The 119,907-nt window shown below is 55.3% G+C and overlaps 2 protein-coding genes across 4 annotated transcripts; one reads left to right on the plus strand and one right to left on the minus strand.

The window, feature by feature from the left end:
- The first annotated feature begins 28,785 nt into the window (after positions 1 to 28,785).
- Positions 28,786 to 86,967, plus strand: DMXL2 (Dmx like 2). Of its 3 annotated transcripts, XM_029071168.2 has the most exons (44): positions 28,786 to 28,931; positions 34,506 to 34,631; positions 36,735 to 36,806; positions 39,048 to 39,126; positions 40,147 to 40,300; positions 43,159 to 43,225; positions 46,705 to 46,883; positions 47,216 to 47,399; positions 49,145 to 49,319; positions 50,021 to 50,305; positions 51,972 to 52,237; positions 52,579 to 53,266; positions 54,309 to 54,430; positions 55,682 to 55,771; positions 55,927 to 56,047; positions 56,574 to 56,693; positions 57,646 to 57,873; positions 58,668 to 60,341; positions 61,178 to 61,288; positions 61,431 to 61,600; positions 62,495 to 62,592; positions 62,883 to 63,048; positions 64,069 to 64,333; positions 64,883 to 65,892; positions 66,008 to 66,199; positions 66,644 to 66,720; positions 68,523 to 68,653; positions 69,716 to 69,964; positions 74,792 to 74,970; positions 75,942 to 76,087; positions 76,661 to 76,746; positions 77,184 to 77,385; positions 77,977 to 78,094; positions 79,253 to 79,315; positions 79,677 to 79,763; positions 79,854 to 79,975; positions 80,957 to 81,095; positions 81,462 to 81,522; positions 82,051 to 82,178; positions 82,775 to 82,852; positions 83,419 to 83,510; positions 84,596 to 84,648; positions 84,944 to 85,161; positions 86,041 to 86,967. In XM_029071168.2, the coding sequence occupies exons 1-44, from the start codon at positions 28,845 to 28,847 to the stop codon at positions 86,248 to 86,250; spliced, it is 9,168 nt and encodes a 3,055-aa protein (XP_028927001.1). In that variant the 5' UTR covers positions 28,786 to 28,844; the 3' UTR covers positions 86,251 to 86,967. The 3 variants fall into 3 exon arrangements, 2 of the variants coding, with proteins under 2 accessions (XP_028927001.1, XP_028927002.1); XR_005660269.1 differs by lacking the exon at positions 84,596 to 84,648 and having other exon boundaries at positions 86,041 to 86,079; XM_029071169.2 differs by lacking the exon at positions 79,253 to 79,315.
- Positions 86,968 to 89,706: 2,739 nt separating this feature from the next.
- On the minus strand, positions 89,707 to 99,237 carry GLDN (gliomedin). Its single transcript, XM_029070239.2, has 9 exons — positions 99,141 to 99,237; positions 97,045 to 97,096; positions 95,030 to 95,110; positions 93,363 to 93,518; positions 92,742 to 92,861; positions 91,980 to 92,066; positions 91,703 to 91,828; positions 91,273 to 91,423; positions 89,707 to 90,873 (listed from the first exon to the last, which is right to left on the minus strand). Exons 1-9 carry the CDS (start codon positions 99,165 to 99,167, stop codon positions 90,396 to 90,398), a joined length of 1,278 nt encoding a protein of 425 aa, XP_028926072.1. The 5' UTR covers positions 99,168 to 99,237; the 3' UTR covers positions 89,707 to 90,395.
- Positions 99,238 to 119,907: the final 20,670 nt, after the last annotated feature.

Below are 119,907 nucleotides of genomic sequence, written 5' to 3' on the forward strand. Positions count from 1 at the left end.
AGGCAATTGTTTAAAAATCTCATTACTGAATTGGAGCCGGCGAGAGATCAAAGGTCCAGGGGCGCCGGAATCCGAGGTGGTAATAATAATAATAGTGATGATATTTGTGCCAGGCACTGTTCTAAGCACTTAGGTAGATACAAGGTATTCAGGTTGTCCCGGGTGAGCCTCACAGTCTTCATCCCCATTTTACAGATGAGGGAACTAGTTTGCCCAAGGTCACACAACAGACAAGTGGCGGAGTCACGTCCTCTGACTCCCGAGCCCGTGCTCTTTCCACTAAACCACGCTGCGGTAAGGAACCAGGAGGACGCCCACCCAGAACGTGTGAACATTTTGTGGTCTGGGGCGGGGGGGGGGGGAGCACGGCCGTTCCAGGAGGAGCCGTGAGAGCGGGGGTCCCAATCAGGGTGGGGGTCCCGGGGCAGAAGCTGGGTTAGAGCCGTTCCCTCCTGCCGGGGGACGGGAGATGGCGTCCAAGCGGCCCTGGGGTTCTTTCACCACCACCTTCCCAGGACAGGCCTGTTGTGGGGAGGGTCTCCAGTTTCTCTCCGCCTCCCCCACCCCCTCCTCCTTGCAGGCCCTGCCAGCCCGTGGAGGGAGAGAGTAGGTCCAATGGGGAGGGGAGGAGGAGTAGAGAGAAAGGGAGGGCTCAGTCTGGGAAGGCCTCCTGGAGGAGGTGAGTTCTCAGTAATAATAATAATAATTATGGTATTTGTTAAGCTCTTACTATGTGCAGAGCACTGTCTAAGCGCTGGGGTAGATATAGGGTAATTAGATTGCCCCACGTGGGGCTCGCATTTTTTTTCTTTTTTTTTCTGTTTTTAGGGCTTTGAAGAGGGGAAGAGAGTTAGCTTGGTGGATGTGAGGACGGAGGACCTTCCAAGTCAGAGGTAGGACGTGGGCCAGGGGTCGATGGCGGAACAGGCGGGAACGAGGCCCATGAGGAGGTTAGTGGCAGAGGAGCGGAGTGTGCGGGCCGGACTATAGGAGGAGAGAAAAGAGGTGAGGTAGGAGGGGGCAAGGTGATGAAGATATTTGAAGCCAATAGTGAGGAGATTTTGCGCCATGCGAAGGTTTATGCACCTGGTCCCCTCGCCCGGTCCCCGACCACCCTCCCCCCATCAGCCCCGCGCCTCGCACTGGCCCCCGGCTTCTCTCACTAGCCCTGCGGCCCGCCTCCGTCTCCCCCTCCCCCGAGTCGTCCCCCACCCCACACGGAGCGGGGAGGATTCGATTACACTCAGAGCGGGGATTTAATCGCCAGCAAAGAGAGCTGGCGCGGCGGAGAAACGCTCCGCCGTCACGGAGGGAAACCGGAGGAATTAAGGATGAATCGCGAAGCAGAAACTCGGCCGGTGATTTAGTGCTTCAATTTCAACCCAAATGGAAAATATCCACAGTGAATGACTCCCCGCTCCAGGGAGCCGTCGGAGGATGGGGGGAGGGGGAGGGAGGGGACCCCAGGGCTTCTGCAGGGTCCTGGCGGACAGAGTGACCAACTGCCCGCCTCCCTGCCCCGCACCCTAATGATGATGATGATGGTAATAACAATAGTGATAACAGTAATAATGATAAGAATAAACTGTGGTATTTGTTAAGTGCTTACTGTGTGCCAAACACTGTGTCGGGAAGCATCATGGCCTAATGAAAAGAGCACAGGCTTGGGAGTGAGAGGACCTGGGTTCAAATTCCATTTCTTCCACTTACCTGCTGTGTGAACTGTGTTTAGGGAGTGGGAGAAGAGGAAATAAGGGCTTAGTCAGGGAAGGCATCTTGGAGGAGATGTGTCTTCAATAAGGCTTTGAAGTGGGCAAGAGTAATTGCCTATTGATATGAAGAGGGAGGGCTTTTCAGGCCAGAGGCAGGAGGAGGGAGAGAGGTCGGCAGCGAGATAGATGAGATTGAGGTACAGTGAGTGTGTTGGCATTAGAGGAGCGAAGTGTGCAGGCTGAGTTGTAGTAGGAGAGCAGTGAGGAAAGGTGGGAGAGGGCAAGGTGATTGAGTGCTTTAAAGTCGGTGGTAAGGAATTTCTGTTTGATGTAGAGGTGGGTGGGCAATGACTGGAGGACGAAGAAACATGGACCGAACGTTATCATAGAAAAATGATCAGGACAGCACAGTGAAGTATGGACTGGAATGGGAAAAGGCAGGAGGCAAGGAGGTCAGCATGGAGGCTGATACAGTAATTAAAGCAGGATAGGATAAGAGCATGATTAACTTGGTAGTTTGAATGAAGAGGGCAGGGTAGATTTTAGCATGTTTTGAAGGCTGAACCGACAGGATTTAGAGTCAGATCTGTAAAATGGGCATTCAGGACCTGTCCAACGAGGGACAGTGACTGTGTCCTGATTAGCTTGAATCTACCCCAGTGCTTAGTACAGTGTTTGGGCCCTAGAGAGTGCTTAACAAGTACCACAATTATTATTACAGACCGCCCAGGTCAGTCCCGGATCACCACATGTCAGTGAGATGTCTGCAGTGTCCTTGGCCCTTAACTGCCAGCCACTTCTCTGCCTCTCTCTTTTGGTGACCCAGCTTGGCTGGTCCTTGAAATTTCACCAGAAAGGCTCTCTCCTGAGCAGCCCCCGGGAAAGGGGTTCTGGGAGGCAGGGTGGTCCAGGAGGAAGAGCCCCCCCCCCCGTGAGCTGAGTGCCCTGGGGCGAGCCCCCTAACCTCTCTAATTCTCTTCCCCTGTGAAATCGGGCTAAGATCCCTGCTTACCCTTCTCCTCAGACTGTGGAACGGGGCCAGGTCCAATCTGATTATCCATCACCTCCCCCAGAGTTTAGCACAGTGCTTGGCACAGAGTAAATGCGGGATCTCTGTTCTAACTAACAAATCCTGGACACTGGTGAAGGGGAGATTGTAAGTGCTAGAGGCAAGTATCGTGTCTACCAACTCTAGTAAACTGTACTTTCTCAAGTGCCTAATACAGAGCTCTGCACACAGTAGAAGCTCAGTAAATATCAATGATTGAGTGAATAACTGAGGGAGAGGACACAGGGTAAATGATTCAGAAGGCCACGTGCTCCAGGGCCTCTGGGATGGAGTGGAATTTTTGCAGTGTTTTCGTCATATCAGAGGCACAGAGGTACAAAGAGGCAAGGACTTCCACACACCCAAAATGAGTTAGTAGAGTGCTCAGCACACAATAGGTGCTTAGTACAGTGGACTGCATATGATAGTCACCCAGTTCAGGACATTGGGAGGAATCTGACCTTCCCCAGTGACAGAGTACGGATTATCCAACAACTTCGACTCTCCTGTCTCCATCCCTGACTCTCCCTCTAGTGTCCCAGCACAGACCATCCAACACCCCTGATTCTCCTATCTCCATCCCTTACTGTCCCCCAGTGAACCAGCATGAACTATCCAACATCCCTGACTCTCCCCAGTGATCCATCATGGACCATCTAACACCCCTGACTCTCCTCCAGTGACCCAGAACGGACCATCCAACACCCCTGACTCTCTGTCCTCTCCATCCCTGACTCCCCTTCTAGTGACCCAGCAATGACCATCCAACACCCCTCACGCTCCCCTTTCTATCTCTAATTCCCCAGTGACCCAGCATGGACCATCTGACACCTGACTCACCCCTTTCAATCCCTGACTTTCCTGTGACCCAATATGGACCATCCCACACCCCGTCTCTCCCCTCTCCATCCCTGACTCTCCCCCAGTAACCCAGAAAGGACCATCCATTGCCCCAGACTCTCCCCTTTCCATCTCTGACTCACTCCCAGTGACTCAGCTTGGGCCACCCAACATTCCTGACTCTCCCTTCTCCATCCCTGACTCTCCCCCAGTGACCCAGCACGGATGCTCATCCTTGGATCTGTCCAGGCCCTTCTGGGCCTGCTGGTGTTTCCGGCTGCCCAGCTCCCCGTGGGAACAGATTCTGTAGTTGTCTCTCTTTCCTTGAAAGGCCCCAGCTGTTTCTGACTCCTCTCTGAGTTTGTGGCTTTTAGGTCCCTGGATGCTGCTCATAGCCTGAATGCTTGATGTAGAGCAACAGCAATAAATGGGGACAATAATTAGTCTATTTAGCTTGACCCTGTGGTGGGACCGGAAGCCATGGGGGCTGAGGCCCCCAGGCGGAGGAGGGAGGAGTGGACTGCATGTGGACTGCAGTGGCAGCAGATGGGAGTGGGGCCGACAGGTGATATTAGCCTTATTGGGAAAAAAATGAAACATTCCCAGTCGGGAGTTTTGGGGAATGTTTACAGGAAGAAGATGATTTGAGAGCTTCTTCTCGGAGCACTGAACACTGCTCTTATCTGCAGCTGGGCATTTCTGGGGTCTCTCTGGTTGGGGGACAGATGGTGAATCTGACTCCGGGGTCTGGAACTGGTCATGTTGATGAGAGCAGAAGAAACTTCCTGGACCCCTGAGCTCAGGGGAAACCTCTTGGACACTCTGTCTGGATACTGTTTACAGATATTATATCAGGTTACTGCTGTACTGGACACCTACTGTGTGTGGACTGCTATGCTGGACCCCCACTGGGTGTGTGGTACTGCACTAGTTGCTCACTATATGTGGAGTGCTGTACTGGATGCCCGCTTTATGAGGGGGGCTATACTGCATGCATGCTTTGTGCAGAATGCTCTTCTTGGTGTTCACTTTATGCAGAGTGCTATAGTGGATGTCCACTTTGTATGGAGTGCTTTATTGAGCACTCTGTGTGTGCAGAATGCTGTACTGGATGCCCACTGTGCCAAGCACAGGACCAGACAACTACCCCGACCTTCCTATTCTCTAGAGAGGGGAGAGAGTGATGGTGGAAGAGCCACAAGGGTGAGGATGCTTCTAACCCAACTGGTGCGGCTTCCGGTCCCTTCCTGCCTTCAGTGGGTAGAGCAGGCTTCATGTCATTTCAAAGCTCCATTTTGGAGGCAGCAGGGCTCCTGGCGGCCCCAGGCTTCCCGGGCCGGCTTCCCGGGCCGGCTTCCTGGGCCGGTTTCCCGGGCTGGCTTCCCGGGCCGGCTGCCGGCCGTGCCGTGAGAGCCTGCAGCCGGAGCCCGAGTTCCCTGGGAGCCACGAGAGCCCATCGCCATGGAGAAGTGACCCGCTGCCAGCCCGAGCCTCTCTGCTGTGCCCACCAGCTGGTGGGGAGGGGCTCGAGACCCTGGTTCTGAGACGGGCCAGGATGGGACAGTGACCAGTGGCTGGCTGCTGGGGCAGTGACCTCTGCAGAGGTAGTGATCTTTACCAGGACAAAAGTCACCTGGGTTCTTAATTCAGCCATGAGCACAGGGCAGGTCTCACCATATTTTGCTGCTAAATCCAATTGCCAGCGTGCTCACTGACCAGAGCCTCTGTGCTCAGGACGTGACCCTCGGGCCCAGCTCCTTCCCTTTTCCTGCCCCTTCCATTTCTCAGCGCTGATGAGTACAGCCTGACCCCATAGGGGATTGTATTCGGAGTTGTCTGAGAGGAAAAGAAGATTGGCATAGCAGCGTTAGGGCCAGCAGGATTGACTTTGTGCCCACCGTATGTGGAGCACTGTGCTAGGTGACAGTTGTATGCAGAGTGCTGTGCTGGGCGCCTGTTGTGCACAATGTGCTGCACTAAGTGCTTGGGTAGCACTAAGTGCTTGAGAAGTACCATAGGAGGGCAAGCCAGACTTTCTCTATCTACAAGGAGATTCCACTCTACTGGGGGAGACACGTCAGTTCCTGGTGTCCGGCATCCAATCCTTCTCTAATGACAGCCCCAGAAATGTTGGGAAAACCCCCTGAAAATCAGATATGGTTTTCCCAGGACATGACCTCAGTCATATCTGCTCTTCCTGCACATCAGAATTTGAAATTCCCTGTGGGCTAGGGAGAAGAGAAAGGACCCATCTTGCTGGCAGAAATAATATTAACAATAATAGTGGTATTTCTTAAGCACTCACTATTTTCCAAGAACTGGGGAAGATTCAAGATAGTGAGAAGCAGTATGGCCTGGTGGAAAGAGCGTGGGCCTGGGAGTCAAAGGACCTGGATTCTAACCCCTCAACCCCCTCACATCCCTGCCTCTTTCTGCTGGGTGAGGGAGGTCCAGGGCTTCCTGGATGAATGTATTTGGCATCCGGAGACTGGGATAATAATAATAATAATGTTGGTATTTGTTAAGCGCTTACTATGTGCCGAGCACTGTTCTAAGCGCTGGGGTAGACATAGGGGAATCAGGTTGTCCCACATGGGGCTCACAGTCTTAATCCCCATTTTACAGGTGAGGGAACTGAGGCACAGAGAAGTTAAGTGACTTGCCCACAGTCACACAGCCGACAAGTGGCAGAGCTGGGATTCGAACTCATGAGCCCTGACTCCAAAGCTCGTGCTCTTTCCACCGAGCCACGCTGCTACCCACAACCACTCTCTCCTGCGAGGCTTCTGTGGTAATTCACAGGGAACTCAAGGGCAGACAGGCTCTAGCCCCCACCCAGTGTGTGCTGAAAGCCATTATATGGCTGAAAAATGCCCCTGCTACAGTGGGCAAGCACCGCCACTTGGAAAGGGAAGGGCCCAGTGCCCGGCGGCCACCGCCACAAACTGAGACCTTCCTCCACTCTCTGACTCCCACCAGCGTTGGCCCTGATCACCGGCCTGCAGGGAGGGGGCAAGGGTATCAGGGGGGTGGGGGAAATTGAGGCCCCACCACCAACTGGTGGCACTCAGTTCTCACCACAACAACAGCTTTGACAATCAGCCCATTAACCCTAGGTACTGAGTGCCTACTGTGTACTGAGGCTTGTACTGAGCCCCTGGGAGAGTACAGTAGGAGAAAAGTGATTAATTGGCTTTCCAGCAATAATAATAAGAAGAATGGCATTTATTAAGCACTTACTGTGTGCTGATAGGTACAAGATAATCAATCATATTTATTGAGCACTTACTTTGTGCAGAGCACTGTACTAAGCACTTGGGAGAGTATAACGCAACAGAATTAGCAGACACGTTTCCTGCCCATAACGAGCTGTCTGTCTCTCTCAGACAGGCATTAATAATCAGATAATAACAATAATAATAATAATAAATAATCACATAATCAAATAGACAATCCCTGTCCCACATGGGACTTACAATCCAAATCTTAATATTAATATTATTAATAATAATGGTATATGTAAGTCCTACCCCACCTCCCTTGCCCTGATCCAAGTGGGGAGAAGGGTAGGGGGAGGCATGAAGTTAGTGGTTTACTCCCCTCAGTGCCAACCCCATGGGTGTGACTGTGTACATTGGTCCCATGGAGTTTGCATTGCCCCCTAAAAACACACCATACACACAGCCAAGCATTCATGCTTCCTCCCTCTCTTCGCTCTCCCCATCTCCGGGTGTCTCCCCTCCCGCAGCTCCCGCCCCCACAACCCGCTGCAGGCTCTGGCTCACCCCCAGTCACAGATTCAGAGATGACACAAGGTGCCAAGCGCAGGGTGTGCCAGAGCGTCGGCTCCATCTGCCCCCCGTGCTGCGCCAGCTGCTGCCATCCGGACGTTTGGCTACGAGGGTGGGGTTGGAGAGAAGGCCCGGGCAGGGGAGATAGGAGTCATTCTCCTTCCCCATTCCCACTGCCACTCCCGATCCCCCATCTACATCCCTGTCCCTTCCCTCCTCCAGGGTGTGGTGGTTGGCAAGTGGTCCTGCCCCGGGACACAAAGCCACAGAGCACAAATGACCTAGTGCCGGTATCCCGTGGTCAGAGCCCCACGGTCAGGATGCAGGGGTCAGAGCCCTTTGGTAGGGGCCCAGTGGTCAGAAAGGGGCGGTCAGCACCCATGGTCAGGGGTATGGAGGGGATTGGCTAGGGGAAGGGGTGGATTAACCAGAAAGACCTGAGGCCAGCCTCAGAGCAGAGCGCTGGACTGGACATTATTCTTCCTTAAGGTTTCCCAGGTCACTCCTGTCAATAGACTGGACAGTGGACAGAAAGTTCAGCTCAGAACGGCCCCCAGGCCTCAAGCAGGCCCCTTTCCCAGAAATCACGTGGTCACAGCCCGGCCTAGTTACCATTCCACTCACAAGGGAGTGAGAAACTCAGATGAATATTCAACAAAGATCTGGGGACCCAGAGAACGGGAGAACGGGGGCGGGGTGGGCTCCATCCTGTTCTCTCTCTGAAGCAGAGATTGCAGGAGGGAGCCCCCTCCCCACTCCTCCCCTCTCCCCCTGCAGGAACCACCAGTCACTCTGCCCAGAGGAAACCCTCTCCCTGCCCCAGCTCACCCTTCATGTGGGTCAATTTTTGGAGGACTGGGGCTCTCTGGATCTGGGCAGGCCCTCTCAGCCACGGACCCCGATCCCTACCCCCTCCAGAGTCAGTAGTCGCCTATTCCCCCATGGTCCCCAGTCAGGACAGCCCAGACCAGCTGGTAGAAAATGGACTGGTTGCTGAGCCAGATGGGTGCTGCCCATACCATTCCCAGGGACCTGTCAGGTGATCCCACCCCAAAGCGATGCCCCCAGGTGAGCCCCGCGGCTCAGTCCGCCTAGCCTATCTCCCACAGGGACACCAGGGCACTTGGAAGAGCTGCTTGAAATAGCTATTTAAGCCCCTCTGAGGATTCCAGCTGCATGGCTCCTTGTGGGAAAAAATTCCCGGGGCAAAGTTTCCTGCTCTTTGTTTCTTTCTGAACCTTCCACCCTCCAGTTCCAGTAGGAGCCCCCAATCCCATGGGAAGGGGCATTTGTGAAACAGAAATTCCATATCCATCCTGACCACCCCCTTCCTGGACCTTTCACCTCCAGCCCTGTTCCCTCCCTCTAATGATATTTTGAGCATTAAAAAACACCTGGATTGAGTCCCGTGCTGTGATTGTCCAATCAGATAGCTTACTGAACTTTCCCAGAACTTCTTGGGGCAGAGACAGGCAAGGAGAGATTGAAGGTGATGGAGGGGAAGAGTCGAGGGTCTGGGGTTGGGGGTTGCTTTGCACTTGCAGACAACCGCGGGATCCAACCTTGGAAGCTCATTGCCCAGCTCCTGTGGACATCCTGTTTGCCCTCTGGAAACCCAGCGTGCCCGGGTGAGTCTCCAGAATGAAAGAAGCTGGATGAATAAGAGAACTAACGCTTTGAGAAGAGGAAACAACGTGCTGGGAAGCTGCAAGTGGATGGATGCCCCTTCAGGCTGGAGGGACTGGTATCTGCTGCCACAATGGACTCATTAGAAGCAGCATGGCCCAGTGGATAGAGCACAGGCCTGGGAATCAGAAGGATCTGCGTTCTAATCCCGACTCCGCTACTAGTCTGCTGTGTGGCCACAGACAAGTCACTTCACTTCTCTGGACCCCAGTTACCACATCTATAAAATGGGGATTAAGACTGTGAATCTCATATAGGGCATGGACTCTGTCCAACCTGATTAGCTTGTATCTACCCCAGTGCTTAGTACAGTGCCTGGCACATAATAAGTGCTTAGCAAATACCCTTAAAAAATGTCAGATATGTCCCCTTTCCCCAATACCGGCCTGACGACACCATCCCTCCCCACCTCCCCGCCCCGTGCCCTCAGAGCCTCCACGGCCTTATGTCTTCCTCAAGTGCTGAGGCCTCGAGGATCCCACTGAGTCTGTGCTGGGTCACTGTGAGAGAGTCAGGGATGGAGAGGGAAGAGTCAGGGGTGTTGGACAGTCCTTTCTGGGTCACCGGGAGAGAATTAGAGATGAAGAGAGGAACACTGGAGTGCTGGATAGTCCATACTGAGTCAATGGAGGAAGAGTCATGGACAGATCTGGGCACAACCCAGAGTGGACCCCAACTGCTGCCCATTGCCCCCTCCTTTTCCTCAGATGCCCTCTGTCTTCTCCCCTCTGCTCTCCTCCCTCCCGCTGCTTCTCCCCTTCCTCTTCCTTTCTTTCTCTTATTTCCCCTCCCTCTCCTCTCCTTCTCCCCATATCCAGCTCGTTGTTCCCAGGCTCTCACTGCACTTAAGCAGTGAGAAAACTGCCCCCGGTGAATGTGAATCGGAATGTCCTGGCAGAATTGGGATGCAATTAGGAGTGGTGATGCTATCCAGACAGCTTGCAGGGTGTGAGGGAGGGAGGGTTTCTCCTGGTGCATCAGAAAATCGCAGTTCAGATGGGGTGAGGGGCTGCGGGGGGGCGGGGGTAGGAAAGGAATGTAATAATCAGGCCAGCATAGCTGGAACATCTGCCCAGGAGCTTGTGAACCCATAGGGGCTCCAGAAGCACCCCCACATTCAGGCACACGTACACATATATACGTGCAAACATACACGCACACAATGCTTATATACATGCATATGTATACACATTTCTACTCTCCCAACGACTTGGTACGGTGCTTTATACAGACGAGAAGCAGCATCGCTTAGTGGAAAGAACAGGGGCATGGGAGTCAGGGAGCGTGGGTTCTAATCCCGGCTCTGCCACTTGTCTGCTGTGTGACCTTGGGCAAACTCCTTAATTTCTCTGTGCTTCACTTACCTCATCTGTAAAATGGGGATTAAGACTATAAACCTGGTTACCTTGAATCTACCCCTGACCTTAGAACAGTGCTTGTCATATAGTCAGCATTTAACAAATACCATTATTATTATATTATGTGTGTGCCCACACTCACACAAACAAGCATGAACACACATGCATCTACATGTGCACACATAGGCACCCATGCAAATACCCATATGCATGTCTAAATACACATATACATAAAGACAAGCATATGTCCACACACACAGAGAAGCAGCGTGGCTCAGTGGAAAGAGCCTGGGCTTGGGAGTCATAGCTCATGGGTTTGAATCCCGGCTCCACCGCTTGTCAGCTGTGTGACCTTGGGCAAGTCACTTAACTTCTCTGTGTCTCAGTTACCTCATCTGCAAAATGGGGATTAAGATTGTGAGCCTCATGTGGGACAACCTGATGACCCTGTATCTCCCCCAGCGCTTAGAACAGTGTTCTGCACATAGTAAGCACTTAACAAATGCCAACATTATTATTATTATTACATTTAGGCTTTGAGACAGTGCCAGTGACAGGTGGCCTTTTTGCACTGGGCTGTATTTGAGGGGTTAGAAGGGCAGAGTTCCTCCCCGGCCCCCACCCCACCCTCTACCCCATTTTTCCTTCTTGCCCATTGAAGGTCGAGGGGAGGGGAGGGGATGGGGCATGAACACGGGGGAAGCACTGGCTGACGTTCCAGTGCTGAACGGGCCTCAGGCAGCTGTGGTACCCGTGCTGGGGATACATTATTAATGTCTGAGTCTGAACGTCGTTTTGTGGGGATTCGATTTCACTTCCATGCTAACATCTGAAAAACGTCCGGGGAGAACCGAGAAGCCACCGGCCGGACATGGAGTGGGCACTGCCCTTTCGCTTCCGTATTTGCGGACCAGGGTGATCTGGGATCTTACCGTTCAGGCAGCAAATTAGCAAGAACTACATTAAAAATGTGTAGTCATTTTCGATTTTGAAATATTCCAGACTATAAATAATTAAACGGGAGAGACATCTGGTATTTATGAGCTGGAATGACAGCTTTAATTTAGGTCTTGGTTCGGCGGAGTCTGTGTGTGTAGATGCGGGAGGGAGAGCGCAGGAATCCGCTGTAGGAGGACACGTCCTCACTGTGCCACCACCACGGAGCTGGGGACAGCTGGGCTGGGTCCCCCAGGGCCAGTCAACTCTCTCCCTTGGACTTCCATCCATCCATCTGGGCCAGTGGAGACCACTGGTTCCTGGATGGGTCGGCAGACTCCCACCCCTTGGACGGCCGTGGCGGGGGCCTAGTGGTCTTGGCCGGGGAGAAGCAGTTCTCCCAAGGAGGTGCCCACCAGTGGCAGGACACTTTGGACCGGTGAAATTCCATTGGGCAGCACCATGCTGTGGCCGCAGGACTATTGACTTTGATCACATTTACCCACTGAAGAATTCCATTCCCTCCACATTTAACCACATTTATCAGGACCCTGTGAGTTTCCCATTAACCTGGTATGATACTCTAGCTATAGGGGCGGTCCATTAGAGGGCCCTGTACATAGTGGTTGCCCAATACAATGCCCTACGCAGAGTGAGTGTGGTGTCCAGGACAGCGCTTTGCACAGTGCAGGTGCCCCATACAGTGCTGTCAACATAGTAGGCCTGCAGTGCACTGCTCTCCACACAATAAGTGCCCACTAGAGCACTGCACACAGCAGGAACCCAATACAGTGACCTCCTGTTCCACAGAATCCCATCCCACTGATACTCCACACTGGCTGGGAGAGGACTTCATCTGGGACCTTTATTTCCAAGACACATCTCACGGAGTCGCGAATTCTCTGGAGAGAGCAGGGCAGGAGGGCACTTTTCAGCACTCCCAGGGAGGCCATTAGACACCGTGTCCTATCTGATCACTTTCCCTCAGAAAACAAGAATGGACTTGGATGAAAATAAGCAGAGGATCATAGGTTAGATTGTTGCTCTCTCCACTCCTAGAACTGGTGAGTTACATGACCGAGGAGATGGTCGGCCCACTTTGCGCGAAGGCGGTCCTTTGGATTATCTGTGGCTTTGTTTTATCGGTGCTATCTTGATCCCAGTGACCACAGAAAATGGAGAGTATGCTGTATTGACTTGTTGAGGCAGGAGGGGTCGTGCCTGTCGGACCCTCCCTACCAGTGGAAGGAGCCAGAAGTACTGCCCTCCAGGTGCACCGCTTCTCCATTCTGTCCCCTAGCCTCAAACCTGTAGCCTCCCCAGACCCTGCTTCCTCTCCGAGTCGGCTCTGCCCTCCTGAACCCCCTCTCCCTCCGGACGTCCAATGGGTCGGAGCCTCTGCCCACCGCGTGGATGCTGGTATCTAGAGCCTGAGAAACCGATGCGGGGTTCAGACGTCCGGACCTGCTGCTGCCCTCGGACACCCACGTGGTCAGTGGTGACAGAGGGAACCCCGAGAGGGGAGGGTTCGGGCAGGTCCGTGGTGAGCAGGAGCCAGGCCCATCTCAGCGACCTCCAGGAGGACAGAAGGGGGGGGGGTGCTAAAGCCTGGGGACAGGGGCATGTGTGGGCACTGGCCCTGGGGGTTCCGTCTGAGATAAACTTACACGCGTCACGGCCAGACAGGACAAACCAGGGCAGAGGGCAGGGAACCCCGGGCGAGGGCTGCCCCTGGGCAACAGCTTTCTCCCGGGCTCTCAGGGCCTCCCAATCCTTCTCCTGGGCTCCACCGACTGAGTTTCCCAAGTACCCCAGCGCCACCAAGTGTTCAGGGAAGATCCCGTGAACATGAAGCATCCATCCCCAGGCCCTATCGGTCTGCAGAGGGAACCTGTAATCGAGGGCACGTTTTTTAAAAAATGATATTTGGTAAGCGCTTACTAGGTGCCAAGCAATATATTAAGAGCTGGAGTAGATACAAGCTAATCAGGATGTTATCTGTTACCGATTTGTACATTCCAAGCGCTTGGTACATGCTCTGTACATAGTAAGCGCTCAGTAAATACTATTGAATGAATGAATGAAAGGATGGATACAGTCCATGTTCCACATGGGGCTCCCAGTCTTAATCCCTCTTCTACTGCTGAGGTCACTGGGGCACAGAGAAAGTTAAGTGACTTGCCCAGGGTGCCATAGCAGACACGTGGTGGAGCTGGGATTCGAACCTAGGTCCTCTGATTCCTAAGCCCGAGCTGTATCCACTACAGGACAGTGTCTATAGAAGAAATTCACATACACTGCTGGAGCTCCGGACTAATAATAATAATGCTGGTATTAGTTAAGCACTTACTATGTGCGGAGCACTGTTCTAAGCCCTGGGGTAGATACAGGGTGATTAGGTTGTCCCACGAGAGGCTCACAGTCTTAATCCCCATTTTACAGATGAGGTAACTGAGGCACAGAGAAGTTAAGTGACTTGCCCACAGTCACACAGCAGACAAGTGGCAGAGCCGGGATCTACATGTGGTATGGTGTCTGTAAAGGGATTGTCATCTACCTCTAGTCAGTCAGTCAAACATATTTACTGTGTACAGACCACTGTACTAAGCTCTTGGGAGAGTACAATATAACAATAAACAGACCCATTCCCTGACCATAATCTATATTCTCTATATTCTCTTTATAAAAGGAGCATGGCCTAGTGGAAAGAGCATGGGCCTTGGAGTCAGAGGACCGGTGTTCTAATCCCAGTTCCACCACATGTCTGCTGTGTGACCTTGGCCAAGTCACTTAACTTTTCTGTGCCTCAGTTTCCTCATCTGTAAAATGGGGGTTAAATCCTACCATGAGGAGAATATGAGCCCCATATGGACAGAGACTATGTCCAACCTGATTATCTTTTATCTACCTTAACACTTGTTACAGTTCTTAGACACAGTAAGTGCTTAGTAATTATTAATATACTGTCTATTATACCATTATTAATATACTCTCTAATGCAACCCCAAGCCACTGTTGGGTGTAAATAACAAAACAACAGTGATAATAACAATATTTGTTAAACCCTTACTATATGTCAAGCACTGTTCTATACACTGAAATAGATGCAAGTTAAGCAGGCCAGACACAAGTACTTGTCACACATGAGGCTCCCAGTCAAAGTAGAGAAGCAGCGTGGCTCAGTGGAAAGAGCCCAGGCTTGGGAGTCAGAGGTCATGGGTTCGAATCCCGGCTCCCCCACTTGTCAGCTGTGTGACTTTGGGCAAGTCACTTCACTTCTCTGTGCCTCAGTTACCTCATCTGTAAAATGGGGATTAAAACTGTGAGCCCCACTTGGGACAACCTAATCACCTTGTATCCCCCCAGCGCTTAGAACAGTGCTTTGCACATAGTAAGAGCTTAACAAATACCACCATTATTATTAAGTAGGAGGGAGGACAGGTATTGCTTAGGCTTAGAAAGGGGTATACACACAGGGTGTGGGAAAGTCACGGTTATGTTGCAGACTCCATGAAGTTCAGTCTCACACACTGGTAGGGCAGAGACTGCTGGGAGACCACAGCAGCAGACAGTCCTGCCTGGCAGGCAACACTCAGGACTGGGGTGACTGACCTCTAGTAGAGGCTCCTGGGTGACCCCAGAGCAGACAGACCAGTGTGGAGTGCAACAGTCAGGTCTGGGGTTGCTGTTCAGAGGATGCTGGGAGGATGATCTCTCTGAGTGTCCAGAGAGAGCTGGGGTATCATTTGCATCTCCAGCTGTTCCCCATTCCCCCATAACTAGAGGACACAGGTTTCCAGCAAGGAGTGCAGAGGAGGCCAACAGTGGGTATCAAACTGGCCCAGTTAATCAATCAATCAATCACTGCAGAACTCAGAGCAATGCTCCCATGGGATGGCACTGTTGCCTTTGATTCCTTTCACTGAGTGAGCCCAAGGCTCTGTCCTACCTCCCACTGGCCAAGCTAGCTTCAGACATCTGGCCGTCTTTAGGCAGAGAAAATTTTTCCACATCAATTCCATACCATGTCATAAGCAACATTTTGTGGAAATCTGGAAAGAGCTTCTCTCCTGCTGCCCCCGGCCATCTCACTGACCCTTCTGCTGCCTCCATGACTGGCCCATCCTCAAGGTCTCCTATCTCCATTGCCACTCCACCTCCACTGCTGCCCTCCGCTGAGCTCCCTGCACATCTCCCCTCCTAGACCCCACCCTCTGCCCCAATAAAGGGTCACTTCTGTCTTGCCACCATCTTTGTGAGGGGTCTCACAGCTGAGCAACTACCCTGGTGCTTGGTGCCCTGAAAAGGTTGCCTACCCTGCTTGCTGTCTGAAGCAAGCCCCAACCACTGGCAGCTCAGATCTTATAAACACAGCAAGGTCTTCCAGCCCCAACTCTTAGTTCTGCCCCTTAAGCTCCTCTGCCCCTGCCATGAGTGTTTTTAGTGCCCTCCACTCCCAGACCAGCCTGGTCAATCTATCCTGGAACCCCAGGGACACCAGCACTTCAAAAACTGATTTTTCCCCAAGAAGTCTTTGATCTGCACTGATGAGACACCTCTGCCATGATCATCGCAGCCCCTCTTTCAGAAGCAGATGAGAGGTCCCATTACTCTCTACATCAGTCACTATCCATCTGGGTCTTGGATGCTCCCAAATGGTCATTTCCCGGCTGGATTTTGACAGACAGAGACACTACTTAACCACCTCCTTAACCATCTCCTTTCTGATCTCCTTCATGACCTGCTCCAAGATTTGTTGCATGACAACCTCCATAATCTCTTGTGTGACCTCCTTTTGCGATTTCCTGCGTGATCTCCTATACAATCTCGTGTGTGCTCTCCTGCATAGTCTCCTGCGTGATCTTCTGCGTGATCTCCTGCGTGATGACCTGGCTGATGATGAATTCACTCAGTAATGTGATTTGGCTCTCCAGGAGAGTCTGGTGGATAAACTGATTCCAAGGTAACACGGGGCGCCTGAAAGGAGAATCGGAATCTGAATATTTCAACACCTGCCTTGGCAAGGCAACAACAGACAATATATAATCTCATCAATTCCTCAACCACCTCTTGCGCTTACGTATTTATTTATTTATGTGCAGCCTCAACATATATATATATATATATATATATATATATATATATATATATATATATATATACTTATTTGAGCATTCAATTTGATTTATTCTGATTCCACAGCTTGAGAATATTTCTAAGTCTGCCTCCCCCACATTAGCGTCTCATGCTTCTAGTGTATTTTCCCAAATGTTTAATACAGTGCACTGCACCCAGCGGGTGCTCAGTAAATACCTTTATGACCACTACTATTAAACGACTTTTGCTGCTGCTGCTGCTGCTGCTATCACCTCTCCCTCCCCCTGCTTCTCCATCTTGGAGCTCTTCCTGCTCTCCAATCTGCTAGACCATAGCTCTCCCCTTCCTCAATCCATCAATCAATCATTCTCCAGTTTGGAGCTCTTCCTGCTCCCCAGTCTACCAGACCATAGGTCTCCCCTTCCTCAATCAATCAGTCAATCCTTCAATCAGTCACATTTATTGAGAGCTCACCGTATGCAGAGCACTGTACTAAGCACTTGGAAGAGTACGATACCAACAATATAACAGACATATCCCCCGACCACAATGAGTTTACAGTCTAGAGGGGGAGGCAGGCATTAATAAGACAGGGAAAATGACCACCATCATTGAAATCACCACCAGAGTGACCACCATCAGCAAAGTCAACTCTACATCCTGTGAGTATATCCTTGTTATGTACTCTTTATAAAGCAAACTCCTAGTAGGAAAGTAGTAATAGTATTTATTGGTCATCTACAAGGTGTAATGCACGGTGCTAAGTGTTTGGGAAAAAACAGCATAAAGGAGTGATCGTTTTTCTGCCCTCAAGGGATTTACACTCTCTGAGTACACACAATCCCTGTATGCACATGCCCTGTGCATACACTCCCTGTGAACGTGATGTGCAAAGCAGTGGGAATTTCAGAACACTGAGACACTCACATTGGAAAGTGGGGAAGACAAACAACACTTGCAGAGAGAAAAGGGGCCAGAGGTGAAATCCTGAAATATCTGCATAAAGCTGCAGCTGCCCTTGGTCAGAAGAGGCAGTAGGGGGTGCTGGATGGTCAAGGAAGCTTTCTGGAGGGGGAGAAGGAGGATGGATTGAGGGAAAAGTTTGGAAAGAGGGGAGAGGCATGATTGGCTAAATAGGAGATGGGGGCAAGACACTTGTAGGTGAATTATAGCTGGTCAAGGTTGGGGGCCAGTGGGCAAGGATCCTGGAGCCTTGTGGACAGTGGGGCCAGCAGGGGCAGATCCTGGAGCCTTGTGGGTAGCCAAGCCAGCAGGGGCAGAGCCTGGAGGCTTGTGGACAGCAGATAAATGAGATCTGGTAGGAATTCGGGAGACCTTGCAGCTGCTGAGGAGGGAGGTGACGCCTCTCCCATGTCAGCTGTGAGCGATGACCCTGGACTGCCTCCCACAGCCATAATAGGTGCTTCAACACCCAACTGGACACTGTCCAGAGTGGATAGCCCTCCAGATTTGTCCCTTAGTGACAGTCCGGCAAGGCTGGGTGCTCCTTTTTATGTCACTTGTTAAGCACTTACCATGTGCCCGACACTGTAATAAGCGCTGTAGTAGATACAATTTAATCAGGTTGAACACCATCCCTGTCCCACATGGGGCTCACAGTATTAATCGCCATATTGCAGATGAGGGAACTGAGGCACAGAGAAGTTAAGTAACTTGCCCAAGGTCACACAGCAGACAAGTGGTGAAGTTAGGATTAGAACACAGATCCTTCTCACTTCCAGGCCCATGCTTTGTCCACTAGCGGACGCTGCATATGCCCAATGTTTTTAATTTTCATCTCCAACCTCCCATTGCCCCAGATTGAAAGTGCCGTCGGTAGACCCTGGAGCTCAGATGGGGGACACAACCGCTTACAGTGGAGTAAAGTGGAGGGATCCCTGGAGACACGCTTCGTGTTTGGGCGGGCTCGGCCTGACTCAAAATAGTTCACACGATGTCATTATGTTACATTGTGATAACGCATGCGTCTCCAACCCAGTATTGTTGAGTGACGTGAGACGCCATACTAACACCTGCCCTCATGATGGACCATCCAACACCCCTGGCTCTCCCCTCTCCATCCCTGACTCCACTCAGTGACGCAGCATGGACGATCCAGCAGCCCTGATTCTCCCCTCTCCATCTCTGACTCTACCCCAGGGACCCAGCACGGACTTTCTAACACCCCCAACTCCAACCTTGACTCGCCCTCACTGAACCAGCACGGATCGTCCCACACCCCTGACTGTCCCCTCTCCATCCCTGACTCTCTGTCCAGTGATCCAGCTTGGTCACCCATTCGTGGTTTTGTCCAACCCATGGGACCTGCGGGAGTTTTCTGCTGCACTTTTGGGAAGGGATGTCCTGTGCTCACCCCCGGCCTGGTGAAGAAGTGTTTCCTCTGTTTGTTCTGGACCTGCCGCCTTCCAGCTCTAGTGCCCCTCCCCGCTTTCGGCCCCCTGCCTTGTGTCCTAGGTTCACCCTGCCTATTCCCTTCCTGGCCCTGCATTCTGCAGCCTTGTCCAGTCCTGGCCTGTGGCTCTCCCACTCCCTGAGAAAGGGGAAGATTATATTAGACTGATAAGACTGTAAGCCCGTCAATGGGCAGGGATTGTCTCTGTTGACCAACTATACATTCCAAGAGCTTGCTCTGCACAAAGTAAGCGCTCAGTAAATACTATTGAATGAATGAAAGGAAGAGAGAGGAATCAGTAGCAAAGGGAATCAGGGGCAAAGCCCCCGCCCCGTATTCCCTCGAGTCCATCCATACAAGTGACTCTCCCTGCACTCCCCTCCCTCCATCTCCTGTCTCGGGGCTGGAGGGCGGCCCAGTCCAGCTACCCGAATTCACCGGTTTGTGCCGCGTGGGGACGTTGTGGGTTCACCACATGCCCGCTGACAGCTCCGGCAAGGGCTGCAGGTCCTCCCACGGGGGTTGCCGTCCAGGACCGGCCAGGCCACACGTGAGCTCCCAAACCCCAGGCCGGAAGTGCAGAGGGCTCTGCGTGAACCCCGGCTACTGCGGCCGGGATGTGTCTCTGGGGGTCACTCGGCTGGGCCAAGGGACAGAGGGTGTGTGGTCGCAGGCCAAGAGCGCAGCCGGGGCCAGGAATGGGGTGGCTCTCTGGTGAAGGGGCTCTCACTGCCTGTCTCCCCTCCTCCGCCCATCCTCAGAGTAGCCCTTGGCCTCTGTTTGTGGCCCCCAGGACATGTCTCTGCAGGAGGAGGCCTGGCCCCAGGACCACCTGCCTAGGTGTGCAGAGCACTGTACTGGATGACTATTAGGTGCACAGTGGACTTTTTTATGTATGCATTAAGTGCTTACTATGTGCCAGGCACTGTACTAAGCGCTGGGGTAGCTATAAGATAATCAGATTGGACACAATCCATGGCCCACATGGGACTCACACTCTTATCCCCATTTTATGGATGAAGTTACTGAGGCACAGAGAAGTGAAGTGACTTGGCCAAGATCACAGAGCAGATGTGTGGTGGGGTCGGGATTAGAACCTAGGTCCTCCCCCAGGCCTTTGCTCTATCCACATTCTACTGGGCTCCTGCTGTGGGCAGACCATAGCACTGTTCACCTATGGGAACACTGAACAGAAGAACAGTACAGTGATGGGCAGAGTTTCTGCTCCCAAGGTTTACATTCCAGTGAGAGACAGGGAACATATTTGGACCCCTAACAGTTGAGCCTCATGTGGGACAGGGACTGTGTCTGACTGATTTTCTTGTTTCTACTCCAGAATTTAGTAGAGTGCTTGGGTCATAGAAAGGACTTAACACATATAATAATAATGTTAAAAATAAAAAACTCTGGCCTTGCTGTTTCACAGAAACCCTGAAATCCCAGTCCCTGGAGCACCCCAGCAGGTTCCCCAACCTACGCCGATCCCACTCAGGGAAGGGCTTTGTTTAGCCCGCTCCTTCGCCCTTGCTCAGTCCAGCCCACCTCAGCCCAGCCCAGCCCAGCCCCGCCCCGCCCAGCCCAGCCCAGCCCAGCCCAGTCCAGTCCAGTCCAGCCCGGCCCTATCCAGGATTCTTCCACATCTCCAGAGGCTCCTCAGCCCCCTACAGAACTGGTGGACTTTGGAGCCTGCAGCTGCCGGCAGCAGACTTTGGTCCGGGTGGAGACCGAGGAGCACATGGATCCCAGCCCCCATTAGGCTTCCTGGGCCCCTCCTGGGCCCCTTATGTACAGGACAGGATGGGCAGGGGCTTGATTCAGTTGTTCCCCTGTTGGCTTCGAGGCCCAGCCCTCCCCTCCCTATCCCCTTCTTCTCTGGCCACTGCCACCAGGAGGTCTCCCCAGATAAACTCTCTGGGGACTGGTAGGTTGGTAGCCAGGTAAGCAATTGTGTTTACTCCATGAACCCCTTCCAGGCCTGTTTTAAAAGCATCAGGCAAATTTAAAATGTTTCCCCACCAAATCCAGGAAATGAAACTATGGGGAGCAGAGGTTCCAGGTGTTGGGGTGATGGGGCCTGTGTCCCCAGTTCCCAGCTCGGGGTGGGGGGCGGCAGTGGAGGTCAGTGTTCCCAGTTCAATCTATCATTCAATTAATGAGTGGTAATTATTGAACACTTGCAGTGTGCAAAACACTGAACTGAACACTTGGAGAGTACAATACAAGAGTCCCTAGCCACATTTCCCATCCTCAAGGAGTTTCCCGTCTAGTAGTTCCAGCTGTGGGGGTGATGGAACTGGTGTCCCTGAGTTCCAGCTGTGGGAGCAAAACTATTGTCTTCCCCACAGCTGTCTGGGTTGTCCCAGCCTCGGTCTCCCTAAATCTTGGACAAGACCAGAAAGCATCTGGGAGGAGCTGGAAAGAGCCCAGATTGGGTGTTTCTGACCCATTAGTTCTGCAAATCTCTCCCTCCCTCCCTCCTTTCTCCTTTCCTCTCCCTCTCTTCCCTCTCTCACCCCATCCAGCCTGCTTGCTCCCATCTACTCTCCCTCCCCCTTAGACTATGAGCTCATTTGGAACAAGGACTGTGTCCAATCTGATGATTTTCTATCTACTCCAGTGCTTAGTACAGTGCTTGGTATATAGTGGTGCCTAACAAATACCACCATCATCATTATCACCCAAGATATGGGCACCTGTGCTTTGCATACCCCATCAGCTGCCCCAGGTGAACATCCAGATTGGGTTGGAATGCCCAGTGGATGAGTGGGTATTTGTCTGGTTGTCCAGCCCCAACGGCGTGGTCCTGGAGGTGGAATTGCCCTCAGCCTCCCTCCCACTCCCCTTCAGGACTCCCCATCCCCAGAAAGGCAGGTTTCTCCCTATGTCCCGATACCTCTCAGGATAGGGTTATTGCCCAGTGCAACTCCCAACCTTAGTGGGATCCCTCACCCTCAACCAGTCTGGGGTTTAAGCAGTCCACTTTCAGTCCACTATCTGAAAATGGGGTGACCCCATAGTTCAGGTGAGGGCTGAGGTCTTGACCAGGTGGTCTTTTAAGGGGAGAGGGTCTCACCTCCTTCCTGTGCTGCCCCAGGCCCTGAGGGCCCTTGCATTTGGAGGTTCAGCTCCCTCACCCATCAGTTCTCAGATGGGCTTGACTCCATCTCTGCTCTTAGGCCTGCTTCTTCCCCAGTGGCCTGCTGACCACACCGCAGAGTCCCCCTCCCCCAACCTGCTGACCTCACCGATTGCCCAATGCCCACTTCCCTGTTCTTAGCCACATGTTCCGCCTGCCCGTGTGATGTTTCCACTGTGCTCTCTTGGGCTCCCAAGCTCCTCTTCCAGGCCATCTAGGAGCGAGCACAGCTCCAGGCTCCCACCACTATCACCTGGGCCCTACAGGTCTGGGCTCCCTGTCTGGTCCACTTCTGCCAAAGGACCAGAGATGGGGGTGGGACAAAGGGGAATAGGGGAAGGATCAGTGGGGGTGGAAGGAGGGGAAGAAAGGAGAAGAGAGGCAGAGGAAGGGAGGAGACAGAGTGGACAGGAGGAAAAGAAGGAGAAAGAGCTTCCATGTTTTGCTGCACCTAAACAAACCCCAGTCCCTTTTTTATTTACGGTATTCAAGTGTTTACTATATGTCAGGCAATGCACTAAGCACTGGGGTGGATACAAGCTAATCAGGTTGAACACAGTCCCTGTCCCACATGTGACTCATAATCTTAATCCCCATTTAACAGATAAGGAAACTGAAGCACAGCAAAGTCAAGTGACTTACCCAAGGTCACACAGCAGACCTTGGTGGAACTGGGCTTAGAACCCAGCTCTTCAGACTCCCAGACCCATGCTTTTCCCACTAGGCCATGCTGCTTCCCTTTGCTCTCAATCCTCCCATCTCCCACCCCTCAACCACACTCTTCCTCCACCTGGAAACAGCCCTCCTCAAGTCTACCGTATCACGGCCCTCTCCACCTAAAAAGCCTCCTTGTTGGCCATGGCCCAGAGAAAGCCTTTCCTGATTAGTCTCATCAGCCACCCAAAGCCCTTACATGTTTATCAGTTCATTAATTATTTTTTGCTTACTCTTACTGTTACCAGTTGTAGTTGTACGAAGTCTTCTTTTGGGCTCTATTGTATGCTTGAGGGCTATCTCTGCCTGCCTGCCTCCCACCCTCTCTTATTAGACCGCAAGCTCCTCCAGAGCAGGAAAGAGTCAACTTTCATTGTATGCTCCCAAGGGACTAGAACACCCAGAAGGGATGACTGCAAATCAATCAATCGTGGTGGCAGTGGTGAGGACAATGACGATGAGAAAAGTGAGGAAGAGAAGGCAGAGCCCCCGCTGAAATCCTACCTCCTCCAGGAGGTTTTCACAGACTCATTTTTCTTTTCCCAGGTCACATCATCCCAATTATCACCTCAGCACTCTTGCACTCATAACCTCCCGTTGCACTTTCGTAAATATCGATGTACACGTTCTATTGTTTGAGCGCTTCTTCTTCCTCTCTGAAAATTATTTCATGCCTGCCTCCCCCAGCTTCCTTCCCTGTGGGCGGGAACCACATCTTCAACCTCTCTTGCCATCACCCAAGCATTTACTACAGTGTTCTGCACTCAGCAGGTGATCAGTACACAAGGTCATCGTTGATCTTCTTGCCAGATAGTAATAATAATAACAATAATCGTGGTATTTGTTAAGCGCTTACTATGTGCCAGGTACTGTACTAAGTGCTGGGGTGGATACAAGCAAAGCGGCTTGGACATACTCCCTGTCCCACGTGGGGGGCTCAGTCTCGATCCCCATTTTACAGATGAGGTATCAGAGGCACAGAAAAGTTAAGTGACTTGCCCAAGGTCACACAGCAGAAGAGTGGCAGGGCAGGTTAAGAACCCATGACCTTCTGACTTGCAGGCACGTTCTCCATCCACTAGGCCATGTGTCTACTCCATCCTAATCCTCTTTGATCTCTCAGCCGCCTTCAACACTGTTTTCCATCCCTTTCACCTGGAGACATTATCCAACCTGGGCTTCACTGTCACTGTCCTCTCCTGGTTCTCCTCCTCTGGCTGCTCATTCTCAGGTTCTTTCACGGACTCCTCCTCTGCCTCCTACCCCCTATGAGAGTCCCTCAGGGTTCGTTGGTTGAGCCATGAGAAAGCAGCATGGCTCAGTGGAAAAAGCACGGGCTTTGGAGTCAGAGGTCATGGGTTCGAATCCCAGCTCGGCCACTTGTCAGCTGTGTGACTTTGGGCAAGTCACTTAACTTCTCAGTGCCTCAGTTACCTCATCTGTAAAATGGGGATTAAGACTGTGAGCCCCACGTGGGATAACCTGATTCCCCTCTGTCTACCCCAGCGCCTAGAACAGTGCCCGGCACATAGTAAGCGCTTAACAAATACCAACATTATTACTACTGATTGATTGATTTAAAGTGGAGCTCTCATTTATTGATCATTAGTATTCACTGAGCACCTACTGTGGGCAGAGTAATCAATGAATATTTACTGAGCACCAACAGTGTACAGAGTAATCAATCAATAAAGAGTATTTGTTGAGAGACTATTGTGTGCAGAGCAACTGGTCAAACAATCAGCTATATTTATCCCACACTTCAAGTGGGAACAATCAACTAATCAATCATATTTATTGAGTGCCCACTGTGTGCAGAGCACTGTACTAAGCATTTGGGAGAGAGCATTGTACCGAGTGCTGGGGAAAGGGACAAGGTTGAGAATTCTCACACCATCCCCAGCTCAGAATAGGGTGGGAAGGGGGAGAGAATGAAATGATAAAATCAGCACATAAATGAAGAAACATCTGATGTGTTAAGTAAATAAGGATAACATCTCTGTCCTCCTCTGTGAAATGGGTGTGATAAAGCCTGCCTCTCAGGGGAGCTGGGGAATCCAAGGAGGTGATTAGTGTGAAAGTGCTTTGGAAAATAAAATTCATTCATTCATCCAATCGTACATACTTTAGGAGCTCGGGAAATAGTACTGATAGATAATTTACAGATAGAAGGGAGAAGTGGAGAAGCAACTCGGAACACTGGATAACTCCAGTGGTTGCCCATCTACCTCCACATCAAACGAAAGCTCTTCACCATTGACTTTAAGCAGTCCATCACCTTGCCCCCGCGACCTCACCTCGCTACTCTCCTACTACAACCCAGCCTGCACATTTCGTTCCTCTAATGCTAAACTTCTCTATGTACCTTGATCTCGTCTGTTTTGTTGCTGAACCCTCGCCCGCATCCTACTTCTGGCCAGGAACTCCCTCCCTCCTCAAATCCAAAGATAATTATTCTCTCCCCCTTCAAAGCCTTATTGAAGGCAAATCTCCTCCAAGAGCCCTTTGCTTTCCTCTTCTCCCACTCCCTTCTGCATCGCCCTGACTTGCTGCCTTTATTCTCCCTGCCTCGCCCCATCCCAGCCCCACGGCACTTATGTACATATCCGTAATTTATTTATTTATATTAATGTCTGTCTCCCCCCACCCCAGACTGTAAACTCACAGTGGGCAGGGACTGTCTGTTAATTGCTGTATTTTATTCTCCCAAAAGCTTAATACAAAGCTCTGCACACAGCGCTCAATAAATAGGGTTGATGAATGAATGAATGAATGAATGAATGATAGAACACGGGCCTGAGATTCAGAAGGAACTGGATTCTAATCCTGGTTCCTCCACTTGTCCACTGTGTGACCTTGGACAAGTAACTTCACTTCCCTGAGCTTCAGTTACTTCATCTGTAAAATGGGGGTTAAGAGTGTGAGCCCCATTGTGGGACAGGGACTGTGTCCAACCTGATTGGCCTTTATCTACCCTAGCGCTTAGAACAGTGTGCAGCACATAGTAAGTGTTTAACAAGTACCATAATTATTAAGTGCTTAAATAGTTGAATGCTGTTTGTAAACCGATGGGGACTAAAGTTTAATGGGAAGTGGGAAATGCAAAGGTGTTGGTAGGATGGGTCACGGGAAATCCCAAGAGGGAACAAAGGTTGGGGGGACGAGAGGAGCGGAGGCTGAAGGGGAAGGAGGAAGCCACCCTTCTCCCTGCACATCTGAGTCATTCGGAGGCTCCAGCGGGTCTCCGATCTGTTTTCTCAGTGGGCCAGTCCGCGGGGGACGGGGGAGGGGGATGTGCTCTCCCGCCCCATGGTTGCCCCAAGCCTGGAAAGCCAGGCTCCACCGTTCTTCCAAGATCAGTGTTTCCTAAACCCTGTTCGGTTGTTTCCAAAACAATCCCCTCCCCTCCCACTGGTTTCCTTACTGGGGGCTAGCCTGGGGGTGGGGGGTTGGGGAGAAGGGCCAGCTGCAAGAATGCTCCACCCTCCATCCCCAGCTAGATCCCTCAGCAGCAGCCCCCCACTCCGACCACCTGGTTCAGGTTATCCTGACCTGGTCAGTCCTGACTAGGCTTGACCCCCAAGCACCTAATGGATTCCCCTCTCCCCCACCCCCATCCAACTTCCAGCTTTGCCACAGCCGACCTACTAGCAGTATCTGACTGCCTCTCGTTGACCCTCTATCTGTCCATCTGTCAGTCAATCAATCCTATTTTTTGAGTGCTTACTCTGTGCAGAGCACTGTACTGAGCACTCAGGAGAGTACACTATAATAATGAACAAACACATTTCCTGCCCACAACGAGCTACTGTCTAGAGGGGGAGACACACACTACTGTAAATAAATGAATTACCGATATATAATAATGATGATGATCATGATGATATATGTTAAGCGTTTACTACGTGCCAAGCACTGTTCTATGCCCTGAGCACTGTTGTAGATAAGTGCCGTCGGGCTGGGAGGGGGAGTGAATAAAGGGAGCTAGCCAGGGCGATGCAGACAGGAGTGGGAGGAGAGGAAAGGAAGGCTTAGTCAGGGATGGCCTCTTGGAGGAAATGTGCCTTCAATAAGGGGGAAGTAATGGTCTTTCTGTCCCCTGCCTCCTGCCCGTTTGCCTGAATGTACGAACATTCCCTTTCCCTTCCCTCTGCCCCTCCTCCCCTCCCCAATGCCCCTACTCCCTCCCTCTCCTCTACCCCTTTCCCCTCCCCACAGCACTTGTGTATATTCGTATATATTATTTATTACTCTACTTTATAAATGACATGTATATACTTATAATTCTATTTATCTACTCTGATGGTATTGATGCCTGACTACTTGTTTTGCTTTGCTGTCTCCTCCTTTTAGACTGTGAGTCCGTTGTTGGGCAGGTCTCTGTTGCCGGACTGTACATTCCAAGCGCTTAGTCCAGTGCTCTGCACCCAGTAAGGGCTCAATAAATACGATTGAATGAATGAATGAATGAATGAATGAATGAATGAATGAATGAATGAGCATTGTTCTTTCTCCTGCGTGTCACCTGGCTACCTGCATGCTAAGTCCATGCCTGCTTAACTCTGCCTCTGGTTCCCAGCCTTGTGGCTTAGCGGAAAGAGCCTGGGCTTGGGAGTCAGAGGCACTTATCAGTTGTGTGACTTTGGGCAAGACACTTCACTTCTCTGGGCCTCAGTGACCTCATCTGTAAAATGGGGATGAAGACTGTTCGCTCCACATCGGACCACCTGATGACCTTGTATCAACCCCAGCGCTTAGAACAGTGCTTTGCACATAGAAAGTGCTTAACAAACACCCTCATTTTATTTATTTTTTTACTTTATTTATGCTTATCTCTCTGCCTCCCATTCCCTGACTGGATGCCTGTCTGTCTCCAGTTTACCTCATTCATGCTTGCCTCCATGCCTCATTCTTTTCCCTGACGCTCGCTTGCCTCCGTCCCTGCCCATCTGGCTCTGCCCCCTGACTGTTTGGCGGCTCGTCTTTCATTCATTCAAAAGTATTTATTGAGCGCCTACTGTGTGCAGAGCGCTGGACTAAGCACTTGGAATGGACAATTGGGCAACAGATAGAGACCATCCCTGCCCAAAGACGGGCTCACAGTCTAATCGGGGGAGACAGACAGCAGAGCAAAACGGAACGAAACAAGAACAAGACAACGTTATCATGGTAAATAGAATCAAGGGGATGTACACCTCAGTGACAAAATAGGGTAAAAAATAATATATACAAATTATTCTATCTATATATAATATATATACACACACATATATATGGTATGTACAAAGTCTTCTATAGAGAAGCAGCGTGGTTCAGTGGAAAGAGCCCGGGTTTGGGAGTCAAGAGGTCATGGGTTTGAATCCCGACTCAGCCACTTGTCAGCTGACTTTGGGCAAGTCCCTTCACTTCTCTGTGCCTCAGTGACCCCATCTGTAAAATGGGGATGAAGACTGTGAGCCCCCCGTGGGACAACCTGATGACCTTGTATCCTCCCCGGCGCTTAGAACAGTGCTTTGCTCATAGTAAGCGCTTAACAAATGCCAACATTATTATTATTACCCCAGCGCTTAGAACAGTGCACCGCACCTAGTAAGCGCTTAACAAATACCAACATTATGATTATTACCCCAGCGCTTAGAACAGTGCACCGCACCTAGTAAGCGCTTAACAAATACCAACATTATTTTTACCCCAGCGCTTAGAACAGTGCTCTGCACCTAGTAAGCGCTTAACAAATACCAACATTATTATTATGATTAGTCAGTGGGGCTCAGGGAACTCCCCCAGGCGGGGATTGGGGGGGGGGGGGAGGGGGAATCGAGGCCCGCTCTGCGCCTGCGCGCGGGGCGCGGGGCGCGGCGAGAGGGGAGCCCTTCCAACGGCGCTCGTCCTGCGCGTGCGCGGCCGGCCCTGCTCGCGCCCGCCCTCCCCCGCCTCGCGCGCGCGCGCGCGCCCTCCCCTCCCCGCGCGCCCCTGCCTGCCCCTCCCCGCGCGCCCCCTGCCTGCCCCTCCCCGGCGGTGCGGCGGCGCGGCCGGGAGCATCCGGGCATTTTCAGGCCGGCCCGGCCCGGCCCGGCCCCGAGGGACCGGCCCGGGCGGCGACGACGGCGGCCATGCACCTGCACCAGGTCCTCACGGGGGCCGTGAACCCCGGGGACAACTGCTACTCCGTGGGCGGGATCGGGGACGTCCCCTTCACGGTGAGGCGGGCTTCGGGGGGACCCGGTTTGGGGGGGCAGCGGGGACGCCGACCCGGCCGTTGGGGGAGGGCCGTCGCCCAGGACCCGGGAGCTTCGTCGTATTGATTGGGCGCTTACTAGGTGCAGAGCACTGGACTGAGCGCTTGGAGTGGACAGTTGGGCCACAGGGAGAGACCGTCCCTGCCCCATGCGGGCTCCCGGTCGAATCGGGGGAGACAGAAGCAGAGCGAAATAGAACACGACAAAAACAAGGCATCATCATCACGATCCCCGACCCTCCCGCGGCCCCCGGGGAGCAGTTAAATCTCAAACCTTCCACCTCCTCCAACCGCTTACCTCCCCGCTCCCCACTCCATCTCTTCCGTTATTCAGCCTCCAAACCCCCACCAACGTTCACACCGCCCCCCCCCCAATCATCCACCACCTCAATTATTCACTACCACCCGTTCACCCCCCGACCATCCATCTTCTCTATTATTCACCCTCCAGACCCCCACTCCACCAACCGTTTACCCCCCGACCACCCATCTCCTCTGTTCACCCTCCAAACTCCCACTCCACCAACCGTTCACCCCTGCAACCACCCATCTCCTCAATTATTCACCCTTCTCCAGCACTTCACCCCCCAAAACACCCATCTACCAATGCTTTACTCCCACCCCCGACCACCCATCTCCTCTGTTATTCACCCTCCAAATCCCCCACTCCACCAACCCTTCACCCCCTCCAACCGTCCATCGCCACAATTATTCACCTCTACCCGTTCACCTCCCAACCACCCATCTCCTCTATTATTCACCCTCCAAATCCCCACCTCCACCAACCGTTCACCCCCCCAAACACCCATCTCCTCAATTCATCCTCTCCAACCCTTCACCCCCCAAAACACCCATCTACCAACGCTATACCCCCCAACCACCCCTCTATTATTCACCCTCCAAACCCCCACTCCACCAACCGTTAACCCCCCACAACCACCCATCTCAATTATTCACTCTCCAAACCCCCACATCCACCAACCCTTCACCCTCCCCAAACCATCCATATTCCAACTCTTCAACCCCCAGCCATCCATCTCCTCAGTTATTCACCCCCCAAGTCCCCAAATATTCACCCCCAAGTCCCTCGCCTCCTCCAACTTTTTGCCTCCCAAAATGCCCATGTCGCTCCACAATTCACCCCCAAATCTCCCTCCTTCCCTAGTCATTCACTGCCCTGCAATCATTCACCCGCAAACTGTCCCCCAAGTACCAACTGAACTGGGAGGAGGGAGGGCCCCCAGAGGCCTTCCAACGCCTCCTTGCCACCCCCACCGTGCCCCGCTGCGGGGGTAGCTCAGCTGGCCTGTCCGGGTGGATTATTTTATCCTCTTGAAAGGTGAGAGCCAAGGCCCGGGCCAGAGGTCACAGAGATACATTGCCTCACTGGGTCTCTTTGGTGGCAGGCGGCGCCTTGTGTGTGCATGCATGTGCGTGGGAGGCTGGGGGTTCAAAGCAGATTTGGCCACATAAATAGGCTGGGGTTTGAAATCTGTTCCAAACCCACAGAAGCAAATCCCATTCAGCATCTCTGAGCACATCCTCTGATCTTTCCGGTTCACCTTAAGCCCCGGGGGTGCCTTTCATCTGCGTGATGTAAGCCGTGGAAATGTGGCCACAGGCTGGTTGGTGTGGGGTTGGTTTTGAGCAAGAGGTGCTTTAGGTCGTGGAGGGCAGAGGGTGATGATGCCCTTGGCCATGGCCTGGCTGAAGGGGCAGAGCGTGGGCACCAACCCGGGGCTGCAGCCAGAGCTCCCGAGCTTCTGTTCAAAACTGCAAAATCATGGTGCCGGGCACTGAGGGTGCAGCGAGGCGTGGGCTCCAACCCGGGGCCTGTCATTTTACCCTGCATTTCTTGGAACTGCCCGTTTTTCTGCCGCCCGTTTCTGAGGTGATCAGTTTGGGACGTTAGCATTCAGGTTGGAAGTTAGTTTGGGAGCAAGATCGTTTTCTTCCTTGCTGAAAAGTGAAAAAGAAATATTGACTTTCCACATTGGTTATTTTAAACAGAGGGCAATTTAAGTCTTCTTCATTCTAGGCCAGAGTGAATCATTGGGAGAATAAAGATCGGCCTGGCTGGTTTCGAGCAGAGAAGGCTGGGAAGCAAATATAATCCTAAAAATGTCTTCCTCTATTTCGGGTTTTGGAGCTTTGGAACTCAGGAGTAATGCTTCATACTCTCTGAGGATTTAATTCAAAACATCACTGTCAGCTCTCCCAGAGCCCGTGTCTTTAGTTTGGGGCAGAGTGTTGTCAGGGAATCAGGGAGCATTTCTGGGAATGCAGCTCTCTGTTCCTCCCCCTTCAGATCGGGAGCCCTGACTGGGATGGGGCCTGTGCCCATTCTGACCATCCTTTATCTACCCCAGTAGTTAGAATGGTCTTTGGCACATATGCTTAAACAGCAAAATTAATAATAATAATAATAGTAATAATAATGTATCTAAGTGCTTATTATGTGCCAGGCACTGTACTAAGCATTGGGGTGGGTACAAGCAAATTGAGGTGGACACAGTCCCTGTCCCAGTGGGGCTCACAGACTCAATCCCTATTTTACAGATGAGGTAACTGAGGCACAGAGAAGTGAAATCACTTGCCCAAGGTCACACAGCAGAGTGGCAGAGCCGGGATTAGAACCCATGTCCTTCTGACTCCCAGGCGTGTGCTCGATCCACTACGCTATGCTGCTTCTATTATTATTATTGTTATTATTATTGACACACTGAAGGGTTACAGGGAAAGTTTGCACCACATGTACAGGGTGGTCAATTCATATAATGTGGTATTTGTTAAGCGCTTACTATGTGCCAAGCACTGCGCTAAGCACTGGGGTCTATAAACCATACAAGGCTCTCTGACACATGGGACTTAGTACCTCAGTAGGAGAGAGTGGGTATTTCATCCCCATTTTACAGATGAGAAAACTGAGGCTCAGAAAAGTATAGTACCTTACCCAAGGTTACACAGCCAGTAGGGAGCAGAACAGGGATTAGACCTCAGGTCTTCAATTCCTAAACCTGGGCTCTTTCCACTAGGCCACGTTGCTTCCCTAGATGTGCAACGTGAGTATCCTGTAGCCTAAGGTTTGGTGGTGTCAGGATGTCACTCCAGTTCTGACCTTAGCTGCTCAATCCCAAACCGGTGCTGGAATTCATTGCTCCAAACCCCCTCTCCACCCCCTACTCCCCTGGATTCTGGGGCGGGGGGAGATTTGGGGAGGAGGAGAAGGGGAGAAGGATGAGGAGGAGGTCTAGAGGTCCGGAGGTGAGAGGAGAGCCCCTGGGGGCAAGAGGAGAGCCCCTGGGGGCACTGCTGGAGTCTCTCCTGAACGGGAAGTGGAGATTTGAGCTAAGGTTGTCTTGACCTGGACAGTTCAGGTCACCAAATTGAACGATCTATTGGGCTGAGCCAAAGCAAATTAACCACTGGATAATTGCTCAGTTCTCCTCCCCCTTCCTTTCCCTCTCTGCCCCCACCACCCTTGGCCCATGCAGGCTCTGCCATCGGGAGAAGGGCAGTTTGCCTCCAAGCCACCTTGGAGGGAGCGTCTCTGCCTGTTGAGTTCTCGCTCGCTCTGGGGGCGTCCTTCCTGCCCCTCCTCCTTGTTCTTCCAGGTGTGGCCTGTGGCCCTCGGCCCTCACAGCTCCTGAGCTGCCCAGCGGGGAAGCAGTCTGACCCCCAACAGTGCTTTTGAAGAAGTTTTTACACCGCAAGTCACCCGCTGTCAGGGGCCCTGGTAGATCTTGCGTTGCCCGGCTGTGGGAGGCCACCAGACCAGGCGGGGTGCCCCGACCACTGGGTGGAACGTCATGCCGGCTTGCTGGCGGAGGGCATGGTCTCCCTTAGAGACAGTGTGAGCCCTCAGCTCACCACACAACTCTGCTTTTCTGGAAATCTGGATTCCAGTCCAGGAGCCACCCCAGAGTAACCATACCCCAGAGCCAGGCACTTAGGCTCTCCTCTTGTTTCATACCAGGCCAGCTACTGCCACTTAATGCCTGCCACTCTGTGCCCGGGGCCCATCCAGGCCATCCAGTCTTATTTGCTGGCCAACGAAGCCAGGAGTGGCACCTGGGATGTTTCATCTCAGTCGATCCTGGTTCTGTGGGAAACCCTTAAATTGGACTTGAAAAGAAAAGCCAGGAGTCCTCTGCCTAACTTTCTGGTCCAGACTTCCCGGTTGGCAAGGCTAGTGTGTGAACGACAGTGGATGCCGGAGGTATTGGCAACCCCTACCTGTCCCTTTAGCCTATCTGGACCCCAGTGCTGCCCAAGGTCCTTCGAGCTGTGGGCAGCAAAGTGGTTTGGGGTGCACAGTGAGGGGCAATCCCAGCGTCCACTTGCTCTTAGGGCCCGGGAGGGAGGTGGGCATGGGATGTGTCAGACAGACATCATTTTTGAGCACTTTGGAGTAAGTCTCCTGTTAAGCACTAAGTGACCGTGTCATTTCTCTTATCCCAGTTGACAGGGGCATAAGCTTCCACGTTTCCTCTCCCTCAAAAAGCTGTTGGTGCTGGCCCCACTCAGCACAAGTCCCCTGAGCTCACGTTGGGACAGCGACAGCGTCTGCCATGTAGTCCTACAGCCCGCTCGCTGTCAGCGACTGAGACTTGCCCCATGACTGGGCAGTGTGTGTCAGGTGTAGCGTGGGTGAGGTTGGGCACCTCTAGGTGTTGAGATGGGGGGTGGGAGGGCCAGAGATGAGGTGGTGAGGGCAGAGTCTCACCTCCAGCAGCCCACAGCCCAGTCTGCGGCGTCACCCAGCCAGGAGCCAAGTGGTGTCCAGGAAACTTCGAGTTTCTGGGCAGGGGTTGCCAGTCTCAGCATCCTTCCACTCCCTACCAGCCCTGCCCCAACATTGCAGCCACAAGGGAATTGGAAAATGGGCATTATCTCTAGAGGGCAAATCAGCAGGCAGAGCCTGCCCGCCAGCTAATCTTTGGGGCCTGCCTGCTGGGGCCTGTTGGTTCTAGGCGTTGAAACCAGACCAGTCATCTGGATAAACTGTCCTTTCCATGCTTCTGTTTTTTGAATTTGAGATGAATATTCTTTCATCATCAAACTGAAAGACAGCTCTTTAGCTGTTCAGCGCAGCCGAGGTCCGTCAGCAATTAGTTCACAGTCTAAGTTGAAGGAAGAACAAGTATTGAATCACCATTTTGCAGATAAGGGAACTGAGGCACAGAGAAGAGAAATATCTTGCCCAGGGTCACACAGCAGGCAGTGGCAGAGCTGGGATTAGAACCCAGGTCCTCTGATTCCCAGACCCCTGCTCCTTCCACTAGGCCATGCTGCTATATGGAGAACGTTTGGAGGGAAATCATCTTTTCTTGCCATGTCATGATATCTGCTATCACCAAATTCACATCATTGCAAAACAGGAAGGGTTGAGACATTAGGAAAGAATCAGCACATTATAGTTTGCTCCTTTTAGCTGCTGTGACCGGCAAAATTGTCCTGGAATTTGAATGGGAAGGTACATTTTTCTTGGAGGTTTAGCCATTCCTAACTGGTTTCCCAAACGGATTCTTTGCAGGCATATGGATCTGGCTGTGACATTGTCATTTTGGCAAATGACTTTGAGTGCGTGCAGATCATTCCTGGTGCTAAACATGGGAACATCCAAGTCAGCTGCGTGGAGTGCTCACGCCAACAAGGGCGGGTAAGGAATCACCTAACTCTAGACTAAAAGCTCCTTGGGGGTAGGGAATGTGTCTACCAACTCTCCCAAGTGCTTTGTACAGTGCTTTGTACACTGTAAGTGCTCAATAAATACCACTGACTGATTGAAACAGTGGTGGAGGAAGGATGGGTTGGTCCAATTCCAGGCCCTTTAGGGGAGGTGCTCTGGAATTTGGTGGAGGGGAGAGGGGATCCTTTGGGAGCTGGTGCATTCTGCTTGAGACCCTGATATTCCGGGGAGGGGGCGGCTCCCTGCTTCAGGGGTGTGCCGGCCCAGGGGATAGATGGGTGGCATTAAGCGCCCAGTCAGTGGAACGCTGCCGACATTCCAGGACCTTGACTTTCCGCAGGTGCTTTCAAAAAAAAGCGTGGCTAGGATACTTTCTTGCTTGATTAATCCTCCTTGCAAAATGTTTCTTTAGCCAAATTTGGAAAGAAAATTGGTTTAGAAAAAGTTCAGAATTACCGAAAGTAGCCATTTGGGACGGTTTGGTAGGTAAATGACCCTAAATAGAGAGGGCTCCACCCAACAGTCTGCATTGCATTTCCGAAGATCGTGCCTTGTAGGGACCAGCTGGGGAGAAATCTGCTAGACTATAAACTCCGTGAGGGTAGGCATCGTGCCTACTTTGTCTATTGTCTTCTCCTCAGTGCTAGGTTCAGAGCTGTTTACACTGTCAGTGCTCATTAAATACCATTGATTGGTAAATGCCACTGATTAAAAGTCATGCTCATCTTCACCAGTGGGACCCAAAAGCCCAAACCATGACATGACGTTTCCTTCCGCATTGGGGGCCCCTTCACAGAGTCCTGGTGGCAGGCTTAGAAACAGAGCCGGTCCGGGGAGGATGAGGCAAAATCTTTGGCGCAGCCCAACTCCCCTTGTGCTTGCCCTGCCCCAGTACACTGGTGGGCGGGGGAGGGATGGCCTTGGGGGGCATGAGGGCATCACTGCTCCTCCCAGAGTGCCTGACTGGCTTTCAGACATGAACCAATTGGTCTGGGACTTTCAAATATGTCTTCATCTTGGTCAGAGAGGTGTAGGTTTAGAATTGTTCTCTGTTCCCAATCTTCAGCACTCTCCTCATCCTGGAGATCCCCTAGGAGAATCCCAGATGCTCTGGGAGAGTGAGGAGGCGAGGGCGGGTCACCACAGATGTTGGGGAAATGCCAGGGAAAAGCCAGGGAACCAGTAACTGGAAGCCCACACCTGGTGGGCGTGTGCCATTCAGGCTCAGCTTCACTGCAACTATATGATATGTCATGGTCATTTTCACCAGTGGGACTGAGCATCAGCTGAAGGAGGAGCTCTACATCACATGCTTGGGAAAGTACAGGCTTACAAGAAGGCATAGAAGCCTAGAGGCGCATAGGGGGGACCAGCCCCTTTAGGGTGATGAATTTGAAAAGAACGAGAGGAGAGAAAAGTAAGTCCTAGTTAGATGAAAACGAACAAACCAACAGCCAGATAATGCATGAGGTGAAGTGTGAGTGCCACCTCGTTGATGGAGCAGATGAGAAGGGAGGGAACTTGGAGGGGAGGTGGCTCTCTAGAGAGCTTTGAAAGCTGAGTAGAAGGTCATTTGGAGAAACTGAGGGGAGAAGCCTTACATGCAGTTAGAGAGAGGTAAGAGCAGAGAGTTGGAGGGGGAAGGGCAGGAAGGGAATTTTCTTGGGAAGAGTGAACAGCACAAACTGACCAGGAGATGAGGCTGGGGAGGGCTGGGGTGACCCAGGAAGCACATCATCATCATCATCATCATCAGTGATATTTATTGAGCGCATACTATATGCAGAGCACTGTGGTAAGCTCTTGGGAGAGTACAATGCAACAGAGTTCCCTTCCCACAACAAGAAGCTTCTTTCAAGACAGGGTGATACTTTCCATGAGTGAGAGAGGTACAGTCTTCTGCACACAGGGCAGTGTGGATGGGATCCTTGGGCCAAGCGAAACCACTGCCCTAAGGGAACAAAATAATACTTTTGGCTTGCAGTGAGTCAGAACTCTATATTTTAAGTGGTAGAGAAGGCCACTGTGGAGTCTCTTCCCAAAGCCTTAACATTATGCCAATTCTCTTTTTAGATTGCCGCATCCTATGGAAATGCCGTTTGCATTTTTGAACCCCTGGGGATCAATTCTCATAAGCGAAACTGTGTAAGTATATGGAAGCTGATAAGTCTCCAGTTTCCTGGTGGGTAGATGGGTTGCCATTTTGGAATGGCTGGCAGTGATTGTGTAGTTGTTCTTTCTCTGGAGTGCTCAGTACAGTGCTTTGCACACAGTAAGCACTTAATAAATGTGATTGATTGATTGACTGATTGAAGCCAGTTTCCCAGGGCATCCCGTGTGGCGATCCAAGAAGGCCACTTTGCAGCCTGTGGGAGACCGGTTCTCTGGCCCTTGGGCTGCCGCAAGTCAAGAGCCAAGGTAGCCCTCACCTGAACGGGGATAAGCCAGTAAAGCCCATTTCTCTAACTTGCATAAGAAGGCCAAGTGACAGACATGAGCATTAAAGGCCGGCTTACTTTCTCACTATTTATTGAATAGCCATTATGCACTCTGATCCTCACTTTATATTGTTGCCTCCCAAAAGCTCCTTTGGTGAGGTAACCAAGCAGTCCTTTGCCTCGTGGGCTAGTGATGTGAATGCTGGGAGCGCTAGGGGAGCCTATTCTGAAATTGGGACTTTTCGAATTTGGGCATCGGTCAGTTTTCAGATTTGGCAAACCAAGGAATTCTCGGAAAGATCGAATTCGTCTAGCATTCTCTCAGTAGTAGATCCAAAAATCCCATCGGCTCCTCCTGATTGTGATTACCCAGCGTGATCAATCGATCGACGGCATTTTTCTTATTCTGGGCTGAGCACCATATTAAGCGTTTAGTCGAACTCAGTAGAGCTCACAAGATTTCTTTTGGGCCTCCTCATTCCTGCCTGCGAGGCAGAGGTTATACGTAGTGCCCGAGGGTGCGTATCCTCAGGTCTCCCAGGATGCAGGTTTTCACCCCGTGCTTTGGCCAGAATGTGATGGCAGAGTCGGGGGACCTTCTCCTAACAAGTGCAAATGTGCCTGGATCCGTGTGCCACCATGTCAGAAGAGACTACAGTGCGCACGTGTGTGGTGTCAGGAGAACCGGCTGCACGCAGGCACGTGGCATCGGGAGAACTGACTGTGTGCAGGCGGGTGGCATTGGGAGTAACAGCTGTGCAAAGGCACATGGCATCAGGAAAACCAGTGGTATGCTTGAATGTGGAGTTGGGAGAACTGGCATCGGGAAAAACATCGGTGTGCATGGGTGTGGCTTTGGGAGAAATGGCTGGGCGTAGTCATGTGGGCTCTGGAAAAATGTCTCTCTGGACGCAGCCTTGCACAGGGTGAGTGCTGCAGCATATGGATTCTTTCCTGTAGGTTCCACCTCTGCATCAAACAGAAATTCCTCACCATTGGCTTTAAAGCCCTCCGTCAACTCTTCCCCTCCTATCTTAACTCACTGCTTTCCTACAACAACCCAGCCCCCACACTTTGCTCCTCTAATGCCAACCTACTCTATCTCAATTTCATCTACCTCGCGCCGACCTCTCACCCACATCCTGCCTCTGGCTTGGAACTCCCTCCCGCTTCATATCCAGAGAGACAATTACTCTCCCTACCTTCAAAGCCTTATTGAAGGCACATCTCCTCCAAGAGGCCTTCCCTGACTAAGATCTCATTTCCTCTTCTCCCACTCTCTTCTGCACCACCTGATTTGCTCCCTTTATTCACCCTTCTCTCAGCCCCACGACTCTAATGTCCACATCCATAATGTATTTATATTATAGTCTGTTTCCTCCTCTAGACTATAAGCAGGGAGCACATCTACCAACTCTTGTTATATTGCCATATTGTACTCTCCCAAGTACTTAATACAGTGCTGTGCACACAGTAAGTGTTTAATAAATACGATTGATTCATTCACCCACTTGGGAAGAACGACCATTGGACTGCTTTGTATATCATTTTTCCCTCATTTGTGTACACCCCGATTTCTTTTAGGCACAGCCTGATTTCTTTGAGGCCTGTAGACTTATTGGCTTATGTTTATTTGCACATCTACTTATGGATCCTAAAAGGGGATACCTTAAATTCAAAATACTATTTGGAAATAGTCTATTTTTTCCCATCAATCTTGCTTTTACCAGTCAGTTATTGAAACTTAATATTTGAATTTACCAAAAGCCCCAGCTCCCACCCAATGCCAAAAAGGACACAGACTGTCCCTGGAGGAACCCGGTTAGTTTTTGCCCTTCTGTTCCATTTATTGGTAGCAAGAATAACGGATGCAGTGAGTGTTATGGTGCTCCTTGGACTGCTGTTTTAAAGACTAATATGCTTTTCTCTCTCTTTTTTTTAATCCTAGCAACTCAAGTGCCAATGGCTCAAAACAGGACAGTTCTTCCTCAGTTCTATGACTTACAATTTAGCGTGGGATCCTCAAGGTAATTGGGAATTGGGAGGTGTTAATTGTTTCTTTAGAATATGTGACCATAAAACGTGTGTGCCCTGTGAAGCACCTTGAAGCAGAGAGCACAGCAGAGATTGCAGGTTCTGGGTCACGTGTCCAGTTCCTTCCTCCCTGCAGCTCATTCCCTGGGTGAAAACTGTGTGAACCAGGGTAGGTTTAGAACTTGAAAAAGGAAAAGAGAGTTGAGGCCTGGCGCAGCCAAACCAAATCCGGTTTGATTTGGTTCTACAAAAAGTCAGTAGTAAATCAGCCATATTTATTGAGCATCCACATTGCTCTGCACTGGACTCAATACCCGGGAGAATCCAAAAGGCATAGTAGACCTGATTCCTGCCCTCAAGGAACTTAGAATCTAGTTTGTAACCTGAACTAGCCTCATTCCTGTTCTCTTTGGGCCATCGGCTCTTTACTCTTTAAGCACCTTAGAAAGAGATGGAGGGCTGATTTTGTCTGGCATCCCAAAGGAATTTGATTCTTTTGTTGCTTTAACCACAGCAGTATTTCTGTGGGCCTGATGTCCTTCCAGTGTATCCCTGGCTCCGTCTGGCTCTGGGGCTGATCTTTGATAGTGACTCTCAGCAGGCTGTTTGGAGAAGGAATTATTCAAGTGTGGGAGGCCACTCCCACCCACGGCATTTCCCCCCACCTATTCCTGACTGCCCCTTGAGAACCCAGAAGAGGCCCTGCTTGTCCAAGACCCTGCCCAAACCCCTATTCTTTTCCACCTGCACAAATTCCCAGGGTCTCTCCCCTCCCTTCCCTGCCCTCAACCCTCAATCCTCTATTCATCTTGGAATCCTCAAGGTGCTTTGTCTTCCAAAGCTGGAGGCCTCAAGCCCTGGATCGGCCTGCCTGAGTGCGACATTGGGTTCCAGCTCTGTGGAAGTTAGAGTACTCTGTGGCCCTGCTGGCTCCCGCCGGCCTTAGCCGGCCCCCACCGGCCCCCACTGGCCCATCGGCCACCCACCTGCTTAAAGAGTTCTTTCCGTTGCAGGGAACAGGCTGTTGACAGCAACCGACTACTTGCAGTTGTGGGCCCCTCCGAGCAATGATGCTTTGGAGGAAGAGCAGGAGGCCGACGACGATCAGAGTGAGGGTGCTAAGGCACCCCCTCTCCTCAATGACTGGAAATGCATCTGGCAGTGCAAGTAAGTGGCTTTTTCCTCAGGATCTGAAGCATATTTGCTCTGTAGGAGAGAAGTAAGCTGTACTCCTCACTCCCCACCTCCCTCAGTGGCGGAGGCTCTCTGTCTGGTGTTCTCCAGGATTTCAAGAGTTTTCAAGATTCAGGTTCATGGTGGGGATGGGGGAGGGTCAGAGAGGGTTGATGCACCTTCTGGCCCTGACCTGAGAGGGAGCATGGAGACCCAGCTCGGCAGTACTCCTCATTTGTGCCCTACTGAAAGCTCACCTCCTCCAGGAGGCCTTCCCAGACCGAGCCTCCCTTTTCCTCTGTTCCTCCTCCCCTTCCCATCGCCCCTACTCCCTCCCTCTGCTCTACCCCCTCCCCACAGATAGAGGCAGTTGCCCAAGACAACTCACAGCTGACTGGCAAGTTGTGCATCTTCTCCCCTCCCTGCCCTCCCCAGTTCACTATCCTGCCTGGAAAGGTGAATTACAAGCCCTGGGAAGCCATTGCCCAGTCCCTCCAGACTGCAGCTTCTCCTGCCCCCAAGGCTCTGGTTGGGGTGCTTAGGAGCCCCCAATGACTTGGACTCAGTAATAGTTGTAGTAGTAATAATATTTAATAATAATAATGTTGGTATTTGTTAAGTGCTTACTATGTGCCAAGCACTGTTCTAAGCACTGGGTGAGATACAAGGTCATGAGGTTGTCCCACGAGGGGCTCGTAGTCTTCATCCCCATTGTACAGAGGAGGGAACTGAGGCACAGAGAAGTGAAGTGACTTCCCCACGGTCACACAGCTGACAAGTGGCAGAGCCGGAATTAGAACCCATGACCTCGGACTCCCAAGCCTGGGCTCTTTCCTCTGAGCCATGCTGCTTCTCAAGTGAAGCAGAGCACTCTACTGAGTCCTGGCAAAAAATACCCGAGAATAAGACACCATGGGTCCTGTCTCTTGGGGAACTCAAAATCTTAAAAAGGGGGAAAGGGGATGAGCTACAGATGTATAAGGGGGGATGAAACAAAACATTAAGACAAAAAAGTTAAGATATAAACAAAGATCAGTAGGGTGCTGTAGTTGAAGGAGAATTTCTGAGTACAGTCAGAACCATAGCTGGGAGCAGATCCACAGGATCTATAGTGGAGAGGTGGCGGGCACAGGGTAGACACGGATGGAGGGCTCCCTAGCCCTCAGAGGGCCCACCTGCCCCCGTCCGGCGCCCTGGCCAGATTCTGGCCTCGGCCTCTGATGTTTCTCTTTCCTGCTGGGTCTGAATGGGTCAAGCGGTGGCAACCGTGAATCGAGAACCGGCTAAGCCGGAGGTGCTTGGGGCAGTTTGGGATTAGGCGAGAGTGAGAAACACATGCCAGCTTCAAGTAGAGCCATCAATGAGCCCAGGCAGGCATGGTTCCTCTCCTGGATGACTGATTTGCTAATTGTGTCCTTGTTGGGCATGGTCTGGGGGAATCTTCTCTGGTGGTGTTTTTCTGGGTAGCCGCTCCACCATTGGGGCTGTTCTTTCCCTCTATCAGGATGGTCTGGTGGGGACAGGGCCAACTGGATGGACTGGATTCACCGACTCCCAGGCCGTTATCCACTCTCTGTCCGTGTCCAGTTTCGAGAGGAAACCAGGATGGTCATATGGCTCCTGGCCAGCATATCCGCCGTGGAGATCCTCCCTGGGTCTCCTTTTAGATTTTACTGCACTTTGCCATGCTTCCGAAGCTGGCAGAGAGCACTTTCAGTGCCCTCCACCCTTGCCTCAGGGCCTGTGAAATAGTGTATCAGTTTTCTTGTGGGTGGGTGGCCCTAGACAGACTGGTGAGCCTGTTTTCAAGTGATTTCACCCAGAGAAGCTAACGGGCGTATTCGAGGTTCTGTTTCAATGGATTCCAGGTGGAATTGGGTCTGAATCCCTGTGGCAGGACTGGAAATGGGTCTGAAGGCCAGAAAGGGATGCAGCTGTTCTCTGCTGGAGAAAGCCTGATGAGGGTGTCCAAGAGCGAACTAGTTGAATCGGGAAGAGTCTTGCTTATTTCCCGGCTCACTGGGGAGCCGGGACACATTGCTCATTCTCTCAGGCCCGGGCCTGCCCTCCTCCACCTCTGTTACCCGCTCCTGAACAGGGCCTGGGCTGCAGCTGCAAACACATGTGGGATTGGCTAAAGGAACCTCCAGAAGTGATAACTGTGGGTGAGAGGAATGTGTTTCCTTTGAAAATTGCTTGGAGAGATGGCGATCCATATGGGCCTGAAGATTTCATTCATTCAATCGTATTTATTGAGCCCTTACTGTGCAGAGCACTGTACTAAGCGCTTGGGATGTACAACACAATTAGATAATTACTATATTACCATTGTGTTCATTAAGAACCCGAGTCCCATGTTCCAGAGAAATGAAGCAAATAGTGTTCTGGGCATGCAAATGCACAAATCTCGTTTCCAATCTTGTAATTTTGTTTTCCTCCCCCATGGCACTGGTCCACCGGGGCCTCCTTTAGTAGACCGGAGACTCCAGGGGGTGGAGAGGGGAGTCTGCACTGAGCAGTCTGAGAGTGCCATTGGGCCACCTGCCCGCTCCTGCTCGCAGACCGGATTGGGCCCAAGGGTACCAGTAGCCCCGTCTGGGCCCAAGGTTGTGCTTCTGCTTGCTTCTCCTGGAAAGAATCCCTTTCTCCCCTGCACTGGCCACTCTGCTGCCCTCTGCTCTCGTCAAGATCTAGACGTGTTCTCAGGCTGGGTTGGAAAACGTTTGATGCTGTGGTTGGGAGATGGGTGGCCATTCAGCTGTGAAGCATTTGAGGGGGTGGGGGCCTGCAGCTCGAGCCCAATTTTAAACCCCTGAAGTGCTTTGTCTGACTCTGCCCTCCCCCTACCCCAGGACTGCCGTGTCCGTGCTCTTGATGGAGTGGTCACCTGACGGAGAGTACTTCGCCACAGCCGGCAAGGTGAGGGCCCCGGTGGCCACAGAGACACTGCTTGGGCAGCAGGCTGCAGGGACGCCCCACTTGGGCATGGAAGGGAGGGAAGAAGCCCAAACCAGTTCTCTCCCTCAGGGTCATCCTGAGGTCGATGGGCGGGGAAACATTGATGTTGACCGTTTGGTTTCTGTCCATCCAGGACATGGAGCAGGGGTACTTCTCAGCACCCATTCCCTGCTCCCAGCTCCTGAACAGAGTGGGCAAAGTCAACACCAGGGTGACAGCATTCCAGGGTGACAGCATTCCCCCTGTGCCCAGGCCCCACCGAGACATCAGCGTTAGTAGGTCCGCCGACGGACAGAGCTTTCCCAGGTTCCTCCCACCACCCCCCTTCCCGAAACGTGACCCTTCCCCCAGAGAAGCGATGACATGACAGAATCACAATCTCCACCACTCTACCACTCTGCTGCCCTCTGCACCTTAGTGACAAGCATTCTCCTTCCCAAGCCCCTTGCCTGGGCCGGAAGCGAGGGGTGGGTGTGGGTGCCCTTGCAGTCTGCAAGAGCTGCCACAGCCCCTCCCTAAGGCCAGAAGTGAGGGGCGGGTGTTCAGAGCTGGCAGGGTCAGGCCTGCCTGAGCTCTCCTTGGCTGGGCCCCAACACTAACCAGAATCCCTTTTGGCTATCATTCCCTAGGTAATATCATCCAAGAAGAAAGTCACAAATCCACTTTCTTCTCTCACTGCACCCCAGCTCACACTCTCTGTTCCCCTCGAGCAAACCTACTCACGGTGCTTCATGCTTGCCTTTCCTCCCAGTGACCCCTTGCTCACCCCTCCCTCCTTTTTACACTTTCCACCCACTTCATATCCAACAGAGCATTCCTCTCCCATCTTCTGAGTCTTGAAATCTCATCTCCTCCAGGAGACCTTCCTTGATTAATCTCTCTTCTCCCCGCACTTGCAACTGTCACTTAAGCACTTCTGCATCACTTAAGTACTCACAACCCCCTGTAGCACTTAGGTCCAGATCTTTATACTGCATTGCTTCCTCCTTCCTGCCTGCAATTGGTATTAGTGCCTGTGTCCCCAAGCGTACCTAGAAGGTCTACTAACCCTAGTATACTGCCCCAAGCGCTTAGCACAGTGCTGTGCCTACATTAAGCACTCAGCAAGTACTATTGATTGATTGATGAAAGCCACGTGTGACCCATGCTTTGGGTGGAGGAGGCGGGCAGGCACTGGAGGCCTCTAGAAAGTGTCTGGAGCCCTGCACTTTCTGTGCGTGCTTGTCTCAGCCTCAGTTGGGAGCCCAGCTCCGCAATTGCCTGAAAACAGGCCGCCTCACCCTGTCTGTGAGTCTCCTTTCTGTCCATGGGGGGCACCCTGGCCTCATCCTTTCCTTTCAGGGCACCCATACAGCCAGGAACGGAGGGCCGAGTGTTGGGGGGCCAAGCCACCCTACTGGGACCGAGAACCGAACTGCAAAGATGGGTATGCGAGGGTCCCCGTTGGCTCTTTGATCGATGTCCATCTGCTGCTCAACTGGTGAAGCCAAGACGATCTCACTCACCGGAGGGAGAAGCAGATGGCCCCGGTCTGAGCCTCACCAAAATGGCACTTCCACCCGCCTCTGCTTCTTATGGCACGGTATCCATGCCGGTGCCAGGCGTGGCTTTCTTGGATTCATCGCCTCCTCCCTCCCCCCACCCAGTGCCGTGGGTCTGTGCTATTCTTGTCGGACCCGAAGCAGGCAGGCCTCAGGCTTCTGAAAAGGCATCACCCCTCTCCCCTTCCATAGAATGCTCCCACCTAGAAACCAGGCTGCCCCAACTGGGTGCCAGATGGTCTTGTGGTTGAGTTCCGTGCCTACCCATGGGATTCTGCTCTAGGCAGCCCTGGCAGAGAGATACCATCTTCAACTTCCTTTCCCCTGTTCTTTCTTTCATCTTCCTTCAGGTGCTGCTTCCCTCCCCAAAGAGACAGAAATTCTTGGCCAACAATCTTAGTCCTTAGTCCACTCCCCCTTTGGTCCTCATGAACTGTTAGCCCCGGAGGCCAGAGGTCTCATCCCAGAGCCCTGGAGTTGGAGGGACCCCTGTAGACGCCATGTAAGTCATCTTCCTGACTCCAGTCACAGCCGCTGCTGCACTCCTGCTTGTCACTCCTGAAAAGGAGACTCCCCTTTCAGCAAATTCTTTCCAATGTCTAACCGAAATCCTTCCTCCCTGCATTTAAACCTCTTCCTGCTTGCTCTACCTTTAGGGGAAAGAGAAAACAATGGCTCATCACCTCAGGCATTCTACCCCATTTGGAGACCCCCCTGCCTCCCCTACCTCCTCATCCTCCCTCACACTGCTACCCCTGCCACCCACCAGACCCTTCAAATCTACCAGATTTGATCTTCCCCATCATCAAAGCCTTCCTAAAATCCCACATCCTCCTCCAATCAACCAATCAATCGATGGTATTTATTGAATGCTTATGATATGCAGTGGACTGTTCTACATACTCGAGAGGGTTCAGTACAACAGAGTTGGTAAACACACTCCTTGCCCACAGGGTGCTTCCAGTCTAGAGGGATTAATTGATGAATTCCCGAAACTCCAAATTGCATCAGTCCAGCAACCACCCATAGCACTTCCCATCCATCCTCGGCACTTCAACATATACAGGCATTCAGTTACTCGCAGTTTTTCCGTAACACATGTTTTCACGTTGCCTTTTGGATCATACACCATTAGGAAATTAGGTAATGTTCTTCTGACAAAGTGCATATCTCAGGAGAGAACATGATGTCGAGGGAAGTGGTTGCATGGCTATAGCATCTGTCAAGCTATGTCTACGCTAGCCTGAGTTTCCTCAACCCGGTGGGACCGAAACTCCGGTGTTGGAGAGAGCTGAGGGTATTTATTGTGCTATTTCAGCCTGACATTCACATTGCTACCTATTTTATCCGTCATCTTCCTCCTGCTCCAACCGTTTGTCTGCAAGTAGTTTTGCCTGCCTCCCTCTCCCTGTTAGAGGATAAGCCCCTGGAGAGCAGGAACTGGGTGTTTAGGGGTTTTTCTGCTTGTACCCTCCGTGCACTCAGGGCAGTGCTCTGAACTCAACAGGTACCCCGTAGGTAAATGCCACTGACTGATGGGGACATGGGGGCAGTCCCCCAGATATCAGGCGGCCTCAGGCTGCCTCTGGTCCCATCCCCTGCAGGACCTCAGGAGCCGGTTGGAGAATCTGGAGGATGCCCCCTCAACTGTCCCTTCTCACTGTCCCTCACGCCCCGAACCTTCTGGAGTCCTCCAAGCTGCCCCGGCCCAATCGTGGACCCCGGGGAAGCCGCGCTCGGGTCTGGCTTTTGCTGCGGCATGGCACCAGGCAGTGGGGCTTTGTAAGGACCACTTGTGGGGCCCACTGGGTAGCACGACGGGGTTCCTGGGGGCCCAGCGCCGCTACCACCACCACCTCCTTCTCAATGGGCTCCTGCCTGCCTTGTTCGCTCATGCAGGACGACTGTCTCCTAAAGGTGTGGTACCCTATGGCCGGCTGGAAGTCTTCCATCGTTGCTCAAGACAGCCAAGAGCCCAAGAGGGGCCAGGCACCCCCCCGCTTCTCCTTTGTCTACCTGGCACATCCCAGGGCTGTCACGGGCTTCTCGTGGCGCAACACCAGCACGTTCATGCCCAGGTGGGGAGAAACGCGTCCCCGGGGGTTGCGGGCCATCTGGATCCAGGCCTTCAGGCCCACGGAATCCCTCCAGCCTCCCTGTTGGGATTCCCTCTCCCCTCAGTCAGAGGAGCTTAGTTTAACTTAGCCTCACATGTCAAAAGCAGGTTATTTCCCACTCCTGTCTTCTGCTTTGCTGCCTGTGTGGGGTGACGATCTGGGTATAAGCCCTTGGAGGACAGGGCCTCACCTGCTCTTCCCAGTTAGCCCCCGGTGCAGGCATGGGTACTCGGGGCAGGGGGTGCCCAGGAGGGTAAATGAAGTGACATATTTCCATTTTCATTTGTCTTCAGGGGGTCTGTGTGCAATGTGTTACTTACTTCATGCCAGGATGGCATCTGCCGCCTTTGGGCAGAGACCCTGTTACCCGAAGACTGCCTTCTGGGCGAGCAGATCTGTGAGACCACCACGTCAAGCATCGGTAGCAAGTTCTCCCACCCGGGAAGGCAGAAAGACCGAATTCAGCAGGCCCTAGAGGTACGAGCCTGGTCCGTGGGGACTACAGACCGCAGGGGCCGGTCTTTGGGGGCACAGACTGGGGCCGTGTTTGGAGTGGTGGTTCCTGACCCGACCCAACGTCAGATACATCACATAAGTGGGTGCAGCGGCTTCTGAGGGAGTATGCACCCGCACTGCAGCTGACAACCACACCGGGGGGCTGACCGGACAGACTGGGGATTGCCCCGGGGAACTACACCTCTGGCTGTACCGGGCCGGAACCCCAGAAAGATTGGCAGCTTTGCCACTGTCCGAGCAGCAAGGGTGGGGGCCTAGGCGGGGCCCGGGTGGAACGTGTATAGCACTGGGAGTCACAGACAGGAGAAGTCCCCCAGCACTAGAAAGAAGCCCCCAACTAAAGCTTGTAGGTACTCTCTTGTGCAAGGTGGCAGGGGCTATGAGAAAGCCGCCCCCACCCGACCATGAGACGGGGATCCAGGAGAGACCAGTGTGCCCCTGGCAGAGTCCACGCTAGGTGGATTGTGGGTCTGACCCCAATAGCACTACTCCTGGTCAATGCCCTTTCCATCAGCCCCAGCCCTGGATTTCAATCAGAGCTTGAGCCTTTAACTGCTCCTTTCATTGAGCCTTCAGATTCCTGAAAAGTGACCCAAGGATTGAGGTCAAGTTCTATTGCCGGGAAACCTGAGAGATTCGTAAGACCAGGCCAGGCAGCTTCAATCTAATTACGGTCGCGCTGTGGGGGCCGCCGGCCACTGACCTTGGCTCCCACCGAGATGCCTCAGCTGGCTAGGCCCCAAGGCCCTGGGCCGATCCCTGTTCCAGGCACTCCTGCAGGCCGAGGAGGGAAAAGATGTGGCCAAGCAATCAACTGGGGAATGCATGCTCCCCGACACGGTGATTCCAACTGGGAGTCGGGGGCCTGGCTTGGGTCAGTGCACTCACTCATGGGCAGGGAAAATCGGAGGGGGTCTGGGCTGGGCTTTACAGGAGGGCAGGAATGCAGCCCTCTGTCATGGGGCGGAGTTGGAACAAGTAGTGAATGTGAAATTCTGAATGAGCAGATCTTCAGAGCAACCAGGAGCACATTGCTTCCCCCAGATCCACCATCAGTGGGAGGTGGTGGCATTTGGGCCCACCCAAAGTGGTCAACGGCCCCGGGCCTATGCGTCAGAAACCAGCTCACCACCGTCCTCCTCCTCTTCCTCCTACTCCCCCACCCACCACACCACTCTGCCCCGCTCTGTACCCTGGATCCCCAACTGCCTTCTCTCCCCCACCCCACCACCAGCTAAACGTGGACATAGATTTTAAAAAAAATTTTACCATGATTGAATGTTTTCTGCCTTGATGTAACTCCCCACTAGGGAGAGTTCGTGGTACTTTTAAATTGGCTTGTTTGAGACTTACTGCTCCTCCCCTTGCTCACCTTTGGTCCTGATTTGCGGGCACGCGTGGGTTGACATTCAAGAATACAGTCGCATTTGTCGGGATTATGGGAGCTGAGGGAGAGGAACAGATTGCTGTCGGCCCAGTGTCTGCCCCATCAATAGCAGAACAACTTTTCCTAGGAGAGCCTGATTTTGGACCTGTCATTTTCAAACTCACCCAGAGCTTGGGGGAGTATTGTCGGCAGAAAGGATTTTTCGGTTTGAAAGGGTGGCTAGCAGCACAGTCCCCCATCTTTTTGCGTTCTCGCGTAGCCCCGGAGCCGCAGGTCAGCAGACCGACTTTCCGGGTCTTCTCTCTTCCGATCATTGCAGACCATTCACCATCTGAAAAATCTCCGGAAGGGGCAGAGGAGGTCTTCGGTTCTCGTCACCCACAGCAACGCAATGCCCGACCAGGCAGGGATGCATGAAGTTCAGCGCCACATTTCCCATCACGCCAATGCACTTTGCCACTTCCACATAGCGGCGAGCATCAACCCTGCCACAGGTAGAGGCCAATGGGGTCTGGGCTATCCCAGGCCCTGGACCAGCAGGGGCCAATACAGCCCGGAACCCCCTGCTGCTCTTGTGACTACGGAGGGAGTCCAACCTTCAGCAAGGCCCCCTGCCAGAACAGAGGGCTGTTACACGTTTGGGTGTGGACAGGCTGCATAGCAAAGCATCTAGCCTGGATCCGGAAGGGAGATTTCGGGGTACTGCCTCATCAATCTTCATTGATATATTCAGGGTCATATACCTCAGAAATATACCTCAGGATTCCGCTCTGTATCTCCCCTCTGAGAGCTTCTTCCCAGGAAAGGTGGCTAGCCACCAAGATGAATGGAACAATTGGGATTGGGATTACTGGTGGTGGAGGTCGTGTGGAGTCAGCCCCAAGAGGGGAGGAGGGAGGGAGGGAGACAGCCTTCCTTCTGGGGGACTGGGATTCCTTTCATATATTTCTCATGTGAAAGTCATTGACTCAAAGATTTCAACAGCCACTTTTCTGATGGACAAAAAGGATGACCTTTCCTTCCGGGCTTGTTAGTGGACATGGACTTGCCCACTGATTTTATCCAGCTCATTGAGGCACCGGGGAAGTTTGCCCTGCTCACACGGGTTCTGGGTCTTGAGAGGATGTAGGGTTTTTTTGTGTGGTTTTTTTTTTTCAAATTTCTTATTGAAACCCGGCCTCCTTTCTTTCCACAGACATCCCCTCCGTCCTGGCTGGCCCGGCTTTTCACTCTGATGAAGGGAATGGGGGGTTTGTGGTTCACTGGCTGAACAATAAAGAGTTTCATTTCACGACCTCGATTGAAATCTTCATGCAACACTTGCGGCAGCTGGCCGGGCAGCAGCTGGAGCCCGAAGCCGCCACCGAAGGAGGGGAGGAGGAGGAGGAGGAGGAGGAGGAAGGGGAGGAGGATCAGCTGGAACCGCAGCAGCCGGAGGAGAGAGAGAGGGAGAGAGGCCTCCGCATGAAGCTGGATCACGGTTAGTGTCACCGTGGACGGGCACCTCCACACCGCTGGGACTGCCGTGCACCGCCTTGACGGAAGGGGCCCTGAGTGGGAGGGGGAGCCCCTGCCAGGGTTACAGGACAGGTCTTGCACCCCATTGGACATTCTGCCCCGTTTGCCCTCGCCCTGCTGCCCTCCACATCTCCCGCCGGTAGAACAGGGCATTCTGGATGGTCCCGCAGTGTTCGGTCGCTGGGAATTCTGGTGCCAGGATCGAACGAGCACATGCTCTGGAGCTGCGGTGATTACCGGGGAAGGACAAGGCAAGGCTGCTGCCCTGACAGAGCCCATGGAGTCGAGGATTCTATGTGCCCAGTTCCTCTGGAGCATGCAGGTTCTCTCCTCCTCGGGGACTTGGAGGATGTTTGTGGTAGTGTTGTTACTAAGTGCTTACCGTATGTAGAAGGCTGTATTAAGCAGTGGGAAAAACTCACAGCTGGGCATTAGACACAGTTTCTGCCCTTCGGCGGGTTTGCTTGGTGGTTAGTCCCTCCTCCCTGTGCACGTCCATCTGGATCCGGCACTCCACGATGGCAGGAGAAGGGAAAGAATGTGCGTGTGCTCGGGGTGCTGATTGACAGGGGAGGACACAGTACAGTCCTGTGTCCTACCAGCCCAGCCTAGCCCCTTCCCCAGGGGCAGCCCAGACTAACCTGCCGCTTCACCCACTGGTCCCTAAGGCACCGCCTGGCTCCCCAACCTCAACATGGCATCCCAAGCCCGGCCCTACAGTGAGCTCCACAGTCATCCCCAGTTCTCCCCCACATCCTCCCCTCAGTCCCCATTCTCCTAGTGATGGAGGATCCAGGAAGGAGTTGCTGCCTCCCCTTACCTCCGAGGAGCCCACACAGAGCCTTCCCTGGGCTCCCAGATTGACTTGCACCCATCAGGGGCACTCTCTGAACACCTGCTGAGTACTGGGCGCTGAGCTGAGCACTGGCGGCTAGAGGATAGAGGGAAAAGGCCTGATCTTGTGTTGCCAAGGAGCTGCCAATCTACTGGGAGGCAGGCACAGTGCCAGAGCTGGAAGGAAAGGGAGGCTGGAACAAAAACAGATGGGTGGATGAGTAAGAGCCCTAGTAGCAGAGCAGCTAGCTGGGTGGCCAGGGTGGCCTGGGGCAAATAGGAAGAGGGGAAGGCCAAGGGGGCAGGGTGCTGGATGCAGGTGACCTGGCCAGAAGAGCAGTGATCTTGGAAGACCTCCAATGGAGGTGGGCTCTGGTGGGAGTCAGAAGGTCCTGTTTCTAATCCTGGCTCCCCCACTTGTTTTGAATGGGACCCCGGGCAAATCACTTCACTTCTCTGTTCAGTTACCTCATCTGTAAAATGGGGATTAAAACTGTGAGCCAGTGTGGGACAGGGATTCTGTCCAATGTGATGAGCTTGTATCTACCCCAGTGCTTAGTACAGTGCCTGGCACATAGTGCTTAACAAATACCATTTTAAAAAAAAAGTTGCAGGGAGTGGGGAAGGCAGCCTCTACTGAGTGGGGTGGATTGTTGAGGTGGCACCCCTCCAGGAAGTCGACCACCTCCCACCATGGTGTTCACTTCCCTTTGGGCTCCTCCTCCTCTTTTTCCCATCTCCCCAAGCCCCTTGCCAAGCCCACGTGTCACTCCCAGACCTCTCTTCTGGTTCAGAACTGTCCATGGATCGAGAATCTGAGGCAGGCACGGGGTCCTCGGAGCACGAGGATGGGGAGCGAGAGGGGAGCCCACGGGCGTCCCTCCGAGCACGGGCACCCCTGCCCACGGTGCTGTTGGACCGGAAGATTGAAGCTCTTCTCAGCGAGTGGAACCGGAATCCCGACATGCTGTTCACCATCCACCCTGTGGACGGGACCTTCCTCATGTGGCACGTCAAATATCTGGATGAGGACAACCCGGGTATCTTCAGACAAGTGCAGGTAGAGGTCTTCTCGCGTGAGCCAGTGACATTCCCCGCCCTCCCTCCCATCCCCGGTGCCCACCAACTAGCTTGGGAAGGAGGTGATATGGCAAGGTGGGATAGGATGGAGCAGGGGGCAGCCCTAAGCCCCAGAGGACTGGGCCACTGCTGGTGGGGAGGGCTGAGAGTGGCTCCCAGCCCTCCCCACTCCCCGCCATCCGCCAGACTAGCCCAGGATCCTCAGCCCCCAGGTCCCGCCCCGGGACAGCCCGTCCCTCTCTGGCCCAAGTCACAGTGCAGATGCCAGAAGCCTTGCTCGAGTCTGTCTGGGTGACAGCACCAACACGTGCTCTCCCACAGGTATCCTTTTCCACCCGGATTCCCGTCGCTTTTCCCTCCGGTGATGCCAGTTCCCTGAGTAAGAACATCCTGATGTACGCCTGTGCCCATGGTGCCACCCCAGGGCCCCGGGGAGGAGCGGCCAGCAGTCCCGGTAGCCCACCGGACCCCCGGAGGGCCGGGGTGCGTGGGCCCACCGTGTCGCCTGTGGTGATGATGGTCTCCAAACATGTGGACGGCTCGCTGAACCAGTGGGCGGTGACGTTTGCCGACAAGACGGCCTTCAGCACCGTGCTGACTGTGTCACACAAATTCCGGTACTGTGGCCACCGTTTTCACCTCAACGATCTGGCATGCCACTCGGTGCTGCCGCTGCTGCTCACATCGTCCCACCACAACGCTCTGGCCACCCCGGACCTGGACAGTCCCCACAGCTCCCGAGATACGGACCGCCCCCGGGACACGGGCCCGCCAGGCCCAGCCAGGCCCGGCCCAGGCCCCGCCCGACAGCCTCTGCGCAACGCAGCCACGCGGACGTTCCATGACCCCAATGCCATCTACAGTGAGCTGATCCTGTGGCGGGTGGACCCCATCGGGCCCCTGTCCTACACCGGAGGAGTCTCCGAGCTGGCTCGTATCAACTCCCTGCACACCTCCGCCTTCTCCAGCGTGGCCTGGCTGCCGACCCTCGTGCCCAGCTACTGCCTCGGTCAGCCCTCGTCGCCACTGTACCCGTCCCTCCCCCATCCCTGTCCCCATCCCCTTTGCCTTCCTGCCTTCCTAAGCTCTCTTCCCTCAGCTGGCCCTCCCTTCCCCACTGACAGCCAATTCAAACAAGCCTGGGAAGCTACCCCAGAGGCTCCTACCTCACTGCACTTTGAGGCTTCACTTTGCCCAAACACAGTGCTCGGTTCTCCACCCCCACCTGCCCCTGATCCCCTCCCTCAGTTCTCGGATACCAGTAATTCCCCCTGGTGTTAAAGCACCCCAACCCTTGAGTCCTGTTGGAATCGTTTCCCCGCCCTGGCACGCTCCCTCCCATCTGGGACTTCTGGTTTTCTGGAACCAGGCAGAGGTCCTGGCAGTCAACATGGCCCAGGCCTGTTCTCAGCAGTCCCTAATCCATATCACTGTCCTGTGGGCCTGAGAAGTGCAGGGTGAGCATCGTCAGGCTGAGGGCACAGGCCTGAAGGGCAGGAGCTGTGGGGCTCTGCATCCGCATCCCCCTTCCAAACCTCCCCTTGCCACACCTCTCTGCTGAAAATAAGGCTGGGGGCCTTCTCTGACCTCATTTCCTAGTCAGAAGCTCTGAGCAGGGACAGCACCTGCTCTGCCAGGGCCTAGAAAGTGGGGCAGGATCAGCACAGCTCGAGGGGGCAGCTTCCTGGTGACGGAGGGGGGTGGCCTCCTCAGTCCCTGCACCCTGCTCAACAACGGGGGGAACAGGTCCCCTTTTCTGGAAAGACCAAATCCCCAAAATGTCTCATTACCCCATGTCCCACTGTACCATCCCCTGCAGGTCATTCATTCATTCAATCGTATTAATTGAGCACTTACTGTGTGCAGAGCACTGTACTAAGTGCTGGAAAGTACAATTTGGCAACAGATAGAGACAATCTCTACCCAGCAACAGACTCACAGAACTACGGGGAGCCGACTGGCATGGCCACCAGCAGGAAGTCACCAGAAAGGGGACGCTCTGACTGCCTCCCCCATCTTCCCTCCTTTTCCTTCCTTCCACTGCCTTCCAGGCACCTACTGCAACTCAGCCAGCGCCTGCTTCGTGGCATCTGATGGCCAGAGCCTGCGGCTGTACCAGGCGGTGGTGGACGCCAGGCGGCTGCTTGACGAGCTGTCAGACCCTGAGTCCTCGGTAAGGGCAATGGGGCTGGGTTGGGGACAATGTCCTGTCTGTGAAGTGCTCCCAACCTCAGGGGGGCAGAACTGTCCCCGAGCGGGACCCGTGGGACCAGGGCCGTCCCCAGTCCACCCTCCAGGGATGTGCATCGAGAGGCTCTCAGAAACACACCCAGTTAGCTGCAGGGCAACAGCCCCCAGCCCATTTTCCCCAGGAAACTATTCCTGAATTGGCACTTAGCGAAGATGCCGTGACTCAAGCCCCAGGGAGGTTCTGAGAGTTTGGGAAGGAATAAGTTTAGCTTTTGGCCTGGAGTTTTCCAAATAGTCTGGTTTCAGTTCCTGATCATTAAAGGGGCCTGTTTGCTGGATGAGCTGGGCCCCCTGCCGCTATTGGCCGTAGTGTTACTCCATCTCCCTATCCCGCCAGGGAACCTGGTCCAGGTGTGGGCCCAGGCAGAGGCAAATATGGCTCCAGGGTCTGGTAACTGCTGCTGGGGATGGTTGGGGAGGACCATCCAGGAACTGTGCTGCCTCCCAGCTTTCCCCAGCTGCAGGCAAGGTCCCGAGCGGCGGGTGGTGTGGAGGGGAGGCAGGAAGTGACATCAAAAAGGGGCGAGGCATTGGGTGAGAGGTGGTCCCCAGTACTGCTTCTGCTTCCTCCTTGTCAGGGAGGAAAACAAATGGGTTACAGTTCACCTGCTACTCCCTCTCACGGTTTGGCAGAGGCAGCAGCGATTCCTGCTAGGAGACCCTAGGGCCGGGAGCCTGGGACAGAGCCCCCGCCCCCCACCCTGGCTCTCGGGATGTCCTAGGCTCCCCAGTTCTCTGATCCCTGCCACCTAAGTGAACAGGTGCCCAGGAGGGTTGGGCTCTGGGAACTGCTACCCATTGCCAACTGTGGGCTTGGAACCCTGGTACTGCTCCTTTGGGCTTCCGAGTGTAGCCTGTAGGGACGGAGAGTGGAGCTGGGGGATGCTGGCAGTAGACTCAGACGTCATAGTCCCCTTGCAGTCCCCTGTCCCCAAGTTTGGGCTTATGCAGTATGTCGAAATTAAGGTGAGCGAGTCCACTCTCACAGTCCGATTCTTTTCAAAAGCTCAAACTTCTCAGTGGGACAGCAGGGGAGCGGGAAGAAGAAATGTTTCTCGATTGACCGCCTGGTGGTGGTAGTAACTTTCTTTTGGATGGTGGACAACGGCCTCCTTGTTGCCCCAGCGGCACAGACGCCGGCCGCCGTCAACCACCAATATCTTGTGTGTTTCAGAAACTGATCGGGGAAGTGTTTAACATCGTGAGCCAACAGTCTACCGCTCGGCCGGGGTGTGTCATCGCGCTCGACGCCATCGCTGATCAAGTAAATGCCACCTCTCGGGCCGACGAGTCCCTGCCCACCCATCTCTCCATCCCCCGAGGGGCCCACACCCAGATGGGAGGGCCCCCAGCCCGCCCCATGGGCGCTCGGGTCATCCTGCTGGCCGAGACATAACTGGGGGTTTTGGGGCTGTCTAGTGTGGCGCAAACACCCAGCTGCTTCACGTCTTTCAAGAAGACTTCATTCGAGGATACAGGCCCCACAAGGAAGAGGAAGTGGGAGCCAAGGAAGCAGAGATATTTTTCCAGCCGTCACAAGGTATTTTTTAGCTTGACTCCATAAATCGGGTGCAGGACTGGCCCAGTATGTATTAGGTGGATCAGTGCCCTGTCAAGCCAAAGTGACCACAGCGCTCTTCCACAGCAGCCCCTTGGGGCAGGAAGATTTCTAGTCCCGGCTTCGGGAGGGAGAGTTTGGGTTCGGAAATCCAGACTTGGCTAGAGCAGACCCACTACCTCCCTGGACTTTTGCTCAGCTTCCCCATGACTTCCCCAGACTGAGGCCCATGCTCTAGAAGGGCCACATCCCCTTGGGTCCTGGACTGGGATCTGGCCATCCCCACTCTCCTCACGGCCCCTGAACTCCAAGATGGATAGGCCTGCAACTGTGGGGCCCAAGCAGAGTCTGGGGAAGGTTGGGGGAAACGCAAGTTGAATCACAAAGGCCAATACCTCCCCGAACTCCAGGCTATTCCCGGAGATCTCCCATTCTCCCCGAGCACAGTGTCCAGGGGAATTGTACTTAGGAAGCTAACCGAATAAGACGACCTCTGCTTTGGGTACAGGATATCGTCCCCCCCCGTTTTCGGAGAAGTTCTTTCTGGTGGTCATAGAGAAGGACAGCAATGGCTATTCGGTTCTCCATATGTGGCACCTCCATCTCAAGTCAGTGCAGGCCTGTGTGGGTAAGTAGATGTCTCTGCACGGGACACAGGGTCAGAATGGAGTCCAGTTCTCTGTGTGGCTCAGCCATGGGCACTGATGGGCCTGGAGAGACCCCTTTGCTGCTGCTCTGGACCCTGTTACCGACTCCCCGGGTCTCCTGGCCCACCGGGGCTCCAGTCCTCCGGAGCTCCCGTTTCTCTGCTTCTGCTCTGGTGGCAGGAGCACCAAGAGGGAAGCTGGGAGCAGCCCCTTCCGTCAGACAAACTCAGAAATTGTGGCCCTGTGACAGTCCCAGGCCCTGAGCCTAGGAGGGACCGGCCGGTGGGTCACTGGGAAGCACTCCAATTCTCCCAGAGCAGTAGCAGATTAGATATCAGAAAGGGAGAATGAGGTGTTAATAATAATAATGATATTTGTTAAGCACTTACTATGTGCCAAGCACTATTCTAAGCACTGGGGGAGATACAAGGTAATGAAGTTGTCCTACGTGGGGCTCACAGTCTTATTCCCATTTTACAGATGAGGGAACTGAGGCACAGAGAAGTTAAGTGGCTTGCCCAAACTCATATACCGGACAAGTGTTGGAGCCGGAATTGCAATCCATGACCTCTGACTCCCAAGCCCGTGCTCTTTCCACTAAGCCGCACTGCTGTGTTACCTCTGGACTAGGCCCAGGGCTGGTATCCCAGGGAGCTGGTCACGAGGCCCTCCAAGGGGCAGGGAGTGTCGGCCATCCCTGCTCAGTCAGATGGCCGTTAATGGCCCTGGGAGGCCTGCCACGGCCACAGCATCCCAGGGTCCTGCGTCAATTTCGGGCTGAACCTAAGGCAGCAGGATGCCTCCCACTAGATGTGAAGGGCTGCCGGGCAGCGGGAAATGGGCTTGGCGGCCCAGGGAGCCTCCCCAGAGGGGTGGGTGGGTCAAGTTTAAGGGCCTCTGCTACTGACAACCCTTTCCTGGGTTTCCTCAAAGCCAGAGCCTCTGAAGCACCTTCCTCCGAGAGCCGACTGACTGTGCCCGGCCAGAAGAACACTGACTCTTCTCCCGAGACCTCTCCAGGCCCGAGCCCCATGCCACGGTCCTCGTCTATTGCCAACCTGCAGACTGCCAGCAGACTGATTCTGAGCTCCAGACTGGTGTACCGCCAGCCCCTGGACCTCCCAGAGGGTGTTCAGGTCATCAGGGCAACTCCTTCTGCAGGTAGCGTAATTTTCCTTTGGGACCAGGGCCAAGGGTCACCCCTGGGCTTCTGGGAGTCCGTCACCTTGCGAACACTGCAACTGAGAAGTAGGAACTGTGGAGAGGTGGGATGTGATTGAAGCACAGCGGCAGGGCCTAGAGCAGGTGGAAAGGAGGAATAAGGTTTCAGTGGCTAGCATGGACGGTCCAGACCAGGGGCACTTGCTCTGTGGAGGTTAGGGGACCATCACCCCTGTGGGATTGGCACCAGGAAGCAAAGCCCATGCCTTCCTGCCCTCACAGCCTTCTAGGCAGGGCAGAGAGCAGTAGCTAACCTGTACTGGCCCTTGGAACTGGGCAGATCGCAGAGGGGAGCCAAGATGGCGGCTGTTCCATCCCTGATTCCTGCTGGCAGACCAGTCTCCTTACCTTCGTTTTTCCCGTCTGCTCCCATTCTTCCCTTCTCACTCCCCGCACTGCCACTCTTCCCATGGTCCATGGGAGTAGATGGGCAGGCAGGCAGTGCCCAGGAAACACACAAGAACCACTGGCTACTGGCCAAAGGGTTCCCTGATCCTTGTGACTTCTAGGGTCAACTGAGGCCTTGAGGCCTTGGATCTCTCAGGACAAGGAAAGTGGGTGTATGGAGAGAAGACCCCTGCCCCTGCTGGCTGGGCCCAATGTCCCATGGGGCCTGGCACAATATTGAAGGTACAGACACCGTGGTTAGGAGAGAGGATTGGAGCTCGAGCACAGTCGGGTGCCTTAGCAGGAGGAGTGTCGTGGACCTGTATGTCCAATCTGTCCCCACCCAGGCCACCTGAGCTCCTCGTCCATTTACCCCGTGTGCTTGGCCCCCTACCTGCTGGTCACCTCCTGCTCCGATGACAAAGTCCGCTTCTGGAAGTGCACCGTGGATGAGACGGCGGTGGCGGCCCCAAGGGGAGCGTCCGGGAGCCGAGCCTACCGCTGGCAGAGGTGGCCGCTGAGGAACGAAGAGGGCGAGGCCAACAGCAGCACCGTGAGCGTGCCAGGGCGGCCCGTGGCCGTCAGCTGCTCCTACACCGGCCGCCTGGCTGTGGCCTACAAGCGGCCGGGCGGGGGTGGGAGCGGGTCTGGGAGCGGGTCCGGCGAGGAGGAGCTCTCTCTGCATGTGGGCATCTTCGAGTGTGAGTCCACGGGGGGCTCAGAGTGGGTGCTGGAGCAGACCGTGCCCCTGGATGACCTGGTCCCAGGGGGCAGCGTGCTGGACGCCAGGGTCAGTGTGGACAGCAACCTGTTTGTGTACAGCAAGTCGGAGGCCTGGCTGAGCCAGGACCGAGCCCTGCTGCCCGGCATCAAGCACCTGGTGCACCTGGACTGGGTCTCGAAGGAAGATGGCTCGCACATCCTCACGGTGGGGCTGGGGGCCAGCGTCTTCATGTATGGGCGCCTGGCGGGCATTGCCGGCTGCGAGCCCGGCGGTGGGAAGGATGGGGGAGCCGTCATCACTCTGCCCTTGGGCGGCAGCATCAAACAGGGCATCCGATCCCGGTGGGTCCTGCTGCGGGCGGTGGGCCTGGTGTCATCAGTGGACGGTACCCCATCGCTGCCCGTGTCTCTGTCCTGGGTGCGCGACGGCATCCTGGTGGTGGGCATGGACTGCGAGATGCACGTCTACGCCCAGTGGAAGCACGCGGTCAAGTTCGGTGCCAGCGAGCCGGAGAGCCTTGGGGGCGAGGAAGCGATAGCCCTCCGCCCACGGGGTGGACCGACCGACGCAGCGGTGGACGACGCAGTGGGTGCACCCCCAGCAGGCCGGGATGGGGGCCTGTTTGAGGCAGCCCACGGGCTGTCCCCAACGCTCCCCCAGTACCACCCAACACAGCTCCTGGAGCTGATGGACCTGGGACGGGTGCGCAGGGCCAAGGCCATCCTCTCCCACCTGGTCAAATGCGTTGCTGGGGAGGTGGCTGTCGTCAGAGATGCCGAGGCCGGCGAGGGTGCCAGGCGGCACCTGTCCCGGACCATCAGCGTCAGCGGCAGCACCGCCAAGGACCCAGTGGTGGTCGGGAAGGATGGAACACGGGACTACACGGAGATCGACTCCATCCCGCCACTGCCTCTGCATGCTCTCCTGGCCGCGGACCGGGACTCGGCCTACAAGGCATCTGAGGAGGGACCCCGGCGGCCCCGGGACGGCGAGCGGCCCGGCGAGGCCCGGGAGCCGGACCAGTATTCGGACCTGTTCCAGATGCCGCCCGTGGCCACGGACGACTTCTCCGCCTTGGAGCCAGAGAAGAGGGAGGGTCAGTCCCGTGTGATCAATCTGGCTCAGTACGGGCCAGCGCACTTCGGCCGGGAGCATGCCCAGCTGCTGTCCAGCCACCTTGTGCACTCCAGCCTCCCTGGCCTCACCCGCCTCGAGCAGATGTTCCTCGTGGCCCTGGCCGACACCGTGGCCACCACCAGCACTGAGCTCGACGAGAACCCAGATAAGAGTGGCCCAGGTAAGACCCCGGCCTGGGCCGACCCCTGGCACGATGCTCCTCCTCTCATGTTCCCGCAAACTTGTGGGGGGGACCGCCTGGGTACCCCACCTCAGGGGTGGATGCGGAGAGGGCCGGGGGATGCTGGACGAACCTAAACAGGGCAAGTGGGTGGTGGTGACAGATGTCAGTGGCATGGCGAGGGCACCAGCCAGCCCTTCTGTCTGCATGGGCCTGAGTCCACGGTGAGTGTGCAACGTATCCACGCTGGCCCGCTAGAATAGATGCTTCTGGTTTAGTCTTCTGGACCAGGAAGAAAGGTAAGTTGAGGAATGATGGCCCCACTTCAGCTCCAAGGTTTCCATACTGGACCTGCTCCTGTCACTTGCTTCTTTCTCCTCACCCCCTGCTTCCCTTCGGCCCTCCCTGTTGCCACTCCCATTCCTGTGTGGAAGGCTATGCTTTGTGCATATACTCGGGGAACCCATTTTTGCTGTTTCCATTTGGTCCGCTGTGCTTCCCCCCTCAGTAGCAGAGGTTTAGCAGGTTTTCCAAGTGCTTTTCTGAGGAGCCCTATATCATCTCAGCAACCCACTTGCTTGTATACAGAGCTGCCTTTGAAAGGCTCTTTCTTGCCTATGGGACCATTTTAATCGGTCAGAGTTGTCCAGGTGAACAAGTCCACTCTCTCCTTATCTGCAGTGCCCCTCTTCTCTCCCTCCCCGCCCTGCCACCTGCACTTTTCCTGCTTCTGGCAGAGGTGGTAACAACCTGCGGGGACCACCCGTGAGGAGCACCACGGGGCCCTGCCCTGTGCCTTAGGGCCCTGGTGTCCCAAAACACCATTTCGCCCACAGGAAGAGACACCCTCGATGAGTGTGGCTTGAGATACTTGCTGGCCATGCGGCTGCACACGTGCCTTCTGACCTCGCTGCCTCCCCTGTACCGGGCCCAGCTCCTCCACCAAGGTAGGCATGCCTTCAGGTGGCTCACGGGGCAACTCTTCCTGGGCAGGGGTGTGGATGGGCCACAGCACTGACCCTCAGATTACTCTCGGAGGCCCCCTCCCCCTCCGTGGCCCGCGAGGTCACTGTCCCTCTCGGCCTCCAGGTGTGTCCACGTGCCACTTCGCCTGGGCCTTCCACTCTGAGGCTGAGGAGGAACTGATCAACATGATTCCGGCCATCCAGCGAGGGGACCCACAGTGGTCTGAGCTGAGAGCTGTGGGCCTGGGCTGGTGGGTCAGGAACACCAGTACCCTGCGTAGGTGCATGGAAAAGGTAAAATCTTCCTTCAGGCAGTTGCCCGTGAGGGTGGTTGAGGGCACAGTGGAGTCCTGGGGGCATCCAGTGGGCTGGACATCCCATTCCATCCCCCACCCCATCCCAGTGCTTCAGACTTCAGGACGTGGAGAGGTGAGGAATAGAAGTGTATGGGAGAGGGGTGAAGCTTCCACTGGGTCCCTCCAGCGAGCTCAGCAACATCTCAGGGCTTGTGCTTGGCCTGGCAACCGGGCCACTCTCTGCTGCCAATTAGGGGGGCCATAGAGCCGTGGCTCTGGCTGGTTCCCCACCCACCCCCACCCCACCCCCGTGGGCCCTCAAACTGGTACCTGCACTTCCTTCTGCAACCTCTGGAAGCTTCCGACGTTTCCTGACAGGCTGCCGTTGGCTGCCCCACAATCCACAGGGCTGGGTGGAAACAGCCTCCCTTTTTCCCCTGTGGACCGCCCCGCAGCTCCCGGGTTCTTAAGGCATGCTTCTTTATTTCAGGGGCTATCTGTCCCTCTAGACCTCAAACCCCTTGGGGACAGGGACTTCACTGTACTCTCCCAAGTGCCCAGGAGAAGTCTCCGGCATCCAGGAGGCGCTCGATGAATGCTACTGATTGGCACCTGCAGCCATGTCCTTTCCTTGCCCTCCCTCGTCCCGCAGTTGGCAGCTGTGGCAGTGGGAGGGATCATCTTTAAACATTTTTGAAGGGGCAGACAGCGTCTTGTCCATCACTTTGCCAGCCACTGGGCTGTGCCTGGGCCCCAGGCTGTTCCACAAACAGCCCCATTCTTCCTTTGCCCCGGCAATCCACCCTGAGTATTTTTAAGCCCGGTCTGGAGCCGGGCACAAAGCAGAGCGCTGCTGGGCTCGCCCAACCCTGATCCTCCCCTACCGCCGCAGGTGGCAAAAGCATCCTTCCAGAGGAACAATGATGCCTTGGACGCAGCCCTCTTCTACCTCGCCATGAAAAAGAAAGCGGTGGTGTGGGGTTTGTTTCGGTAAGCAACCTGGCACCGGACCCCGGGCGGGCTTAAGAGAGGGGCGCAAGTCCAAGTTCCTGTCAGCTTCCCTCTGAGGAGCAGCTTTCTGACAGCCAAGGGGCCTCACCCCGTCAGGTGGCCAGTGCGGGTCTGAGAGACCCATTGGAGCGTCGGCTCCTTATGGGTGGGGAACAGCTCCCTTTCCTAATTGCATACTCCCCAAGCATCTAGTGCGGTGCGCCGCACCAGGTGGGCACTCAGTAAAAGCTTCTCTCATCCCTGACTCCTACCGCTACTTTGCTCCACAGGGCGCAGCACGACGAGAAGATGACCACCTTCTTCAGCCATAACTTCAGTGAGGACAGGTGGCGGAAGGCAGCCCTGAAAAATGCCTTCTCCTTACTGGGGAAGCAGCGCTTTGAGCAGTCAGCTGCATTTTTCTTGCTCGCCGGCTCCCTGAAGGACGCTGTGGAGGTATGGGTTGGGGACCGGGCCAGGGAGAGGCAGGAAGGGGCGGGGGTGCGGGGGACACAGGAGTCTGGGAGGGGAAGTGGGGGAGGGTTATGGCGAGCTGCCAGCCGTGAGGCTGCAGGCTGGAGAAATGATAGAATTGTGAGCGTCAGTCATTTGCTGGAAAGAGTGGCTCCCGTCCCAGCCCCCATTGTGGAGTTCAGGCCCCGTAAGTGGTCCGGCCTTGGCCGGCGGGGGCGCCTCATCAGAGGGACCATCGACGACAACGGGAGGATTCGCCGTGTGTCTAGGCGCTGAGGGTCAGCATGACTTCTCTCCGCTTCCCGCCGCTCTGATTGGGTTGCCCTTCTCCTTTGTTCGCCGCCCGCTCATCTGGTGGCCTTCTCTGAAAAGAAAATCGGGGTGGAATCTTCTCAGCTTGAGGCAGAGAATCACCAGCAATTATGGATCCTTATCACCCGCTGCCGGCACCACTTCCAGATGGATGTTGAAATGGAGACTTCCGGCCCAATGAGGATTTTGAAAAATGGGTTTTCTCGTTCCCAATGCCATTGAAGTCCTGATGAGTTCTCTCCATGGCTCGCACAGGTGGCCTGGCTCCTTAGAGTCACCCCAATTGTGACAGTTAATAATTTCAGGACCTTTCTTTACCTCTCCAGTCCCCCTGCCCCGTCACTGTCATTGTCAGCTGTACTTGTTTAACCCCCTCTGGGCCAACCCCTCCCTGGAACTTCCCAGCTCATTGCCCTGGCTGACCAGGCAGCCGACTGACCTCTGAAACCCCTTGTGACCTGCCTTCCTCTTGGCTTTGGCTTCCTCGTAGCCTCTCTCCGCGTCTTTCTTATCTTCCCCTCCTCTTCCGAGCTTTTTCTCTTTCTCTCCCCCATCCTTTTTCCTTCATCCCTCCAGTCCCCTTTCTCTCCCCACGCTGTAGCCTCAGCGATTGGAGCGGGCCATTTGAGGTGTCACCAAGTGGGAACACCCTAACTCTCCTCAATGGGGCTGTTGCTTTGGGGTCCACAGGTGTGCCTTGAGAAGATGGAAGACATTCAGCTGGCCATGGTGATCGCCCGTTTGTACGAATCCGAGTTTGAGACCTCTTCCACCTATCAGTCCATCCTCCATGAGAGAGTCCTAGGGTGCCAGAAGGATGGGACTGGGTTCAACTGCCGCCGCCTGCACCCAGACCCCTTCCTGCGCAGTCTGGCCTACTGGGTCATGAAGGACTACCCGAGGGCACTGGACACCCTGCTGGAGCAGACGCCCAAGGAGGAAGATGATCCCGCAGGTGGGCCAGCATGCCGATCCCTTGGCCCTCCCCGCATGTGGTCCCAAGTGACTGGGTGCCCCCTTGTCCCCATCCTCTCTCCCAGGAGACACCCAAAGAGTTCTCCATGGTCCTCATCTCACTTGGCTCCACTCCAGTCCATTACTGGCCCCTGAAATCAGGGGGGCTAATTGTCACAGAGAGACTCCCAGCCAACACTCTGGCCCGGAGCAGCCAAGCTCATTAGCATCCATTGCAGTGTGCCCCACCCTACCCGGCAGGCTTTCTCCCTAGGGTCTCTCTTCTGTACCCATGGGCCTCTTCCACAGGCAGGTGACGACGGCCTGGACCCTGGGGACTTGAGTATAGGGTGCGGACAAGACCCTCTTCCTGGGTGAAGAAGGCAGGCGTGGGGGCTGGCACTCTGGCCTCTGGCCGCCTTTCCCAATCTCTGTCATTGCCAGGCATTAGATTCCCGGCGGTGGCTTCCGTGGGAGCGCAGCCCCGGGGGTCGGGGAGGGCAGAATGTGACTCCATTGTCTCTCGGGGCCCCTCATTGTCTCCTCCTAGCTGTCGTCAAGGCATGCGACCCTGTGGTGTTCAGCTTTTACAACTACCTGCGCACCCACCCGCTGCTCCTGCGACGGCCCTTTGGCGCCCCAGCTGGGGCCCTGGCTGCTTTTGGCCTGAAGACAGAGAAGACCTTCGTGGACCAGATCAACCTCATCGAGCGCAAGCTGTTCTTCACCACGGCCAATGCCCACTTCAAAGTGGGCTGCCCTGTCCTAGCTCTGGAAGTCCTCTCCAAGATCCCCAAAGTGACCAAGAAGGTGGACCTTTCTCCCCAGCCAGAGCCACCCAAACCAGACAGAGGCATCTTGGGACCCAAGCATCCAAGCGAAGAGCTCTTTGACTGGGGCCAGTCCTCTGTGAAGCTGGACGATGAGCCCCTGCAACTAGACTGGGATGAGGAGGAGGAGGAGGAGAAGAACAGTGCTGGCCTGGTGATGAAGGGTGTGGCAGAGGCGAAAGATAGAGGCAATGAGCCTGTGTCTGACCCGGACTCAATCCCGACCTCCCGGGACATAGATGCCGTTCCGGTGGGTGATGCCGAGGAGGTGGATGTGATTGCCGAACAGCTGAAGTTCCGGGCGTGCCTGAAGATCCTCATGACTGAGCTGAGGACTCTGGCCACGGGCTACGAGGTGGATGGGGGCAAGCTCCGCTTTCAGCTGTACAACTGGCTGGAGAAGGAGATAGCTGCACTGCACACCATCTGCAACCACGAGGCAGGTGGCCGGAGTGGCCCGGGCCCAGCCGGTGGCCCAGCCCCAGGGGACCTCCTGGCCCACGAGGAGCCTCCTGACCAACCTGACGTGGTCTCCTACGAGCGGCACCAGGTGGAAAGGCGCCGGCTGCAGGCTAAGCGGGAGCACGCTGACCGGCGCAAGCACTGGCTGCAGGAAAACCAGGCCCTCCTCAGGGTGTTCCTCAGCTACTGCAGCCTGCACGGGGCCCAGGGCGGTGGCCTCGCCTCGGTCCGAATGGAGCTGAAGTTCCTCCTGCAGGAGTCCCAGCAGGTACAGCAGGCGGGCGGGCGGGTGGGTACATAAGTGGCTTAGGGTGGCGGGGAGGGCCGGGTCCTCGGCCCCAGATCACTCTCCTTCCCACGGCTGCTCCTCTGGCCACACTCAGGAGACAACCGTCAAGCAACTACAGTCCCCGCTGCCCCTGCCCACCACCCTGCCCCTGCTCTCGGCAAGTATCGCCGCCACCAAGACCGTCATAGCCAACCCCGTCCTCTACCTGAACAATCACATCCACGACATCCTGTACACTATCGTGCAGATGAAGGCCCCGCCGCACCCCAGTGCCGAGGATGTCAAGGTGGGGTGGCTGGGCCCTTTCTCTCCAAGTTGCTCAGGGACTAGGGGGCATTCAGCCTGGGGGGAGACTGGACCCTCCCACGGGTATAGGGGGGAGGGGGCGGGCGGAGGCACCAGTCTGGTGCAAGGCTCTGAGAGCTCTACCTGCTTTGAGCCCCTCGGGAAGATTGGCCCAGTGTTCTATTTGGATGTGGGAGCCAGCAGCTTGTTGACCACTTCTTCAGTGGGATGGGGCCACGTTGAACTCAGTCCACCCCGGGTTGGGATAGTGGGGGTCACAGGAGGCTCTTGTCCCTGGATTCATTCCTTAGAGAGTGCCCCTGGCCTATTTCCCTCATTTCTGCCCAGCCCAGATGTCCGGGATCACTCAGGCCTTTTCAAGTGTGCCTGACCATAGGCTGACGTTTTCATTCAGTATGGGCATTCTGGCCTTGCTTGGTTCTAGGTGCCCACGCTGCACTCCCTCGCCGCATCCCTCTCGGCATCGATCTACCAGGCTCTGTGCGACAGCCACAGCTACAGGTAATTCGGAGGCCCCCGGGCCGTGTTCTGCATTCCGTCAGGAGGCAACCATTGGGCCGACTTGGGTTGCCGGGGCTGGGAAGGGGCAAGCTGGCCTGGGAGGAGGGCCTCACGGTAACCAAAACGTTCCCTTTGGTATCTGCTCAGCATTGGTGCGGGCCTTGGGGGCGAAACAAATCTCTTTTGCCCAGCCCCCTTTCTTGGAGAACTGGGTAACACCTTCTCCCCACCAAAGAAGCATGGCAGAGGAAAACTGCCGTTATCACTCTCCATGGACACCAGGGAAGAGGCCCTTCGTCAGATCGAGGGCCCCGCTCAGCCAATGCGCAGTCCGAAGGGAGCCCCTCCTTGGGGGAGAAGAGGATGCTGGCAGCTTCCCCGAGATTTAGGCAGGAGTCCAATTCGCTCAGTGGGTCCAAGTGGTTGGGGAGTCATCGGGAACGATGCCGACCAGAGAGAGTGGCTGAAGTGTTTTCCACTTCAGGCTGGAGTGTCTGAAGTGCACAGATCGTGCATCTACCCGAGCCATGGAATCTTGTGTGTGCGCCCGCGCGTGTGAGTGTGCGCCCGCGCATTAGCCTACGTGCCTGCCAGCCTGACACTCAGCCTGTCAGTTGCGCTGGAGGTACCAGTGTTCACACCCTGTCTGCAGTACCCAAGCCTTGGGCCTTATGTTCCTCCCTGCTGCAATCAGTGCTCTTGTGAATTGTGGATGCAGACCAGGTGTCACTGAGGTCAGCATGGTTTTTTCTGCAGCGCAGTCGCGGTCTAAGGTTGCACAGCTTTCTGATTCCGGCTCTTGCCCTTTCTAGCAGGTACATGCTACTCCCTCCCAAGACAGTTTGCTCCAAGTGGCCTTTCCCCCCGGGCCCCAGCTTCTCTCTGAGAAGGGAAAGCAGAGAGCTTCGAAAGGCCCATCTCTCCTCCCTCCAAAACCTCCAGTGGTTTCCCAACCTCCATCCAATCGAGCACAAACTCCTCACTGTGGCCTTTAAGGAACATTGTCGGTGCCCAGGACAGAGCTCTGCTCATGGGCAGGCATCCAGTAGTGCTGCACTCAAGGCAGGCCCCTAATTCAGTACTCTGCTCATGGCAGGTACCCAGTACAGCACTCTACTCTCAGCAGGTGCCCAGTACAGTGTTCTACTCATGACAGGGGCACAATACAGAGCCACTCCACTGGCTCGCTCAGTCTTACCTGTCAACTCTGTTTCCGCATGTTCCCCCAAGCTCTCACACTCACTTCCTCCCCGAGATCACCAGCTCTCTGTACCTCATTCTCAACTTTTCCTCCTCCAAGCCCTGGCTCATGTCTTTCCTTTTGCCTGGAGCGCCCTCCATCCACCAGACCTCTGCCCTCTCCATCTTCCAAGCCTCCTGAAATCCCACTCCCTTCAGGTGGTTTTCCTCAATTTGTTTTTCTTCTCCCCAACTCACATCCTTCCAGCTGATAGCACATTTGCTCTCGCAACTTCCCATTCCACTTTTTTGCAAATGGATTTCCATACTCTAGAAGTAGGAGTAATTATTAAGTGCCTACTGGGTGCAGTAGGAAACTATTTGCTCACTCCCTCCTGTTTTGTGAATTTTTTTGTGTCTGTCTCTCCAGCTAGATTGTGAGCTCCTTGGGAGCGGCAATTGTGTCATCATCCTTTGTTGTGCTATCCCAAGGGCCGCATACAGAGTTCTCTCCGCCCAGTTAGCACTCAGCACTGAGGATTGATTGTTTCTGGAGGGAGGCGGGTTTCAGGCCGGGCCCTAGGGAAATCCATCCTCCCCGGGATTGCTCTGTGTGTTTCCAGCAGCCAAGCCGAGGCCAGTCAGCTCACCGGCATGGCCTACCAGGGCCTTCTCCTGCGGGATCGGCGTCGGCTGAGGACAGAGAGCATCGAAGAGCACATCACTCCCAACTCCTCTCCCGCCCAGTGGCCCGGTGAGGAGGAGCCTGGGCACATTTCCCCCCACCTTGTCTGTCCCTAGGGAAGATGGGCAGTACCTGGCCTTCAAAATGCTGGCCTGCCTTCCTGTAGCTGGCTACCGGTGCCTGCCTATGGCTGCCTCCTGCTGCCACTGCCCCCGCTATCCCTGCTGACTCTTGGTTTTGGAGAGCAAGGGCCAGCCTGTCGACACAGCAAGGGTGGAGGGAGGTCCCACCAGCCACCCGCCCTGGGGGCTAGGCTGCATGTCCCTGCTGGAGGGGGAGGGCGGAGGGGGAGCCACTCTGATCTGAAGCTGCGGCCTCCCCCAGCTCCAGCCCCGGCCCCTTCCAGAAGCTGAACCACAGGAAGGGTATTCCGGGTGGAGCTGTTACCCTTGTCCAGCCCTCCAGGATGCTGCTTTGCTCACAATGGCCTCCAAGTGCACAGCAGGGGTCAGAGTCCCTGGTTTACAGCCAGGAACAGGAGTGAGGCTCAGCCCCCACACACCCACTCCTGCTGTCCCCTCGGGCCGAAGCTCCCTTCTGCCTTGCCTAATTTTGCCACTCTGAGACTCACTGCCCATTTTTGTTCATGCTTCCCTCTGTCCCCCTGCCAGCCCCACCGGTTCCCCTCCCCCCCGTCAGCTACCATTCCCTGTCCCCTTCTCCCGTTTTCCTTTGCTCTCCTTTTCAGGGTCCGACTGGGTGCCCCACACCAGCTTCCTGCCTTTCAGAGGCTCTCTTCTCCCCATACCCCATCCTCCTCCTCTGAGGACTGGACAGGGCTGACCAGTTGACTGGCACTGGGAGTCATGAATCCAGCTGAGCTCTGATGCCCAATTTGACCCAGAGAAGGCAGTTTAGGGTTGCCTTTTACTGAACTATCTGCAGCTGGGGGGTCCCAGCACACCAGCCACGGAGCCAGTGGTTCCCAGGGGTTTCCAGGGAAGTGTCCATTGTGCTTGGGGCATTGTTCCTCTGTGCTTAGGCTGGCCGTCCGAGGAATACCGGACGGAGACCCCAGGTGTGCTGCCCTCCCCACGCTCACATCCTGCCACATATGCTGTCTCATTGCAGGGGTCAGTTCCCTGATCAACCTCCTGAGCTCAGCCCAAGATGAGGACCAGCCCAGGCTGAATGTCCTGCTGTGCGAAGCTGTGGTGGCCGTCTACCTGAGCTTGCTGATCCACGCTCTGGCCACCAACTCTGCGAACGAGCTGTTCAGGCTCGCGGCCCACCCGCTCAACAGTCGTATGTGGGCAGCCGTGTTTGGAGGCGGGGTGAAGCTGGTGGTGAAGCCTAGGCGTCAGTCTGAAAGCATCCCAGGTGAGCCGCGGTGGACCCCGGGACAAGGGCTGGGACGGGGGCTGCCTTGGCCATGGAGTCGTCTCAGTGTGATCTGCTTGGGCCAGGCTGGAGGGTGAGGCTGCCCAGCCTTGGATCACGGGGAGGGGCAGTCCCTGCCCAACTGCCTCAGTCACTGCCAGTGGAGGGGGGCCTTGGCCAAGACACTGAAGAACTGGATGGGGCTCACCTCATCCCTGGGGGCCTTCCCCAAGCCAGAGGGAACAGGACAGCCTTGATGGCCTTCGGTCTTGACGAGGTCTTGGGGGGGCAGAGAAAGGCAGGAGTGGCAGAGCAAGGGAGAAAGGTACAGGTACTAAGAGAGGGCCGTGGCGGGAGCATCCATCCCAGGACACAGGTCTCTGGGGATGGTAGGATTAGTCACTTTTGGTGTCTTCTAACTCTGCTGTACGTTCCCAGCACTCTGCTCATAGGAGGTGTGCAATACAGAGCTCTGCACCCAGGAGGTATTTGGTACTGTGCCCTGCACCCAGGAGGTGCTCAGTACAGCACTTCGCGTGCAGGAGACATCAGGACATAGCTTTGACAGAGGGATTGATTGTTTGGGCTCTACTGTCAGTCCGGAGGGAAAGCCCAGGGATTTGTTAGGTATTTGTGGTAGAGCAGGGTAGCCCGGTGAGAAAGCCAAAGCGGCAGCAGGCACCTAACTGCACTGTGACCAGAGCTTGGACCTAATGGCCGCTGTTTGGGCGGATCCAGAACTTGGCTCAGCAGTCGATCACATGTGAGGGCTGAAGGACACAGAGGAGTCAAAGATGACACCGAGGTTGCAGGTTTCAGGTCTATGCAAGGGTTCTCTTGGTGATTGGTTTGGGATCCTAGTTTCCCTTGATGACTGGTTTGGTATCAGGGATTCATTTGGTGATTAGGGATCCTGCGCTCCCTTGGTGATTGGTTGAATACTCTGGCTCCTTTGGTGATTGTTTTGGGATTTTGGCGATTGTCTTAGTACAGTGCTTTACCCGCAGTAAACGATGGATGAATACCTTCGATTAATTGGATGGAGAGACCGACTCCCTTGGTGAATGATTTGGTAGCCTGGCTCCCTTAGTGATTGATTTGGCATCGAGGGTTCCTTTCTTGTGTCACTGGTGAGCTGAGCCAACTGTTTATAGAGCCCAGGTAATGGTTCTTTGCTGGGTGATTGTTCTGCTCTGAGCTAGCGAGGAGGTCAGAGGAAGACCCCATTGCAGGGGGGTGGGGAAAGGAGGAGGGGTGAGGAAGAGCAGAAGTCGGGTGGGAGAGAAGGGGAAGATGAGGAGAGAGGTTGGGGCAGGTGGTTAGGGAGGTAGCCAGTCAGCTACTTCAGGGAAGAACTGCCAGATTAGCCCCACCCCTCCAGTACAGACACCAATTTATATAGATACCGCCTTGACCCCACCCCGCCTGTCCAGACACCAGCTTGGCCCCATCCCCCTTTCCGGACCCCGGTTTGGCCACCTTCCACTATCCGGCTTGGCCACCTGTTACCTTGTCCAGACTCTGGGGAACCAGGTCCCTGTCGAAGCCTCAGGGAGGATCCTTTGTCCACCAGCAGAACACGGGACCATTGTGGTGTGGATGGTTCTCCCGAGGGCTTCTGAGCTTGAAAAAAATTCATTCAGGACATTTGTTTCCATTCACCCTGCTAGCAGCTGAGGGTGCTGATGCTGGCGTCATGGCGAAGGAGGAGGAGGAGGAGGAGGAGGAAGGTTTGTGAAGCCCCGGGGTACTAAGTCTGGAAGGATGGCTGGTATATCCCAAGGCCCGGGCCCTGCCTTTCTCCATCAGAGGGCCATCGTTTCCCCACCCAGGATCCCTTCTTTCCCTCCTCCCTCCAGCCCGCCCTCTTTCCCCTCCACCCGCCCTCTTTCCCCTCCCCCCACCCACCCATCCATCCCTCCCTCCCTCCTTTCCATCCACCTCCGCCCTCCCTATGACTGACACCCATCGGCTCCAGCTGTGTCTGAAGCTATTTTGGTCAGTGAGCGGTGTAGGATCCAGTGTTTAGAGGGAGCTCACCAGGTCAGCCAGAGTCTGCTCAAGCGCTGCCATCAGCATAAAACTGCGGGGTCGGCCTCCTCGTAAGGAGGGATGGAGCAGGGCGTTTCTTGCTTGGCACTCCATTCCGGCCTGTCCACACTGCAAACTGCAGCCCCCGGCCTGCTCCCCAGCTCCTGTTCTTCGACAGCCGGGCCCACCTCCCTCCCTCAAATAGAGGTGCTGGTGGAAATGCCGGCTTGTCAGGGTGGGTGGACACCCCTCCTCTCTACGCCCCTCCTGTCTCTGGCCCTTTCCCATCCCTTTCTTTAAAGCTCTGATCTTGTGCTGCCACTGACCACAGTCAATCAATCATTGAACACTTACTGTTTACAGAGCACCATACTTAGCACTTGAGAGAATAGGATTACATAGACACCATCCCTGCCCTCAGGGAGATGGCTATTAAAATCTAGTGGGGGAGACCGGCATTCAAATCAATTCTATAAGCTCTACATTCTTCCCCGCTGCCCCAATGGCTTTTGGTCTATCTGCTCTGCTCTGTCCCTTCATTCCTGCCCTATCACTCTCTGTCCCTCTTGTCCCCTCTTCAGGGCACTCCTGATTTGTTCATTGTCCTGTTCCTCTGCCTCTTGCTGGGCCTCTCTGTCTTCCCTGTTCCCGAAGCTTTTGTCCCTCCCTGGGGCCCTCTCTTCTCTCATCTCCTCTCTCCTCCCTTCCTCTCCCTTTCTCTCCCCTATTTGGGCAGTTATCTTGGTTCACCTCCCTTGTGCCTGTCACTCTCCCCCAAGTCTCCACAGACCATCTCCCTGTCTCTATTCTTTTTCATCTTGACTCCATCTCCCCTCCCCCACCAACTACCAGCCCTCCCTGCCCCTGGCCTTGGAGGGCTGTAGGGGGCTCCATATCCAGTGTCATAGTGCCAGGGGATGTTTCATCCCCAGCCCCACGGGTTCACAGGGGACTCCAACTCCTTCCCCATCGTATTGTGGGGGGCTCCAGCCCCACAGTTCCCGCAACTTTTGGCCCCAGCGATAGGATGAGCAGAGGCTCTGGCCGCTGTGGGCATTCATTCAAGCCTGCAGGAACGGGACTTGCTCTTGACCTGCTGCCCCAGTGGCATCCAGGACCTAGGGTTAGCACAGCCTGCGGGGGCTCCCGAGATCTGGGGGCTGAGGTGGGACTGGAAGCTTCATAGTGGTCAGATCCCCCTAATCCCAGAGGGCTCCACTCTGCTCAAAGCGTTCATCTGAGTTGCCACCAGTGGAAGCCACCCATTACTCCCTTGGCATTGGAGGTCAGCACCGAGGCTGTGGGTGAGGTCAGGGAATGGGCGAGGAGACATGAGAGATTTTCAGGCTGAGAGGATTTTTCCAGAGTTTGGCCTTGTGCAGTACTGCTGTCTTGCACATACTGCACCTCATTCCCCTGCCCAACGGTGCTGCACTGCATAGTGATACAGTGTCCCTTGGCACTGCACTACGCTGCTCTGTACTGCACCACGTTGCCCACTATTGTACCATACTGCACTGCATCCTTCTGTACCACACTGTTCTGCACCAAACTGCACAGTGCTGCGCTGCAAGGGCTCTGGGCAGCCGCATTCCTCACCACCAGAAACCGCAGGAGATCTCTGGTTCAGTCTGCTGGGCGGTGTACAGGACGGGGGGCCACCATCAGCACCCCCAGGTAGTCAGCGGTTCTCTAGGGCTGGGCCAGGCTGTGCTCACTCTGCCCACAGCCTTCGCAAATAAACACCGCAACTTCTGCAGCTCCAGAGCTGCCATGACTGTGGATGTCCATGTGGTGGTCAGCACTACAGGTGGTCCTGCGGTTAGAGGGCATGGTGGAAAGCACCAGGGATGCCTGGATGCCAGGGCCATGCTGGGTGGCACCATAGATGCCTGGACACCAGGCGGCACAACGGGCAGCACTATGAATGTACTGACACCAGGGGTCCTGATGGGCAGATCAATGGACGCCTTGATGCTAGGGGGCATAGTGGGCAGGCCTATGGGCATCAAGGCATTGGTCTCCCCTGCAGTGATGAGGGCAGATATCACCAGCAACATCCAGCTTCCAGCAAGGGGCTAGTATGGCTAGGTGCCAGGGACTTAAATCTCCCTTTCCCAGGATGGCATTGAGGCCTCCCTCTGCTCCTTTATCCTCCTGCTCTGACTGTCCTGTGCCCTGCCTAAGGCAGGCAAGATCTTCCCAGTCAGTCTTCCAGCTCCCTGCCCATCCCCTTTTCCTCCCCTTGCTTCCATCTAAAATGGTTGCCCCACCTGGGCCTCTGAGTCAGGCAGGGCGCAGGCTGCATAGGATTGAGGCGTTGTCTTGAGGTGAAACATAAGATGCCGGATAAGCGTTTCTGAGGGACGCTTGGTTGAGCAGAGTGTTGAAGGGAAAAAGTAAAGTAAACCAGGTCAGGTGGCAGATGGGCCACCATTCGCCCATGCTCCCAGCCCCGCTCCATCTCCATTTACAGGAAACGAGGTCACTAATGGACCGACTCCTCGGAGCAGGCGAACTGGGGCAGCCTGGACAGGAGCAGGATTGGGGTGGGCGGCTGGGGCTGGGAATTCCCGTTGGCCCCATCTTGCAGGCCGCCCGCCCATAACAATGGCAGTCAGTTCTCTGGGGGTGCCGCGGGGGCAGGGCTGGTCTGGGAATGGCGGGGGCGCTGGACTGGGGTCAGGGAGGCCAGAGTAGGGGCTTTCTGGTGGATACGAAGAGCCAACTCGCCTGACCCACGTCTCAGCCGAGTTTCCCCCGCCTCCCCGTGACTTTCTGCCTCGTCCGCCTTAGCGCCGCCGGTGGCCGCTGAAGAGATGGATAAGCACCGTCGGAGGTTTAACATGCGCATGCTGGTACCCGGGCGGCCTGTAAAAGACACAGCCCCACCACCCGTGCCTGTGGACCGGCCATCCTACCGTGAAAAGTTCATCCCCCCAGAGCTCAGCATGTGGGACTACTTCGTGGCCAAGGTGAGGCCTGGCAAGCAGCTGGTTGTCTCTATGAGGCCCAGGGGCTGGGCAACAGGGGATGTGCTTGGGTTTCACTGGGTCATGACTTGGATGTGCTCCTGTGCCTGGACCCTTGCAAATACATAAATATTGTGTTTGGGAAGAGTCCTCCATTGGCTGCCCAGGATTTTGAGAAGAGGTAAGCCTGTAGAGTCTTTGCTTTCGGGATTCTCAAAGCTGCAAGTGCTGCCAGAGGCTTTTTTTTTTTTTTACCAACCACCTCCTGATCCGTTCCCATCCCTTCGAGCACAAGAAACCGGGGGATTTCCTGATCTGGCTGAAATTTCAGCTATGAATGCAGTCCCACACTTCAGATCCCATTCTTCCTTTGGGTGGATGGGATGGTGGGAATGGTACCCCCCCACCACCCAACCAGTCTTAACCTTCATCATCACCTCACCGGGCTCCAGTCCTCACCTCCAGCACCACCTTATGCCTTTTCCATCTCTGCTCCCCACCTCCAGCACTCCGTCGCCTCCTCCTGCTCCTCCTCTGACTTCAGTCACCAGCTCCAGTCACCGGCTCCTACTCTGTCAGGCACAGCAGTGAATGAGAGTGACTGAGGGACTTCCATTTAGGCGAGCTTCTGGCACTCTGAGAGTCACCTGACCAGTGCAGTCTCTTTCACTGGAGACCAGGGTCACCTGGTCCTTGAATGTGTTTCACTGGCCCCAACTCCTGGACCAGGCTTGCTACCTGAGCAGCCGACTGTCCGTGGCCTGCCCTGAGGATGTTCAGATGGGCCCCCACCCCGGCCCAGGCCTCATTGGCCAGAGTCCTCTTCATCCTGGCTTGGGTGGGGTGTCGCCTGGCCCTGCCCAACTCCGCCCCTGCCTGAGCCCTGCTCCCGCTCGGGCCAGTTGTCATGCTTTTGGTGCCTGGTGGGGACTCCGGGCACCTCCTTAGATATTTCATTCCTTTTCCCTTTGCAGCCGTTTCTCCCCTTGTCCGACAGCAGCTTCGTTTATGACTCGGATGAAAGCGTCCCCAGTGATGAAGGGGAGGACGAGGACGAGGAGGAGGAGGCCTTCCTTTCGGAACCCCGCATCCAGGAGCACAAAGACCCTAATTCGTACAGGTGAGTGGAGACTCGGCGGGCCCAGCTGCACTGCCTGGTGCTGGGGTTCTGCAAGAGAGCCAAGGGCCGCCATCCGCCTCCATGCGCGGTTGCGGGACGGTGCTAGAAGACCAGGAGGATTCTGGGAAAACAGCTTGGACAAAGTCTGGGCCATCAGGAAGAGTGCAAGGGAGTTTGGGAAGGTTGGACTGGGCGCAGAACTTCTGCTGTTGGTGATGCTCCTTTGGTTTCAGCATTAGGGAGCTGCCCCAACCCCCGATGGACAACATCACCCCACCATCCCCCAGTGTGGTATAGGATCGTCAGCATGCACCCCTACCCCGTGTCTGAGGGGACCGTAGCCACCTGGAAGAAAATGACACCGATAGCCACTTGGTCTGGTTCCCAGAAACCCCATCCATTCCACCCCGGGACTAGGGGAGCATCCAAACCCCTTGGGTCCTTTGAGGCCCAGTCCGTTGAGCGGGAGGGCAGTTGAAAGTCCAGAAGAGACTCAGAGCATCTCCGGTGGGGGAGCAGTGGGGAAGTACGATTTAGTTTCTAAGGATAAACACCAGCCTCCCCTTCCTGCAGCTGGGCACTGCTCCACCTGGCGATGGTCAAACTGGCCCTGCACAACGTCCAGAACTTCTTCCCCGTCGCTGGCCTGGAGCTTTCTGGTGAGGCTGGCTTCCCGGGGGATGCTTGCCCATTCAGTGTGCCTGGGGATGACAGCCACCTCCTCGGGCTCTCCAAGGCGCTGATTTACAGGCTTGGCGCCAGGCTCTGGGGCTCTAGCTGGGCGTCCCCAGCCCCAGTCGCCTCTTAGCTCTGGGTTGGGGGACTGGCGGGGGGAGCAGGGAAGGCAGATGGCGGGGAGGAGGGGACTCCTCGGGGAGGCTGGGGCCAGGGATTGGCACCTCCACATATCAGCTGCACCCTCCTTGCCTACGTCACTCAGCACCCCTGAGCAACCTGGGTTGCCCACTCATACCCTCTTGGGGCAGACCCGGTGGGGGCAGAGGCTTCAGCTGGGACCCAGCTCTCCCTATGCAATACCAATGCCAAGGCTGCCAATGGCACCCACTCTGAGGCAAGTTTCATTGTTGTTGCTCAGATCTGCCCGTCACATCCCCCCTGGGCATTGCAGTCATCAAGAACCTGGAGGGCTGGGAGCAGGTGCTACAGGACAGAGTGGACCAGTTTGGGGGCCCGCCCCCAAACTACATCAGCCCCTACCCCAGCGATCTCTCTGCCGGGGCGGGGCCGGCCGCTCTCCGCAACAAAGCGATGCTGGAGCCGGACAACACTCCCTTCAAGTAAGCAACTTCCAGCAGGCAGCTCGAGGGCCTGAACCTATCTGTGCTTTTGCCCGCTGGGAGCCCTGTAAGGACTGTGTCTTGCCCCCTCCCACTCCCGACTAGCCCGAGGGTGACCCGGCAGATGTGTTTAAGCCAAGTATGGCTGACTTTGCTAGCTGTTGGCCCTCAATAGGAGTCCCTGACCGTCATTCTCTGGGCCTCAGTTTCTCCACCTGTAAAAAGAGGAGAAACCCTACCTGCTTAGTTTCTGAGACCTATTTTAGGCCACTAAAATCATCATTTTTACTATACGCTGATCTGAACTGTTGGTGACCAAAACCCTGTGCTCACCCCCCGGGCATGGAACTATGGCGGGAGCCCCTTCCCAGAAACACCGGCTCAAGCGTCCCATTTACTGGCCACGGGGTTGCTGGCACCAAAAGTAGTCCCTGACCCATAGGAGGCCACACGGTCACTTGGAGCATTTGTGGATATGATGGGACAGCCTGGCTGGTGGGAGTGTTGGGGCTCGGCATCGTGACCTGTCCCTGAGGGTGGCCCTCACTGCCAAACAAGCCCCCCTCTCACTCCAGCCTGCATTTCTCCTAGGTCCAGGCACAGCTCAGCACTCCCAGCCAAGCGGCTGTGGCACTTCCTGGTCAAGCAAGAACTCCTCCAGGACACCTTCCTCCGATACATATTCACCAAGAAGAGAAATCAGAGCGAGGTATCGGGGGCTGAGTCTCTTTCCCAGGGCCGGGACCCCCCCACCCGTCCGGCTCTGGAGACCCACCGTGTCAGGACATTTGGGGCCTGGAACGCAAACTGAGCTGGCGAGGGATGGGGCAGCTTATGGGCACCCCACCCAGAGACCGACTGCTCCAGGAGGTCTCGGAGGTGGAGGAACACCTAGCCCAACTCCCAGCCTCTGAGCAGGAGAATGACCGGCCCTGTGAGGGCTGGAACTTTCTCTCCGTCAGGATCCTCCTGGCCCCAGGGGCTCCCCGCCCCCAGCTGACACGGGGGCCATCCCATGGGTGTCTGAGAGCCTCCGGGTAAGGAAGAGCCGCGAGCCCTGAGAATGGGAGCACTGTCCCTCACCTGCCCTGACCCCCGGCCCACCCAAGCCTGGGCCCTTCCAGAGGGCTTCTTAGGCCTTGAGTTTCGGCACAGACCAGGCACCAGGAGCGGATGGTAAAGATAAGGGTGCAGGAAGAGAGACTGGGAACAGTAGGCAATTCTCGGGCAACTGTCCCAAAGTCACCCTGGACTCCGTCTGCCCAGGAGAGTGGGCGAGGGAGTGGGGAGGTGCTCCAAGGGGCAAGCTCCAGAGCTGTACCCTGGTGGCTGGTTCTATTTCTCTTTCTCACCTTCTCTCTCCGAACCTTACCTCCTCTCCCTCCTCTTTTTATCCCATCCCCGTCATTTCTTCCCTGTCCCCCTCCCCACCCCCCAAGTTTCCTAAATGTTTTCTGTTGTTGAAGAGCTCAGTTCCGGTTGGATATATGTTTGGGCCTTACCCCGGGACCCTGCCAGCAGCACTAGGGATGGACAATCCTGGTCGTGTTTAGAAGTGACCGGCAAGGAAGGAAGAAGCCAGGGAGCAGAGTTAGTTGTGCTCAATTTGAGGCTCCCCTTGCCTCATGGACTGCATCAATGTGTGACTTGGCCATTTTTACCCATTGTGTTCATCTGAAAACATCACATTTTGCCCCTTTGTGTCACAAGACCTTCCCAGTCAGAGTGTCCATGTTGTGAAAACATGCAGATGCATTCACCGCCTTTCACCGACCCAAGGGGCCTCTTCCGTTTAGTCCGGGCATTGTTCATTCTTTTTCTTTGTTTTGTGCATGTGTTTGTGTATGTGCCGTGTGGTGGTGTGTAGTCTGTAGAAGAGCGGCTGGAGCCGGTCAAACCCAACTGCGTAGCTGAGGACCTCCCAAGCAAGGTAGTATCCCAGAGCCCTGCCTGCCACACCTGGCTCCCGCTCCGAGTGGCACCAACTTCTCGCTCTATCTACTGCTTCCCGTGGCACCAGTGGCCCCGGGCGGGCCATGGGGGTCCCGGGATGTCTGTGGGAGCCCCGGGCGGGCCGTGGTGGCCTAGATGGGCCGCTCCTTCCGGCCGCAGTACAGGCACAGCTCAGCTCACTTGCGATTCCGGCTGCCAACGCCTCGCTTCGAGCCACTCTGACCCCGACCAACTGGCTGGAGCCTTGGGCACAGACCTCTTGTTGCAGGCTTTCTTCACCCGCCGTTGGGCCTGCACAGGCAGGGCAGTGACTGATGGCGGCTGGCGATGTTTCGTAGGTGGAGGCTGATCTCGGCTACCCAGGGGGGAAGGCGAAAATCATCCACAAAGAGTCTGACGTCATCATGGCATTTGCTGTCAACAAGGTAAAAGCCCAGTGGGAGGAGCTGAGGATAGGCAGCCCACCAGGGCAGAGAAGCAAGCGGGAAACCAAGCCGTGTGTTTCTGCTGCCCAGGCCAACAACAACGAAATCGTCTTGGCTTCAACCCATGACGTCCAAGAGCTGGATGTGACTGCCCTGCTGGCGACCCAGTCCTACACGTGGATCGGTGAAGAGTGCGACCGAGAATCCAGAAGGTTAGCTGTCTTTGTCTTGGGGGTGCACCTCCTCTTGGGTTCTCCCTGAGCTCCCACCCCTCAGAGAAGGAAGTCGGTCTCCCCAGTGCTGGTGGCCCTTTCCCCATCCCCTCTGCTGCTCCTGTGGGTCTGGAGCGGGGAATGGGGCAAAGGACAGGGGCTTTGTAAATTTATCGGGCCACCCACACGCCTTCCAGCTCCAGAACGGGTCAGCGAGCTGTGGTGGAAACCTGGATGACACCACACCCACTAGTGCTTCTGCCACCTCCCCTTTGGACCCGCGGACCCAGAAACTTGGTCTTGGGCTCCCAGCCCAGTTGGGCATCTCCAGCTCTTCCGGTCCAACCAGTGGCTTTGGCCTGGCGGAGGACAAGACCCTGAGGACTCACAGGAGGTGCTTGGCCTTGCTCTGGAGGGTCCAAGGACAAGGCTCCATGCCCTCCTGCCTGTCCTCCAGCCAGGTCCACCCTTCATCCCATCATCATTTTCTTGAGCCCCTTTCTGGCTAGGCAGGTGATCCCCAAATCTTGTCCTGGGGCAGGCATTCTCAACTGGACACCTGCTCAGGACCCAGTGCCAGTGACCCAATCATCCATAAGCTGGATTTCCATAACTATGTGTGCTGCCGACTGGTACAGCTTGTGGTCCACCCTAGCGCCGGGTCTCTTCCTGCCACCTTGCATCCCTAAGGGCCTGGCCCCTCACATGGCCCTGTGGAATTCCTTCCTGTGATCTGGGGCCTCTTCCCTCCTCCTAGAGCCTGGCCACCATCCCAACCCTCATCCCCACCACCTAGCCAGTCTGACACAGCCCCCTCAAGGGATTTTTGCAGGGGACCTGGCTCTCAGCCTTAGTGCCATTGGTGGGATTGGGTCCTATGCCCTTGGCTGCCCACTCTGAGGTAGCCCGGGGAGGAAGAGCCGTGAGTCACAAATGGCCCTTGTGGAAGTGTTTCCCAGCTTCCTGTGGTGTCTTTGGCAGTTCAGACGACCTGGATCCCCGGGGCTCTACTACTGCGCTGGCCCAGGTGGGCGCCGCCTCCTTTGTGGTCAGTCCAGCGCACTCAACGTCGTCCATGCCATGGCTGGGCAGCGGCCAGACCAGCACCGGAGCAGGGGTGGTATGTACACTGCCTATCATCAGGGCAGCCAGATCAGTGGAGCATGAAACCCCAGCTGCCCCCGCCCCCCTGTTCACCCCTACTCCCAGCTGCCTCCTTTTGGAGGGACCGCTCCCTCCTCCTCTACTGTCTGAGGGGCTGGCTCCAGCGGGTCCGGGACCACCACTCTTGCCACCCTCCCTTTCTGGACCCTCCCATGTTCCCACCCTGAGACATCTCTGGGCGGAAAGCATTCCCTGCCACAGAGGTGTGGAGCCGAGGGAGGGCCTGGGCAAGTCAGCTGCTCCAGACGGCATCTCTGCCAGCTGACTGCTACTTCTCCTGTCCCTTCTCCCTCTTCTCCTCCCTCCTTTACCCCTCCCCAAGCTCATGAAGAGAAATCTCCACAATGTCAAGAGGATGACGTCCCACCCCATGCACCAGTACTGTGAGTGCTCACCTGCCTCCCAGCCCCTCAGGTGTTGGCCCGGCGGGCCCAAGCACTGAGAATGTGTCTCTCCCACTTCATACTCCCTCCAGCCCCTTCCTTTCTCCCTCCTTCCTTTCCCATCTTCTTCCCAGCCTCTCTAGAGTCAGCCTGGTGGCCCAGCACTGAGCTTGGTTCTCTCCCTCCTCCTCCTATCTCCCTCCCCTGCCCTCCCCCATCTTCATCCCAGCCTCTCTGGAGTTAGTCCAGTGAGCTGAGCACTCAGCATGGTTCTCTCCTTCCCACCCCTACTCCAGCCCATCCCTCTCCTGGCTCCCAGGACTAGTCCAGTGAGTCCACCCTGAACCCAGTTTTCTCCACCCACCCTCCTCCCTCCTCTCCACCGTCCTCCTGGCCTCTGGGGCCAGTTCAGGGCACCTGGTACTGATCATGGCCTTCTCCCTTCTCCCTCCTCTCCCTCCTCTCCCTCCTCTCCCTCCACTCCCTCCACTCCCTCCTCTCCTCCTCTCCCCGCCCATCTCCAAGCAGACCTGACAGGGGCGCAGGATGGCAGCGTGCGCATGTTTGAGTGGAGCCGGCCCCAGCAGCTGGTGTGCTTCCGCCAAGCTGGCAACGCCCGGGTCACCAGGGTTTACTTCAACTCCCAGGGCAACAAGGTCGGTCACCAGGGCCACCAGGCTTCCCGAAGGCAAAGCTGTGGCAGCTGCTGAGAGCAGTTAGAATACAGTTGGTTAAACAGGGACCGAGCCTCACTGAAGCCCCCAAATACTGTAACTGCAAAGCCATTTTGCCAGCTTCGAGACTGTGCCCTCATTCTTGCTAGGAGCAGAAGTCAGGCTTCAAGGCTGAGTCCTCGCTCTGTTAGCGGCAGAAGTTGGGCTTCGGGGCTGAGCCCTCACTGATAGGAATTGAAGTTGGACTCGGGGCTGAGCCCTCACTGTACTAGGAGCAGAAGTCGGGCTGTAGGACTGAGCCCTCGCTGTACTTACTAGGAGCAGAGGTCAGGAACTCATGGCATCGATTCAGATTCAGTGTATCCAGAATCCATGGTAGAGTGGAGCAGTCAGTTATACTCCTGGGTGAGGGAGGTGGGAGGCAAGTGGGGAGGACAGTGTGGGAGCAAGCACAGGACTTGGGGGGATAGGAGGAGGGCTTGTGGCCTTCTGCTCCAGGGCAGGGAGAGCCAGATGGGCAGGGGTGACATTGGGCCAGGAGGCCTTGGGAGAGATGGTGACGCAGGCTCTCTCTGCAGTGTGGCGTGGCCGACGGAGAGGGATATTTGAGTATCTGGCAAGTGAATCAAACGGTGTCAAATCCCAAGCCCTACATGGTAAGTGCTCGCTGGATCACCGTTGGTCAGATGGCATGGACCCAGTCTTTCCCATGGCCGGAGCACATTGGCCCTGATGGGCACTCAGAGGCCACCAGGCACTCTGCCCTACTCCCTGCTCCCATGGCCACTCCTAACCGACCTGGGAACCAGTTGGACTGCGTCGTCCAGGAGCCCAGCCCATTGTTCCCTGCAGTCGATCAATCAGTCAATCAATGGTAACTACTGAACGCTAACTGTGTGTAGAGAACCACTGTAATTGCTTGGGGAGAGCACAGTACAATAGAGTTGGTAGACATGCTACCTGCCAGCAAGGAGCTTAGGAACTAGAGGGCCGTCTATCCTGTTCCTGGCATCAGCCACCCTCTGCCCCGGCCCCTTCTTGCTCCAGAGATAAATTGGCAGGTTCAGGCCATGTCAGAGGCTTGAAGAGTATGACTTGTGGTGAACTGCCACAGTGTTTCCCCGCAGCACCGTTGCCAGGTAACCGTTGCTAAGTAGCATGTGCCCCCTGTAACCGTTGCCAGGTAACGGGTGCCCCCTGTAACAGTTGTTTTTCCCGGCAGAGCTGGCAGAGCCACAGTAAAACCACGAGCGACTTCGCCTTCATCACGTCTTCGAGCCTGGTGGCCACCGCCGGGCATTCCAGTGACAACAGGTACAAGGGCAATGGGCCGGCATGTTGGTCTGGTGCTGGCTGGCAGCCTGCCCTGCTCCGGGACAGGCGGAGAAGGAAGAGCAGGTTCTCCGAGAGCCCACAGGGGAGTGCTCTGGATCAGGAACTGGGCTACCTGGTGGCCTCACCTCGCTGGGAAAGTGTGATTGGAGGCTAGAAGGATACCCTAGCTCATTGCCAATTGGGTCCCCCAGACCCACAGTGGTCTGTCACACCCCCCACCTGTCCCTGAATTCTTCAGGGCAGAGTGGTGGGGAAGGGAAGATCCAATTCTATCCACAACTCCCCAGTGGTGTTTACTCCTGGCCCAGGGTGGTCCATGGCCTGTTTAAGGTATTTTTATACCTTTGGGGGTATTTATAAAGCACTTACTGTGTGCTGAGGACGGCAGTCAGATCAGATCCAGGCAGACGGGGAAAACAGAGAAGTGAAGTAACTTGCCCAAGGCCAAAAAGGCAAGTGGAGAATCCAGGACTAGAACCCAGGTCCTCTGACTCCCAGGCCGGGGCTCTTTTCAGTAGGCCCCACCGCTTCCCTGTGAGGAAGGAGGCAGGGAGGTCTCTGTGTGGATCAGTTAATCAATCCATCACCTAATCATATTTATTGAGTGCTTTTGTTGTGTAGAACCCAGTACTAAACACTTGGGAGAGGACAATACAACAGACTTGGTAGATACATTCCCTGCCCAAAAGGAGCTTACAGTCTAGAGGGAGACACAGACATTAGAACGACCTGCATATGTGCACATAAGTGCTGTGGGACTGAAGTGGGTGTGAATTAAGGGTACAAATCCAAGAGCAAGAGCATGGTCCTGGAGGCTATGAAATCTGCCCAGAAGTAGGATTGGGGTGTTGGTGCCTGGGGCTCATAGAGGACCCACAAACGGACCGGGCAGGGCTGGCGGAGGGGCCGGTCCTCCCTGGGCCCGAAAGCAGACGGGGTTTTCTAAGGGCCAGTCAGCCCCAGGGACCTTAACTAAGGGTGGCCCCAAGAAGGGGGGCCTGAATCAGGCCCTTAGAAGTCATTGAGAGTCTCCTTGGGGCCCGGGTTTGGGTCTTCACCCACAGGAACGTCTGCCTCTGGGACACCCTCATAGCTCCCGGGAACAGCCTCATCCATGGTGAGTGAGCAGACTCCAAGAATGGCCAGCCTGGACCACCTAGCTTCACCTCACTCCCTGGGGGAGGCCCCGGTCCCAGCCGGGATCATCATCCGATGCTCCCTGGTCCCCGGGGCCGCTGGATTTCCCTATGCTCCGGGGCTGCCACTCTGAGGGTAGGGCTGGAGTGGGGCGGCCCGCGTCCCCTCCCATCTGCCTGTCAGAGGGAGGCCCGTGTCCCCGTCCTCATGCCAACAAAGGGAGGTCCGTATCCCATCTGCCCAGCAAAGGATGACCCATGTCTTCTCCCTGGCAGGCTTCTCATGCCACGACCCGGGTGCCACGGTGCTGCAGTACGCTCCCAGGCAGCAGCTGCTGATCTCAGGGGGCCGCGAGGGCTGGGTCTGCCTGTTTGACATCCGCCAGCGACGCGCCCTGCACAGCTTCCAGGCCCACGACTCGGCCATCAAGGCCCTGGCCCTGGCCCCCTGCCAGGAGTATTTCACCACAGGCTCGGCTGAAGGGAACATAAAGGTAAGAGGGCAGCTGGGCACTACAGGGGGCACGACACTGAGCTTTCAGTCCCAGCCCACTTGGCGAGGGGAAGCAGGGGGAGTCTCCGGGAGAAGAACCTGAAACCCTCAGCCTCCCACATGGTCCCTGGGGACTCACCGGCTCACAGCCACAGCGCAGCCGACAGCTGAGGTGGTAGGTCTGGTCTTAGGTGTTGGAAGCCTTAGCAACCTTAAGAGTTATCATCATTGTGGTCTTCGTTAAGAATTTCCTATATGCCAAACCCTATACTGACCACTGAGGTTGCTGTGGGATAATCAGGTCACATACAGTCCCTGCCTAAGGAGGAGGGAGAATAATGTTTTGAATCCCCTTTTAACAGATAAGGTAACTGAGGCACAGAGAAGTGAATTGACTTACTCAGGTTCACATAGCAGGCGGTGGCAGAGCCGGGATTAGAACCCAGGTCCTCTGGCTCCCAGTCCTGGGTTCTTTCCACTGGGCAATGCTGGTTCCCCTAGCAGCCAACGGTGCAGCTTGTCTAATCAGTGCAGACACTTCAGCCTGGGGCCGGGCTGATCTGGGCCCAGCCTGATCTTGGGCGGAACCCAGGGAGGCCCCTCGGGCCACACTCAGCCTCTTCACCATCTGGCCTCCCTTCCAGGCCGCAAGGGAAATTGGAAAAGTTGCTGAGAGGCTGAAAGAGACTTCTGGTGCTGGAGGAGAGGCCACTGGGGCCAGGAGCCCCAGGAACGGAACTGGGGAGCATTGTGGGAGGGGCCGGCTCCTGAGCCTCTCTTCTTCATCCGACCTTATTTTCCAGCTCTACCCCTACCTGCCTCCCAGTGCCAGGTGTGGACACTGCCCTCCACAGACACTAAGAACCTTTTTTCTGGACAGGTGTGGCGGTTGGTGGGCCATGGCTTGATCCATTCATTTAAAAGCGAACACGCCAAGCAGTCCATCTTCCGAAACGTCGGGGCGGGAGTCACACAGATCGACATCGGGCCGGGCAGTCGGGTCTTCTCATGTGGCGCCGACGGCACCCTCAAGATGCGCGTCCTGCCCAGCGCGCTCAACCTCCCCAACGGCATCTTCGATCTTCTGTAACCGGTGGGCCTGACCCACCCTCCGCCCCCCCTCGCTCCCCAGGGCTCCCCAGGCATCTATTGGGTGACGATTTAACACAGCTGTGCTGGTTGAGCTTCACCACCCCACCCCCTGGGGCCGGTCGGGTCGTGCATGTCCTGTACCTTGCTATGGAAGTCACGGGGCAAGCCCTGCCCTAAACCTGGTGGGCAGCAGGGTCCCACCAGAACCGTGTGCAGGCCGAGCCTGGAGTCTCAGTGGAAGCCTGTGCACCCAGCTGCCCTAAGGCCACAGCTTCCCCCTTCAGGGCGTCGGAAGGGTCACCCTCCGGGAGGGCGAGCAAGGTGCCCTGCCCCAAGGGAGATCCCATTAATTCCACTCTGCGAATCGCCCCTCCTCGAGTGCTCCCTCAGTGCCCCCTCCCCAAAAGGCCCGCCCCATGTCCTTCAGACACATGTTTTCTCGAGCACCTTGTGTGGTGGTAGGCCACAGGGAGCCTGCTTTGTTCTCTCGCTGCCCCCACCCTCCCCCCACGGCCCCCGAGGCTTCGGGTGCCGCCAAAGTCGGCGATATAGTTTATGACGGGGCCCGGCATATTGTACAAACCGTGCAGAGTTAGCGTCGTTTGCTTGCACTCTCCCAACTGGTGTGGCCGGGCCCTGCCCCATTGGTGAGACCAACCAAAAACGTGTTGCTGTGTTGGAACTCGTGTCTGTGAATGTAAAATGTCCATCAGCACCTGGTCTGCTGTTTTTGTGGGTAGAAGCCAGGCCACCTGCGGGCTGGGGATCCCTGGGGGGCAGGGAGACAAACGGGACTTTCTCCCGGTCCATCGGTGCCCACCGCCACTGCTAGGCCCAGCTGCCCTGTTCCTTTGGCAAAAGCGCCTCAGTAAGCCCACCCCTCCCTGGTCCGGCCCAGTCTACACAGGGCTAACCCTTCCCTGGTCCAGCCCAAGGTCTGCATATGACTAACCCTTTCTGTCATCTGAGCAGCTGGAATGTCAGGGAGCCATTGCGGCTGGTCTTCATCCTCTGCAAGATGCAGCAGGGGCTGGAAGCGGGAACCATCAGAGGCAGCCCTAGGGGGCTCCTGGGCATGGGAGGTTCAGCCAACACAAGTGCCCAGTGGGACAGAGGACTTCTCCTTCCCTTCCCCGAGGTCACTACTGAGGGAGGGCTGAACAGGCTGGAATCTGCCCAGCAATAGGTGGTGGCGCTGAGCCAAACCTGCCAATCACACATTGCGGAAGGCACTGGACATTTGTCAGAACTCAAACACATTTTTCTGGAGGCACAGGGAGGCACAGAGGGAGGAGGAGAGACAATCCCTGCCCTGGAAGGGTTGCCAGTCTCGGGGGAGTGGGGGTTAGGAAACTATGTTCTGGACATGGCAGGAGGCACAGAGGGAGGAGACACAGTCCTTACCCTCAAGGGGCTGCCAATCAATAGTATTTATTGAGCACTTTGTGCAGAAGACTGCCCTAAACACTGGGGTAGAGTTGGTAGACGTCATTCTTGCCCACAAGAAGCTTACGGACTTATAAGCTTACAGTCTATAGGGGCTGCAAAAACCTACTTTTCTAGAGTAGATGTCAGAGGATACGAAGACCCCTGAATCCTCTTATCAGAGAACCCACCCCCTCTTGCCCTGTTACCCCAACTTTTGCCTTATTTCTAACTAAAATCCAGTCTTACAGCTCTTCACACCCTCAGTCCCCTTGCTGCCACCTTCTTCCTCAATCCATCAGTGGTATTTATTGAACTCTTGGGAAAATACAATATAGTGAGTTGGTAGACATGATTCCTGCTCACAGGGAGTCCCAGTCTAAAGACAAACTAGCCCCACCACTTCCCTGCCCTCCCATCCTCCCACTGCATCCCCGCCATTAGCAAGAAAGCAGAAGAGTGGATGGGGGGACTGCGTTGGGGACTGGCCAGCTCCTTTTCTGCCCCCTGGCTGATCTGGACCCTGCAGGCCATTCCCTGATGCCATCATGCTGGGTAGAATCATTCCTAAGTAGCCCAGACAGGGGGGGGGGGGCAGCACAACACATCCTCTGGAGGCTTCCATGAGTCATTCTGGGGGTAGGAGGGCAGGAGTTGAAAAGGGGGCAGCTCTCCATGGGGAGAGCTGGAGGGAAGGGGATGGGCAGTTCAGGGCTCTCATCTGGGAAAGGCTTCAGGCAGATGGAGGAAGAGGTCACAGGTGAATTCCAGGTTGGGGGCATGGCCTGCACGGCAGATACTTGAGCAGCAGAGTCTGGGGGAGGGGACAGATGTGTGGCCCATGTGGAGACCCAGGTCCAACCGGGGTGGGTTCAGGGAGCCAGCCCAGGCCATGGAGTAGGGGAGACTGGAGGAAACTGGTTGAGAACAAGCCTGCTGTGGCCCTACTAGAGGGGGCTTGGGGGGATGAGGGGAGAGGACTGCTTTGAAATCTAGTCTTGGTGGGGAGGTATTTAGCCTCTCACAGTGGGCCTCCTGGCTGTGGGTTCCTGTGGTCATATGTTCCCCTCCTCACCCTCAGGCCTTGCATGTCCCATCCCCCCCGACTCATTAGCACTGTCAGACCACCAGTACAAAACAGAAAGGAACCAGGCAGCACAACCGAGTCCTTGGCAAGATTTAACAGACCACAGCAGGGCCTTAGGTGGACAGGGGGCCATGGTGGCTGTGGATTACAGAAGGCCTTTTCTGGCCTGGAGGCGGGTGGAGCAGGCCCAGGCCCTGGATGTGGGGACCTTGAGACTGCTCAGGTCTGCAAGGGTGAATGATGGTGCTGGCCTAGGAACCTGGTCCCCAAAAGCAGGGGCAACCCTGGGCCATACCCTGGCAGGAAGCTGCAGAGAGCAAAGGCAGGGGTGATGGTGTGCCTCATAGAGGTACCCCCTCCCCAAGCTGGGGATCTGCAGCTCCCTGCAGCAGAAGGGGACCAAGTAAAGGGAGAGCCTGGTCATTCTTGGGTAGGCTGATCACCCAGTTGGTGGCCTGGCCCCAGCCCCACTCCTGTCCGCCTGCCTGTGCTCTGACTCCTGCTGGCTATGGGGCAGTGCCCCTCCACCCCACAAACACCCTGCTCCTGGCCAAGAGTTACTCAGCCTAGGCACACACATAGAAGGATGGGACTCCGCCAGCAACCAAATTGGGTGTCTACTCTGCCCCCACAGACACATTCCACCACCCCTGGAGAAAAAGCTTGAGAGAGGACCATTCAGCTACTAGGAAGGTCTATGCCACTTCTGGAAGTGGGGGGGTTAATGGTATTTGTAAAGTGCTTAGTATGAGCCAAGGACTGTACTAAGTACTAGGGTAGATACATGTAATCAGATTGAATACAGTCCCTGTCCCACACAGGGCTCAGTCTAAGTGGGAGGGAGAATATTTTATCCCTATTTTACGGATGAGGAGACAGGCACAGAGAAGTCAAGTGACTTGCCCAAGGTCTAAGAGAAAGCAAATGGCACAGAGCGGGGATTAAAACCAGGTTTTTCTGACTACCAGGCCCTTGTTCTTTCTAGTAGGCCACACTGCTTCTCTAAATGGTTCTAAATTCAGTGTAGTCCAAGGCCCGCTATGAGCCATTTTTCCTGCCGTCTTTCTCAGAGGATACCAGATTCTCTGCAAGTCTCAATCAGCACAGAAAAAATGTAGGTCAATGAGTGTGCTTAGTGCCCTGCAGGCCTGAAAGAGTTAATGTGGCCTGGAGGGAAGTAAGGGCCAAGGCCACACTGCAGCAAAGGATCCAGGTAATTGCGTGCCCGAAAAGCCGTTATTTCCCTGGGCAACTGAAACCGGAGTGTCTTTTTGACCTCAATAATCCAGATAATTTGCTAGTGTGGACTTGGTCCTACTGCACATTGGAGAATCAGGTACAGGACACTGTTGTGACCTGTTTTGTTCCTTCATTGATAGATGTGCTCTGCAGGAGAGAAAACAGGAGAGGTTCCGGGCTGGGGAACAAGTGTCAAGAGGGGCTCCATTCTGAGGAATGAGTTTGTGCCAAGAGGGATTCTGATTTTGGAAGTGTGGGAACGGGAAATTGGACAGGGAAGTCACTGGCCAGGACTGCAGGCAGCTCCTATAACTCTGGAGTCGGACTGGGCCAGAACCGGCCGTCGGCCAAAGGGAACCCGCGAGCCTCCCGGAGGATGGGCCCACGGGGCTTCACGTGACCGGTCCATCGGCCAGAAAGCGGACAGGATAGAGCGTGAGGTTCCCGCCCTCCCAGGCCAGCAGGCCCCGCTCCCTCGGGCTGTAGGTCAGCATGGCCAGCTCCGACAGGGACGCCCGCAGGTGGAAGCTGGCTTCGACCTGCCTCTCCTCCAGCAGATCGAAGGCGAACGTGACCCTGGCGTCCTTGGTGTCCGTGACGTAGAGGATGCCGCGGGCAACAAACGCGTTCCCCGCTTTGGCCCGGGGGTAGGTGGTATTGATATGCCTCAGCACAGAGAAAGTGGCCTCGTCCAAGCGGGCGACCAGGATGCTGGACGCGTCCGCGCTGGAGGCATAGATGACCCAAAGGCCCTGCTCGTCGACGGCCAGGCGGAAGTAGGTCTTGGAGTTCACAAAGAGGTACTTGCGATCGAAGTGCAGGGCGTGGTCCATCCGGAGTGTGGCCAGCGAGCCGCTATCCAGGCCAAATCTGGAATGGGAAGCGTGGCAGTTTAACTGGGCCGGGGCTTCCGGGGAACCAGTGAGTCAGGGAAGGCTCAGGACGGATGTTGGGGGACATGTCTCCAAAGCAGGAACTCTGGATGTTGGAGGGAGGGCAGGAAATGCCAGCCCATGACCAGAGACTCAGCCAGCTTATTCCAGTTCCAGCAAGCAATCATTCAGTAGTATTTATTGAGTGCTCAACTGGGTGCAAATCACTGTACTAAGAGTTTGGGAGACTACAGTGTAACGGAGGGACCGGAAGCTGCCGGAACTCCACTGGGTCCAAGAGGGGACGTCCCCAACCCCTCCCCCGGGCAGCCAGGGCCTATGGGACTTCCCTTCTCTCTGGGAGTCTAGACAGCAGGTTCCCATAGACCCGACTCACTTGACGATGGAGTTGGAGCCGCCTTTGTGGTAATAGAGGAAGCCACTCGCCACGGTGTGGCCACAGCCCTGGAAATGCCAACGCAGCCGGACGGGCCGGGAGCTGCCATTGGCCAGCGCAGCCAGATCCTGGAACTCTTGGACGATGAGGCCTGTAGCCAGGCAGAGCGTGGCGGGCAGGCGGGTGGTTTCACCAGCCAGCCTGCCGAACTGTTCATCCGGCCAGGCGGCCAGCCTCCAGACAGGGCGGGCCGGACGGCTTTGGCCCCGTCTCACCCGCTGCAGCCACCGAGACCACACAGCCCAGACCCAGAACCGACCGGCCTTGACCTGATTCAGCCCCAATCCCATGGGTTTTAGGACCCGTCCCGACCTCTTCCTTCCACCCCCAATCAACCAACCTCTCCCCTCTCGGGAGGGGGTGGGACTACCTGAGAAATGTTCCGTCACCCAGATCCGCCCATCGCTCCCGTTCCCTGGCTCCGCCATCCAGGCCCCGAACGTGTGCTCGATCCTGCCCACGAGGGTCGGGCTTCCGACGGCGCGGACCACACGCCCTACCGGACCGGACCGGAGGGAAAGTCAGGGACTGTGCAGCTCTGAGTGCGGGGCCGGGCTCAGGTAGGTACATCTGCCCAACGGGATGGAACCGAGGTTCGGTGTGGGTCAACTGCCCATCGGTCAGGGCCGGGGCTATTGGCGGTTTACCTGCCCGAAGGAGGTGGGAGTCTCCTGCTTTCTTCTCTTCTTCCTTCCCTTCCAGGGTGTCATCATTAGGCACTGCACACGCCTCACCTGCAGGGCCGCCCCCGACCCCAAACGTTTTCTTTCCACCTTCCTCCCCCGCAACCAATCCCAAACAGGCAGATATTGCAGGATTTGCGAGTGCCGAAGGTCAGTGCCTCCCCTGGTTCGGGGGTGATTTCAGAGAAGCGTGTCTACACCATCGGGGAACACAGGGTAAGCTTTCCCTTTCACCCAAGGAAGAGAGAAGGGGAGCCTGAGCCTGGCCTTTAGAAAGGGTTAGGAGTGGCTGAGGAGCAGTAGGGGATGGGCACTTGGGGGTCGGGGAGAGCCTGGGGGAGTCACGGAGAAAGGAGAGGGTTGGGAGGGGTCGCAAGGGACTTTAGGGCTGGGAGGGAATGCGGGGTCGAGAGGGCTGGGAGAGTCTTTTGGGGGTCTGGAAGGTCGAGGATTTGGGAGGCAGGGAAAGGTGGGAGCCCTGAGCCAGGTCGAACCAGAATTTGGGAGAAAAAATAAGGTTGGGATCCCTCACCACCCACAGGCCCCATGAACATCACGAGGGATGTCCTCAGCTGGCCAGCAGTGACCTTTAACCCTGCCTGCTGAGACTGACCCCCCCCCCACCAAGTCCCCAGAGGGTTGTGGGTGTGTCCAAGTGTCCATTGTGGGGTTGGGGCTCCTGAGGACCAGAGAAACAAGCGGGGGCGGGGAGGCAGGTGAGAGGACCTGAGCACTGGTTGCTGAACTCGCTGGGCAGAGACCGCGCCTTAGATCGTCGTCCACCAGGAGGTCCGGGGGGGCCCTGGGGACCGGGAGGGCCGGGGGGTCCCGGTTCACCTTTGGCACCTGCAGGGGGAGGAGGGGAAGAGAAGAGCTGACTGGGGTACCTAGACACCGAGGGGCCTGAGAGAGGCGAGTTCCTTCCAGGGAATAATAAATAATTTAATTATTCCTATTAATGTCTTCCCCTCTAGACTATAAACTCGTTATGAACAGTGAACGTGTCTACGAACTCTGTATATGTATTCTCCCAAGCGTATAGCACAGTGCTCTGCACACAGTAAGCACTTAAGAAATTCACTGATTGATTCTGGGAGTCCACTGGACCCAGTAGGGAGTCCAGGGCTAAGCAGCCCCTCGGGGAAAGGATGCTTCCTTGAGCTGCCTCCTGATTAGCCGGGAGCCGGCACAAACGATAGCTGATGCTCCGGAATCTGGGTCCTCCCTCTACGCACCCCACCCCACCCCGGAGAAGGCCCATCTTGCTGGCTCCCGGACTCATTCCCTCTCCCTCTCCCCCTCCCAATCCTGGCTCCTTCAGTCACCCGACCGAGCGCCCGGCCCTACCTGCCGTGGGCACGTCGTTGGAGACGTCCCCGGGGTCCCCTTTCTCTCCACTGTCTCCTTTCTGGCCGGGGGGGCCGGCGGGGCCCGTCGACCCCAACTCCCCGGGGTCTCCCTTCTCGCCTCTCTCCCCGGGCTCTCCCTTGGCCCCGGCCGGCCCTAGGAACAGGGATCCCGTCAGCTCCTAGGGAGCACACGTGCACGGAGCCTTTGCTTGAGCCAGGCCCCGTCGCCTGGCATTCCCCAAGGATGTCCAGAGCGCTACCCACCTCAATTCCCCCCGCCCCGCCCCCCAGCCAAGGTTTCGAGCAATGGGAGTCCGGTTGCCGACGGCCTCTGGCACGTTAGAGCCCTTGGTCTTTCCACCTGTCCTGGTGTCTCTGTCAGAGACAGGGTCCTGGGCTGGCTGGACGATACTCTGACCGGACGGACCGCTGACCAGAGGCCGGGGCTGAGGGGTCTGTGGGCTCCAGAACTAACCACGAAGTCCGAGCCCCGCAGGCCCTCCGACTCTGGGGTGCCTGAGCCTGGTGAGGAGAAAAACTCTTGTTCCGACCCCTTGCCCCCTCTGTCCCTCCACCTCTGCCCACCTGCCCCCTGCCCTAGGCCTGCGTTTCTCTGGGTCTTTGGGCCCCTCTCAGAGCCTGCTGACGCGAAGCCTGCGGGGCGGGGGGCGGGAGCCCTGGCAGCCAGTCCCAGTCTTTTCCACTCCAACCCCGCCGCCTGCTGTGTGACCTCGGGCCAGTCCCTTAACCTCGCTGAGCCTCAGATTCCTCCTCTGTAAAAGCTGCCTCGTAGGAAGGCTGCGAGGGTGGAATGTGCTAAGGTTCAGCGGGTAAGGCCGGCGCGAGGGGCGTTACCGCTGCGGCGATGGCGGTGATTATTTTCTCCCGGGTTAGGGCGGTCGGGACGGTCCGGCCCGGCTGTCGCGGGAGATCAATCGCCGGCCGCCCAGCGCGGACATTTCCAGAGAGCCGCTGGGGCGGGAAGGGGGCCGCGGAGGGGCTCCGGAGAGCTCCCGAGACCGAGCCGATGCGCCGCCCCCGCTAATGGGAGGCAATTTAGTAGCACTTGAGCGAAGTGGCTCGTCGCTGTGGGGTGACCCGCGCCGCTGGAGTGACGCCCGCTGCCTCCCAGCGCGGGGGCCCCGCCCCCCTTCCCCTCTTCCCGCTCCGCATCCTGCTCAGCCCCTTGGCCCTGATTCGGGCACCCCCAGGCCGTGTAGCCACGAAGGCAGAGTCCAGGCCTTGCGCAGAGGCCCGGGGGCTCTAAATCGGAACGCTGGCTCGGGAATGGGTCACAAATACCATGGTTAACAAATACCACAATTATTAGTATTATTATTAATGGTAGTATGGTGTGGGGTGAGGAGGGGCCTGTCTGCATGAATAGAGAGGGGAGACGGGGGCATGTCTGCACGAATGGTGAGAGGTCACCGGGGGCGTTTCTGCACGTAAAGAGTAGGATGACCAGGTTTGTCTTGATGGACAGGTCACCCTGAGATGAAGCAATTGTCCAGTTTTCTCAGACTAATGGTACTCCAGAGGACAAAATAAGGACTCGGTGGTCTGAGCACCCACCTTCCTAGGTAAGCATCCTGTCTCCCTCCCCATGGCTAGCAGACCCCCTCAAGCCAGGGGCAAAACACCCACCCGGGGCCCACTCCGTACCTATTTTGCCCCTCTTGCCTGGAGCACCACGCTCTCCTCCCAGCCCGATCTGTCCAGGGGGCCCGTCTGCACCTGGAGGCCCTGGGGGAAACAAGAACATGGTCAGCAGGGGCAGCAGGGTCCGGGGCCCAGAACCAGACTCCTGGGTTGAAGTCCAGCCCATCAGGATTGCTGCCTTTCACCAGTCCCAGCCGGGCTCCACCTGACGACCACAGCAGTCAATCAATGGATCAACGGTATTTATTTAGTGCTTATTATGAGGAGATTACAGCACCGATCCACACCCAAATCAAAAGCCAATGCAGAGATCAGCCCTCCCCACCCTCTTACTCTCTCCCTAGGAGCTTTCAGTCTAGCAAGAGAGATGGATAGTGCGATCAATTAATCAACTATTTATTGAGCACTTACTGTGTGCAGAGAACTGTACTAAATGCTTGTCAGTGTACAATATTATAGAGTTGTTAGACATATACCCTGCCAACATCTAGGAGGGAGAGGATCCCCGCCACACACACCTCTCCCTACACCCAGGGCTGGTACTGGAGGTCTTTCTTACCTGGGAGTCCAGGGGGGCCTGAAATGGAGAGAAACTTTAGTGAGAAATGTGGAAGAGGCCTTTGGAGCTGCAGAGGTATTGTCCGGGGGGCAGGATCCGGGTACAGAGCCTTGCCCCACTGGGAGAGGGTTGGGGCTCTCACTGTCCAACACAAGTTGCTAAAACCCATGCAAAGTGGCTAGGTGATCCCAAAATTGCCAGACTATCTCCTGCCGCACACATCTGTACACAATATCACAGAGACACATGTCCATTCACATTTAGACACAGTCAATCATTTATTTAGTGCTTATTGTGTGAGAACACTGTGCTAGGCACTTTGGAGAGTACAATATAACACTATAACACATTCCCTGCCCACAATGAGTTTACATTCTAGAGGGGGAGACAGACATTAATATAAATAAATAATATTACAGATTATATAAGTAAGTGCTGTGGGGCTGAGGGAAGGGGAATGAAAAAAGGGAATGTCGAGGCGACGCAGAAGGGAGTGGGAGAAGAGGAAAGGAGGACTTAGTCAGGGAAGACGTCCTGGAGGAGATGTGCCTTCAATAAGGTTTTGAAGGTGGAGAGAGTAATTGTCTTTCGGATACGAAGAGGCAGGACGGGGCGAGAGGTCGACAGTGAGATAGACGAGGTCAAGGTAAAGTAAGAAAGTTGGCATTAGAGGAGTGCAGTGTGAAGTCTGGGTTGTAGGAGGAGAGTAGTGAGGTGATTGAGTGGTTTGAAGCTGATGGTAAGGAGTTTCTGTGATGCACAGGTGGATGGGCAACCCCTGGGGGTTCTTGAGGAATGGGGAAACATGACCTGAACGTTTTTGTAGAAAAATGGTTCGGGCAGCAGAGTGAAGTATGGACTAGAGTGGGAAGAGAGAGGAGGATGGGAGATCGGCAAGGAGGCTGACAGAGTAATCAGGATGGAATAGAAAAAATGCTTGGATTAAAGGGGTAGCAGTTTGGATGGAGAGAAAAGGGAGGAGTTTAGCGATGTTGTGAAGGTCGAACTGTCAGGATTTAGTGATGGATTGAATATGTGGGTTGAATGAGAGTAAGGGGAGTCAGGGATAACGCCAAGGTTATGAGTTTGTGAGACAGGAAGGATGGTGGTCCCGTCTACAGTGATGGGAAAGTCAGAGGAAGGACAGGGTTTAAGTGGAAAGATCAGGAGCTCTGTTTTAAACATGTTAAATTTGAGGTGACCGCGGGACATCCAACTAGAGAGGAATTGAAGGCAGGAGGAAATGCGAGATGGCAGAGGGGAAGAGAGATCAGGGCTGGGGTTGTAGATTTGGATATCATCTGCATAGGGGTGGTAGTTGAAGCCGCCGGACCAATGAGTTCTCCAAGGTTCTCCAAGTTCGAGGTTCATAAATCGTGGCTGCTCTCCAGAGAGACCACACACACACATACACGTCCCCCTGCCCGCCCCCCCCCCCCGGACCCCGCTCCCCTCTTACCTGTCAAGCAGATCCCTTTCGTGCTGTTACACAAATCCACCATCACGCGGACCTGAAATTGGGGCGAGGGTGTGAGAAGAAGAAGAATGATGATATTTGTTAAGCGCTATGTGCCAAGCACTGTTCAAAGCCCTGGGGTAAATACAAGATAATCAGGTTGTCCCACGTGGGGCTCACAGTCTTAATCCCCATTTTACAGATGAGGTAACTGAGGCACAGAGAAGTCACACAGATGACAAGTGGCGGAGCCGGGATTAGAACCCAAATCCTCTGACGCCCTAGCCTGTGCTCTTCCCACTAAGCCACGCTGAGCTGTGGCCCTCCAGAAGAGCGGTTAGTACGGTCTTCCCGCTCCCTTAAACCGCGAACAGGTCCCCCTGCGATCGCCCCCGGCGATCCCCCCCTCCCCACTGGCCCTCTGCCAAGTCTTCCCTGGGCCTCCCTGGAAGACAGACAGTAGGCGGCGGGACAGACAGCAGGCGGCCGGACAGACAGACTCTTCTGAATATCCCCTGTGCTCAAGGCTCCTCGGAGACGCAGGCACTTCTGAGATCTCTCTGCCCTCCTTTGAGGGGATCCACCTCCCCTCACCCCCCTCCCAGAGCTCAAACGGGCCACCGGGAGGGACCCCGGTTTTCACTCTTCCCCCAGCAGAGGTGATGACGGACACAAACTCCCGCAATAGACGTGGTCCGGGCCCTCAGACGGTTCCGCCACCCCCGCCGGGGAATCTGTCACGCTCACGGGCCTCTCTAGTCCACGTTCCGGCCCCCGGCCTCGTCTCTGTCCCCGCCCCGTCTCTGCCCCCGCTGCTCGGTTGGAGACGCCCTAAGAGTTCTGGAAGCTTCTGCTCCTCTGAGAAACGCATCCACCCCGGAATCCGAGCATCCCCGCCCTCGTGGCCTCAGGTCGACGCTCCCCACTAGCCGCACCGAACCAGCCTCGCTCCTCCTGGGACCGGCCCGATTCCATCTACCCTGGACTCCTCAGCACCTGCACGGTACAAACGGCCCGAATCTCCTCTCCCTAGGGACACCACAGGCCTCGAGCCGGGCCTCCGGACTCGGGGAGGAGAGGTAGGGGAGATGCTCCCCGATGTCCCGCCGCGCAGCCCAGGATGGGGGAGACCCAGCCGCATCCCGGGGCAGCTGCCATGGTGAGAACTAAGCGGCATAGCACAGTGGAGAGAGCATGGCCCTGAGAGTCAGAAGGTCATGGGTTCTAATCCAGGCTCTGCCACTTGTCTGCTGTGTAACCTTGGGAAAGTCACTTCACTTCTCTGGGCCTCAGTTACCTCATCTGTTAAATGGGGATTGAGACTGTGAGCCCCACGTGGGACAAGGGGCTGTGTCCAACCCAAAATGTTTGAATCCACCCCAGCGCTTAGAACAGTGCCTGGCACATGGTAACAAATACCATAATAATAAGAATAATAACTAGAGGTCTTCCCTGATGATCCTTCTCCGTCCCTGACTCCCCACGGTGGCCCAGTACAAAACATCCCACAACCCTCGACCCTTCTTCCAGTGACCCAGCACAGACCATCCAACCCCCCTACCCTCTCCGTCCCTGACTGTCCTCTCTCCATCCTTGTCTCTTCTTCCAGTGACCCAGCACAAACCATCCAATCCCCCTGACTCTCTCCTCTCCGTCCCCGACTCTCCCCAGTGACCCAACCCTGACCATCCAACCCCCCCGATTCTCCCCTCTCCATTCTTGTCTCTTCTTCCAGTGACCCAGCACAAACCATCCAACCCTCCTGACTCTCCCCTCTCCATCCCCGACTCTCCCCAGTGACCCAACCCTGACCATCCAACATCCTCGACTCTCTCCCTCCGTCCCGACTCTTCCCTCAGGGACGCAGCACAGACCTCTCAACCGTGGGTCTCTCCAAACGCGGAGAGGAAGCTGAGGAGTCAATCGGAGGCATGGAGCGGTCTCGGGGAGGAGGAGTCCCTACCTAGCGTTCCCTCTCTCCCGGCTCCATCCAAGCCTAGCTCACCCTCCGACCCTCCCTACGAGGGGCTGGGCAGGGGCAGAGGGTGGACTAGGGTTGGGCTGGGTCTCCCTGGCCCCCGCCCCCTCCCCGCCCGTACCGGTACCACGGAGTAGGTCATCAGCATCAGCACGTCCTGGTTCTCGGCGCGGATGGGTCCGTGTGGGCTGCGCCTGTTCCGCGCCGCGCCCAAGGGGTCCTCGGGCTCCGCGCCCCCCGGCTCGGCCACCCCCGGCCCCGGCCCCGCGCCCCGGCTCAACGCGGCCAGGAAAGCGCGCACCGCGCTGTCCTCCTCCCGCGCCCGCGTCCCTTGCGCCTCCAGGGCGCGCAGCGCCGCGCTCAGCCCTTGGCCCTGGCGCAGCGCGAACAGCGTTCCCGCCGCCGAAAGGGCGCTCAGCAGCGCCAGCGCCCCCAGGGCGCAGCCCAGCCCCCGCCCGAGCCCCCGGCCCCAGCGGCCCCGCGCCCCCCGCACCCGCGCCGCCCGGCCCATCGGTGCCCGCGGCCGCCCGCGGCCCCGTTATAAGGCCGGCTCCGCGGGGCGGGGGCGGGGGCACCGGGGAAGGGTTGGGAGGGGGGAGGCTGGGCGGGGTCGGGAGGCCAGGCTGGCGAGGGGGCCCCAGGCCGAGGGCGGACTGGCTGGACTTCATTCAGTAGTACTGATTGAGCGCTTACTATGTGCGGACCACTGGACTAAGCGCTTGGAGTGTAAAGTTCGGCAACAGAGAGAGACAATCCCTGCCCCATGACGGGCTCACAGTCTAAACGGGGGAGACAGCAAAGGAAAACAGAACAAATCAGGCCGCCTGAAGCCGGAGCAGATCCCGGAAAGGAGGGGACGGAGACCCCCACGTCCCCCCCGCGCCTCGGCATCGGGTCTCCAGCCGGCACGGGCAGGGCCCCGACCCAGACGCCCCACCGCCCCGAATCACGCCTCTGTCTCTCTCGACATCTGTCGATCTCTCCATGATAATAATAATAATAATAATAATTATGGTATTTGTTAAGAGCTATGCGCCAAGGACTGTTCTAAGCGCTGGGGTAGGTACACGGTCATCGGGTTGTCCCACGAGGGGCTCACGGTCTTCATCCCCATTTTACAGGTGAGGTCACTGAGGCACAGTGAAGTTAAGTGGCTTGCCCAAGGTCACACAGCAGACGAGTGGCGGAGCCGGGATTAGAAGCAGCGTGGCTCAGCGGAAAGTGCACGGGGTTGGGAGTCAGAGGTCGGGGGTTCTAATCCCGGATCCGCCGCTTGTCTGCTGTGTGACTTTGGGCATATCACTTAACTTCTCTGTTGCCTCATCTGTAAAATGGGAATTAAGACTGTGAGCCCCACGTGGGACAACCTGATCACCTTGACCACCCCCCAGCGCTTAGAACACTGCTTTGCACATAGTAAGCGCTTAACAAATACCATCTTTATTATTATTAGAACCCACGACCTCTGACTCCCAAACCCTTGCTCTTTCCACTAAGTCACACTGCTTTGCTTGTCTCCAGTTTGTCGCTGTCCACGCCTTTCTGCCTCTGCTTTGTCTCTCCCTCTGTCGTTCGATCTCTGTGTATCAATCTCTACCTCTCTGTCCCTGGCTACCCTGACTCTATCTCAGTATCTGTCTCTCCGTCTCTGACTCTCCAGTCTGGTCTCTGCCTCAGTCTACCCCAAAGGTAAACCGGCCCTTGTCCAGAGCGCTGGATTCCGGCGAGGGGAGGGGGAGCGTCGAAGGGACCGGTGGGTGTCTCGGAGACTGTGGGCAGCGAACCAGCGGTCAGCGACAGGGGCGGGGGGCTGAGCGGGAGAGGGGGGTGACTGTGCGTCTCGGTATGTGAATGAGTGAGTGCGGGGGCGCTGGGGACCAGAGTGCGGATGAGGGTCGGGGGCACGTGAGGTGCGGGTGAATCAATAGTGAGATGGGAGGTAACCCCCCCCCACCTCCCCCGCCAAAAGGGGCCGGAAGGAAAAATAATAATAATTTTGCTATTTGTTAAGCGTTTACTATGTGCCAAACACTGTTCTAAGCACTGGGTAGATACAAGGTAAACAGGTTGTCACACTTGGGACTCAGTCTTACTCCCCATTTTCCAGGTGAGGCGACTGAGGCCCAGAGAAGTGAAGTGACTTGCCCAAAGTCACACAGCTGATAAGTGGCGGAGTCGGGATTAGAACCCACGACCTCTGACTGCCAAGCCCGGGCTCTTTCCAATGAGCCACGCTGCTTCTCTAAAAAAAAAAAAAAAGCCCCCGCCCTTGCCCCCACCGAGGACAAACCTGGGTGTGGAGGGGTGAGAGTGGGGCTCTTTGGGTTTTCTCCCGGCTTCCCGGGCCTTTAGGGTGCGGGCTCGGCTCCCTCGACCCTCGGCGGGGGCCCCGAGCCCAGAAAGTCAGGCCACTGGACAGAGCGGTCAAGGTAGGCGCGGATGAAGATTGGTGGAAGGGTGTGTGGCCATCACGGGGGGAGGGGCTAGGCCCAGCAGGGGCAGTTGCTCATCCCTCCCCCCAACGCCCCTTCCCACCGACCGTCCCATAGTGCAGGGTCCTCCGCAGGATTCTGCAAGAACGTCCATACGCCCTCCTCGGTGGTCGGGCCCTGCCCTGACCCCTCCCACCTCCCACCTCCCACCTCCTACCTCCTCTTCCCTCCTGGGCCCGACCCCTCCTCGCCCTACCCCAAGAAGGGGAAACCTGAATTTGGCCACGGCCGAACCTTGCGGTCGGGCATTCCGGACACGGGAATTTTAAATGGAAACAATCGGTCAGTCTGTCAGTCAACCGTCTTTATTGAGCTCTGCACTGTACTAAACGCTGGAGAGAGAACAGTGTAACAGACGCATTCCCTGCCTACACGAGTTTACAGACTAGAGTTACAGTCCAGCCGGGAGGCAGCGGTGGAGGGATCAGAAGTCTCCTTTTCTGGCCCTACCCCCGCTCCACTTAAAGGCCAGAATCCTCGCCCATGGGGGTGGAGGGAGGCTGTTGATCGTGCCCACTCTCAGACCAATCAGGAGGCAGAATCAGTCTATCGATCCATCGATGCTTTGACCTGAGCACCTACTATGTGCACAGCTCTCTACTGAGCGCTTTGGAGTCCAAAAGAACTCTCCCCATCTTCAAAGCTCAATTAAAATCATATTTCCTCCAGGAGGCCTTTCCCCACCCTGTTCCCTCTCCCTTCTGCCTTATCTATTCACTGCTTAAAGCACTCACCCTACCCCCCCAGCATTTATATACAAATCCTTTTTTTATGATATTTGTTAAGCACTTCTATGTGCCAGGCACTGGGGTAGTTACAAGCTAATCAGGTTGGATGCAGTCCATGTCCCACAGTGGGATCACTGTCTTAATCCCCATTTTACAGATGGGGTAACTGCGGCACAGAGAAGTTAAGTGATTTGCCCAAGGTCACACGCCTGAAAAATTCATTTATTCATTCATTCAATCGTATATATTAAATGCTTACTTTGTGCAGAGCACTATACTAGGTGCTTAGAAAGTACAATTCGCCAATAGATAGTGACAATCCCTACCCAACGGGCTCACAGTCTAGAAGGGGGAGACAGACAACAAAATAAAACAAGTAGACAGGCATCAATACCATCAAAATAGATAAATAGAATTATAGAAATATACACATCATTAATAAAATAGAGTAATAAATACGTACAAAAATGCACAAGTGCTGTAGGGAGGGGAAGGGGGTAGAGCAGAGGGAGGGAGTAGGGGGATGGAGAGGGGAGGAGGGGGGCAGAGGGAAAGGGAGGGCTCAGTCTGAAAGGCCTCCTGTAGGAGGTGAGCTCTCAGTAGGGCTTTGAAGAGAGGAAGAGAGCTAGTTTGGCGAATGTGAGGAGAGAGGGCATTCCAGGCCAGAGGTAGGACGTGAGGCAGGGGTCGATGGTAGGACGGCCAAGAACGAGGCACAGTGAGGAGGTTAGCGGCAGAGGAGCGGAGTGTGTGGGTTGGGCTGTAGACGGAGAGAAGGGAGGTGAGGTAGGATGGGGCCAGGGGATGGAGAGCTTTGAAGCCAAAATGGCAATAATGGCAGAGCTAGGATTGGAACCCAGGTCCTCTGACTCCGAGGCCCATGCTCTTTCCACTAGGCCACACTGCTTCTCTAGTACTTGTACTCTGCCACTTCCTGTAGCTGTGATTTATTTGAATGTCCACCTCTTCCACTAGACTATAAGATCCTTGTGGACAGGAATTATGTCTACCTACTCTATTGTATCATAATCTCCCAAGCATATAGTACAGTGTTCTGCACAAAATAAATACTCAATAGAGGAGCAGCGTGGCTCAGTGGAAAGAGCCTGGGCTTGGGAGTCAAAGGTCATGGGTTCAAATCCCGGCTCTGCCACTTGTCAGCTGTGTGACTGTGGGCAAGTCACTTAACTTCTCTGTGCCTCAGTTCCCTCATCTGTAAAATGGGGATGAAGACTGTGAGCCTCACGTAGGACAATCTGATTACCCTGTATCTACCCCAGCACTTAGAACAGTGCTCTGCACATAGTAAGCGCTTAACAAATACCAACTTTATTACTATTGGTACTAGACATGATCCCTACCCACAAGGAATTTACAGTCTTGAAGGGAGACAGACACTCAAATAAACTGCCAACAATAGGAAGTTCCTAGAGCATAAAGTTGTGGGCTTAAGTGCTATGGGGAAGGCACTAATGTGACCCTGAAGAGCTGAAGTAGTGGTTGGAGGAACATGTAAGCCCGTTGTGAGCAGCGACTGTCTCTCTTTATTGCTGTATTGTACTTTCCAAGCACTTAGTACAGTTCTCTGCACACAGTAAGCACTCAATAAATACGATAGAATGAATGAACTGTAGGGCAGAAAGTGGAGCAAATACCAAGTGCTTAAAAGGTTCAGAACCAAGTGAAAGGGTAACTCAGGAGGGAGAGGGAATAAGGGAAATGAAGGCTTAATCAGGGAAGGCCTCTTGGAGAAGATTTTAATTAAGACTTTGAAGGTGGGGAGAATGATGGTCTGATGGATATGAAGCAGGAGGGTGTTCCAGGCCAAAGGGAGGGTGTCAGTGAGGGGTCAGCAGTGAGACAGGTGAGAACAAGGTACAGTGAATAGGTTGGCATTAGAGAAGTGGAAGTGTGTGGGCTGGGCTGTAGTGGGAGATCACTGAGGTAAGGTAGGAGGGGCAGAGATGATTTTGAGTGCCTTAAAGCTGATGGTATGGAGTTTTTCTTCTTGGCAGAGGTGTATGGCAAATCACTGAAGGTTCTTGAAGAGTGGAGAGACATGGACTGAGCATTTTTTTTAGAAAAATGATCCAGACTTCAGAGTAAAGTATGGACTGGAGTGGTTAGAGGCTGGAGGCAGGGAGGTCAGTAAGGAGGCTGATGCAGAAGTCAAGGTGGGCTAGGAGAAGCAGCGGTGGCTCAGTGGATAGAGCCTGGGCTTGGGAGTCAGAGGTCATGGGTTCGAATCCCGGCTCTGTCACTTGTCAGCTGGGTCACTGTGGGCAAGTCACTTCACTTCTCTGTGCCTCAGTTACCTCATCTGTAAAATGGGATTAACTGTGAGCCTCACGTGGGACAACCTGATTACCCTTTATCTACCCCAGCGCTTAGAACAGGGCTCTGCACATAGTAAGTGCTTAACAAATACCAACATTATTATTATTATTATCATAAGCGACTGGAACAGCATTGTAGCAGTTTGGATGGAGAAGAAAGAGGGATTTTAGCAATATTGTGAAGGTAAATCCAACAGGATCTGGTGACAGATTGAATATGGGGGTGGAATGAGAGAGATGAGTCGAGGATCACGCCAAGGTTACGGGCTCGGGAGTCAGGTAGCTGGCACCCAACCGAGGGACACAAGGCTGGTGGCCCACGGGGCCAGATCGCTGGGTTGTGGCAGACTGCTGGCAGAATGAGGATTAGGGAGCAGAATAGCTGCTGGGGTTCTAGAGCTCAGAAGGGTCACAAGAATAATAATTATTATTATTATTATGGAATTTAAGTGCTTACTATGTGCTAGGCACTCTTCTAAGCGCTGGGGTAGATACAAAATAATTGGGGGGAGCACAGTCCCTGTCCCATGCAGCGCTCACAGATTTAATCACAAAGCCCAGGCGGGATCCTCAGGTTGAAGAGAGGGGCCAGGGTCGAAGTGGGGCAGGTAGGAAGCCAAGCTGTGTCCCAGCTTGTGTCCCTTCTTGGCCCAGCTGGTGGCCTCCTCCAGTCCACAAGACCCAGAGGGGTTGCTACCCAAGCTGCCCCCTCGTGGGCCCACTCCAACCCAGGCAGTTGGAGAGGAGATGGTTTGAGCGGGGTTATTAATGGGAAATCACTCGTCTCCTCCTAGCTGCCTGCAGAGTACACCTGAGCTGGATGGTTTCATTTGCCTTTCTGCCCCTGGGGGGTTGAAGGGTTGGGGGAGGTTGAAAAGGCCCCAAGTGGGGATTGAGTTGGCTGGGGCTACCAGGTTCCAGAGAGCCTGACTGGGGCTGAGGATAAGGAGAGGCTGAGTTGGCCAGAGAAAAGGTCAGAGTTGTGGGCTGGGGGGAGAGCCTGCTGCCCGTCCCTTCGAGAGCACTCCAGAAAGGCCAAGCTGTGCAGGGAGACTGGAACATCCACCAGCTGGGCAGGGGTGAGGAGTGTGGAGAAAGTCCACCCCAGCTGCCCCTGCTCATATTCCACAGGGCATCACTGAGGAAAGGCCCCGAATAGCCCGGTGGTTAGAGCGTAGACTTGGGAATCAGGCCATGGGTTCTAATCCAGGCTCTGCCACTTTGATTCATTCAATAGTATTTATTGAACACTTACTATGTGCAGAGCACTGTACTAAGTGCTTGAAATGTACCATTTGGCAACAGATGGAGACAATCCCTGCCCAATGACAGGCTCACAGTCTAATCAATAATAATAATGTTGGCATTTGTTAAGCACTTACTATGTGCCGAGCACTGTTCTAAATGCTGGGTTAGATATAGGGTAATCAGGTTGTCCCAGTGGGGCTCACAGTCTGAATCCTCATTTTACAGATGAGGGAACTGAGGCCCAGAGAAGTTAAGTGACTTGTCCAAAGTCACACAGCTGACGGGTGGCAGAGTTGGAATTAAAACCCATGACATTTGACTCCCAAGCCCGGGCTCTTTCCACTGAGCCACGCTGCTTCTCCATTTGTCACTTGCAACTTGTCTGCTGTGTAACCTTGGGTAGACAGTGTCAGTCAAGAAGCAGTGTGGCCTAGCGGATGGACCATGGACGTGGGTGTCAGAAGGACCTGGGTTCTAATCCTGTATCTACCACTCATCTGTTTTGTGAACTTTGCCAAGTCACTTAACTTCTCTGTGCCTGAGTTACCTCATCTGTAAAATTGATAGTGAGCCCCAGGTGGGACATGGACTGTGTACAACCTAATTAGCTCGTATCTACCCCAGCACTTAATATAGTGCCTGGCACAGAGTAAGCACATAACAAACCCCATTTAAAAAATAATAATTTCCACAGGGAGATTGTCATTTAAGAATCAGTGGTGAAATGAGACACCTTGATGTAAGCAAATAAGTAACAATAGGGAGAATGCGTCATTAATTTCAAAGAGGATCTTCGGCTATGCATGTGTATGTGAGCATGTCCATATAAGTTGGTAGAGTTATGGCTAAAAGGGGCCAAGGACTAAGGAAAAAACTAGTGTCAAGACATCACTTGCGGATCCCACTGATATGTGTCTGTCCTGACTGTGAAATGTCAATCAATCAGTGGTATTTATTGAGCACTTTCTCTGTGCAGAGCACTGTTCTAAGAGCTTGGAAGAGTAAGGTGAAGCAATATAGCAGAGGAAGAGTTTGGATAAGGGAATGTCTTTGGTAACATTCCCTGATAAAAATGATAATAATAATATTAGTAGAGGTATAGTGGTATGTGTTGAGTGCTTACTCTGTGCCAACTGCTCAGGTAGATGTAACATAATCAGGTCGTACCTGGTGCCTGCCCAACATGGGGTTCACAGCCGAAGGGGGAAGAAGAATAGGTATTGAATCCCCATTTGTCGGATGAGGAAACTGAGGCCCAGGGAAGTTAAGTGACTTACCAAGGTCACACAGCAGAATAGTACAAGATTAGAACCCAGGTCCTCTGATTCCCAGGCCTGTGCTCTTTTCATTAGGCCACGTTGACTCTATCTGGTATTTTGGTACACTCACAGAAGAGTAGGCAATATCTGAAGGCCAGCAGAAACTGTACCAGTCTGTTCCAGAGAACAGATAAGGAGAACAGATAGGATAAAAAGTAATATGACAAATATCTGGTGCGTAAGCATCCGGCACGCTAGTAGACAAGGGAAGCAGTGTGGCCAAGTGGAAAGTGCCCAGGCCTGGGAATCAGAGGACCTGGGTTCTAATCCTGCCTCTACCACTTACCGGCTGTGTGACCTTGGGTAATTCACTTATCTGTGCCTCAGCTGCCTCAACTGCAAAATGGGGATTCAGTAGTTCTCCCTCCTACTTAGGCTGTTACCTCTATGGGGGACTTGATTATCTTGTATCTACCCTATCGCTTAGTACAGTGTTTGGCACATAGCAAGCACTTAACAAATCACAATTATTATTATTATGAAAAGTGCATATGAGCTGAGATCTTTGGAATCATTTCGTCATCTGACCTCCCGGGCACAGAGATTTCCCAGCATCATCTAGGTCAAACTTTGTCTTTAGGTTGGCCAGCTAGGAGGGGGAGATGGTAGGAACATGTGTGTGAATGTGAGGAGGAATGCATGTTTGTGTGACTGTGAGGAGGCATGCATGTTTTTGTGATTGTGAGGAGTCATGTATTGGTGGTACAGTGGTAGAATTCTCACTACCCACGAGTGAGACTGGGTTCGATTCCTAGCGAATGCAAGAGTTTTTCTTTCCCTCTAGACTGTAAGATTGTGTGGGTGGGGAATGTGTCCACTTATTGTTATATTGTACTTTCCCAGGTCCTTAGTACAATGCTCTGCAGACAGTAAGCGCTCAATAAATATGATTGAATGAAAGAATGCGTGAGTGCATTAGGCAAGTATATGCTAGTACATAGAGACTGAATCCGTAAAACTGTGATTTGCTCATAGAAACCAGGGTCTAATCCTGGACTCTATTAGACCAACTGAACTGATTTTGGCTAAATCTCTGTCTGAATGTTGTAAGAATCCAATTCCCAGTCTTGAAAAACAGTGAAAAGATGAGCCCAATAAGTAACGACATCTGTGGTCATTCTATTGTGACTTTATGATTCACAATATCTAATCCATTCAGAGCAACCAAGTGGGACTCCTGAGAGGAAAAAGCAGTTCTGTAACTAACCAACCAATCAATCAACCAACCAATCAATAGTGATTATTGAGCCCCCTGCACTCTACACGTGGGAACTAAGTACAAATAATAATAATGATGGCATTTGTGCCAGGCACTGAACAAAGCAGCATGGCCTCCTGGAAAGAGCACAGACATGGGTTCTAGTCTTGGCTTTGCCACTTGACTGCTGGGTGAACTTGGGCAAATCACTTCACTTCTTTGGACCCGAGATTCCTCATCGGTTAAATGGGGATTAAATATCTTTTCTTCCCTCTTACCTAGATTGTGAGTCCCAGATAGGACAGGGACTATGTCCAATCTGATCATAATGTATCTAACCCAAAGCTCAGTAGTAAGTGCTTAACAAATACTTAACAAATACCACAGTCCTTACTCTTATTTGGGAGACTACAGTAGCTATGAATAAAACAACCTACTTCCAGGAAACTTACAGTCTAATAGGGAGAGAAGAGCCTGGAATTCTTCAATCAATCAGTCTGTCGATAGTATTTATCGAGTACTTCCTAGGTGGTGAGTTCTGTACTGGACACTTGAGAGAGTATAATAAAATAGAGTTGGTAGACATGCTCGCTGCCCACAAAGAGTTCCTAGTCTAGAGGGTAAATAGTGGAGCCAGGGGGAACAGCAAGAAGAGTACTGAAGTGAATGAAAGGAAACGAGAGTGATTACAAAGTCGTGTCGATGAATTGCTCTCGGAGCCAGCCAGAGTCAGAAAGACTCTCCGCCTGCTCCGTTCCATCCACTGGACGTGTTGCTGTGTCCATATGGTTCTCTGTGATGCCTCTATATCAGATGACAGAGTGCTGGCCATGGGAAGTGACACCTTGAGCTCCTGGATCTGGAGAGCTGGACCACATTTCGGGGGATCCCACCTCACCCCAGAGCCATAGGGAATCCCTCCTAAGTCTTCATTCTTGCAGACGCCGCATCCAACAGGTGGGACCTTCCTAACTTCTGCCTCCACCAAACCTTTCAAAGCCTTATTGAAAGCACGTCTCCTCCAAGAGGCCTTCCCTGAATAAGCCCTCATTTCCTCTTTTCTGACTCCTTTCTGTATCACCCTGATTTGTTCCCTTTATTCCCCGCTCTCTCAGCTCCATGGCACTTATGTCCCTATCTATCATTTATTTATTTATATTAATATCTGCCTCTTTGCAAAACTGTGAGCTTACTGAGGGCAGGGAATATGTCTACTGATTGTATTATATCGGACTCTCCCAAACACCTAGCAAAGTGCTCTGCACACGGTGAGTTCTCAATAAATATGATTGACTGATTGAGCCACCATCTCCAACAGGGCCACTGCTGAGATCTTGGCCATGGCCTTGCCCTCACTCAGGAGTCCTGGAGCCCTGGGGTGGTGGCTTCACTAGCTTGGGCTGAGAAAAGCCATCCTGACTGCTTCATTCAGAAGTGAGAGGGCTGGTTTTATTTGCATAAGTGCTAAGGGTGACTTTGTGTGTGTGTGTTTGTGGTATTTTGCTCTTGTGTATGTGTGTGTAGTGTGTAGCTGGGTGGCTGTGTGTGCTACACATCTGTATGAGAATGTGTATGCATGGTATACAGGTGCACGTGTATGTATATGCATGTGGCAAATAGCTGCCGTGTGTATGTGTGGTGGGGGTTGTAGCTGTGGTGTGGCTGGGTGTGTGTGATGAGCGTATGTGTAGCGGTTTGTGATGTGAAGCAGTAGCAGCGTGGCTCAGTGGAAAGAGCATGGGCTTTGGAGTCAGGGCTCATGAGTTCGAATCCCAGCTCTGCCACTTGTCGGCTGTGTGACTGTGGGCAAGTCACTTAACTTCTCTGTGCCTCAGTTCCCTCATCTGTAAAATGGGGATTAAGACTGTGAGCCCCACGTGGGACAACCTGATTCCCCTATGTCTACCCCAGCGCTTAGAACAGTGCTCGGCACATAGTAAGCGCTTAACAAATACCAACATTATTATTATTATTATTCTTGTGTGTGTGATGATGTCTGTGGCTCTGTGATGTGTAGCTGAATGTGTACGTATGTGGATTGTAGCTCTGTGGCTTTGGCTGTGGGTGTGTACAGTATATAGCTGCCTGGCTGTGCGGTGTTATGTGTGTGTCTGTGGCTGTGTGTGATGGGAAGCTGTGTGTCCGTGGTTTTGTGTGTGCATGTGTACAAACCGGCTGGGACGAACCTTGCCGAGAAACCCACCCAATGCTTGTGGGGGGTCAAGAGGGTGCTGCCCGCCAGGCCCAGCCCACTCGGCCTGGAAGATCCCAAGGGCCGGGGGCCGGGGAACAAGCCACCCGATTCTTCCTGCCCATTATGCCGAGTTCCGGACATTCCTGGGCCGGGCGCGCGGGGGTGCTTTCTCCGGCCACAATCGTGGTCTGCCAGCTCCCTCCCACACGAGCACGCTGACAGGCGGGCGTTGGGCCTTGACTCCACGAGGGGCCCAGGCACTTGTCCAGCTCCCGCTCCAGCTCCGGCCCTGTCAAAGGGACCCTTGTCCCCGTGGCAGGGGTGTGTGTGTGTGTGTGTGTGTGTGTGTATCGGGTCCAGGGGGATGGGACTTACCATTCTTCACCGCGGGAGGCCTAGGCCGGAGCGGGCCTAAGGGGGAAATGGACCATTCTCCGGCAAGTGGGGTCAGAGGACACATACCATTCTAGGGCAGGGTGGGCTCGAGGGTGTCGACGGTGTTTGCGACGTAGCTTTGACACAGAGCCAAACGCTTGCGGTTAGTGTTTCCGTTCCATGTGTCTGAGTGAATAATAATAATTATGGTTTTTGCCTCATGGTACTTGTCAAGGGCTTACTCTGTACCAAGCACTGCTGGTGTAGTGGATTGAGCACGGGCCTGGGAGTGTAAAGGTTATGGGTTCTAATGCTGCTTTGCCACTTGTCTGTTATGTGACCTTGAGCAAATCACTTCGCTTCTCTAAACCTCGCTCAGCTCATCTCTAAAATGGGGATTGAGACTGTAAGCCCCACATGGGATCGAGTCTTTGTCCAACTTGATTTGCTTGTATCCACCCTAGCGCTTAGTACAGTGCCTGGCACATAGAAAGTGCTTAACAAATACCATCATCATCATTATTATTAATAATAATAAATAATTGGGTAGGACATAGTCCCTGCCCCAAGTGGGGGTCACAGTTTAGGAAGGAGAAGCGATGAGGAAACTGAGGCACAGAGAAGTTAAGTGACCTGCCCAAGGGCACAAAACCGGTAAGTAGCAAAGCTGAAATTAGAACCCATGTCCTCTGACTCCCAGGCCTAGGCTTTCTCCACTAGGCCACGCTGCTCCACCTGCTTCCCCAAGATGGAGTGGGAAAGCCTCTGTAAATCCCTGGGAATACTGTGGGAGGGGAGGAAGGAGGGGACCCTTTCTTTGTTTCAGGAGAGGGGGGAGAAGGGAAGGCAGGGGGGGAGAAGGGAGGGCTCTGTTACCTTATTTCTGGTGGGATGAGAGTAGGAGCCCCATACCTTTTTTCCAAGAGAGAACGGGAAGAAGATGGGGTGGCTCCCAAACTTTGTTCCAAGGGAGAAAGAAGTGTCCCGATCTGAGATTGGAACCTGCGCAGACTCGGGCGGTGCCTGGACACGACCTCTACGCTGGGGTGCCCGGCCGCACCGATGGCCGGGGTTCAGGAGACCCCCCACCCCAGCTCGCTGTACAGCCGCTCTGTCCCCTTGCCCCACCCATTCGACCCCTCGACCCCGATTCCTGAAATGATCTAGGAGCAAAGACGGGGCTGACCGGGAGGAACCAGGCTGGGCTACTCGACTCTCCACCTGGCTAGCGAAGCGCTCTTCCGCGCCTCCTGCCGCCATGGCCCGCCTGCCACCCTGGGACCCGACCACGGTGGCCACCAGCGGGATAATTCGGGAGTAGGTGGAGGTTTAGCTGGGCAGGGCGGAAGATCATTCATTCATTCATTCAATAGTATTTAATGGGCGCTTACTGTGTGCAGAGCACTGTACTAAGAGCTTGGAAAGCACAATACAACAATAGAGACAATCCCTGCCCACAAAGGGCTTACAGTCTAGAGCTGGGAGACAGACATCAAAACAAGGAAACAGGCATCACGTGCGGGCAAAAGTGGGAGCAGCTAATCCGGACTTCTAAGGGCACTTTTTTTGCACGGGGCAGAGGGGCAGAGAGATCTGGTACGTGCCCCCATCTTCCAGCGCCCGGTTAGCTGCGAAGTTCTGGGGCAGAGGCAAGCCGCTGGGCGCTCCACGGGCTCGGACCCACGGGCTCGGACCCACGGGCCGTGACACCTTCCTCCCAGCCTCCCGATGCCGGTCCCGGCCGACCCCGCCCGGTTTTCCCGCTCCCCACGAGGGCTTTTTCCATCCTCACGGCCCCGCCCCCTCCTCGTGGGGTTTCCCGGGGCGGCGGGGAGCCGCGGGATCGTGCGGGGTCGAGGGTCCGGACCCCGGGGCGACTGGGAGCCACGGGGCAGGAACCCGCGCGATGTGAGGGCCGCGTCCGTCGGTCCGTGCGAGCCCACGAGGGGCGGCCGCGCGGGGAGGGACCGGGGGGCGCCGAGATGACAGATTCGATTCTAATTCGCCTTGGCCCCTGACATATAGTTAAAAAAACGATTTGGTCTCTAAGCAACGGCTCCCTTGGCAACGGGAAGCCCCTTTATAAGGGACGCTCCCCGGAGGGAGAGCAGGAAGCCCGCTGGCTCCCGGACCGGCGAAGCAGCCCTAGGGGTCGTTGGACAGGTACGGTACCGGGCCGCCCCGGGCGGGGAGCGCCGAGCCCCGGGGCCATCCCCCGCCTCTGGGGCCCACGTGGCGACGGCGACCTCTGCCCGTGCATCGAGCCCGAGGCCCCGGGGGTCGGGGATCACCCTCACGCCCTCTCCCCTCCCGCCTCCCGGCCGCTGAGCCAGGCGGGCCGGACTGTGCGGAGTTGGAGCTGCGGATGGAGGGGAGAGGGGAAGGGGACGGCGGAGCAGGGGGCTGGGGAGCAGGGGGCTGGGGAGCAGGGGGCTGCGCCGTTTGGTCTCCGCGGGTTCCAGTTCCGCCAAGCCCGAGTGTGGCCGCCCTTTCCGTCCATCCGGGCGGGCGTGGACAGCGCGTTCCCTCCCACGGCTCCCCTGCTGGAATCGGGTCGGGGAGCGCGTCACCCTGATAAAAGCGCGGAGCCCGGAGGCTTCGGGGGGCAGACTCCCGGGGCGGGGGGCGGGAGGGCCGCGCCGCTTCAGAGTCCTGGACGCCTTCGCCCTCCTGTCCCGCCCCCCGCCTCCTCCTCTCCCCGGCCCGGGCTCGCCTTGGCAGTTCAGACGGCCGGAACTTTTCACCTGATGGGCGTCACACGAGCTCCGGCCCGCGAACTCCCGCCCATGACCCTCTCCCCTCCCCCCGCCTCTCCCGTCTCCGGACCCTGATCCGTGACCCCCGACCCGCCACCCGGCCGCAGCCCACGGCCCACGACTGCAGGCGGAGGCGGGAAGGGACCCTCCGGGCACCCCGTGCGGAGGGGCGACCCGGCCCCTACCTCTGGGCGCGGATTGGGGGGCGGCGGGGGTGGGCGTAGGGAGAGGAGGGAGGCCAGAGCGGGGGAAGAGGAGGTGGGATCTGGAAGAGTTCTCCGTCAGCCCGACCAGAAAATCCACTTCCGAGACTGTTTATTGTTGTACGGTACTCTCCCAAGCGCTTAGCACAGTGCTTTGCACACAGTAAGCGCTCAATAGATACGATTGAATGAATGAATGAGCCCCTACCGGAGAGCGCAAAAATCCGGGCGAGGACAGAACCGCACCCTGCCCTCCTGTTCTCGCCCCGGTGCCCGGCAGAGATCTATCAATCGATCAAGCAATCGGATTTATTGAGTATTTACTGTGTGCAGAGCACAGTACTAAGAGCTTGGGAGAGTCCAGTACAACTAAGTTGGTAGACACGTTCCCTGCCCACACTGAGCTTACCGTCTGGGAGGGGGTGGGGGGAGACAGACATCGATATAAATAAGTAAATCACGGATATGGAAATAAGTGCTGTGGTGCTGAGGGAGAGGTGAATAAAGGGAATAAACCCAAGCGCTCCACACATAGCGGTCACTCAATCCATCTCTCTGCACACAAAGGGTGCTCAGTACATCGCTCTGCACAAAGCAGGCTCCCAGCACAGCGCTTTGTAAACAGGGGACGTCCGGTACAGCGCTCTGGACCCAGCGGACACGCAGCATAGCGCTCTTTGCACAGCAGGCGTTCGGTACAACGCTTCGCATAGAATGGGCGCTGAAGCAGCGGGCGCCCGGTACAGAGTCTGCACCCAGCGGACGTCCAGTACAACGCTCTGCTCCCAGCGGGGGCACAGCCCAGCTCCCCGCACACAGTAGACGCCCGGTACAGTGCCCTGAACAGAGCGAGAACCGAGTACAGCGCCCTGCACAGAGCGAGCGCTCAGAGCAGCCGGGAAAGACTTGTCCCCCCGCACGCCCCCCACCCCCAGGTGCCGGGCTGGACTCGCCTCCTCGTTTTGTTGCTGCCCAGCCGAGTCCCTCCCCAGGGCCTTGAGCGAGACGGAGGCTCTCCCCTCCAACGGCAGGGGCCGGGGCGGCCAGTCCCGCGACCACCCAGGAGCCCGGGATCTCCCCCCCCCCAACCCGTCCCCCGCCCGGGCTCCAGGATCTGCCCCTCGAGGGCTCCATCAGTGCCGGGACCGGGACAGCGGGGCTGCAGGTTCTCTAGAGCCGGACCGGACCGTGGGCAGAGAACGGACCACGGGCAGAGCCGTCCAAGCCCGGCTGGTGACGGGCGGGTCCCAGGCGGCCCCTGATCCCAGCCCTCTCCCTTCATTCATTCATTCAATCGTATTTATTGAGCGCTTACTATGTGCAGAGCACTGTACTAAGCTCTTGGCGTGGACAACTCGGCAACAGACAGAGAGAATCCCTGCCCAGTGTGACGTCTCCCGCCCTGCCCCGGACTGGCCCTGACTCGCCGTCGCTTTCCTTGGCCCGCTGGGCCCCGGTTCCGGCCCGGCTGGCTCAGGTGGACCCGGTCTCCGGACACCCACGGGCCACGCCTGCCTGGCCCGCCCTGTGACCCCCCCCCCCCACCACCACGCCGGACCCACCAAGCGTGTCCAGCGTGGGGCGGCGGCCCCGGACAAGCTGGGATTTGGGCGGGGGGAGGTCGGGGGGCCCGGCGGGAAGGTCTCCCCGGACAGCCCGGCCGCCCCCGCAGCGCCGCAATCCGTTATCGAGGGGCTGTGAGAAACGGGAGATCGTGGACTGAGTCAAAACCTTCCCGCGTCTTTATCCCGCGTCTCTACCACTGCTTCTCCGCCACCCGCGTCTTCGCCACCCGCTTCTCTTCTCCTCTCGTCCCCTCCACCCTCTTCCCTTCCCCCCTCCGCGTTCCCTCCCACCCCCCCCGTCTTCACCACCCGTGTCACTTCCCTCCTCGTCTCCACCATCGGCTCCCCCGCTAAGTAGCGTTGGTTTAGTAGTCTGAGAAGCAGCGAGGCTTAGTGGATAATAATACCAATAATAATAATAATAATAATGGCATTTGTTAAGAGCTTACTATGTGCAAGGCACCGTTCTAAGCGCTGGGGAGGATACAAGGTGATTAGGTTGTCCCACGTGGGGCACACAGTCTTCATCGCCCTTTTACAGATGGGGTAACTGAGACCCAGAGAAGTTAAGTGACTTGCGAAAAGTCACACAGCTAGATGGCTGAGTGGGGATTTGAACCCATGAGCTCTGACTCCCAAGCCCGGGCTCTTTCCACTGAGCCACGCTGATAAGAGTATGTGACTGGGAGACAGAAGGACCTGGGTTCTAATCTCTACTCCACTACCTGTCTGCTGTGAGACCTTGGGCAAGTCACTTACTTATTACTACATTTGGCGCAGTGGAAAGAGCACGGGCTTTGGAGTCAGGGCTCATGAGTTCGAATCCCAGCTCTGCCACTTGTCAGCTGTGTGACTGTGGGCAAGTCACTTAACTTCTCTGTGCCTCAGTTCCCTCATCTGTAAAATGGGGATTATGACTGTGAGCCCCACGTGGGACAACCTGATTCCCCTGTGTTTACCCCAGCGCTTAGAACAGTGCTCTGCACATAGTAAGCGCTTAACAAATACCAACATTATTATTCTCTGGGCTTCATTTATCTCATCTGTAAAATGGGGATAAGAGTGTGAACTTCATGTGGGACAGGGACTGTGTCCGACTGGTAACATGTATCTACGCCGGCGCTTTGAACAGTGCTCGGCACATAGTAAGCCCTTAACATAATATAATTTTTATTATCATTAGTGGAAAGAGCGCGGGTCTGGGAGTCAGAGGAGCTGGGTCTTAATCCCTGCTCCGCTACTTGTCTGCTATGTGACCCGGGGCAAATCACTTAACTTCTCTGTACCTCAGTTCCCGCATCTGTGAAATGGGGATTCAAGACCTGTTCTCCCTCCTTCTTAGACCGTAAGGCCCATATGGGACCTAATTATCAAGAGTATCTACCTAATACAAGAGTATCTACCCGAGGCGCTTTTTACAGTACTTGACACATAGTAAACCCTTAACACTGACTCACGCGAGAAGCAGCGTGGGTCAGTGGAAAGAGCCCGGGCTTGGGAGTCAGAGGTCATGGGTTCGAATCCCGACTCTGCCACTTGTCCGCTGTGTGATTGTGGGCAAGTCACTTAACTTCTCTGTACCTCAGTTCCCTCATCTGTAAATTGGGGATTAAGACTGTGAGCCTCAGGTGGGACAACCTGATTCCCCTGTATCTACCCCAGCGCCTAGAACAGTGTGCGGCACATAGTAAGCGCTTAACAAATACCAACATTATTATTATTATTATTAACAACTATCACTGTTATTGTTCCCCCCGCGTCTCCGCTACCCTCGTCTTGCATCTCCGCACCCTGGACCTCCTCCCCTCGTGTCTACACTACTCGAGTCTCCGCTCCCCCGCGTCTCCGCCCCCCGCATCTCTTCCTCCGATGTCCCCGCCACTTGCATCTCGGCTGCCTGCCCGATTGTCCACCTGGAGTCGATTCTGTTCCCCGCGGAGTGGAGGGACGAGGGGGCGGGCAGACCCTCGGTCGCTACGTCCACGAGACCAAGGTCCCCCCTCGGTGTCGGGCAGGCGTCCCCATGGCAACAGTCCGGTCCAAGCCGAGGAGGAGGCCTCGAGGAGCCTCCCCGCGCCGGCCTTGCGGTCCCGGCGGACGAGTGTCCCCGAGCGGACAATGCCCCGCCGGCGCGCAGGGAACACCGAGCCGCGCCGGGCGGGGACCGGGAAGGGCGGCCCTCGGGTCACCTAAGGCCGACGCCGCCGGGCCGCGCTCCTGGAGGCCCCGACCCCTGCTCCAGAGGTCGTTCGGGCCGGGCCCCCCCAGCCGGGGCCCGGGGGAAGGCGCGGGCCCGCCCCAGCCGGCTGTCGCGACCCGGGGACGGCCGCTCCGGACTTCTGCCCCTCAGAAGTAGAGAAGCAGCGTGGCTCAAGGGAAAGAGCCCGGGCTTGGGAATCAGAAGTCATGGGTTCGAATCCCGGCTCTGCCACTCGTCAGCTGGGTGACTTTGGGCAAGTCACTTCACTTCTCTGGGCCTCAGTTCTCTCATCTGGAAAATGGGGATGAAGACTGTGAGCCCCACGTGAGACAACCTGATCACCTGGTATCCCCCAGCGCTTAGAACTGTGCTTTGCACATAGTAAGCGCTTAACAAATACTAACATTATTATTATTATTAATAAAAGTCCCCAGGCCGGACTCGGGCAGCTCGCACCAGCCGGGCCCGCTCCGTTCCTCCCGCAGGAGGAGGGTTTTCTCTCCTCGCATCTTCCCCGCGGGCCGGCCGCGGGTTATTGCCGGAGGCGGAGTTCGGCCCCCGCGGCTGGGGGCGGGGGGCTGGCTAGGGGGCAGGTCCTCCAGGTCGCCGCTCTCCCCGGGGCCTCCCGGCCCGAGCGGGCCGCCCTCTCGCCGTGGCACGTTTACGAGTCGCTGCCGGGGGCTCCTACGCTCCCATCCTTGGGTCGAAACGGCCCGGTCTACAAACCGAGGAGGAGGAAGTGGACGCGGGGGGAGAGGGAGTGGCAGTCCCAGTAACCCTTTCCGCCCTTGGACCTCAGCCCCCGAGCCACACCTCAGGTCATCCCAACGAGACTCATTTCACCGAGCCGAATCCCCTGCTGGTCGCCCTCCTGGACCCCGAATTTATAATCAGGGATAGATAGACCATCCAACATCTCTGAATCTTCCTAGGCTCACGTCCCCATTCCACCCTGCCTGTTAGTTCTGAACCTGAAGCCCTCCAGTTCCAGCGGGGGCCCGTCGCTCCTCACCATTGGCTTTAAAGCAGTCCATCACCTTACCCCTTCCTACCTCACCTCGCTTCTCCCCTGCTACAATCCCGCCTGCATGTTTCTCTCCTCTACAGCTAACTTTCTCACTATGCCTCCATCTCACCTATCCCACCACCGATCCCTCGCCCACGTCCTGCCTCTGGCCTGGAACTCGCCCTCCCTCTTCAAATCTGATAATTACTCTCCCTCTCTTCAAAGCCTTATTGAAGGCAAGTCTCCGAAAGGGTTTCCCTGACTAAAACCCTCTCTTTCCTCTTCTCCCACCCCTTCTGTGTTGCCTTGACTTCCTCCCTTTGTTCTTTCCCCATCCCAGCCCCACAGCACTTATATACATATCTATAATTTCTTTATTTATATTAATGTCTTTCCCCCCTACTCTAGACTGTAAACTCGTTGTGGGCAGGGAATGTCTGTTTATTCTTGTATCATACTCTCCCAAGCGCTTAGAACAGTGCTTTGCACACAGTAAGCCCTCATGCAATTGAATGAATGAATGAGATTATGAGCCCCACATGAGACGGGGCTCGTATCCACCCTGAGCGCTTAGAACTGTGCCTAGCACATAGTAAGCTCTTAAAAAATGCCACTATCATTATGATGATGATGATGATTTCAGTCCCTCCCCGTGACCATCCTGGTTGCCAAGAAAGCGCCCAGAGTGCCATCTTGTCCAGTTTGAGGAGAGCCAAAAACGAGTCCCTGTCTTCCATCTGGGCCTCAGAGCCACTCCCTTCCTGCAGGAAACCTGTCCTGGTGAAACCCTGAAACCCTGATCTCCTTTCACTCCGGCTCTCCACCAATGATGGAGGGCCCTCCTGTCCAGCTAGTGATGGGGATGATCTTCATACAGCACAGATGGTTGTGATGGTGGTGAAGATGACAACAGTGGGGATCAGGGTGATGATCATCAAAGTGGTGATTGCGGCTATGAGAGAATCATCGATTAGGACAGTGGCTGACATTGGTGTTCGTGGTGATGACGGTTACCATGGTGATTATCATGGCCAGAGGCTCCGTGATCAGGATTTTTTAAAAGGTAGTTGTTAATGGTATTTGGAGAAGCAGCGTGGCTCAGTGGAAAGAGCCCGGGCTTGGGAGTCAGAGGTCATGGGTTCGAATCCTGGCTCTGCCACTTGTCGGCTGTGTGACCGTGGACAAGTCACTTAACTTCTCTGTGCCTCAGTGACCTCATCTGTAAAATGGCGATGAAGACTGTGAGCCTCGTGTGGGACAACCTGATC

Source organism: Ornithorhynchus anatinus, chromosome 8, assembly GCF_004115215.2.
Source record: "Ornithorhynchus anatinus isolate Pmale09 chromosome 8, mOrnAna1.pri.v4, whole genome shotgun sequence".
Classification (NCBI taxonomy): Eukaryota; Metazoa; Chordata; class Mammalia; order Monotremata; family Ornithorhynchidae; genus Ornithorhynchus; species Ornithorhynchus anatinus.

Coding starts and splice junctions, on each gene's coding strand:
- DMXL2 (XM_029071168.2), top strand. CDS start 28,845: ATGCACCTGCACCAGGTCCTCACGGGGGCCGTGAACCCCGGGGACAAC. Junction 50,306..51,971: donor CCGCATGAAGCTGGATCACG/GTTAGTGTCACC, acceptor CTTCTGGTTCAG/AACTGTCCATGGATCGAGAA. Junction 61,601..62,494: donor TGCGTAGGTGCATGGAAAAG/GTAAAATCTTCC, acceptor CTACCGCCGCAG/GTGGCAAAAGCATCCTTCCA.
- GLDN (XM_029070239.2), bottom strand. CDS start 99,167: ATGCTGATGACCTACTCCGTGGTACCG. Junction 92,067..92,741: donor GTTCAGCAACCAGTGCTCAG/GTCCTCTCACCT, acceptor GCGGCCCTGCAG/GTGAGGCGTGTGCAGTGCCT. Junction 90,874..91,272: donor GGCTCCAACTCCATCGTCAA/GTGAGTCGGGTC, acceptor TTCCCATTCCAG/ATTTGGCCTGGATAGCGGCT.